The sequence below is a fragment of the Miscanthus floridulus genome, chromosome 10 (genome assembly GCF_019320115.1).
Source record: "Miscanthus floridulus cultivar M001 chromosome 10, ASM1932011v1, whole genome shotgun sequence".
In the NCBI taxonomy this organism is placed as follows: Eukaryota; Viridiplantae; Streptophyta; class Magnoliopsida; order Poales; family Poaceae; genus Miscanthus; species Miscanthus floridulus.
Window position 1 is genome coordinate 26,196,939 of NC_089589.1, and position 144,179 is coordinate 26,341,117.

A 144,179-nucleotide genomic window follows, 5' to 3' on the forward strand; every position below is an offset into this window, starting at 1 on the left:
TAGCTGGAGGTCCCGGTCCTATATTCCTATATAGCATTAGGACACGGACTTATTAGGGTCAGTTATCTCTGCGTGCACGATGCACACATGCATGCAGATAGTAAATGGCATTGGCTAGCAATGTCTCACCAATGATTCAAAACACGTGCATGTCAGCTGGGGTATACGGAGTACTACTAACGGCAGGACAATACGTCAACCATCAAAACATTGGATACTCTTTACACTACCGATACAGGTGCTTTGCAAGCCCCAAAAATACTCGGCAAAGCGTTTACCGAGTGTTACACTCGGCAAACGACACTCGGCAAATGTTTTAACGGTAAAGAGCTTTTTGCCGAGTGTCAATCGTCGGGCACTTGGCAAAGACTATGCCGAGTCCCAAAAAACACTCAACAAATATTTTTCGGGAAAAAAATAAAAAAAACAAGTTGCCGGCGGCACCACCACACCACGCCGCCGCCGTCGGGGACGCCGCCACCGCCACCACCACCACCACAGCCGCCGGCCACCACCACCACTACCACCAAGGCTGGGGGAGAAGAAGGGGGAGGGGAGGGCCGCCGCCGCCACCACGCCCCGCCGCCGGCCACCACCACCACCACCGCAGCCACTGGCCGGATCCGGGAGAGGGAGGACCGGATCCGACCGGGTGAAGAAGGGGGAGGGGAGGGGCCACCACCACCACCACAGCCGCCGGTCACCACCACCACTACCACCAAGGCCGGCGGGGGAGAAGAAGGGGGAGGGGAGGGCCGCCGCCACTACCACGCCCCGCCGCCGGCCACCACCACCACCACCGCAGCCACCGGCCGGATCTGGGAGAGGGAGGAGCGATGGCGCTGCTCGGGTAGGGGAGGACTGGCGGCGCTGCTCGGGGAGGGGAGGAGCCCCCACGCTGAGTCACAAAGGGAGAGGCGCGGCGCTAGGTCGCGAGGCGCTGAAAGGATAGAGTGAGGGAGGGGCGCGGTTCTGAGTCGCACAACGCTGAAAGTAGATTTTTTTGTCCTTTGCCGAGTGTTCTAGATATGGGCACTCAGTAAAGTTTTTTTTCATTTTTTTCTTCTTCTTTCTCAGAAAAAAAGATTTTATTTCTTTGCCGAGTGCAAAAAAGAAAACACTCGGCAAACCACCATATTTGCCGAGTTTTTTTTTTTTACACTTGGCAAATCCTCTCTTTGCCGAGTGTTTTTAGCTCAGCACTCGGCAAATAACTTGTTCGCCGAGTGCCCGATGAAATACACTCCAACATAAAAACACTTGGCAAATTTGACGTTTCCGGTAGTGTTATAACCCACTAGAGCTTCATTCAATCTGCGCTTCATGTATGTCCATAGATAACTACTAATAATCACTGTTGGTAATTAATTAATAATTACGTCAACAAGTATGCGTGAATTCATTGGTAGTGCTTTTTTTTGGTTCAAAGAAAATTGATGATGTTGCGTGTTAGTAAGGGCCTTTTTAGAACAAATGGTTCCCAAGAAAATTTCTGCTACTACTAGTGAATAGCCTATATGCAGATATAATGCAGTTGAAATGATCAAAGAACGAATTCGGTATTGAGCGCACGGCCGGCGCGGGTGCTCACTTAAGTTCCCGCAAAAAAGATACCATCTAACCACTTTATTTCAACGAGAAAGGGCCCACCCATCTACGGGAAATGTTGTGGTATTGATTGCTTAGACTTTTTTGGTCGGTCCTTTGGCACCATCTAAGAAATCTTACTGTTGTTGATGTTGAACATGTGAAAATTAAAGATAAGTACCCAGTTTTGTGTGGTGAGCATTTGCACGTACCCCATGTTATGGGTTAGAAACTTTGCTAGAGTCAATTGGCATTACTGGACTTACAGAGACAAGGGTGTCATATCTGTATTGGCCACTTGCTTTTCCAACGTGTTGCTCTCAGAAAGTATATTCGGTGCAGCCGTGCAGGTGCAGCAGGGCAGGCCAACTAACCGGCCGGAAAGATACGGAGCGCGACGTGCAAGAAAGATCTATCCAACAAGAGAGAGTGCTAGTAAAAGATCAAAAAGCATGCATACGTACACGACGAGCTATCTGGTTGTTTTAATTAAAAGACTGCTAGCAGCTCAAATCATTGCCATTTGTGCGTGCACAGTGGACATCATCACACACCACGCCACACTGCATGCATGCTTGTGTGTGTGATACTGAAAGAAAGTTTGCAATATATACTGTTGGTGTGTGTGTTTCGTGGTGTCTGTACGTCCATCGTCCGTGATATATGCACCTTTCTTTTCTTAACCAAAGTGAATAGAATCCGTTCACAATGAAAAGCCATGCATTGCCGACGAAGGATGGATACTACAGTGCATGGGCCCCGTTCGCTTCGCTGAAAAAACAAGCCGAAACACTGTTCCGGCTGATTTGTTGTGAGAGAAAAACACTATTCCAGCTAAAAAAACAAGTTAAAAAGTACGGATTATAAGATAAGCGAACATGACCCATCTCTCTAAACGACTTTACTTTGTCGCTCGTCTTTCCTTTCTTTTCCTTTGGCTTGATGTATTTTAGCAAAGTTTGCGCATGCAAGTTGTGCCCTATATATACCAAAGTGCAGTAAAGTAGCTAATAAGGGCGTGATTGGTTCCCTGGCGAGGAGAGCCTAGCCCGCTCCTAATATATACATCAATTTTTTTGGTTACCTGTTCGTTTGCTTGCCTGCTGCATCAGCTCTCTCTTGCACGAGCCACGACGCGCGCTCGTCCCAGCCTGGCCCGACAGAAATGGAAGTGATCCGCGTTTCCGCGGAGCCTGGCTCAGGTCCTGCACTAGTGGATGCATGCATGCGGTCATCAGGCCAACCAAACACGCCCTAACAACAGATCGAGAAAGGCATGCAGTCATTTCCCGATCTGCGTGTTTGCTTGAGAAATTCCTATGCATGTTATGCATGAGGGCAGTCCCAATGGTGCATTAATGATGGTTTCTATCCTCATTAAATGACTTGCCACGTAAGTAAAATGCTGACATGGCAACGTAATTAATGAAGAAAGAGAGCAAAAATCATAGAAATGGTTTCTTCATGAAGAAACCAGGTCTACTCTTGACCCAATGCACCAAGAAACCATGAAATCGCCATTGGAAAGAAACCACGAGTTTCTAGGGAGCTCGTGTCGCATTCTCATTGGAGGAAAAGATAGAGTTGGGAGAGAGAAAGAGAAAATAGTTATTACTCATAGAAACCATCGGTTGAAAAGCAGTACTTTTTTTGTGCGATATCCTATGTTATAGAAACTACTAGTTTCTTTCATTGGGACTGCCCTCAGGTCCTGCACTAGTGGATGCATGCATGCGGTCATCAGGCCAACCAAACACGCCCTAACAACAGATCGAGAAAGGCATGCAGTCATTTCTCGATCTGCATTATGTTTGCTTGAGAAATTCCTATGCATGACAAGCATATATACTACTAGTATAAGTATATCAAACGCCATGATTGTCAGTCGTGGCTTATCATGAGCAAAGTTGAAGAATTAGCTAAGCTAAATAAGCAGAACACAAGCCGGGTCCTTCTGCTTTAGGGGGTGTATGGTTCCACGGACTAAATTTTTAGTCCCTGTCACATCGGATGTTTTGACACTAATTTGGAGTATTAAATATAGACTAATTATAAAACTAACTGCACAGATCGAGACTAATTTGCGAGACGAATCTATTAAGCCTAATTAGTCCATGATTTGACAATGTGGTGCTACAGTAAATATGTGCTAATGATGGATTAATTAGGCTTAATAGATTCATCTCGTAAATTAGTCTTCATATGCGTAATTAGTTTTATAATTAACTCATGTTTAGTCCTCCTAATTAGCATTCGAACGTCCGATGTGACAGGGACCTAACTTTAGTCTCTGGAACAAACACCTCCTTAGATAGCCTTTCTGGTAAGCGTATTTTGCACCGTCACAAAAGCTATGCCCATTGCCGAACAGGGCCATACACACAGGCCAAGCCTAGGAGTATCAACATGAACTATACATGGTATGTACGTATGATCAGCAGCGACTAATAACACAAGAAACGATTTTAGAAGGGAAGGGAGGATATTGTTCTCCACTTATCCATTTCGATGATTTAAGACAACCACAAACACAAATTTTGTTGAGATGTAGACTGCTAGCACACATTTGTTCGAGTATAGTTCTCTGAACCAGAGTACGTTTGCTAGAGGCATGCATCCAACGAAGCTTGCAGCTTGCTTAATTTCGACAGTTCTACCATGTGTTTCATGAGGCAGACAACACAAGAAGATTACTTTTTTGGTGAAGAAATAGTATTTTTCTCTCGCAATGCATTGCCCGATAGCCGATAGATAGGGCCCCGGATCATCATCACCCGATCCCCGCGCAAAGGAAAGCAGCAAGAAATCGATAAGACCTGGCTACTCGAACTGCTTTCACATCCCCGCCCGCCGCACGCGTACGTACCACACCCCACGCGACGAGACCACACACGTGAGCAATCGTCGACGCTTGATTCTGCCTTTCAATCGGTCGGTCCAAACCCTAGTTTCTTCGATCGTCGTCGACCAATCTCCGTCGTCCAAACTGTACGTACGTACCAACCATGCACCCGGAGGGAAGCCGAGCCGAGGAAGCCCCCGACAATGGCGGACCACGCCACCGCACGCGCACACGCACAGGCGCGTTCGCGCCGCGTCGTGCTGCATGCACCTCGGAACCTCCGGTCGACCGGTCCTCTTCCTCTCCTCCACGCCGCGGGCCCCGCCGGCGACTACTAGCTAGGCAGGCGAAGCGAATGGCGAGGAGGGACAAGCTCCACGCGGACGGTTCCCCTCCGCGGGCCCCATTCCTTGCGGGCGGGCCGGGGGCTGGGGGAGGCGCCAACGTGGGAAAGTGGCCGGCGGGGCCCAGCGGTGGCCCACCCCAGGCAGCGACGTGGCGCCGAGCTGCCGAGCGCCCGTGGTGGAGGCCCGCGACGGCTCCGTCAGGGTGGTTGGCACGTGGGGCAAGCCCACCACCAAAAGCGACCCGGGCAGGTGGCGGCTGCTATGACGGGTGGGGCCGCCACCGCGCGGGGCCCGGACGCCAGCGAGCGCGGGGGCAGGTGCGGGATCGGGGCGACGTGTCGGCGTTCCCACCCCATGCGTGCGGCCGTGGACGGAGGGCGTGCACGCCGGGGTTTTTAACCAGATTTTTTGCTTCTTTTTTTTCCCGTCCGATTCGCTCGTTCACGTGTAATTGCGTTCGCATGTCTCTTAATTGCTAGTGGTTTGCTACAGCAGGAGCACACCATTAAATCCTGCCACTGTATCTTGTTTGCGTAAACACATTTTCCTCCTCTACTTGGCAGCCACTGCTAACCATTAACCTTTTTTTTTCTATACATATTACTCGTGTTATATTCTTATACTCCATCCCTTTCAAATTATAAGACATTTCGGGTTTTTATAATTTTAATACTATATATCTAGACATAAATGTATATCTAGATGCATAGCAAGATTTATGTATTTAGAAATGTCAAACGTCTTATAATAATTTGGAATATAGAGAGTATTTTGTATATGCATATTTACAAGTGAGTATGTAGTAAATACAAATCTCCTCACGATATTGTACTATTCCAATCCTTTCGAAACATACGGCATACTAGAATCCAAAGAACTCATAAGTTTTTACCACCGATTAGTCATATAGCATACATATCTTTCAAAATATACGAATTTCTTTTGTAGCAAATAATAGCATATTTAAGCGCAATTGATGGTCAAAGTATACTTCTAAAGACTTCCCCAAATTCTAATACGATATATAAAAATAATTGGATGGAGTCTTGAACTACGAGAATTGTTGTGCAATACAAGTACATAATAATTTATATTTGTATACATTTATTAATGCTAGCAAATATATTGGTTTATATCAGTATTGTTGCTATGTCAGTGATGGCCACCCCATGTCTGTCTCATTTGATCTATATGTTGATTGCCATTGCCTCATTGGTGGCAGTTAAAGGTTCGTTTGACATGCATGTGTATAAACTACGTGATGATATGTTCCAATCAGTGACCCTCACAAAAAAATATGTTCGTCCAATCAATGACGAAGTACGTGAAAATTATGTGAACCAGTAGCCACATACACAAGTGGCGTTTAAACATATTCAGAGTTGTCAAATAGAACTTGTAGAATACAGAAAAACAGTCCAGCTGGAAGTTCTGTTAGCAATGTTTAGCTTTCTTTCTTTAAGTTGCCGCTGACTTTACTCTGAGGATCGTCTACTTCCTCTCAATCTATGGCCTATGCACACAACATTAGACGACCAGGCTGCTCAGTATTAAATATAGACTAAGGGCCTGTTTGGCATGGCTCCACTCCTAAACTCCAGCAACTCCATAAAAAAATCCAGCCAAACACCTCAACTCCGAAACTCTATGGAGCTGCCGACTCCATGGAGCTGTAGTACAAATAGAGGTGGAGTTTTGGAGCACCTCTTTTGCAGCTCCAAAACCACTCAATATGAACCTCCTCATGGAGTTGGTGGGAAATTACCCACCACTGCCACTGATTACGTAGAAAAACGGTTCGATTCTATTTCTCCCGAGCCCCCGCGCAGTGATAACCTCCCTCCCGCGCCGTCGTCTTCCTCCCCCACCGCCATGGGTGGCCGCTGAGCTCCTCGCCTGCAAATCACAAGCGCCAAAACCGAATCACAAGCGCCAAACCGAATCAGCCACAAACCATGGCGGCCTCACGCGCGCTCCTCCCCAGCCCGCAGGCGAGCGCGAGCCCCGCTCGGGCGCGGGCCCGCCTGGCCGTGCCGTCCTCGCTCATCACGCTCGCGGCGCGCGGCGGGGCCAAGGCCAACAGCACGCGACTCCACGTCCGGTGTGCGGTCTTGTCGTCGCCTGCGCTCGTGGCGCCCTCGGAGTCGAAGCCGGCGCACCGGATCTCGTGGTCCGGTTCCGACGGCGCGCTGCGGCCCAAGTCGGCAGTGCTGGTGGCCAAGAAGCTGAGCGAGGCCGGCCTGGCCGTGCTGCGGGAGTTCGCGGATGTGGAGTGCGCCTACGGCATGTCCCCGGCCGAGCTCCTCGCGAAGGTGTCCCAGTTCGACGCGCTCATCGTGCGCAGCGGCACCAAGGTGACGCGGGAGGTGCTGGAGGCGGGGAGGGGCCAGCAGCGGGTGGTGGGCGGCGCGGGCGTCGGGATCGACAACGTTCTAGAGTTCTAGAGTGGGATAGGGAGGAGGTTGGGTGCCTCGTCGTCAACGCGCCCACGGCCAACTATCTAGGCGAAGAAGAAGATGGGATAGGGAGGATGACAAGTGGGGCCTGAATCGAAGGGCAATAATGACAATCCACACTGAAATTGGTCTTTTTTTGGAGCTGAGAGCACCTATCTAGCCAAACACCCCATTTTCGTTCTAGAGTTCTAGAGTGGAGCTGGCTCCACTTGGAGTTCTGGAGTGGAACAGCTCTCCCCGGAGTTGGAGCCATGCCAAATAGGGCCTAACTATAAAACTAATTGCATAAGCATTTACGAGACGAATCTATTAAGTCTGTCTAATTAGTCCATGATTAGCGAATGTGATGCTACAATAAACATATGCTAATTATGGATTAATTAGGCTTAATAAATCCGTCTTACGAATTAGTCACGGCTTATACAGTTAGTTTTATAATTACCTCATGTTTAGTCCTCTTAATTAATATTTAAATATTTGATGTGGCAGGGACTAGGTCCCTGTCCAAACACCCCCTTAATCTATGATTTCTGCTCACGCGATGTCTTAATCAAACGTGGTAAAAATATTATTTTGTATTAGTGTAGCATATTATATACCCATTCCCCGGTCACCCTGTCCGCTCTCTTGTATAACCACGAGTACCAAACACGGCAGGAGCAGCATGGATGATTGCATTTGCATCCGTCGGTTGGCCGTTCTGATCGATGTGTGAGTTTGTTGAAGTTCGCCGCCCGTCCAGTAATACTGCTTGTGTGTACTGATCGATCGAGTGCTGAGTGCTGACCTCCTTGATCGCCAGGCCATGGCGCAGAGTAGTGGCGTAGCGCCCGGGCAGGGCGAGGTAGCCACCCCGGAAAGGCGGCTGAATTGCTTCGTGCGCTCCGTCGCGCTGATTGAAAGGCTGGGCAACGCCCTCGGCACGCTGGCCTTCACCTGGGCAACCGTCGTCCTGCTGGGTGGCTACCCGACGGGGCTTCGTGGTAATGATGATTTTTGGATCGCCACCACCATGTTTTTCCTCGAAGCTTTCAGGTAAATACATGTAATTTTTGTATAGTACATAGATGGGTTAAAATTAGCCGAGATGAAATAGGAACACAGTGCCACGAATCCTTTTATGTCTACTGTTAGCTGTCTGCTGCGACAATGTTCTAGTACGAAGAACCCTACTAGAGTTAAATTTAAACCAAAAAAAGGAAATAAGCATGCATCATAGGAAATCAATACTACTATGTAGGGAAAAAATAGAAACTTCCTTTTCATGTGGATATAGCATATAGCATTGTTGTTTCCTTTACTGGTTGAGTAGCTTTTATCTTGGAGTCTGGTACCTCTGTTTGATAATGAGTATTGAAAACGTGAGCAGTGAAGTATTTCCTTGTTCAGTAGTAAGGTTATCTGCATCTAATAACTGTTTGATAGATCTAACTAGACACATGTGTGCCCTCGCGTTTAATTTCTAGATCATGCTATGTTTGCTGTTTTGTTTATAACATAACATCATGCACAACTTTCAGGATGTTCAGTCGCGACAACAGAACGGATTACCGGTTGTTCTTTGGCACTAGAGGTGCTTTTAGACTTCTTGGCTGGCGGAGTTCGTTGGTTCTTATAGTATTTTTTAAAGGTGTGGTGTTGTGCATCCCTTTGCTCCCATCAGAATTGTTCCTCCCACCAGAATTGTTCCTCCCACTTCTGGGGATACTAGTTGCCATTGGCCAATTTGTGTGTCCAGAAGCTCCAAAACTAGCACGCATCCCACTGTGGCTGCGGCGTGCGATATCATTATGGAGCCCCATGGTCGCAATCAGCTTACTGCTGGCCCCCTCTGTAGTACCACAACTACAAGCATATCATTATGGAAATTACATGATCAGATGTATAGTGTACGCGGTGCTGCTTGCGGTGGTGCTCCTAGTGACAGTTTGCAGGATGAGGTTCGCAGGTATCATCAGGCTAGTGAACATTATTCTAGGCAGGAAACAAGAGTTCTGGTGTCATGTTGTTCTAAACTTGTGCATGATTGGTGCAATTGTGATGAAAGCATTTTCTTTCAACAGTGATGATTGGGATTGGTACGTGGCACTTATGATCGCAGTGGAAGCATCAACCATAGTTTTAGCTTCATTATTTGGCAACTTTCAGATTCCTGCTGCGGTTCTCCGAGTGGTGCTTCCCCTTATACGTTTTAAATCCATGTCAAGTGACTACGACGCTACACCAAGCCCTGCACCATCACCGGCTTCGGCACCAGCACCAAGTGCTGATGTATGCAATCCTAGTATAATAAACCTCGCACCATCTTTATACATCTTCTATGGGATGGTACTAGGCCAAGGAGCATTGTATCTCATGGCATGCGTGGTTGAGATCTTCTCATTCATCCCTCGAAGATTTCTCATCCGCCATGGGGGATTCAAAGGTCAGTGGGGTGTGGAATCTGTTGATTTGTACTACTCATATGCCTTGGAGAAATGCATGGAAAGGAATGTACTTGCTCCAAAGATCAGCCTCTGCAACTTTGCCATCGATTATCTAAACTCAGACTCAACCAAGAGGCAGCTCCATGGGATCCGGACTGCACACACCATTCTACAGAGGGATCCAACAAGGACACGGCCCCTTGTGAAGCTCAAAGCATCAACCGAGACGATGACCAGACTACTGAGAATGTTGCACTGGACAGGACAAGAGAATCAAACTACTATTAGATTGTTTGCGGCGAAGGTGATTGATGAGCTTGCGAAAAGCCTCCTAGTCGTCAATAGCCCTGGGATAGTTCAGAATGTGTCTCTACTTTTGGATTGGGGTAACCAACATAAAAGAGTAAACCCACTTCTGGACGACACAGATGAGGAAGAAGAACAAAAGGATTTATTTGTAAATGTCACTGGTAACCGAACAGAAAGGGGAGATGCAGTTGGAGACAGTGGTTACCTGCTCGAAACACAAGAGAGCTCAACCCAGCAAATTGGTACTAGTAACAAAAAGAACTCCTGGATAACTAGACAGTGGCGACAGGTTTCTGAATTCTGGTCAATTCCCCAGGAAGGACCACTGACAGAGCAGGATCTTCTCCCAGTAATTGGTATGTCGATTATTGAAAGCTTAGCTACTTATGATCAAAGCAACTGTGCAGAGATCAGCAGCGCGGGCGATCTCATTCGGAAGATGACAAGATTCACAAGCTTTTGCAGAACAGACACCAACTATACTGACGCTGAAAAGAAGGTCCTAGTTCACTCATCATTGAAGCTATTCTACAGGCTCACAAGCATCGATGGGGAGATCGGCATAACACTGCGGCACAAGATATCAAAACATCCCTTTCTCCTGAGAAATCTCTCAGAGGTCCTGGGAGACATTACAAGTAACTATGAGACGAGGAAGGTGGCGTCAGGAATTATTAGAAACCTTGCTATCGATGCAAGCATGAGACTGGCAATTGGGCGTGTTCAAAAGATAATTACCAGATTGATGCATGCATTTCTCACTCTAGATGAGCCCTCCAGTAGTACGGGTGCAAGTGTTTCTCACTCCAGAGAAGCCCTAAGGAAGGTCGCAGGACAAGCATTAGCAATGTTGGCAATAGGCAATGTCGGCAACTGCCTGGCTATGCTAAGGCAAACAGGGTATTCATTCATCAAGGAACTCGCAACCATGGTCCATGTTGAAAGGTATAGATGTGTTGCAGCAAGTTTGTTGCGGAGTGTGTGCATGCACGCTCGACCTGAGCTCAACGAGACGGACTTGAGGCAACTATCTTACATCTCACGGATGGTGAGCACTACTAATCCAAGCTACTATGTGTGCAATGTGCAAACTATGCAAAGGCTGAAACATGTTTTCATTTTCTAAAGAAACTAATCCAACCTGCTACTCACTTCGTTCCAAATTATAGTTCACTTTAATTTTAGTATAAACCATTTTTTCTAACTTCAGTCAAGTTTATGGAAAAATGTATCAACATCCATGATATCAATTAAGTTTTATTGAACTCTTTAAGAAATATTGTAATAGTGCATTTATTTTAATTTGGGTTAATACATTATTCTAAACTGATGATCAAAGTAGAGAAATTTGACTTGTGACAACTAAAATGAATTTTGCTAGAAAGTCAACTATGGAGGGGAGAGCTTCCCCACATGGATAGTATTGATTTATCATCGATCAACGGCCTCGTTTTTAGGGAACGAGGCAAAAACCCTGTACAGCAACCCCAACACAAGAGCTAGATTATGGCATATCCACAGATACACCAAAAAGAGAAAAAAGAATACTTCATGTTGCAATAAGGCTCATCTCAGATATTATAATATTTCACCGCAGGGTTGTATATTCAACACTTGACTAATTACATATAGTGTAACTGCAATATATCATATTATGTTTCATGTTGCTATTTTCATGACAGGTGCTAGAAAGAATACTCTGTGCAGAGGGTCAAGAACTAGAAATATTCATCGGCCTTAGTTCACATATATATGAAGCCATCCCTGAGGAGTTCGCCCGAGATTTTGAGTATGGTCATATTAAGGAAAGATTTGTGAAGCGGCTTGTCGATGCGCTGAATGCGAACATGGAGCCCATTGCTAATTGCCATGGGATCAGGAGAGTGATACTTGAACAAGCCATAAGGTTGATGAAGCAGGACCCTAGTAATGTAAATTGTTTCCGCAATCTCCGCATGATAGAGGTACTATCGAGGGTGGAGGAGACCATCTCAGAGGCGGAGAACTACACAATCTTCATGGGTGATGTTGGGCTAATGGAGGCAGGTGAACCTTTATCCTCGCTTGTGGCGAGGGCTAAACAGCTACTGGACGTCCGTTGAACATGACAGCCATCAGAGATATATGCAGTTTAATTTGTGGGTACACAATGCACGTGTAAACTTAAGTTACAAAGGTCTCTAGAGCTGTTACTGTCAAGGTATTTCTCCGATATGTTATTGTGGTATGTGCATTCATGTTGCTGTTTAAGTGGTTGCTGCTAGTGACATCATTATTATATTATGTGTAAGAAACTACAAGCATTTCGTTGGCTTATGTGAAACCTGGTAATAAATAAGTCTGTATAAAGCTAGTGAGTACAAATTATGTATATGATCAATTATTATCCTATATATTACTCTATTGCTTTAATTTGTCCTACGGATCATCAGTTGATTTTTGGGCTTAAATCGGTGCTGAACATTTGTTATTAGCATGAAGTATGTACTGAAAAAAAATATTATCGGTGTGTTTCCATGAAAAACCTGTCAATATCATGTGCACAGTTAACTCACCAATTATCTGACACATTCTCCTTAATCTCAAGGTGTTACGGAGGACAAAACGTTAGAATCAGCTGCTTCATCCTTTATAATGATATATGCTAGGATTAAGAAATCTCGGGGATGTTTGGTTCCTAAGCCATTTTGCTTTGACCTGTTAGGTTGATCTCCACCAGTTGGCTCAACGGTCAATTGAGCCATTGATCCGCGTCTTGATCGGGGGCGCTTAGCCGGTTCTAAGTGGCTGATGGGCCCCCGTCGCGTAGCTCTATTAAAAGAAAGGTGGGGGCTAGGGCACACGACACACGAAGTTCACCGTAGCCGCTAGCGCCCCACTGTGATGTCCTAACCCTAGTCCGATCTAGAAGGGGGAGCTGTAAGCAACGGGAAGCGCCATCGCTTTTGCCGCCGCCACGAGCATCGCACCTGCACTGCTACTATGACTCCAGTGGCCACGTCGCGGTGGCGCCGTGGCCGGGGCTGCGCATGGTGAGGTACATCACCAAGTCTCCCATTAAGCTAAGTACTATCCACTGATCTACATCTAGAAGTTCTTTCAGTCCTATCAATGGTATCAGAGCCTAGGTTCTAGTGTGTAGATCGAGTGTGGGGTAGAAAATTTGTCAAGAAATCGAAGAGATAGAGAAGCAGAGGGTTCGATCCGGTTTGGATTGAAACCCTAACCCAAATTGGGGAAGAAACATAGATGCAGAGGGTTCAACCGAACCCTAACCCGTCGGGGAAGAAGAACAGTGACTCAACCCGAGCCCTAACCCACCGGGGAAGATGAACAGTAACCCCGAACCCTAACCCTAGATCGGACCAGCTCCGAGAAGAAGAGAAAGAAGAATCAAGTAGAAAGAATAAGGGGAAAAAGTTTTAGGGAGGTGGCTTACCTCGCCGGCCTCCACTCACCGGAGCACTCTGGGAAAGACTCCGCTCCGGTGCACCGCGACGCGTGCTAGGGTGCCGCCGCTAGGCCGCTCGACGGCGGCGTGCTCACCCACTGGGGCGCGCGCGCCGGCGATGGCACCACCACCCCTCTGCCAGCTCCGGTGGCCGCTGCCGCTCTAGCTCTCGGTCGCTGCCACTGATAGAGAGAAAGGGAGAGAGAGAGAGAGAGAGCAAATGACCTAGGGTTCGAGGGAGCGATCGCCGGTGCCGAGTTTTGATCCGGCGAGATCAACATGTTGCCGTCGATCTCCATCCAACAGTTGCGAGCGACCGAACCGAGATTGAGCCCAGGCGGGCGCGAGCACCGGGCCGCTTTGCCAGCCTAGGCCCAGGTTGCGGCCTGGGAGGGCGCAGCGGGCGCGCGCGCAACAGTAGGCCGGGCCGCTTTCTCGGTCGGGCCAAAGAAACAGTAATGTTTTGAGTCGGTTTTTTCTTTTTCTTTTCCAGTAAATTGTTATTTCCTGGAAAATGATTAATGGCTCAAAGAAAATTAGCAAAGTGAATTTTCCTGTGGGTAAAATTCATTAATTATGTTTATGGTTTTCGCTGTAAAGTTTAATGCGCATGATCTTCTAATTAAATTCGAACCAACAAGATAATTTAATTTGAAGAGTAGTTATATTCATTCAGTAAATTATGATTATGTTTATCCTCTAATTAAATTGGAACCAACGGAAAAATTTAAATTAGAGGAGTAGTCCGATTTGTTTATGTTAAATTATGGTATTGTTATTTTCTGATCAACGTTGATGATAACAATATTATAATGAGTTTAATGTTTGGGTCACCCGCGGTGTTACATGGTACAGTTTTTGCTAAAACCATGTCATGAGCATCATGTTTATGTATTATTGCATGTGGTAAAATGAGAAATTAAATTTTATTGCACTAATTCTTAATTTGAGCTCTAATTTATTCCTTATCTAAATACTCTCCAGCATAGCTCAACTCACTATTATCATCCTGATCCAACTCCAGCTCTTATTATTCTTCTCCTCCTTAATTTCCCATGCACGCACTCGGCACTCGCAAGCCCGCAAAGCATGCTTCAGTACATTCTTTGGCAAGACGCAGTGCTTTTTACTTTGTCGTGTCAAGCAAGTCAAGTTGGCAGCACATGACCGACCGGCAGCAGTATCACACACGCTACACATTAATCTCAATCACAAGCTCTGCCCGCTGCGCACGCCGCTTGCTCGCTGCTCATTTGCTTTGCAAACGCGAAGAAAGCACTGTTCACCGTAGAAAATAATATTCCCCGTAGAAAACACTGTTCGCTGCAAAACACTGTTTATCCGAGCAGCACGTTGTGCCCAAGCAGCGCTTTATTACCTTTAAGCAAGCTAGTTAGCCACTAACCTTAAGACGCGTCGCTGTCGCGCCTTCACTTCTCCTGCCGCTTGCATGCGTTGCTGCTGGCCGCTGCTTTGCGCCTTAAGTGAGGGCGTTGCTGAGCTGTACTCCGCGCTAGGTGACCGTCTAGGCGTGTGCGCGCCGCACCTGGTGACCACGCTAGCGCAGAGAGGCGCGTCCGCTGTGGGGCAAACGATCGCCGTTCTGAATTTGGGTACAGAAGTAAACTTGACCGATGACCCCGTTTGAGACTTGATGAGTGGTTGGCGAGAAACTTCATTTGTCCAGCCGGAGCTAGCACGGCAAGGCAAAGCTTCAGTAGCTAGTACATACCCAGCCCAGGTCCACGATCTACTGCACATCACATTCGTCTATCAACATTGAAGTCTCAAGTACAACGACACTGCTACACGCTTCTCCAGTTCATTCACAGTAGCCATGCCTAACCTTCTCGTCCTCCTTATCCTTCTCTTGCTTAATTCCATCCCCGCGTCTCCTGTCTTTAAAAGGACATGCCGAGCCCGCCGAGCCGTCTCACTCTGCCGCTCACCACCTTACTCTTAAAATCAAGTTTCTCTGTCTTGCTCGAGAAGGTTGCGCTCCATCGATCTCCCTCCCGAGCTGCAATAATCAGCTGAGGTAGCTAGTCTGCAAATGATCTTCTCCTTCTCCGTTATTTCCTTGACCTATGGTCTCCTCCTCCATTAATTCCTTGACCTGCATGAATGGACCAGCACCCCACCACCAAGCACGTTTAGCCCAAAGCACACTCCAGTCCTGATGTACTCGTTAATTCCAAAGACCACTCAAAGTCCATCATTTGAATTAATTCACTCATGACCAAAGACCCACTCCAAGTCCATCACGTGAAATCCAATTCACGTGACCAGCTAGCCAAATGCCACTAATCATTTTCCTTAATCACCCTTTACGGGATTAATTAGCGACCACCTGGCAAAATTAATATCTCCCTCGTACGAACTCCGATTCCATTGATTCTTTTTCCCAAATTCATCTAAAATCATGCTCTACCCATCCATATCATTTTCTTCATCTCTAGAGCTCATTTGAATTTATTTATTTATTGTGAAATAAATTTTGTTAGATTCCTAAATTCATGATCTATCTACTAGTGTAATTAGGTCGTATGGTTCTGCGATGTTTTAGGGTTACTTATTAATTCTAGGTTGCTTGTTATTATTATGGTTATTTAGAGAATGAATTTTTGTGATGTATTGGTAGAAGTGCTAGCCCTAAAATTCTTTTACAGTAGGTTTATTGTATTTTTATGTGCTGACTGTAATTTTTGTGGCCTTAGAATATGTTGAAAAATATGGTAGCTAGTGCACCTTGTTTTATCATATATATAGTAAATTGATATTAACAATAAGGATGCCTTTAGTTGCTAAGATAATACATGAAATGTTTCATACCTATTTAGTGGGAATAATAGGTAACTTTGCGTATTAGTCATTAGAGTTAGCTTAGTAGCTTGGTAGATGTATTCTTATTTTAAGAGTTGCTGTTGCCGTATTACTAAGCGTTGCATCATCATTTCATGCATGTAGATAACGAGTTGGTAGAGTTCGTGACTGCGGACGAGCAGGAGTATGAGGAGGTGATCGAGGAGTACGAGGAGGAGGTTCTCATGCAGGAGGACATTTCGGAGACGCCCATCACTGACTTTGCTGACACCGTGCCTGCCCAAGGCAAGCCCCGATGCATGACCCTTGCTTTGAATAATAACTAGATATATATCTATAATGTGCATTTACGTTATAGGCATTTTATAGAAACTACATGCATAAATATATCTACCTATGAGTCCTACTAGTACAGGTCGAGTAGCTGCTATGCTCAGGATATCGGTAGCATGAGTAACCTGCCGTTACTCGTAAATAGGTGATAAATATGATCACTCATGATAAAATGGTGGAAAGGAAAATGGTGATCGGGAAGGGATATGGTTGGGTTCTGGTGGGTGTAAAGGGTTGTGTCCTACGGCCAGTAGGGCATAGCTCGGTTCCACTTTTTCCCTATCTGTGTAAATTAAGGACCGGTCGTTGCATATGGCTCTAGGCAAGTCATAGATCTATTGTCCCGAGCACATACTTGGGTATGGGCGTAAGGAATACTTGTTGCTCTCTTGTCGTGGATTCAGCACTTTCTGGACCGACTGATTGGAGGCGGAGATGGTGGAGGTCCTTGCACCGCACTGAGTCCAGGACTCAGGATTGGGGGCTTGGAGTCCAAGTTTGGATGGGGACCTAGACACCTAGGACAGGAGAGTGATGGGTTGGTCCTGCTTGTGCCTGGGGTACAAGTAGGGCGTGTGTCTTCGGGACACCCAGCTAGGCACATTGATTCGCGAATCACTGGGAAATCCGGTACGGCTTGTCTGTGGTTTAGCACCGTAGTAAGAACTGAAAGTTGAAAGGAGAAGAAATGGAACTGATTGCTCAACCCTTGCTTGAAAGTAGAACATGTGCTTATATAGACTGGCTAGATGATAACTTAATACAACTGATAATAATAACATAAATAAGGACTCACTAATAGTATTGCTTTTTGCTAAAATAAACCAGCATACCATAAAGCTTCTCATATTCCTTGGAGTCGGGAAATTATTCCCACTAGTCGGATAAGTCTTGTGAGTACATTGTGTACGCAGGGTTTATTTACCCCTGTTGCAGGTGATGCATGAGAAGTACCTTTGTGTGGAGGATTCTTCTGGTGGGCTCAGACGGATCCTCGTTCTTATCGCTAGATGATTATTTTAAATTCCGTTGTTTATCATTTCGCACTCTGATATTTGGTATTGTAATAATGTACTTTTAAGAAACTCTGATGTATGAAATGGACAAGTATTGTAACTCATTCTCATTATTGGATCCTTGGAAAAAATGTGGATCTTTCGGGTTCTCCCTTGGGGTGTGCCCAACGGATACCGCCCGCTGTAGCTTGCTTTCGGGGTGCTCAGTGTCTGGTGGAAGACGAGCACCTCCGTAAGCGTGTTATTTCGGGCGGTTCTGCCACAGTTGGTACCAGAGCCAATATTGGTTACGAGTTTCATCACTTTTTTTCAAAACTTAAAAATTTGACCAACAAAAGCTTTGCGAAAAGTAGGATGCGATTACATTATGTAAATAAGTATAAGCCCTAGCAATATGGTCTATCTAGGATAGCAGCACTGGTTTTATCTAATCAGTTTTCTGCAGGTACACTAACTTACGTTGCATAAGAAATCGCTTAGTATATAGAAAAGTGAGGGTGCGATGTGCCAAAAATTTTATGAATGCCGCTATATTCCGGCTTGAGTGAACGTATAGGATGATACATGCATCATGATAATAGCATCTTGCTTAAACTAAAATCCCCCTACATGTATAATTGGATTAGTAAATTGATAGGATTAACTAAAAGAATACTTTAAAAAAATATGCTGTCATTTCTCTATCCCCTGCTTCTGATCGGGAAGGTTGTTCTTAATGGATGGTTCCTACCTCTTACAGATGAATCTAAGGTCCGGACATGGGAGCACTAGTGCTGGGGCGGCTCACGGTCTTGGCGAGGGCCAAGGCGAGAGTGGCTAGGCCAATGAGCATAATGGGGAGAGCCACCGCCAATGACCACTTCTGGCTCCTCCTCCGCCACCGCCACCTCCGATGACTCACGCTGAGATGATGGTGGAACTATTGGCTGCTCGCCGAGAGTTAGCCCGTGCAATGGAGATAATGGCACAAGTTGTCGCTGGCTTCGCCCGCGGAGGCCACGGGGGCAATGGTGGGAACGAGGGTGGCGCCCGTCGTCCTGAGGGACCCTCCTCTTACCAAGATTTCCTCAAGACCCACCCACCCACTTTCACACCATTAGCTGAGCCCCTAGATGTGGAGCACTGGCTTCGCATTCTGGAGCAGAAGTTTCTGTTGCTCAACATGGCCGATGAGCAGAAAGTGAGCTTCGCAGTGCAGCAGCTACTAGGGTGAGTGAGCGCATGGTGGGATACCTTCCATGCCATGCAGCAGCTAGATCATCTGGTGACCTAGCAGGAGTTTACTGAGGCTTTCAGGGAGTTCTATATTCCTGCTGGCATCCTCAACCGGAAGCTGACCGAGTTCCTAGAACTATGCCAGGGGAGTATGACAGTGATGGATTATGTTAATAAGTTCAATCACTTGTCCCAGTATGCTGGCATTCATGTGGACACTAACGAGATGAAGGACCGGTTCTTTCACGGCCTCTCTTATATCCTTCAGGAGAAGCTGTACACGGCGAACTATCAGATCTGCGGGGCACTGATGAACGCTGCCATCACCATGGAGGGCTTGCAGCGGGATTCCCAGGCAGAGTGGAAGAGGAAGCGGGTGGCTATAGGGTCTTCCAGCCACCCTCATACTCAGAAGGTACAGGTTGTCCGGTGGGGGCCCTATCAATCATCAGGCGGGCCTTCGTTTCGGTAGCCCTAGCAGACTTCTCAGACTTCTTCCACATAGTACCGTGTACCCACTCAGCAGGTGTAGCCCCAGCAGCCTCAGGGATAGCAGGTCCCACCTCGCCAGGGATTTGGAAATAAGCCTGGTGCTTGCTTCAAGTGCGGCAAAGATGGCCACTATGCCTGGGCGTGTCCCCAGAACTAGCCAGCTCAGTTTGCTCAACCATCAATGAACTCTAGGCTGGTCGAACGGACCATGATCAAGAGGAAGGTGCCCAGCCGGTCCGGACAGGTGCATTTCACAAATGCAGAGCAGATATTACAGTAGGAACCAGTGATGGCTGTTATGTTTACCATCGATTCCCATCCAGCTTATGTGTTGTTCAATTCTGATGCATCACATTCATTTATGAGCATGGGATTTGTAGACCGGCACAACTTACCACTCATGGCTATACCATATGCCTATAGAATCCGTACTGCGGGTTCGCAAATGTTCATCAATACCCGAATGGACATAGTAAGCTTGGTATTAGCCACCCACACTTACCGCCTATAGTTCATGATAATGCCTGGGCAAGGCATTAATGCTATTCTTGGAATGAACTGGTTGCGGGTGTATGGGGTAGTCTTGGATATGAAGTAGAGAAGTGTTGAGTTATGACTTCCTTCTTTTGAGGATAGGATGTCTCTTATTGTACCCTCAGATCCAGTCTTACCTGTTGCTGCCCATGCTGAAGCCTCTCCTGATCTTACCTCCATCCCCATGGTATGTGAGTTCCCGGATGTTTTCTCTAAAGATCTTCCTAGGTTGCCACCGGACAGAGAGGTAGAATTCTCCATTGAGCTAGAGCCGAGTACTGCTTGTATCTCCCGACGCCCGTACCGCATGGCTCCAAGGGAATTGGCTGAGATGAAGAAGTAGCTGGAAGCGTTAATGGAAAAAGGTTTCATCCGTCCTAGTGCTTCACCATGGGGTTGCCCAGCCATTTTCGTGAAGAAGAAGGATGGTACTCTACGAATGTGTGTGGATTACCGCCCTCTTAATGCGGTAACAGTTAAGAACAAGTATCCTTTGCCCCACATAGATACTTTATTCGATCAGCTAGCTAGTGCCAAGGTGTTCTCAAAGATTGACCTCCGATCAGGCTATCATCAGATAAAGATCAAACCACATGATATACCAAAGATAATTTTTCTACTAGGTATGCGTTGTATGAGTACCTAGTGATGTCCTTTGGTCTCACCAATGCTCCTGCCTTTTTCATGTATATGATGAATTCAGTCTTTATGCCGAAGCTGGACAAGTTTGTGGCAGTATTCATTGATGATATACTGATTTATTCCAAGAATGATGAAGAGCATGCCCAACACCTTCGGATAGTACTGTCTTGACTAAAGGAACACAAGCTTTATGCTAAATTTAGCAAGTGTGAATTTTGGTTAGATCGAGTGTAGTTTTTGGGGCATGTGTTGACACCTGACGACGTTTCAGTAGATCCCAGCAAGGTGCAAGATGTGTTGGATTGGAAGTCTCCCAGATCTGTGCACCAGATTCGTTAGTTCCTTGGTCTCACGGGGTACTATCGGCGTTTCATTCTAGATTTCTCTAAGATAGCCCAGCCAATGACCAAGCTGCTCCAAAAAGAAGCTAAGTTTGATTGGAGCCCATCCTGTGAAGAAGCCTTCCAAGCTCTGAAGATATTTCTGACCACTGCCCCTGTGTTGGCCCAATCGGATATTGACCGACCCTTTGATGTATATTGTGATGCCTTGAAGACGAGGCTGGGGTGTGTGCTTATGCAAGATGGGCGTGTGATAGCTTATGCTTCGCGCCAACAGAAAAAGCACGAGGTAAATTACCCCGCCCATGACTTAGAGCTAGCCACTGTGGTCCATGCTCTGAAGATTTGGAGGCACTATCTGTTGGGCAACAAAGTGCATATCTTTATAGATCACAAGAGCCTCAAGTATATTTTCACTCAGTCTAAGCTGAATATGAGGCAAAGGAGATGGTTAGAATTGATAAAGGATTACAACTTCGAAGTCCATTATCACCCAGGAAAGGCTAATGTAGTGGCTGATGCTTTGAGCCAAAAGTCACATCAGGTTGAGGAAACAACTTTGTCTCTCAACCATACAGAAGTGCTGGCTCACATTGGCTTGACCTCAGAGTTGCTTGAGCAGATTATTCTAGAGCAAAGGCAAGACCTCGAAGAAATTCCCCACATCAGAAAATTGATGGCCAAAGGGCGTGGCCCTCACTTTAGTGTTGATGATCATGGAGTAGTGAGATACAAGGATAGACTGGTGGTTCCATCCAATGAGGAGCTGAAAAGAAAGATTTTGAATGAAGCCCATCTTTCAAAACTGTCTATCCATCCTGGCAGCAACAAGATATACCATGATCTGCGCCACTTGTACTGGTGGTCCAGCATGAAGCAGGACATCACCCGGCACGTCGCGGAGTGCGAAACTTGTGGTAGAGTTAAGGCAGATCATATGCGTACTCCGAGATATTTGCAGCCCTTGCCTATCCCTATTTGGAAATGGAGGATATTTCCATGGATTTCATTGTGGGTTTACCTCGCACATCCACGAGCTTTGATTCTATTTGGGTCATTATGGACCGTCTCACCAAGTCTGCTCATTTTATCCCGGTGGACACTAGATATACAACCAAGAAGTATGATGAGATATATTTCGATCGGATTGTGACCCTACTATCGTCTCTGATAGAGGGTCAGTCTTTGTCTCTCATTTCTGGGAGCAACTGCAGCATTGTCTGGGTACTCATCTTCTTAGAAGCTCAGCATATCACCCACAAACTGATGGTCAAACTGAAAGGGTGAACCAGGTGCTCGAGGATATATTGAGGGCTTGTGCCATTTCTTTTCCTGAGAAGTGGGATAAGCGCTTGAAGTTAGCTGAATTTTCATATAATAACAGCTACCAAGAGAGCATCCACATGGCACCATTTGAAGCTCTATACGGGCAGAAGTGTAGAACGCCACTGAACTGGGTTGAAGTGGGAGACTGTGGGTACTTTGGGCCTAATTTCATAAAAGTGGCTCGAGAGAAAGTAAGCATTATTCGAAGCCACTTGAAGGCAGCTCAGAGCCGACAAAAGGCTTATATAGATAAGCGAAGAAGGCCTTTGGAGTTTGCAGCTGGGGATTATGTGTATCTCAAAGTATCTCCTATGAGAGGGGTACATCGATTTGGTGTCCATGGCAAGCTAGGCCCTCGGTATGTGGGTCCGTACAAGGTTCTAGAGCAGTGTGGTCTAGTTGCTTATCATCTCCAGCTGCCTGATATTTTATCTGCAGTACATAATGTGTTTCACGTCTCACAATTGAAGAAATGTCTGCGGGTTCCTAAAGAAGCCGTAGAAATTGAAGGGCTTCCACTCCAGCCTGATTTGTCTTATGTTGAGCATCCTGTCAAAATCCTGGACGAGAAAGAAAGAGTGACAAGGAATAGTGTGGTAAAGTTCTACAAAGTGCAATGGCAAAATCATTCAGAGCATGAGGCCACATGGGAACAAGAGAGTTACCTATTAAAGCATTACCCACAGCTCCTTTCTGGGTCTGATAGTTAGTTGATGCGTCGAAATGTATTTCCTACCTTCTTCTCACACTAGGCATATGAAATCTCGGGTCGAGATTTTGTTTTAGGAGGGTAGATTTGTAACACTCTCGGTGTTACATGGTACAATTTTTGCTAAAACCATGTCATGAGCATCATGTTTATGTATTATTGCATGTGGTAAAATGAGAAATTAAATTTTATTGTACTAATTCTTAATTTGAGCTCTAATTTATTCCTTGTCCAAATACTCTCTAGCACAGCTCAACTCACTATTGTCATCCTAATCCAACTCCATCTCTTATTATTCTTCTCCTCCATAATTTCTCATGCACACACTCGGTACTCGCAAGCCCGCAAAGCATGCACTACTGCAGAAACGCTTTTTAGGGGTGGCTCGTAACCCTTTGTAGGGGTGGTTTGGCCAGCCGCCCCTACCCAACCGTCTCTACAAATCATACATTTGTAGGGGCGGTTCCTAGGCCGCCCTACAAATCGATTTGTAGGGGTGGCTCGTGTTACCAGCCGCCCCTACAAATCGATTTATAGGGGCGGCTATAGTACCAGCCGCCTCTATAATACATGTTTGTAGGGGCGGTTCAATCTAGAATCGCCCCTACAGTACGTTTTCCCACAAAAACAAATCAAATTTATAACTCAAATTCGACCATCCAGCGTTCGCATTGCTGAACACCCCGCGGCTAGCGTTTCGAACCGCGTTCACGTTGCCGAACGCCCCGCGACCACCGTTCCAAACCGCGTTCGCGTTGCCAAACGCCCGCGACCAGCGTTCCGAATCCCTTAGACTTCAAGCACAAGAGTATTATGTAAACTACAATTACAAGTCCAATTCACAAGAATATATACAATCCATCATTAAATATACAAATTCCATAAACATTGTTATCAACGTCCTAGAGCTAGCCTTTCTGTCTCACGAAGGTGTTGGGACTGAGGATTTCTACCTAAGTCAGACTCTCGGTCATGGTAGGCGCCTTTGACGTGTACAATCTGGTCTAATATGAAGTTGCAAAGGTCGCCGACGAGCTCTAAGAGTTGGTCATCCTTGTATGGGTCTCTTTTCATTCCTTTCTCTTCTTTCCACTACAAGAGAACAAGTTTCGGTTTAGTATTTCATACCATGTACGAAGTTTTTATACTATGGGTGAAGAGGTTCAAACTTACCCTTAAGGGGTGTCTTCTGTAGGCACCGGTGTTACTCATCATAGAACATATATAGTATCCACAATGTACACTCCTAGGCTTCTGCTTGGGGCACTGTGTGTTTTGCATATGAAAATGTTAAGTAATGCTTTTGATAGCCATGTAATAGAGTACTGAAGAAGTAAGTTACACTTACCGCACATAGTGTTTTTATAGCCAGCTTTTCCTTCCTTGCTGGATCATGCCTTCCTCGATGATTAGTGACATAGAACCTAAATGCCCTGTTTGAATTATTTTAGCAAATACAACTTGTTAGTATCCAAAAGTGAACGTTACAAGTATGTATACAAACATATAAGCTAATGAGGATTGTCGATATGTATACGTCTTGAGAATCGATATGAAGTCTTTGTATGTCACCGGGTCCCTATCTATTGAATCAAAGACCCATGCCATGCTCCTCCCGACATCGACGGCTATACAAATCTAGTGGTTGCTGCATGGATTTAATCAAAGAACTAGATAAGCTCTTTTGCATCGAATAAAATATATCGAACAAAGCTTTAAGTATAGAGTTGAACTTACTCGAAGTTGTATGGTAGCCATATAGTAGAGTGTTGTTGGAGAGTTTTGAAAGCCAGGCAATGTATGCCGCAACCTTAAGGGACTCTTCCCTTAGTTTCACCATACGGATGTGCACTTTCTCCCAAAGAGTCTTTACAGCAGCTAGCTCTTTGGCATCCAGTTTCTACTGTTTAGAGTAATTAAAATTTGTTTGGGCTATAGCTTGAGGGCCTATATACCCAGCTTTCACACTTGGCATTTGTTTGACAATATGCACTTGCATTCTACAAATCATGGCGTGGGTTAGTTACAACAAAATTCAAAGATTACATTCATATCATATCGGGAGGACATGGACTTATAGACATCACGTGCGAATTAGATTCATCTCCATTGCTCCTAGGTGAAAGCATGTCTGCATGTCATTGAAGTCAAAGACAATTTTCCCAGCTAGGCTTCCAAATGTGCCGGTGGGGAAGCATGCTTGTATGAGGTCTATGCTCGTTGGGAGAACATGCAAGTACCAATCATGGAACCTTCTCATTCCAAGTGGTAGGCGCTGGATGTCCCGATTTGGTAGGAAGAGCTTGCCTCTTTCATATGTTTTCGGGCAATCCTTTGACCATTTGATGGCATCAACATTTGAATACTGCTTTGCAATTTGGTGGAGTTTGCTAGTGACGGCCTCCTTAGAACCCCGTGATGGGACTTTTTTTAACTTGGTTCTCAGGCTTGAACTGGTCATGGGAATACCACTTGGACACCGACGAAACATCTTTCATCGGAACATAAACTGGCCTTATGGTGATTGGATGCTTCTTTCGAAGTTCCCATTCAGGCACGTCCTCATCTTCTTGTGCATCACCTTCTTCAGGAGGCACTCGGTGTTCATGTATCGACTGTGCTTGTTGAGAAGACTGTGGCATCTCATCATGCACTTGCTCGGTACGAGCTAGAGAAGGTTGTGGCGTCTCATCAGGCACATGCTTGCTAGGAGGCGGGGAAGAATGTGGCATCTCAGGAATGTGGTGGTCATGAGATGGTGAAAATATCTCCTCGACCTCAACAACTCGCTCCAAATTTGGGAGAGGGGGAGGCGGCGAAGAAGCAGTCAATATAATGTCCCATTTGTGCCAAAGGATGAACTGCCCCATAACGTCTCTGAGTAACACCAGCCCCTCAGGAGTTGCGTAGTCTATCCTCCACTGCATGAACTCGGGCTTCACGGTATGCACCTCGACCCTAAGGCACGATCCATCTGTTGTCAAGCTCATGTAGTTCACAAACTGGATATGAATCCTTGCCTTGAATTGTAACATCACAGAAAGGTCTAGGGTAACGGCTCTTGTAGAAATCATGACCCTTTGTGCATGGATAATCGCGATTAAGCAGTCCGCAAGGGCCATGCATCATATGTTTGGTAACCATCTTGTACAAGACTAGGTACTTCTTGTTCAGGAGCTCAGCTGAGATGAGGCGATCATACTGCTCTGGACACGTGATCTTGTACTTCCTATCCATGATTAGCAAAAAAATGTGCATGCAGCAAACCCCTCTTCTGGAACTCCACAACATAAGCATGTGCTCGCACCTTTCCAAGGATATCCTTTTTTAGTAGTCTATCCTTCAGCTCTTGTAGTTTTGCTCTAAAGACCCGAACAACAAGATCTGGATGATCTTGTGGTGTCCGGCCAGGGTAGAGTTCACGCTTGATCTCATCCCAGTTTGGGTTACATGTCATAGTCAGGAAGATGTCCGTTTTACCAAACCTCCGTGCCAGAGCCATGGTGTCCATGTACCGACGCCTCATGTCACGTGGGCCTCCAATAAATGATGAAGGCATCACTATCCGTTTTCCAACAGCTTGTGCTCTACCTTCACCGGCATGTAGGCTATCAACCAATCCTTGGTAGAGGTCGGCCCTAATATCATCTTGATGGTTACATATATAATATAATCGAGAACTCTCGATCTTGATGTACGTGTCGACTGCAAACTGCTAGAATAGATGCTTGCCGTAAAGTATGGGGTTAAATATTCTAGGATGCATCTAAAACTTGTAACAGTAGTAGTCACGCACAAACACGCATAGTCTACCAGGGGAGTCTACAAAAAATAGCCATGAATTAGAGTTGTTTGTAGAATAACCACTGAGGTACATAGATGCAAAGTATTTAAATAATAAGAATAACAAACCTATTTCTTCTTCTGACCCACTATGAGCCTTCTGTAGGGCACGATACTCGATGACTTCTTCCATACTAACTCCTTTCTTTGGAATATCCATGTGCCACCCAAGCTCACCCTTAGGGAAGAATAGAGGGTATGAAAGAGCATCGTAACATCCATGATATGAGCGGATGCTGTGTCTGCTTCTATCTTTCCCATGTAGGACAACACTATTCTAGAACTGACCAAGGAGTCTGCTTCCCTCGATCCTAACAGCAGCCACCTCTGAAGTTGATGATACATTATATGTTCTCTAGTCCAGCCTCTGGTCAAGGTTTACTGTGACATGATAGTCCTCGAGGTGGTGAGCCTGGCCCACACTCCTAAGATGTTGTGAGTATGGGTTGTCATGAAGGATGGCCACAAGCCTCTTAATGACTTCCTTGTCATTTTGGCACTTCTCTTCACGACATCGTCGATAGCGGTGCTCAAGGCTTGGATCATCGTCGTAGAAGTAAAGCTCAAGATGTCTTAGCTCCTTACCCTCTTCTCTGCCAAATGACCTTATGTTGTGATAGATCTAGCCATGTGCACGAAAGGTGTATATGCCACTGTTCTTCTAGCTTGCAGTAGCGCTATCGAGACGACAATATAGAGAAGTGAAAGAAAAATGGCCATTGAAAAACCTAATGTTGTTACAAAAGTGCCTAGCATCTACGTCATTACTTGACCAAAGCCTCATAAGCTCATTAGGTACATTAAGTTCATTGAGCTTGACCTTTTCATTGCGACAACAGAACCCACGTGGTTCATGCTCAAACCTTTTCGCATCGCAGTGCTCGCAATTTGCAATAGGTTTTAACATATGGGTATTTGTAGGCATCTTACTATACACCTCATCGTATCGGTCAGGTACTTTAGGGACAGAAGTCATGTCTTCCTCAAGGTCATTGTCTTGGACATCATCATCATCTTTCTCTTCTGAAATAACATTTAAGCTGTAATAGTTTAGATAAAGTAGTGGAAGATTTGATTTATATTCGGTCTTTCATACAAATACCTTGCCCGACAAATAGGTATCCCTCATCATCTTCATCATCCTCTTCAAATATATCTCCCTCATCATCATATATGGCCGTCAAAGATACATGAGTTAGTAGAACTATGGGTAAAAATAACAAAGGAGTTCAAATAGTTTAAAGAATGTTACAAAATAGTGTAAATTACCACTGTCATCAAATAGTGGTGTCATCGGTGCATCTGATGCAGGCTGAGGGCTAGGTCCTATCCTTTCTGATAATCATGTAATGACCATGGTTGAGTTAGGTATAATATGGTATACAATATAGGTCATCTAAATGGGGTCATGAGGCATTAGTATTTACCGTTGTTGGTCAGGACTGATTGAGGCAAGGGTGTGTTATCATTTGGGTATTCTTCAGCCATGCATTCACAATCATCAAACAGTGGTGCCGTCGATGTGGATGATGTAGCCTGAATGTTGGGTCCTGCCCTTTCTGTTAATCACGGAATTACCATGGATCGGTAAGGTATAATATGGTATATAGGTCCCCTAAATGGGATAATGAGGCATCAGTATATACCTTTGTTGGTCATGACTGATTGAGGTAAGGGTGTGTTAGCACCCACTCGGTCTTCTGCCATGCAGTCACCATCTTTATTAGATGCCCTTGTGTTCGAACCAATGTGATGCTCAAACATCATGTTACAATGCGTGAACAATGCATGTCTTTGTCCAGATGGAACAGACAACAAAGCTTGTGTTATATGGCCAGACAACAACTCATCGCATCCTTCATCATCGGCCTCCTCATGAGATGGAGGAATATAAAGAGGTGTTGCACTGGACTCTGGGATAACCCAATCACTGGATTTCACCATGGATCCATGAGCTCCAGATGCGCTTATAGTGGGCCACACAAACTCAGGAACAAATAACAAGTTCTCCATGGTGATAGAATCTCGGTGTAGGGTGTCCTTTTTCACCTCCCTTTGTCTTTTATTTCCCGCTACTTTGACCTCCTTTCGCCCAGACGCCCTATAACTTTTTCGTTGTTGTTCGCATCTAGCCTCCCTCTGTTCTGGTGTCATATTTACATATTGTTCCCTAAAGTACTGTTGATGAGATTTATCAAAAGTAGCAGGGTACCACAATCATGACTCAGATTGGTGTCCACAGTCTTTTGTACATGGTGTTTTATTCAAGTCAATGATGCTACTGTTATCTACACTCCTCACCGAGCATTCACCTACATAAGAAATTTTGTTCATTATTATGAGGTGACACCATTATCCTAGACAACACCACACACACACACACACACACACACACACACACACACACACATATATATATATATATATATATATATATATATATATATATATATAGTGTTCTCCTTACCAATTCGCACAGGTTGATATGACTGGTTAATATGGAGCCAATCATTATTCTCGGTGTCAACTGTGTTTTCAATATCGGTTCCAACGTCACCATCTACAAACAAGTTGCATGCTATTTTAGATTATTAATATTAAACACACGGGCATTACAGGTAGTGTGACATAATAAAGCTAAGAATGTCACCTACAAATAGTTTATCGTTTTTAGAATTGGCTTTTTTCTTGTGATATACTTCACGTCACTTTCTATTAATTTCGCTCCGTTGTTCTTCAGTCATTGCCGCACGACGCTCTGCAAGCCTTGCTCTGTCCCTTTGCCTTTTAAATTCCTGAGGATCGGAGACTTGTGTAAGTGGATTAGATCCACTTTCAACGCCTGCTTTTTTTAGAAGATAGACTTAACATCATTAATTATCAGATGTTAAAATTTTCACATACATATACACATCGACATCAGTATTTACCTTCATTTATCTAGTTTGACAAGTCTCTCAATGGCATGCGACAACTGTGATTTTCATTAGGCTCCATGCAAGAAAGAGGTCTAAAAATACATGAAGACATTTTTTAAAAGAAAATAGTCTTTTAGATATAGAAATAACGATCTTCTAAAAATGTGATCGTTTTTATAGTTGTAAACAACAAACTGTGAAACCAAAGCGGCTATAAATTATTTCATGCTAGCAAGTTAAACAAAATGATGACATATTTTCTCAAACGATAAACAAAATGATGATATACCTTATTTTGCTAAATTAGAAATAATATTTTATGCATGTACCTATGCACTCATATGTACATATGATCAGTCTGAGAATTGTCTAATACTCATAGGTTTAATACTGTACCTCTACACATTTGAAACACGCAATTTCTGGATTTCGGATAGATCGAAAGAAAGTAGGTAAAAGTATAAATATGTGCGGTTATTACATTAAAATGGTCAAAAGACGAATGGATCATATATCGAGAACCTTTTTTATCTTCAGTATAAACTCCCTCTGTTTCTTAGGTTTAGGAGGGTTAGGGGCAGAGAATCGAACTTCCTTGTCTTCGAAACAATGTAACTTTTGTTTTTTAGAGGTGGTTGCAACAGCTGGGGCAGATGAGTTATATTAACAACTAACAATTTGCCAGTGATCTCAAGTTTGGATTAAAATCAATTTCAGCAGAGAAGACTTATTACAGTCATCGGAGCCTTTTCCTAAGGAGAGGCCTCAACAACCAGTTTTCTATCGTGCTTCGATCATTAGGTGCTGTTTGTGGCCGCTATCCCAACGGACCTATTAAAATGACACGAGCGATCCGTATTTGCATATCATCAAGGCAACTCTATGAACTTGCAAGTAAATAGCAACAGGTGTTCAAGAAAAAAAAGTTTTGTTCCACTTAGTTTTTTCATGCCCAATACCTATGTACGAGCAAATTTTGTGGGCAAAAGAAATGAAATGTGGTTTGCATGGCAGGATGAGGACTGAATTGGCGATCATCAGGTAGTACAAAAAGCTCAAAATTCTAACCAAAATGGATGGACTAAAACCAAACAAACTCACTGCAAATTACCCAAACAACACGACATATGTTCTTGTTCAATCAAATGAGCTCACTCTGAACTATCTAAAATGCACTAAATCTAAAGCATTGTCATATTGCAGAGATAGAAAAAAAGAAAAGGAGCACATTTAGCTTCCAGTTGAGTAGTTGACCATGGTGTAATGAACCATGGATCGACGGTGTGGTGTGTGAGCGGCCCACCGTGGACTGAGTCCATGCTGAAGGGTATGGGTCCTTGTATTTCCAATGTATTTCGTCTTTTATTCTTCTGAAGGATAACGGCAAGAAAGTGTGGACATGTCATCTTGATGTCATCAAGCTAACAAGCTAGGAACGCTCGTGCAAAGCAGAGCATGGAACAGAGCACGACCGGTGCTCGGTGGCCATTTCCCAGCAACGCAAGCTTGCGGTTGCGCAGTGTGCCTTGCGCGCGTGCGTGCATGGAGAAGGAGCGTAGGGGTGCGGGGAAGCTCACCTGCGGCTTACCAAGGGCGCAGGAGCAAGGCTGGGACTAGCTGTTCCCCGAAGTGAGCTCACGCCTGGCAATGGCAGTGCGGCGCAGAAGTTCGCGAGCGTGATGCTTGTGCTACCCAGCAGGTAGTGGTGGGCTGGTGGTTCACGCTAAGGAGCTCGGCCGCTCGCCATGATCACCGATCTATTGAAGGCTCCGCAGACTGCAGGTGGCGAGATCAGCGATCTGTTGCAACGGACATCGGAGCGGCGTCCTGATTCCGCGTGCCTGGCGTGTGTCAGCGGCGGTGCAAAGCAGCAGCGTTAGTGGGGAGGGCGCAGCGCCACGGAAACTTGAGCGGGGCGATTCGGCGACAGCTCCGCTGGTTGTCGTCGTCCGTGTGCTTCTGGTAGGATTAGCCGTGGTCGTCTTCGCCAGGGTTAGGGTTACCATCATGGGGAGACACCACCGAGCGGGTAGACGAGGGCTTCGCCAGGATTTGCTCTCCTTTGGGTGCGAGGGGCGCGAGGTTGATCGACGGTTTAGGCCACGGACGAGGCTAACACTACCGGAGACCGGCTCTTTGCCGAGTGCCAAGTGGTTTGCCGAGTGTTGTTTTTCGGGCACTCGGCAAAGACGCCTTTGTCGAGTGTTTTTTTTGACACTCGGCAAAGAAGCTCTTTGCCGAGTGTTTTTTTGACACTCGGCAAAGAAAATTTCAAAGCACATTTTGAAGCAGTAAATTAATTCAAATGAAAAAGTTTTCAACTACAAAATTGTATAACTCATCAAGATGTACAATGTTTGTTTTGGTCTTTTCTTCATATGACAAAGTGAAAGTAAATTTGTTCACAAATCTAACATATCTCTCTTGTAGTTTATGAAACTACAAGAGAGAGATATAAGATTTGTGAACAATGTTAGAACGATCATGTCGGATGAACAGATGACTAAACAACCAACATAAACTTTGTATATCTCGAAAAGTTATGAAACTTTGTAATTGGCAACTTTTTTATTTGAAATCATCTTGTCATGCAAAACTGTGTTTGAATTTCAAAATTTTAAAATTCGAACTTTTGAAACGACCTCGGATGGAAAAACAACCAAAATAAACTCTGTAGATCTCGAAAAGTTATGAAACATTGTAGTTGGCAACTTTTTGATTTGAAATCATCTTGTCATGCAAAACAGTGTTTGAATTTCAAAATTTTAAAATTCGAACTTTTCAAACGACCTCGGATGGAAAAACAACCAAAATAAACTCTGTAGATCTCGAAAAGTTATGAAACATTGTAGTTGGCAACTTTTTGATTTGAAATCATCTTGTCATGCAAAACTGCGTTTGAATTTCAAAATTTTGAAATTCAAATTTTGTAAACGACCTCGGATGGAAAAACTTCCTAAACTAAAAGTGTAGATCTCGAAAAGTTATGAAACTTTATAGTTTATAACTTTTTTATTTGAATTCGTTTAGGGCCTCAAACAAGCAATTTACACTCGGTTTAGTATAATATGTTGGGAACTAAAACGGAATCCAGACACAAGTGACAGTTTGGTGTAGTGGTAGAGGATGTTCGCGTGCAGGGGAGGTCGCGGGTTCGAATCCTGTCGGCCGCGTTGCTGCGAAAAATGCTAGAGATGGGCGGGCGCTGGATTAAAAAAAATTCCATTGGCTTTGCCGGGTGTCCGACAAAAAAACACTCGGCAAAGACACCTTTACCGACCCATTTTTTATCGAGTGTCTTTGCCGAGTGCAGCACTCGGCAAAGCCTTTGTCGAGTGTAAATTGGACTTCGCCGAGTGTCCGGTAGTGTAATGCGGGGTGCTGCGTCCAGGGCGTCCCCCATCAGATTATATATTTTCAAAGTCTTACCATGTTTGGGTTAAGATGCTTTTTTAAATATTATATTGTGCGAGTGAGAACTTACTCAGGTCTTGCCTAGCTTTTGGTGACACCCACATGTCGGCCCGAGGCAACCGGAAGCTAGTTCTTTATCAAATATTGTTTTGAGGACGGAAGGGGGCCGCGCCCGCTCCCGCGCCGGGGACATCCGCGGAGGCGTCCGGAGCGAGCACGGCGGAGGCGGGGCCACGGGTGGCGGAGGGCGCAGGAAGGCCCGGAGACGTAGGTGGGGGCGCAGGAGTTGCTGAGGAGCACGAGCCATAGAAGATTTGGTTGTTGGGGATGTAAAAAACAACCGGTTGTTGCAGGGAGGCAAAACAACCCGTTGTTGTGTAGCAATTCTCTTAAAGAGCGTGTAAAGTGTGATTAATACTTAAGTTTTAGTCATGTCATTAAGTTGTTTTAGATAAAAAGTCATGTCATTATTAAGTTAGATGAAACATTGTTGTTATTAACGACGATCGTGAGCAAGAAGTTTGACCACTGTTTTTTTATATTAAATAATGAGTTTGAAATGGTATGATAGTAGATCCATAGTATGTAAAATTTGGTAAGAAACATATATGTAAAAATCGGCAGGTGAATGTAAAATCTAAATATACAGAGAATTTTTAAAAAATTAAAAGTATTTCTATAGGCGGTTTATCTAAACAACACTACGTCATGGATAGTGTTTAGGGCGGTTGGTGATGGTTCTAGAAATCAATAATTTATAGGAGCGGCTGATTTTGAAAAACATTCATAGAGGCGGTTAGATCTAGCGCCGCCTCTAAAAATAGGCGCCGAACACTAAAATTACGTAGTGAAATAGACTTTTAGAGGTGGTTCGTTTTGAAAACTATTTGTAGATGTGATTTTAGAATATTTAGATTGAGCCGCCCCTACAGATAAAAGGAGGCATCTCTACAATTCATTTATCTAGTAGTGCAAGCTGCTCTAGAAATTTATTTACAGGGATGGTTAGATTAAGCCAACCGTGTCGTGAAGTATATCAATGATGCGTCAAAAGGTAACGACCAAAACAATCTTCAATCAATCTGGTTTATCTACATTTTATTTGAGTTCAGATACAAATTGGGAACGTGTACGTCATCAGAAGCATCTATGAGCTAAGAATGTTCAGAAGAGCAACCCTGCTCTGAATCAACCTCCTGAATAGAATACCCACACCATCTCCAAGGTCTCCCATGCTGCGCTCAAGCGCCCGCAACTGCCGCTCCTCGCACACAACCTTTCTTTTCTGGAACCTCTTGGACACAAGGGACCATTTGCTCGCATTTGGACTACGGCCAATTTGCTCCGGCAAGAGCCGCGACACGGATTCAAGCAGACAGACAGCCGTCTCTCTGGCTTCTGCATTAGTCTGACCACTCTGCAACCTTCAGCAGTAGCCTTGCTGGTCGTCTTCTTCAGAGGCTTGTGTGCCTTCTTCGCCAGACGGACGAACGACTCGATTTTGAGCTGGACAGCTGCGTCTTCTCTCCTGAGCACCAGGCGCAGCTCCTGGACGCCCGTCTTCAGCTCCGCCAAGCTCTCTTGCATGGCGCTGCAGAGATCGATCATCACGAGAGACCTGTCGAGCTCTTCCTCCGCCATCTTCCTTTGCTGCGTCAAGGCTTGGTTGCTGGGCAAGCACAGCATCTCCTCTAAGCAGCTGTATAGGTCCCCAAGCTGCCTCAGACCATCGCACGTGGTGTCAATGGTTGCCAAAGGCGACGAGATGCGAGCTTTCAGGGTCTGCAGCTCTTGCTCCACGTTGGATTCAGTGGAGTGAGGCAAAGAAGGCAGACTTGTAGACCTTTGATGGCAGGCCATTGTTGTGAAGGATGGTGTGATGATCTGTATGCTTCAGTTCTGTCTTCTGTGTGGAATGGAAGGGAAAGGAAGGAGATCTCTGTACTCTTTGTGCTCAGCCTTCTGATGCATTCTATTTATATAGTTAGGAACTGGCATGTCACCTCAGCCACATCATCAGTAATAATGGAGCAACTTGTATGATGAGGAGTAATCATCGGTTATGTTCAGTGCAACAAACATTAATAAGTGAACTTGATGGTTTCATCAAAAAAATAAGTGAACTTGATGGTATGTGGTGTTTGAGCAAATCATATGCACGAGCAGTTATCAAAAATCAAGGTGGGAAATTCTCAAAGAGAAGAAAATGCAATACGACATGTGCCATATTGAGTGACTAGCTGACTTCACCTCCAAACAGTCTGTCAAACGACAGTTGCACCTGCATCTCCTTATTTAGCATTGCTGGCATGCCACTGTTATCTGCAGCACCACACGCCGCCTATACCTTGAAGTTGTTGGCACATTCTTCGCTTTTGGGTACCAAAAATCAGTTGGCGCATAAATTAGTAATCTCATATCAAGTTGATCGACAAATTAGTTGTCCAAATCAGACTTGTGTTTTGAATATTGGCGGCCGTACGTGCATTTGCACGAGTGCTGAACTGAAATACAGGTAGACATATCTCAACCAAAAGAAATGGCGTGCAAATTATGCAACTGTCTAACCGACATGTTTGTTAAATGACTAACTGAACTCACCTTCCAATGATCTGTCAGTTGGTTTTCAGCATCTTATAGTTGCAGTTGCTCGTCCTCGTGCAACATTGTTGGCTTGTCTTGCTATCTGCAACACAAACACGTCATCATTAATGATGACATTAGACATTACCAAACGAAGAAAGGCCTTTCCATCAGCGCCACGAAACACAGAGAGATTGATATGCAGTTTGTCCGCAAGTAGGTCACTGTGGGACTAGTTCGCTTTCTCCATGCCCTGTCCTCTCACTAGTTTGCAGACATCATGACTAAAGAACTGCCCGTATAGTTGTTTACAAACTTGAAGTCCTCCTGCTGTGACTGTGAAAGGGTACTAAAGATATAAAGAATTTTATGGATAAGTGTCATATACACACGTTGTATTCTTGTAACCCAAACCACCTTGGCTATATACATATCAAATGTCACCCTCCTCAAAGGCATGATCTGACATGTTTTTCTGAAGGATCGAAACGGACGACCAGAGGGGGGGTGAATGGTCGCGGAAGCCAAAAATAATTTCTAACCCTTCCCCTAAACACAAAACCTGATTAAATCACGTTTTTCAAATCTGGCCAGAACTCTATGTACCTAGTAAACCTGATGTGGACGAAAATCCGTAACTTCGATCGACCTAAAAATTTGTCAGATTAAACTAGATGAAATTACGAAACTAACCCAACTGGAATCACGTCAATCGGACTTACGGATCTTGAGATAAAAATAAAACAAGCAGACTATGTCAGATGCTGACGAGAATTGAATCGAGATGCACAAGATCAATCATTATAGATGAAAGATTAAATTGAGTAATTGAACTTACAAAAGTGCATCTAGCCTCCGCCCGAACATCCTCCCTCTCTTAATCGGAGAGATCAACAAAAACCTCTCACTAGAATTCAAACCCTAGGCTAGATCGGAGAGAGGAAAACTGAACCGTGGAACCCGGGGGCACGAGTACTGTTCACGGGTACTGTTCACGCATGAATAGCAACTCGCCGAGAGTCCAAAACGTTCCGCCCTTCTCAACCCTAGGTGCCACATATTTATATCTCCAAAGGGTGGCACGACCTATTTTCACATAACCCGATACGCTAAATAAATCCAACGTAGGGGCGTAAATTCCAATTACATCCTCCATGGCAAATTCCGCGATGTCCGCGATCCCTCCATCTCCGCGATGTGATCCTCGCGATGTCGCCGCACGACCATCCGAAATCGTATCGCGATCGCCAGAATTTTCCATCTTCGGCCAACGCCTGCCGCACGGGCGTCCCGGTACGATGCATGGCTTTGTGGCTCAACCAGCGAACCCCGGATTTTGTGGCATAATCCGGAAACCTCCCTCGACGTCCTCCCGCCATGTAGCCAGGTACAGTAGACGTACACCGCACGATCGCCTGTCCCTCAAACGCAAGCCTCGATCCGCCCTTCTCCGCCCCCGCGGTTTTTCGACGCGGCATCCTATCTTCGTTCTTCACTCGTCGCCGCATGTACCTTGTCTCCACCTGTCACCTGCAACCACAACCTGCCAAGAGACACGTCACACGCACACCGTGTTGTCAATCGCTCATCACCAAGGTGCTAGCCCACTGGCATCTCATTTTCCCTATCTTCTATTTATCTACAGAGATGGGACGTGCCTGATAAGCGAAGAGAAGGTTCGAGGTTCACTAAGTTACAAAAGGAAGATGCGGTGTGTGCTGCTAATTTAGTCTGCACCTAGAGCTCAATTAATTGAACAATTCAGCTTATGAGATGACATGGTGGATATTTGTTTATGTCAAGGATGATAAGTTATTGTCAAGGTGAGATGATCGAGCTTTGGTTGAGTTGGTTCTATCGTGATTCCAACTAAGATGTTGAGTTCGTGTGTATTGTGCAACATGTCTCTTGGCTTGTGAATGTGCAAGGTTAAGTGCATTAAGGTGGTCGACAACAATGGAGAAGGTCAAGCGAGGAGTTCGGGTTGATGGACCACGGATGGTGGAGAGTAAACACGAATACTTGCATCAAATGACCAAGGGTCTGGAGGATGGACCAAGTATGGCTAGCACATGACACGACGAAGAGCACCAGCAAACATGGAGATGGCGATGAAGACAACATTGACAAACAGGGAGGTCGCGGCGGGCACGACGCCTCGATTGGAAAAGCTCCTAGACGCCTAGGCGACGCCTTAATAACTATGATTTTAGCTTCACGAGGGTGGAAATGTAAGTGAAATAAATCACTATTGAGTCATGTATAATTTTATTTATTATCATATTTTAAATTAAGCATGCGTATATTTTTCTCTGATCTTTTTGCTTGTCAAGATAGCCTTCTTTCCTTCCTTTCTTTTCCATTGTTTTACTTTCTACTCTGTGAATGTGTTGGCAATCTTTAAACACTTAGTAATTACTTATCTTTCAACCATTATTACTGAGTCTTTTTTGTGTGCAGAGGTTTCTTTATGTTTGTATATGCAGTATATTTCTTAAATATATAGTCCAGTCACTTGTATCCATGCTAAGATCCATATCATTTTGTTTCAAATAGATACAAGTAAATCAATGTAAACAAATGTGCCCATGTCAATCCTTATACTTGGATTTCTCCGGTATCTCTCCTTCAAAGTGGAGTTCCGTTGGAGGGAACAGCCTGTACGTAAGCAGACATATTTGTCTCAAGCCTCAAAGAGGCAGTTGTCTGCAAATGATCATCGCCTTTCGACTGTACCACCAGTCTCCAGATGGAGAAGGAAAGTTGGTTCACCTTCTGTTGAGGCTGCTTTCGAAAGTTTCATTGAGAATATTTTGCGAGACTTTGTTTTAGACTTGTGGTATTCAGATATTACTCCCGACAGAGAGGCCCCAGAACTGATACGTGGCTTAGTACTTCATGCTCTTGGTGAAGTATCAGGCAGGGTGAAAGAGATGAATCTAGTTGACATGCTAACAAAGTGACTAAAGGCTTGATATACTATCTAGTACATACCATCATTATTGAGTAATAGTTCTATGTTCATTTTTTCCCCCTGTTTCAGGGATATGGTTGATTTGATTGGTAACCATTTAGATATTTTCCGGAAAAATCAAACTCTAATTGGTGTTGATGTCATGAGGACTTTGTCTTCCGAGGAAAGAGATGAGAGACTGAAGCAGCACCTAATAGTTTCACAGGAACTTCATCCAGCACTGTTATCTTCAGAGCATGAGTACAAGGTAATAGCTAACCATTTTAGCTTTCATGTTATACAATAATACAGCCATTAATTAATACGAATTTTAGGTTCTTCAAGAAATCGTTGGGGGCATTATGGCTCTAGTTTTGAGACCACAAGATGCACAGAGTCCACTAGTTCGCTGTTTCTCCAGGGAACTGATGACCTGCCTAGTCTTGCAACCTGTTATGAACTTCGCAAGCCCTGGGTAAGTTGTCTGCTAAAACGGCTGATTTATGGCAATATATAGGCTTCAAGCAGTCTACGGTCTGCTTAATTGTAATTTAAGTTATCGAATTTTAGTTTCCGCCTTTACCTGCACCTAAGCTTTGTTCCAAATCCTTATTTGTTGTTTGTTTGTTTTTGTTTCAGCTACATCAACGACTTGATTGTCTACCTTCTAAACATCAAAGATACAGGTAATGTTGGAGGAAATACAAACATGGCTAATACGGAACTAGTGCCTTACAAAGGAGGTTCACAAGGTTGTCAAATGGAATCAAGGAATTTGACTGTAGAACCTAGCAGCTTAATTCCACCAAATAATTCTGGGATGAGGTCATTCGTTACTTCTGAATGTGGAAAGTCGAAAATGTCAGAGGATGACAATGATAGTACCATCCAACCTCGTCAGCCAGACTGGGCGGTGGTATTGGATGCAGCTACTAAAAGGAGGTCAGAGGTTCTTGCCCCTGAGAATCTTGAGAACATGTGGGCAATCGGAAAAAATTATCAAAAGAAAATGATTAAAGTAGACCAATCATCTAGGTTGAAAGGTTATGGAGGTTCAGATAACAGTCCAAGTGCAGGGGCAGGGGCAGTGGCTAAAGAGCTATCCTCTAACTTCAACGAGAGAATTGCATCTGTTGATTATAAATACATGGTCAATTTGATGCAAAGTAAAAATAGGAATGCTCAATCTACTTTCGTCACAGGTAGTCATCCACTTGCTCTACAAAATACGAATGAAGTGAAACCAAAAGAGGGGAGTCAAGTTCATTTCAGCAGCAAGGAGAAACCACATGAAACCAGCAACAGTGTAAAAGCTCAACTAAAACGATCTAATAGTACTCCTGATATTGAGAAAAGATATTTGGCAAAAAGTAACCAGCCCATGGTTCCCAGTGAAAGGCTAAATGTGAGGAAAAATCAGGACGAGAGAGGTGCTGGTCCTGCCTCACATGTTGAGGTGCTAATGCATGTTCCGAAGATAAGATGCCGGGTAATTGTTTTCTAATCCTATCACTAGAACAATTCCAGTATCATCATCTTAACCACAAGCATCAAGTTGCTGGCTTTTACTGAATAAATTTGATCAATTGGATTAATTGAATAAATTTAACCAACCTGGTCAGGGTTATGTTGCTAGTATTCACCACAGTTTCTTGTGAAATTTTATTATTAACAATTATACCATTAGGATCATCTCTTGTGAGATAAGTTTCAGAAGTTTGTAACAGTTGGCAAATTGATCTCTGATTTTGTTGTGTTGCATGTTGCTGTTATTTTATTATTCTCTTTGCGGGCAGTGATTTTAAAATATTTATGGGCATGGGGTTTGCATCTCACGCGCTCTTAAGCTGTGCCTTTCTACTGTTAGAAATCAATCACTAGCTTCAGTCTTGTATTACTTGCCATATATGTTCCGATTTTCATCCTTCCATAAGTAATCTAAACTATGGGAATATCTCTTCATTTTATCGTATTCCGCATTTTCTGATTAGCACGTGGGTTCCATGGTTTCCATTGGTTTTACATTTTAGTACTTGGTGTCCGATTAGAATCAGATCTGTAGAATCCCGTGCTTAATTTGTATCTAGTCCTCATTAAGAGAAAATACATAAGATGCCACTGAATGACTACGTGCATGATCCACAATGTGGCACTCATTGTAAGGCTGGTGTGTGAGGCCTAGCCCACATGTCAGTGAGTGGCATATATTGAACATAAGAAGCTACTCAGCGTCGTATGGGGGAAAATTGGTATTTGTGGTGGTTTGGTCTGATAATTAGTAATTAATTTCTAACAGTTTCCGTTCCTGCATGATTACATTATATCAGACCTAGCGGTTAATGTCACCATCAGTCCTCTTGTTCTTGATACAATATACATCTATTGATGTGAAGTAATGTCATTCTCCACAGCTGATGTGATTTGTTGGGGTCTATTTCTTTGCAGGTTGTTGGTGCATATTTTGAGAAACTAGGTTCAAAATCTTTTGCAGTTTATTCTATCGCGGTGACTGATGCAGATAATAAGGCCTGGTTTGTGAAAAGAAGGCATGGTTTTACTTGGCATATTTGTACATTAATTGCAGCTTCGAGAGAGGAACATGTATGATCCTGACCTATAGCTTCTATTTGTAGATACCGGAAATTTGAACGTCTTCATCGACAACTGAAGGAGATACCTAATTATTCATTACATCTGCCTCCAAAGAGTTTTCTTTCATCTAGTGTTGATGATTACCTTGTGCACCAACGATGCATTCTCCTGGACAAATATCTTCAAGTATGATTGGTTCTCTAGCATTTTTGCTCATCTTTTACTTCAAATGTGTTTATAATATTAATTTTGTGTTCAATAGGATCTCTTGTCTATAGCTAATATTGCAGAGCAGCATGAACTTTGGGATTTCCTGAGTGCATCCTCAAAGGTGTGTGATTTACACCAAGCAAATCCTTATAGCCTTGTCCTTAATGATAAGGACTGCACACATTTTCATTCAGTGCTTTCTTGAGGTTCTTAGCACTTCATTTCTTTTCCACTTTGTAGAATTACTCTGCTGGAAAGTCCACCTCTGTTATGAAAACCTTGGCTGGTATGCATGTCCCCACACTTGTTTTCTCCCCTTAAAAGCTATAACTTGCTTTGTTCTTTTCTTAAAGACATTTTATTTGTTTTAAAACAGTTAATGTTGATGATGCAATGGAAGACATTGTTCGACAATTTAAAGGAGTTTCAGATGGTTTGAAACGGGCGGTCGGCACAACGCCTTCTAGCGCAACTGCCCAATTTGCAGATAATAGGATGTCTCTATCTTGGAACCAGGAAGAGAAAGATAACCACAACTTGCATCAACGAAACTTGGAAAGTGCTCATAGCCTATCAGATGGTGATAGTAACTACGAAGATCACACCTCATCTATGAATAGTGGATGCCATTCAGACAATGAGGTCAATAATAGAGGCCATACTTCAAATGATGTTAAGCACATCGAAACATATTCCAGTTTGGATAAACAAGCCAGTGACCAAATAGGAAAACCTACAAGGGCACATTCTGATTCTTCGAACATGTCATCTCTAAATACATTCGAGGATCCAATAGGAATTCCTCCTGACGTACACCACACCCTGCTACTACATAATTTATTTGATGCATTTCATAGGGAATGGTTGTTCTTACTGTTTTTCCTTTTACTGATAAACCTTCTCTTCTATTTTGGCAGTGGATGCCAACAAATGTTAGTGTGCCTTTATTGAACCTGGTTGACAAGGTATTCCAGCTAAAGCGACGGGGTTGGATACGGTATGTTCCTTTATAATGAACTTTATCAAATTTGTTCCTCAGAATTTGCTTACTAGTTTCAGACCACTGTTACATAGTAACAAATTAAGGGACTGTTTGAAACAAAGGAATAGAAAACACAGGAATGAGAGAAAACACAGGTATAGGAAAGGAAAGTAGTTGCAAAACAGAGGATTGAAAAAACATAGGAAATTTTCAAGATAGGTGTTTGGAATGCAGGAATGAAAAGAGTATAGTAAACTTTCAAACTTGATTGCAATATGAACTTTTTTATACTAATCAAATCCTTAAGAAAATATAGTTCAGAACATCATTTTTAGTATATAAACTAGAGAGAGAGAGAGCCATACATACCAAGCGGGCAAAACTTTTCTTTTGTGTGCCATGGGGCTCAAACAGGAAGCTGAATGTTGTCTCGCTGTTAAGGCTAGATTAGCAATATAAGCATATTCAGAGAGCGAGCGAAGCTGCAGTGGCCACAGGAAAGCTTTCCATCGACTCGGAGCTCATTTTTTGTTTCCTGCAAAAGTACATGCTTCTCCACTGTTCCTATGGAAAGTTCTTTGCCGATTTCTCCAAACCAAACGCATAGTGACGTCAGCAAAACAACGGTTTGGCATGTTGGCCCACAGAATCACCGGCTCAGGTGAGTGAACCACTCACCAGTCTTGCCGAGCACCCGCTAGTGTTGCCGAGCACCAACTAGCCGTGCCGACCACGAACAAGCGTTGTCTGTCCCACACACTATGGCTAGAGCTAGAAGAAGAAGAGAGAACAGAGCATGCACACAGAGTACAAGACACCAGCGTTGGCCGAAGCCCTATATGGGAGATGTCAAATATAAACTCTCTTTACTGAGTTGTCGTGGTAGTCTATTTATACAACTCTATCCATCTAGTCCCAGTACAGCTGCCCTGCTGCCATAGTGACTAGATAACATACAGGACTGACTCCGTGCCGGCCTCTGCATGTGCCTACAATGCTGCAGGTGAGCCGTGCGGCGCCTGCACCTACAGCGGCTACAGTATCACAGCAGGGGGCCTTTTGGCACCGCCTTCCCTTGTTGTGTTCACACAAGGTAGCAGTAGATTATCTAACAATCTTCCTCTAATCCTACTGCTAACCCTTGTACCCCCTCCATGCCGATCATCTCATTCAGCTCCGTGAGTCGAAGACGTCCGAGCAGCTTGGTGAGGACGTCCGCGAGTTGCCGATCAATTTCGACGAACTCGATGACGATCTGCCCTCCATCAATACAGTCCCTGAGGAAGTGGAACTCCACGTCGATGTGTTTACTCCGATCGTGCAGAACCGGATTCTTCGCGAGGGCAATGGCGGGCTGGTTGTCCACCATCAGTGCTGGTGGGTGAGCTTCCACACCGGTCAGCTCGCCTAGCAGCCAGCGCAGCCACACAACTTGGCATGCCGCTGTGGCCGCCGCTACATACTCTGCCTTGCACGTAGATAGCGTCACCACCTTCTGTTTCAGCGACAACCATAAAATTAGAGCCGACCCAAGGAAGACGAGCAGGCCAGAGGTGCTCCGTCGTCCGTTGATGTCCCCCGCCATGTCTGCATCGCTGAACACAGTGAGCTGCAGCCTACTCCCATCAGTCTTAGAGAAAATGATCCCTTGATCCACCGTTCCCTTGACGTAGCGCAGTAGCCACTTCACCGTAGCCCAGCGATCCTCTCTGGGATCCTCCATGAAGCGACTGACGTAGCCCACGGCGAACGCAATGTCCGGCCTCGTGTGGACTAGGTAGCGTAGACCGCTGATGATGCTCCGGCAGAGTATTGCATCCACCTTCGCCGCGGTACTGGCCTTCGTCAGCTTCAGCCGCTCCTCCATTGGAGTCACGCATGGCTTGCACTCAGCCATGCCGCTCCTCTCCAACAGCTTGGAGGCATACGCGCTCTGACCGAGCATGAGTTCCTCCTTCCCTTGTCTCACCTCGATGCTGAGGTAGTAGGAGAGTGCGCCAAGATCGCTCATTCAAAAACGAGCCGCCATCTCGCGCTTGAAGCTGTTGATGTCCTCCGTGCGCACGCCGGTGATGATTAAGTCATCCACATACACGCTGACGTCGAGCTCCTCCTTCCCCGTCGCCACGTGTAGAGCGTGTGCTCGGTTATGCATCGCTGAAACCCAAGCTCGCCCAGCGTGACGTCAAGCTTGGCGTTCCATGCTCGTAGGGCCTGCCGCAGCCCGTAGAGCGCCTTGCGCAATTGGAGCACCCTGTGCTCCTCTCCCTTGACGGCGAAACCTAGAGGTTGCCTGACGAAGACCGTCTCCACCAGTTCACTGTTGAGGAAGGCCGATTTAACGTCCAAGTGATGGATGCGACAGTCCTTTGCTGATGCTAAGGCTAGTAGCAAACAGACCGACTCCATGCACGCTACTGGCGCAAAGACCTCCTCGAAGTCTATGCCCTCGTGCTGAACAAAGCCTCGAGTGACGAGGCGTGCCTTGTGCTTGACAATGGCGCCGAGCTCGTCCCGCTTGACCTTGTACACCCACTTCAGGCTAATCGGATGGCATCCTGGAGGTGGGTCGACAAGCTGCCATGTCTCGTTTTCCTCGATCGCCTTCATCTCCTCCAACATCGCCCGTCGCTAGTTTCTGTCCCGCTCGGCCAGCGTGAACGTGGGTGGTTCCTCTGCACTAACTAGCAGCAGCTCTGCGTCATTGAGCAGCCGACCAGCCAGTCCTGAGGGTCCTGTGCCACCGACGATGTCGTCCAGCCTACGGAACCGCACCTCCTCACCTTCGTGGTAGGCGTCCATGAACTCAGTGATGTCACTTGGAGGTGAGGCGAACTCGATTGGCATCGATGGAGTTCCCTGTTCCACTTGAGTGCTCGTCATAGCACCTTGAGTGCTCGGCACCCTAGTTGCAGTGCTCGGCACTACTTCTAGATAGCTCGTCATTACACCTGCAGTGTTCGGCCACACTGTAGGAGTGCCCAGCCTTAGTCTTGGAGTGGTTGGGACCACTGCAAGATGTCTTGGCTATGCCACGGGAGTGCTCGGCACCCATCCTAGAGTGGTCGCTACCACTGCAGAACCTCCTGGCGCCACTCCTGGCGTGCTCGGCATCCCTTTAGGAGTGCTTGGCACTCCTCCCGGAGTGCTCGGCATCCCTCCTGAAGTGCTTGACACTGCCCCAAGAGTGCTCGACTCAGCCGCTGGAGTGCTCGGCGCTCCTCCCGGAGTGCTCGGCACCTCTTCCCTAGCGTCTCCACCACCGTGGATGACCAGGTGCTCAACGACGAAGGTGCTGGTGAAGCAGCCAGCTTCCCCCGTGCTCGGACTGCTCCAGTCCCAAGCTGCCTCCTCGTCGAACATGACGTCGCACGAGACAAGCACCTTGTCTCCGCATGGGTCGTAGAGCCGGTATGCCTTGGTACCCTCCACGTAGCCCAGGAACACCATGGGTGTGCTCCTATCCTCCAGCTTGGTGAGGTTCGGCTTTGTCTTCCTGGCGTGGCCGATGCAGCCAAATGTCCAGAGGAAGGACACGCTCGGCTTGCGCCCATACCAAGCTTCGAACGGCGTCTTGCCCGTTAGGGCCTTGGTCAGAGAGTGGTTGTGGATGAACATTGTCGTGGTCACCGCCTCTCCCCAGAACCTTGCCGGCATGCCTTTGGCCTTCATCATGGATTGGGCCATGCCGACTACCGTTTGGTTGCGTCTCTCCACCATGCCATTCTGTTGTGGCAAGTACGGCGTGGTGTGGTGTTGCCCCACACCCTGATCCACGTAGTACACAACGAACTCCACCAAAGTGAATTCACCGTCGTGATCAGTCCTCAGCACACGGAGCTTCTTGCCGCTCTTGGCCTCCATGCGCATCTTGAACTTCTTGATCGCCGCTGCCGCTTCGTCCTTGCTCATCAGGAGTTGTAGCCACATGTAGCGTGTTGTAACACGGCCTCGGCAGGTGGCGAAACCCTCCGACGGCGAGGTGTCACCAAGGCGTCTTCGACCGTCTTAGGGTGGAGATCTGGCACTGACTAAAGGAACTTTCCTGGCTATGCTTGTAGGGTGCTGCACGAGGCTCAGCGAGCTTGTCGCGGATTCCGCCCGAGCCGAGCACGGGCATCTCTGACCGCTCAGGCGGACGCCGCCCCGCTTCGGCTGACGGGCGTCTCCGGCGCTAAAGGCGAAGGCCGCCCTACCCCCGAACTAATCAAACAAACAACCTTGCCTAAGTGTGTGTAGGTACCTAAGCGCAGGCACCCGTGGTCCACGCGAGCGTGCCAGCATGGCCCCCGCGTGGCCAGGCGGAGACTTACAGATGAGGTCTCCGACCGGACCGGTGGAGACTCGCGTAGGCAGCTGCGCACCCCTGAAGATGGAGGCCAGTGTCAGGAACCCAGGCCTCTAGGCCGAAGATCGAGGCACGGTGGGCCGGCCGCTTATGGAGGCCCGTTACTTGAAGACGGTGTGGCACTGTAGCAGTTGAGGGGCATTGTAATAAATTCTGTCAAGAGGTAGTTGAGTCCTATAAATAGGGAACACTTGTAATAGTACGGGAGGTTGGAGGATGAATTAATGAAACCTTAGTTTTGCATGCCATTTCCCTACACGCCCACCTGTCGTGCCTATTCCCCGAGCCTCCGCCTAAGGGCAATGCTTGGCGGGCGGAGGCCTCTATCTCCTCCACACTGTCTGAGACCGCTAGTTTCAACATTGGCGCCAACCGTGGTTTGGCCAAGGCAAACCAACGATGGCAGGGAAAAGAAAAACCACCACCAGAGCAGCAACAACCACGGGTCAGAGAGGAAGGCCTAGGCGCACCACTCGTAGCACCTACACAACCTCGCCTACGGAGGATGACACTAGAGCAGATGCCCAGGGTCAACCACCGGAACCCCAAGAACCAGAGATTCAAGATCCGGAGGCCCAACCAAATTCAGGCCCAACACTCGAGCAAGAACTGCAACAGCTGCAAGCACAGTTGCAAAGAGCGCAACAAGAGAGGGATAGAATGGCAGCAGCATTCGCAGCTAATTAGCAAGCTACTCAAGCGTCAGCACAAGCAGCAGAAATAAGGCAGCAGTTGGTATTCCTACATGCTGAGATGCTAAGTATGCAGCATGTAGTACCAGTGTCAACCTCCGTAATCCTAGCCTCCGCAGCAATAACTCCACCAGCGATTAGCCCGACCATGATGCCATCTTAGGTGATGTGGAGACCTATCGATCCCAAGTCCCCACTCTCTGAAGGCATACAACAGTCGCCATGGCCAACGGCGTACAAGCCAATCACACTACCAAAGTTCAATGGCAAGACAGACCCCCATCAGTTTATTATAAGTTACGAGGCAGCAGTAGCCTCCGCCGGTGGAGACGACGCCATCTTGGCAAAGTCATTTGTCATTGCAGCCGAAGGCGACGTGTTGGCTTGGTATTCTATGCTAAAACCAAGCACAGTCTACTCTTGGGAAAACCTCCGGGATAAGATATTGGCAAATTTCAAGGGGCTAACAGCACAGTCGCTGACTTCCACAGATCTGTTCCAGTGCAAGCAAATACAGGGAGAGACACTACATGACTACTTCTGGAAATTTGTGCAACTAAAGGCGAAGGCACCAGACATCCCAGACGAGATCGCCATCGAAGCAGCGATCAAAGGCCTCCGAATTGGGCCATTCGCAGCACACCTAGCAAGAAAGAAACCAACTTCCATACAGCAGTTGTATGACAAGTTCGAGAAATACTGCAGATCAGACAATGACCTTCGGAAAAGGCTAGAGGAGCAGGGTCAAAACAGATAGCAAAACAGCAACAAAAACTCCCAGAAAACCTATAATAACCAGAATGCATCAAATCAGAAACCAGGCCAGGGGCAAGTGCTCAGCATCGAGGGTCAACCTCACCCCGGGCAAGGGCAACTGGAAGCGCCAGCACGGCTAGAGACCTAGACTAGGAACCAAGGTCGGCAAGGTTACCAAGGCAAAAACTAGAACAAAAACCATAGCCAGAAACAACGCAAGCCATATTGCGTTTTTCACGGCGAAAACGCAGGGCACAGCACCAAAGATTGTCCGGAGACAAAAGAGACACAGGAAAGGATGAAGAACAAGCAGACTGCCCAACCTCCAACATAGCAGAGCACAAGAGAGGTCAACACCACCTACACAACTGGCCACCAGCAGTACTGCCCAATGTACCCAGCGCTAAACGCAACCTAAATACATCCCTCCACACTAGCCTCTGCCTATTACCCAAACTTCCTACCAGCATGGTGGTTAGTGCCTTCGCAGCAGCCTCCGGTGGGTAACTATAGTTCGGAGGCAAGCCTGACCTACATAAACCCAAAACCTCCCCATATAACCTACCTCGAAACAAACCCACTGGCACAAAACCAAATCAGGTTCGAGCCTCTGCTGCAACAGCACCACATGCAGCAACTGCCTCCACCGCCACCTCACAACCAACCACCAGCACCAAAAAATGAGCCAAACCCAGAAAACCAAGTCAACCCCCATGGACCGCTACCAACAATAGGCATGATACTACCAATCACCGGAGGATCATCAATGGAGTTTCAAACAAAAAAACAGAAAAAGGATCACCTCCGCCTGCTAAACAACGTAGCAGTTCAAGGTCCAGCGAAATACACAGATTGGTCTAGAGTCCCAATCACCTTCATAGAAGAAGATCTCTAGCTAAAGAGCTACCCTCACGCAGACGCAATGGTAATCAAGACCAACATAGCAGCATGGGAGATAAGCAGAGTACTGATTGACACTGGCAGTTTAGTAGATATCATCTTCGTAAACACCTTCGACCAAATGAAGCTCAGCAGAAATCAACTACAGCCCTCTGAATCCCCTTTGATAGGATTCGGAGGCAAGCAGATACAAGCATTAGGAAAAATCTCACTCCCAATGTCGTTTAGAACCCAAGCAAATGCTAGAACCGAGTACATAACCTTCAACATCATCGATCTGTATTACCCATACAATGCCATCTTGGGTAGAGGATTCACAACCAAATTCAACACAGCCCTGCATATGGCCTACCTGTGCATGAAAATACCAGCACTCCATGGTATTATCATAGTCCGAGGTAGCCAGAAAGAAGCAAGAAACATAGAAAAGGCAATCTACAGAGCCCAAAGAAACATCAATACAGTCGACTCGGCACATAAAGAACTAGAGCCTCTGGATATGCCCAGAGGAAAAATAGATATGGCAGGTCAAGAAGAGACAAAGGTGACCCCTCTAGAAAAGGAGTTATCAGACAGAAAAGTAACAATCAGCTCAGAGTTGAGCAAAGCAGAGGAGGAAGAGCTCATGGAAACTCTAGTAAACAACAAAGACATCTTCGCCTGGTCAGCCTCCGACCTACAGGGAGTCAGTAGGGACATCATACAGCATGAACTAGATATCAATGAAAACATGAGGCCAAGAAAGCAGAAATAGAGAAAAATATCAGAGGACAGAATCCTGGCAGCAAAGGCGGAGGTGCAAAGGTTGCTAGACGCAAAAGTCATCAGAGAAGTCAAGTATTCAAAATGGCTCGCAAACATAGTACTGGTGCCAAAGAAGAATGGCAAAATGAGAATGTGCATAGATTTCACAGACCTGAATAAAGCTTGCAAAAAAGACCCTTTCCTATTGCTAAGAATAGATGCCTCTGTCGACAAGGCAGCCAGATGCCAGAGGTTCTCTCTCCTCGACTGTTTCTCTGGGTATCACCAAATCTGGATGAAAAAAGAAGATGAAGACAAGACAAGTTTCGCCACTCCATTCGAGACATATTGCTACACCAGAATGCCGGAGGGCCTCAAAAATGCCGGAGCAACCTTTGCTAGAATGATAAAGGAAGTTTTGGGTTCACAACTGGATAGAAACATCATAGCCTACGTCGACGACATAGTGGTCATGAGCAAGAACAAGGATGATCATGTCTCCGATTTACAGGAAACCTTCGCTAACCTCAGGATAGCTGGCCTCCGCCTCAACCCAGAAAAATGTATATTTGGAGTCACAAAAGGAAAGATGCTCGGATACATCGTAAGCAGCGAAGGCATCAAAGCGAACCCAGACAAAACCAGAGCAATAATGACAATGGCAGAACCCAAAAACAAGAAAGAAGTGCAAAAGCTAACGGGAAGAATAGCAGCACTCAATAGATTCATCTCAAAATCAGCAGAACGTAGCCTCCCCTTCTTCCAAGCACTGAGGGGCGGAGACAACTTTGAATGGGGGTCCAAGCAGTCGGAGGCATTTCATAACTTGAAAGAGTATCTAGCAAACTCACTGGTGGTCTCCGTCCCAAAATCAAACAGCCACCTATTGCTATATGTGGCGGCCTCCGACCATGCAGTCAGCGCAGTCTTAGTCCATGAGCTGGAAAAAGAATTAGGCAAAACTCAAAAGCCAGTTTATTTTATCTCAGAAGCATTGTCCGGAGCCAAGCTAAACTACACTGAGGTAGAAAAAGTTGCCTACGTAGTACTGACGGCATCAAGAAAACTAAAGCATTATTTCCAAGCCCACGAAATCTCAGTTCCAACATCGCTGCCACTGCAAGACTTGCTCAGAAACAAAGAAGCCTCCGGCAGAATAGGCAAATGGGCTACAGAGCTATCACAGTTTGGTATCTCGTATGTCCCTAGAACAGCAATCAAATCACAAGCACTAGCCGATTTTGTAGCAGATTGGACACCTCCGACAGAGCCCAAGGTACAACCAACCACTCAAGGCTGGATAGCATTCACGGATGGAGCTTGGGGCCAAGCCAAAGCAGGAGCCTCTGCCATCCTAACGGCACCCTCCGACGTCAGACTGAAATACGCAGCAAGGCTAGAGTTCAAATCAACAAACAACATAGCAGAATATGAAGGCCTGATCCTAGCGCTCAGTAAAGCAAAGGCCCTAGGGGCCAAAACATTGATAGTCAAAATAGATTCTCAAGTGGTTACTGGCCAAGTAGAGAAAGAATACACAGCAAGAGAGCTAGAACTCATCAAATACCTATCCGTTGTCAGAAATTTAGAGCAAAGATTCGAGGGCTTCACCCTGAAGCACATCCCAAGATCAGAAAATGTAGAGGTAGATGAACTAGCTAAAGTGGCGGCAAACAACCTGCCACTGCCACCAAACACTTTTTACCAGATCCTAAAGTCTCCGGCAACTACAGAGACATCTAAGACACCTAAGCCCATACTACACCTGCAAAATGAAGATTGGAGAAAGGCGATAACAGAATTCTTAGAAGGCAAAACCACCGAAGAAGATGAAGCAAAAGCAGCAAGAATACAGGCCAAGGCAAGAAATTACACAATCATAGATGGTGTACTGTACAAGAAAGGAGTAGTCCAGCCTCTCCTCAAATGCATATCACAGAGCGAAGGCATAGAGTTGCTTCAAGAAATACACTCAGGAATTTGCGGGTCGCACATTGGCTCTAGAGCATTATCAGCAAAGGTAATAAGGCAAGGCTTTTATTGGCCAACACACATACAAGACGTAGAGCACACAGTCAGAACATGCAAAGCATGCCAAACATTCTCTCCCGGGCAGTCAAAACCATCGTCGGAGACCTAGCTTATACCTCCGACATGGCCGCTACAAAGATGGGGTATGGACCTGGTCGGCCCATTACCACCATCCCAAGGAGGAAACAGATTCACACTAGTGGTAGTAGAATATTTTACAAGATGGATAGAAGCAAAGCCGCTGGCGAAGATAACCTCAGAAACCATCAGAAAATTCTTCTGGCAAAACATCATTTGCAGATTCGGTGTACCGAGGATTCTGACAGTAGACAATGGAAAACAATTCGATTCAGAGAACTTCCAAGAATTCTGCAAAAGCATTGGGACAACTAGCCTTCGCCTCAGTATACCACCCAGAGTCCAATGGTGCTGTGGAAAGAGCAAACAGAATAGTGTTTTCAGCAATATCAAAAACATTGCTAGGCCTACGCAAAGGAAAATGGGTAGATGAATTACCCAGAGTGATTTGGTCACACAATACATCTATCTCAAGAACAATAGGATTTACACCATTCAAACTGCTTTATGAAGAAGAGGCCATGATGCCAGAAGAAATCAAGCACGAAAGCCTCCGCACAACGAGACAGCTAATGTTGCAAGATGAAGAATATGCAAAAGAAACAATAGAAGCCATAAGACTAGAAGCAGTCGAAAACATTGCAAAATATCAGTCCCAAACCAAGAAGTGGAGAGACTCTCAAGTGGTAAGGAAAGACATAAAACACGGAGACCTCATACTCAGAAGAAAACCCAACGCACAACTTGTTGGCAAACTACAACCGAAATGGGAAGGCCCATACACAACAACGGCAGCAGGCCGCCCTGGCTCTTTCCACTTGACCGACAGCGAAGATGTCATGACAACCCACACCTAGAATATTGACAGCCTCCACAGATACTACATCTAGGCAATGTACGAAAGGGCAACCTCCGCAAATAATAAGTGGAGGCCCCTCCGTTCAGTTACCTTTTAGTTTTTTTCTTCAACCCAAAAAATGTAAAAGAGCCTGTATTCTTTTCCTCACAGGGGAACTCCAAGCGGAGGTGAGGTTTTTAACGAGGCAGGCTCAATGTAAAAATCCTCTACAAGTATAAAGAGGTAATTCCCCAAAAGAACGCTTGAAAAGTCCAAAACCGAAAGCGGCTAGCTCTGGCGCCGCAATATTCGGTGAACAAAAATAAGCACAGGTCCTTTTAAAGCGCCGACCACGGGCATTGGTAATTTAAAACGACCTCTATGGCCAAATAGGGTTCCGACCTTGACAAAGACTTGTCCAGATTCAGGCATCAAGGCAAAAACAACCTTGGCCAAATAGACCTTCGACCTTGACAAAGACCTACCCAGATTCAGACATCAAGGCAAAAACAACCTTGGCCAAATAGGCCTTCGACCTTGACAAAGACCTGTCCAGATTCAGGCATCAAGGCAAAAACAACCTTGGCCAAACAGGCCTACGACCCTTGACAAAGACCTGACCAGATTCAGGCATCAAGGCAAAAACAACCTCGTCCAAAATAGGCCTCCGACATTAACAAAAAACCAACCCAAGCATCAGGGGTAACACCATTATGGCGCTAGAACTAGGAAGAAGGTCTCCGCCATCGAAAATAGCAAAACGAGGAAAAGGTCTGACAAAACCCTGTCACTTAGGCACTAGGCCTATTTACTTCAAAAGATCTCAAAAGACACGAATAATTCAAGCAAGATATAGGCCATTAAAGCCAAGATACGTTCCAACAAACAACGTACCAAAAATTTAATAACCAAAAGCCACCACCCCGCTATAAAATGGGTTCCCCCCACACCCTTAAAACCTCAGTCAGCACAAGGCACAAGGGGGGAAGAAGGCAGAGCACAAGCACAAGCCACAGCAATGGCCATGGAGGCAGGGGTCTCCTTAGATATCTAAGTCGGCCATAGATATTGTACGAAAACTCATAAAGTCGGAGGCAACAGTAGACGGTCGGAGACAGTGGGAAAAGAGACAGGAACTATGGCACGGTGAAGAACAGCGCAGGCCTACAGAAGAAGGGGGATATCGCATGAAATCTCGTAACATCCCCCTGACACCGGAGACCTAACCTGCCATCTCCACAAATGAAACATGTCCCATAGGTGTGCAGCGTCGGAGGCCCATACCACCAGACAGCTAAAACACTCAGCTAAAGAAATACCAAAAGTCTCCACCGTCTGCACAAGCTGCGCCAAACCTCCTATCGAATCAGACACCGATTCAGCAAGCCTCGTCAGGCAGACTTCAAGTACGCCTCCGCCAGCCAAAAAACTGCCAACACTTCTACCCTGGCCATCAAGCAAGCACAGAGAAGGAGAGAACATGGGGCGAAGGTCCTGGCCACCACCTCTGTATTGCGCACGTTTGCCCAAGCAAAGGACAACGGTGTGCAAGCTCGGGACTAGACGAGATATGTAAACTAGCACAACAGACATAAGCCCCCGCACAAACAATCAAGAAAGTGAACCTGTTTTGTATTCCATAAAACGTCAAGTAGCATTCTTATTGGACACAAACTTACAATAAAATCCTAACTATTGTGGCGGAGGTCCACGCCAAGCAAGCGCGCGAGTAAACCCAGCGCGCTCGTCGTCTATGTCAAACTTAACTGACTCAAACACGTCGCGCAGAACACTGCGGGGAAAGGCCGAACACCAATACTCCCAAAGCTCTCCGCTCACATAAATACCATCGTTGTAGAGAGTCAAAGGCACAACATCTTGCATAGGCTCCCTATTCGGAACCTGCGCAAGGTTAAAATTTCCCACAAAACCATTCAAAACAAAAGAAAGTTTATTTACAAGAGTCCAACTGGACTACAATATACAAGCCAAAACAACTAAGTGCTACAAAGAGCCTAGACCTCCGGCGCATCGGCTACAGCAGAAGTCCCTGGAATGGAGCCTGCATCAACTGTGGGCGGGCACGGTGCCTGCGGCCTCCGACCATCACCACCGCCGATCGCAGCGCCCACCGGAGCGCCAGCGGTGGCGGAGGCACCGCCCGTGGTCGCTGAGCGCGGAACTGACGGAGGCCTGCCCGCAAGACTCTTCTGCGCATCCTGTAGCACAGGCTAAAGTATCAGGGGCATAGGCAACGAAAGCCTTCGCAGCTTCGCAAAAAGCAAGGAGACAAAAATAGTAGCTACAAAGACTAGAAATACCTTCGTCCTCTTTTCCTCCACCAGTTTCTGGGTGGCAGGTCTCCCAAATGGAGCCCAAAAGTACCTAATGAAATTTCTCAAGGTTTTTCACAAACCAAGAGAAGTCTCACCAAGCTCCTCCAGACCCGGCAGCGCTCCCTCCAGAATACTTTCGGTATGCGTACACCCGCCGCGCATCAAAAGCTTGGCGTAATTCGCTACTCCCGCCAGCGCCTTGTAGTCTATGCAGCCATTGATCAGACCAGGGAGCTTCGTAAGGTGACGCTTCAGCTAGGAGGCGAGGGCATAGACGTTGTCTTCCTCTGGAGGAGAGGAGGTTTCGCCTTCGAACTCGGCAACGATGGCCCAGTAATGGCCAATAGTTGAAGCAAGGACCCCCTTGACCGAGTCCAAATGCCTCGTCGTCAAAGACAGCTGCTCCCCCACCATAGCCGCGGATTCCTTCTGAGAGGCAAGCTCTCGCCGAGGACCCTCGGCCAACTCGTTCGCCCTACGGGCCTACTCGGCGGACAAAGCTTCCGCATCCCGGGCCTTGGCGAGATCGGCCCTCAAAGCCTCCTTTTCTTGTTCCTTCTCCGCCAGAGAAAGGCAGAGAGCTGCAAGGGAGTTGGACAAACCCCCTTTTTCACCTTCTAGGCGCTCATTCTCCACCTTCAGTGCTTCAATCATAGTATCTCGGTTGGAGACCTCGTGAGTGCAGCGCTCTTCCATAACAACGGCCATGTGATACCCCTGCGATTATAAAAGAAGAAGACCAAGGCGATCAGCAATAGAAACAAAAACAAGTCTAAAGGCGAACAAACACCAAAAAAGGCAAACCGCCGAAAACGCACCAAGCTCTGGTGTTCTAGATGAACACGGAGAAGTTGGAAGAAATCCATGTCCCTCAGACGCTGTTTGAAGCGATATGTTCAAAGAAGAACAAACAAACACAAGACCATAAGGTGAGAAAAGCAAATCTCACAATACATACACCAACTGCCAGAGACCACCTCCGACGTCTCCAAGAACCCCAAGATAGCACTCTTCCCAACCTGAGATAGAAGTGTCGGAGGAGCCTGCGTAAGAAAACAACAACAACAACAACTCAGGTCAGAGAGCCGATCAGAAATAGACAATAACAACAGGCCAAAAGATGAGTAAGATAAAACACTCTATACTCACTCGGACCCGGCGCTATCAGCCCCGGCTGCCCCGGACCAAACCTGACGCCGGCAGTAGCCACTCGCTCCTCCGGGGTGAGGAGTCCAGCCATGACATCACCTACAAAGCAACAAGTACATGGTATTAGCACTTGCTACAATACATAAACAAACAAACCGGGCGAAGATAGTAAACACAAAAATGTGCACCAAACAAACTTACTCATAAAAAGCCCAGGCTAGGCCACCTGCCGAGCCCCCTGGGCAGAAGTCTCTACCATATCATGTGGCGAAGGCCTAAAGGGCCGGATCTCCTCAGCCAGTGGCCTGGCGGGCGGAGGGCTCGAAGAAGACCGAGTCACCAGGGCCTGCTTAGCAAGCACAGCCTCCGGCTACCCGACGCCGGCCGCTAGCACGGAGCGTGCTGCAAGGTAGCCTCTGCGCCCTCTTCAGAACTTGAATATAGCCCGCCAAAAATGTCGAGCATAGGATCGGCGGCGCTAGCCTCCAGCTGTTTGGCAACACTCGCAGCACCGTGCAAGGTGCGTGCCGGAGCAGCGCTGGCCTCTGGACGCCCAGCACCGCTCATAGCGCCACTCATAGGGCACACCGGAGCTCTAGGAGAGCCACGATCCTCTCCGCTCGTGACCCGCACATCCACTGACGGGACGGAGGAGCTCTGAACATCTTCACTGCCGGCGGAGGCAACGCCCGCACTACCGACCGAAGACATGGCCGATGCGATCACTAGAGCACCGCTCTTCTTCTTCTTTTTCATAGGTGCCCAAGCAACAGCGGCGCCCTTCCTCTTCTTGGACTCAGCCTCCGCCGCAACATTCTTCGCAAAGGCCTTCTTCTTCTTCTTCTCAATCGAAGCCAGGACCTCGGCGGGAACCTCGCACTCCCGGTAGACGATCCCGACCTCCTCAAAAACTCAATTGAACCACGGCATGGTGCCTGCCATGGCTCTCCGAGATGGGTACTCACGCTCGGAAATTTTGCCAACCAACCCGACGGCGGCTTCCTCAACCTCAGAGACAAAACTGTCCTCCGTCACCCCCTCCCCCAAAGACTGCCCGAAGCGAAGGAACGGAATCCCGGCCTCCGACCCAAAATTAGGAACCTTCACCTGTTCTAGCTGAAAGGCTGGGTTGTCTCTGCCTAGGGGCCAGTAGTTGGAGGTCATAATCTCCTCCACCAGGTCGCGGCCCCCAGAGTATCGGCACGCTGCCGCAAAAGCCCGGTCGCAAGCCTCCCTCGCCGAAGACATCTCCTCCGGCGGATCCACACGCATATGCAGTGCCATCTCCTCCATTTTTGAAGTCAATGGATACTCCGCGACCTCCACACCATCCTCGATAGTGCCGCAGACCCCGTAGGTCTTCACGTAGAACCATTGCTCAAGCCAGCCATGGTCCCACTTGCCCTTCTGTCAAAAAGAAATCTCTAGGCGGTCTACGCCTTGGTTCCTCTTCGACATAAAGGTGCAACTACCATATTGGTAGGTCACCTCCACCCCCTTGCCCTCCCACACCTCCTTCTTCTTCTTCAGCTGCTTCTGCAGCTCGTAGTACGCGCAGAAGGTGTCCACATCTGGCTCGGCACCATAAGAAACACACGCCCAGCAGAATTTGCTGAGCGTGAGGAAGGCAGTAGGAGTCAGATGATGGAGTTGGACATTGAAGGTCTCCAACACCCAGTGGAGGAAGGGGATGTAAGAAAGGCGGAGGCCGTAGGTGAAGAAGTCCTGAAACACCACCGCATATCCCTCCTCCGGTTCCGGAACAGTCTAGCCAGGCGGAGGGATTTTTACCCTCGAAGAAGGAAAACATGATTCCTTCAACATCTCCACGACTGCCTCTTCAGTAATGGAGGAGGGGCTGAAATCCCATGACTTTATTGCCATGTCTCTGGAATCCGTAGCGATCAGGTCTTCGACGGACACAGAGACACTCCCCAAATCCTCCTCCACTAGCTTTTCAAACTCCAATGGGGAGGCAGAGGCAAGCATGCACTCCTCAAAACGCGCACCCCAGCCGATGGCCCTAACGCTGAGAAGGTGGCGATAGGGTCTGAAGAAGGTAGGCCAGCGAGTATGGGCGGAGGCAGAAAAGAAAGCCACCGTGGCGGCAGCCTAGGCGCAAGACGTAGGCGAAAAGACAGAACACGTGAAGGCAGCAAAGGCGAAAGCGAAGAGAGCAGAGAGCGATTTCTCAAAGGCAAGGAAAGCGAATGAGCAATGTGGGGGGGACCCTGCCACCAACCCCGCCCTTATATAGGCCGTGGGCGGGTGGTTCGGCTCTCGCCATACAATGGTCATCTCTGGAGAATTCACCTGCCGCACAACGGTCATCTCTGAAGAAGTCGCAAGGTATACAACGGAAAGCGATATGGCGTAAACGGCCACAACGTAGGACAACGGCTAGATTTGATGCCCAACGGCTACTCTCAACGAGACCAGCGGCCGTGCCAGAGCAGGCCAGGGGGGAAGTAGCGGGGCCTCGCTCGGAGACACCAATGCATGTGGCCTCCGCCCCCACGGACGCCTTTGGTCAAGGCATTTTGAGCTCATGGCACGCTCAGGCGAACCGTGGTCTCAAAAGGGGGGAACTGTTGTAACACGGCCTCGGCGGGTGGCGAAGGCCTCCGACAGCGAGGTGTCACAAAGGCGTCTTCGACCGTCTTAGGGCAGAGATCTAGCGCTGACTAAAGGAACTTTCCTAGCTATGCTTGTAGGGCGCTGCACGAGGCTCAGCGAGCTTGTCGCGGATTCCGCCCGAGCCGAGCATGGGCATCTCCGGCCGCTCAGGCGGACGCCGCCCTGCTTCGGCTGACGGGCGTCTCCGGCGCTAAAGGCGGAGGCCGCCCTACCCCCGAACTAATCAAACAAACAACCTTGCCTAAGTGTGTGCAGGTACCTAAGCGCAGGCGCCCGTGGTCTGCGCGAGCGTGCCAGCATGGCCCCCGCGCGGCCGGGCGGAGACTTACGGATGAGGTCTCCGACCAAACCGGCGGAGACTCGTGTAGGCAGCTGCATGCCCCTGAAGATGGAGGCTAGTGTCGGGAACCCAGGCCTCTAGGCCGAAGACCGAGGCACGGTGGGCTGGCCGCTTATGGAGGCCCATTACTTGAAGATGGTGTGGCAAGATTGCCCCGCAAACGAGAGACTGGTGGTGGAATATTCCAGGAATGTACTGTAGCAGTTGAGGGACATTGTAATAAATTCTGTCAAGAGGTAGTTGAGTCCTATAAATAGAAAACACTTATAATAGTATGGGAGGTTGGAGGATGAATTAATGAAACCTTAGTTTTGCGTGCCATTTCCCTACATGCCCACCTATCGTGCCTATTCCCCAAGCCTCCGCCTGAGGGCAACACTTGGCGGGCGGAGGCCTCTATCTCCTCCACACTGCCTGAGACCGCTAGTTTCAACATAGCGACTGCAATCATCCACGAGCAAGAGGAAGTACCGCCGACCACCGTTTGTAGCAGGCGTGATCGGCCCACAGAGGTCGCCGTGGATGAGCTCGAGAGCGTCCTTCGCGCGATACTTGGCTGTCTTTGGGAATGGTAGCCTCCTCTGCTTCCCGGCTAAGCAACTGTCACACAGCTCGCCTCCGTACTTGATGTGGGGTAGCCTCGGACTATCTTTTCTAGCTGACCAAGCGCGTCGAAGCTAAGATGTCCAAACCGGGCATGCCACATCCACGGTTCCTCGGAGTGCCTTGCCGGCAGGCACACCGGCTACTCTACCTTTAGGTCGACCAGGTACAACCGGTTCAGGGACCTCTTCACCTTGGTGAGAAGTCGCTGCTCCCGATCCCTGATCCTAAGGACCCTGTCCTTGATCAGTACCTCACTACCATGCTCATCCAGCTGACTAATGCTGATGATGCTGGAACGCAACTGTGGGATGTAATATACATCTGTTAGCGCGCGGTGCTCCCCATTCTAACACCTAAAGATAATGGTGTCCCGCCCTTGGATAGCTACCCTTGAGCCATCACCAAACTTCACCATACCGATAACATCATCATCGAGCTCGGAGAAGGATGCCTTGGAGCCCGTCATGTGGTTGCTAGCACTAGAGTCCAGATATCACCGCTACTCTAGTCGGCGCCCACATGTCCGAGGTGGACTTGGGCGCGTGGTTCGTCCAGGTTGACAGTCTTCAGGGCCTTCCCAAGTCATTCCACCGTCGTTGCCTCTTCCCTGTCCTCGGCCTCGAAGTTGTGCAGTGCACAGAACGTCGTCATCAGGATAGTGGCCTCATCCTCATCATCAGCTTGCGCCAGATGAGCCTGAGCCTTCTTTTCCTGCTTGCGATTTGGGCACTCCCGTGCCCAATGGCCCATCTTCCCGCAACGCCAGCAGGCGTTGGGGTCGACTTGCTTCTTCTCCGAAGAAGCCTTACCGTGGCGCTTGCCATTGCCACCGCGGCTGGAGGAGGCTGCCTTCCCGGAGTTCCTCCAAGCAGCCCACTCCTCTTCCGTCAGCAGGAGTTTCCCGCTATCCTCCGTTGCTGTCGCCTGCTCCAGGCGCTCGTCCACCGCCCGCGGATGACCTGTCACATCCTCAATGGTGAGGGTGGACAAGTCCAGCATCGTCTCTTTGGAGAGAGCGATCTAGATGTACTTCACCGGCACGGAGTGGATGTACTTGGAGACCGCCTCCTCTTCGTCGATGGTGACACCATGGTCTTCAGTTTGCTGATGAGCGTCTGCAGGCGGAGGGAGAAGTCCTCTACCATTTCACCATCCTTGAACTTGAGGTTGTCGTACTCCTGCTTCAGAAGCTGGACCGTCGCCTTCTATGCGCGGTCGGAACCGACGCGCATTGCCGCAATAGCCTCCCACGCCTCCTTAGCCGAGCTCTTCGCCCCCAATGGCTCCCTGTACTCCGCCGGTACAGCAGCGAGGATAGCCTCCAACACTGACATATCATCTTCTTCATTGCCGGTGCCCTTGTCAACATCATTCCAGAGCCGTCGGGCTCTGAGCTTGACCTTCATGGTCACCGACCACTCTCCATGGTTGGTGCGAGTCAGCGTCGGTCAACTGGTGTCGCTGACCTCCCGCACCGTACGAACAACGACCTCCGGTCGTGGCTGGACAGCCACAGCAGTGCCACTGTTGTCGCCCATCTCTGAACCGCCCGTCATCGCCAGCGGTTAGTCTGGCGACGGTGCTTGTATGGCTCTGATACCACTTGTTGGCCCACAGGATCACCGGCTCAGGTGAGTGAACCACTCACCAGTCTTGCCGAGCACCCGCTAGTGTTGCCGAGCACCCACTAGCCGTGCCGACCATGAACAAGCGTTGTTCGTCCCACACACTATGGCTAGAGCTAGAAGAAGAAGGGAGAACAGAGCATGCACACACAGTACAAGACACCAGCGTTGGCCGAAGCCCTGTATGGGAGATGGCAAATCTGAACTCTCTTTACTGAGTTGCCGTGGTAGTCTATTTATACCATTCTATCCATCTAGTCCCAGTACAGCTGCCCTGCTGCAACAGTGACTAGATAACATACAGGGCTGACTCTGCGCCAGCCTCTGCATATGCCTACAGTGCTGTTGATGAGCCGTGAGGCGCCTGCACCTGCAGCGGCTACAGTATCACAGCAGGGGGTCTTTCGGCGCCGCCTTCTCTTGCTGTGTTCACACAAGATAGCAGTAGATTATCTAACATGGCATTCCTTTAACCTCCATTCCAAACAAGGCCTAAGTGAATGATACACTATAATACTGTAGATGTAGAAACTTGTGACCCAAAGGCAATTGGCCTGATTGGAATGGTTACTAGATATATCAGTATATAGTTCCCATTTCATGTATTTTGGCAGTATATTCTCTGATGTTTGTTTAGATGATAATAAAATTTGGGTGGTTTATCGCCATTTTTCCGTGTTTATAGCCATGCACAGACCACTTTTATTTTCACCATCTATGCTTCAGTCCTACAACTTAGCCACTTCTGCAATCCAGCGGTTTCTATCTTTCAATTACAAAACATGATGTTTTCCTTGATATGTTACGGAATCTGCAGGAGACAAGTTCTTTGGATATCAAAACAAATTTTGCAGTTGGTCATGGAAGATGCAATCGATGAATGGATCATAAGACAAATAATTGGCTACGAAGAGAAGATGTCATTGTACAAGGAATACGTTGGATTCAAGATGTAAGGAGACACATTATCCCCCCATTTTTTTTCCTTCACTGGATTTATCTAGGTTCTCATTTAAGTTTTAGTTTAAAATTTGATATTTCCTTTGATGCCTCTGTGGCACTATTTTTTTTCTCTCGAACGTGCAGGTGAGGTGAGCTGTGTATCTTATGTTAAAGAGAGGAGGAAATGATCCCTTAAAAGACCCTGAAAAGCAAACACTCTAACTCCACTAGAGATCAGAGGGGTTGTAACACTGAAAAAAAATCACCCAAGCAAACTAGGATAATGACCATATAAAGAATATGCAGCTAGTCCTCATCACGACCTAGGCCCAGTTCTTCGAGCTTTTTGGCTCCGGCATGACCCCCAAAGTCTCAACTCTTCCTTGAAGAATTGATGTGCAACTTGTAAAGAGGGGGAGATGCCATAGAAAGCATATTTGTTCCTATGAGTCCATAAAATCCAGGCCCCCCAAAGTCACAACGCTATTAAATCCCTTCCTTTGAGCTTCGTCAATGTGACGGCCTGCTTTTCTCCACCATTCAGCAATGCTTGATTCAGATCCCTGGTACTTCTAATTGTGTGATTGGGCAAACCATGTGAAGAGCTGTTCCAAACGCATAAAGTTTCACATGGATATATCTTTGTAATATGTGCATCTCAATAGTTTCTTTATCCTTTGTGGTTTATAGGTATTATTGCAGAAGTAATGGATTCCAAACTTTGTCTTTCTTTTTCTGTGCAACTAATGGATTTCTTATTTACAGACCCTTTGGCCAAACGGTATATTCTTCACCAAGTTGGATGGATATAAAGGGAATGCAGGCACAAGTCAATTTGACAAGCAGTCATTTGGGGGTCCCAACCAGGCTGTTGGCAACAAAAAGAGCACAAGCTCTTTTGAACTTCAGCTTGCGGCATCCAGAAATGCCAGTGAGGTCAAAAAACTTCTTTTAGGTTAGTCTATTGACTGTTTCGGTCTCGTGGCATTTTGTTGTCTTTCTATTTATGTTTTTCCCCTGAAGATGTTAGGATGATGTATGTTTGCGACTCTACATGACTATATGTGGTGTACGAGCATGCTAGTTCTGTTTGTGTGTGCAGGAGGAAAAACTCTGAATATCTGATCCATAGGTGATTGCCTTCAATGGGGTCACTTAGAAGTAAAAAAAGGAAAACATCATTGCTGTATTTTCTTCCAGACTTCCTAAGAAAGGCACCACTTAGGAAACACATCTAGAACTTGAGCCGTTACCTAAGTTTATATCTGTCTATCACATTCCTTCAGTACCATGCCATTTAATTAACATAATTTGCTCCTCTCGAAAGTGGAAAATAATGACTTGCAAATTGCAATGCCCTTTCAGATGGAACTCCATCGACCTTGGTCAGCATAATTGGATACAAACAGTACCGACGCAGCGCAAGGGACATGTACTACTTCCTCCAAGTAAGTAAAACTCAAAATCCCTGTAATCTAAGCTCTACGATTGGACATCATTCTGATCTCCACGATGCATTACCGATGTGCTGTAGTCCAACGTCTGCATCAAGCAGCTCTCATATGCAATGCTAGAGCAGGTCCTCGTGACAGTCTTCCCAGAGCTTCGCCAACTAATAGACGACATACATGAGAAGGGGCGCAAAGAGCAAGCCTCTTTCACATACCAACTCTGACCCAAGAGACTGTCAGGATAAACATGCTACTTCAGATAGAATCGTAACAGTTTTGAACCCACTTGCATTGCTCCACGGTGAGTTACTGAAACACAAAGGCTTTGCAATTGTATTTCCGTGGTGCAAAGTTGGATTGAGGAAGCGCTTGGTGTTTAACGAGGCTTTTACCCCAACAACGATCTGTACAGATGTATATCAGAAGTTGTGTAAATTAGCCCCCTGATGTAGTAAACCAGAACAACTTACAGTAAGATCTTGTAGGTGTTGAATGTCACTACCGCAGACCAATTCTTTCCCTGCGGCGTGGAGTACTCCCGTCCGTCCGGACCTCCCGTCACGGGCGCTGCTCCTTCTCTGACGTGTGGAGCAAAACCGAAGCGGAAGGCATCCGCACCGTCAGGGACACTTAGGCGCCCCCGAAAAATCAGACCCGCGCGCTTTCAGCGTTGGTATGGCTCACGTGTCAGAGAGAGGGGACGAAAAGAATGGCGCGCAAAGGGGCCATGGCGGCCGCGCACCCCGCGCAAGTGAAAAAAATCCCCTACCCTTATCCTTTCACCTGGGCGGACTCTTCCTATCTCCCAATTTCTTTGCCCTCTCCCCCCTCTCTCTCTCTCTCCGAAAGACGGCGATGGACGGGCGGAGCACAACGCAACGCAGGCGATGCCGCCGCCGATGCGTGTCCGAGGTAAGCCCCTTGCTCCCTCTCTCTGTTCCCTCTCACGCCTTCTCCCTTTAATTTGCTTCCACACAGGGTCATGCGTCACTGCGCCGGTCATGGAAGAGGTTCCGGATGTGGCAGATCCATCAGCCATGAGACGGCGAGGTTCCAACGAAGGGTGGCACAACACAGGCAAGGTCCACAGCGGCTTCACTTCCCCTAGATCCAGCGAGGTGAGCCCCTGCTCCTCCAGTCCTCCCCTCGCATCTCTATGGTGGGATCCAGCAAGGTGAGCCCCTGCTCCTCCCCGCGTAGGTCCATGGCGTTGCAGCCGCGCACAAGATACTTGCACATGGAGGAAGATGCCGGGATCCGGCGGATCCATGATATGGAGGCACCACAACCCCCGCGAGATCTATCTCCAATGTTCCTTATTCAACAGTTAAGTATCTGGCCATATACGTGAGGGAAAAGTTAAATATGTACCACCTAAAAGCTTGCTTATTGTCTTAATATGCCTTGTTTGAAAAGGCTAGATCTGCATAGTTTGAAGATAGTTGCAAGTATTTTTATTGTTTGAATAGATAATGCCTTTCTACAACTAATTTTCGATCTAATTTGTTATGCTACATCCTCTTTTTTGCTATCCAGCCAATATTTTAAATCTGAACATTGTGGTTTTAAAGATAGGTTCTATACTAGTGCACTATCTTGTTGAAGTTTTCTGAACTACAAGAAGCTCCATATACTTTTTTTAGGGAAGAAGCTCCATATGCTTCGTTGTACATACTGATTATTTTTGTCCAACATAGAACAGCACGTTTCTTATTCTGAAAAGGAGCATATCCATCAGTGTTTTAGATTGTCCAAACCATTGTAGATATTTCTTTCATGGCTTTGTTTATCTATGGTACACATGAACACTGGCTAGGGAATTAATCTATTATGTGCTTGTTACAATTAATCTGTCTTGTATGCCAGTACAGACTGTTATCATGCATATATGGAAGCAGGATCATGGTTTTTAATTGTTCTTACATTTTTTTGGTTTCACATTAATTCACTCTAGCTTTATGCTTTAAGTTTGATATATTGCTGCTTGGTAATATTGCCACACAGATTCATGTGGCCAGTTTTCATCCAGACTTGGCAGTACATTCTGCTTTATTTTGATGAAGGTACTGTTTTGTTTCTCTAAACTGTAGTACTCATGATCGTTAAGGCATTCATTGGCACAAGCAGAATATCTATATAATTTTTAGCCTAAGTCCTAAGTCTTTTTATTTCTCTTTGAGACTACTAACTTCTTCTCTTACTTCAAGGATGACCACAATTCAACCCTCTAAGAAAATGACTTTGTGTTGCCCCAGACTAGTTCTTTCCCTGCGGCAAGGAGCTGTCTAGATTGGTAGAAGTACAAAATACTTTTAGATTGTTTTAGGCAATTTATTTACCCATCTGTAGAGGTGCTAGAACACTGATTTGAACAATAAGCACTGGATTTTTATTGGGCAGCTGCATTTTTCATTGATTCGCAGAACAGATATGCAGTCTATTTGTCCTCACTGAGCTGTGCCTAATACATACATATAGGAATAAATTGTGTTAACATTTTCATGCACCTTTGTGAATTTACATTTGGCAAGTACTCCTGCATAGAAATCTGAGCAATTTTGGTTCTAAAAATATTATCGTGTTCACTTTTGTTTCTAAAGACAGTTTTGCTTAGATGAAGTAGCATTGCTGAAATCTCATATGTGATTTAGGCATTTAGCTAAATAACTTGTGAGATCTAGCCAGTTAAACTTTTGTCCTACAGGAACTTTTAACAAGCTGCCTTATGTATGCATCTCATGTGGAATTGGATTGTGATCAGCAAGTATGTAACTAATATATTTGGGACTGAACTTTTAGTAATATATGTGAAGTCCAGTTAGCTGATGAGGTAACTCCTTGTTTTGTGATTGTTGAGCTCTGTTATTTATTTCTAACTAGGGGGGTGCTTTTAGTAGACAACACATTTTTTCATGAATTCCTAGTCACCAGGTGTCTACTTTGATGCAATCATGCCATTATCACTTGTTCATGTACCTGCGATCTAGTAGATGTTTTTTGCTTGTAAAGAGAGCTTTACTAACCAAGAAAGACATTGCTAACTTACTCATGAGGAACAAAGCACAAGTTTTTCATAAGCATTGTGACATGATCTCTTGCTAATGGTTATTTTTATCTTGTTTTGAATGTAGGATATGGAGATGAATGGATGTGTAGCAGATAATGTGTATTGCTGTCAAAGGGCTTGTAGGAAGTAGGAATTAAACTTCTATTTTCTACATGTTGGTTGCATGAACTATAGCATTCCAACTTGGGTTTGCTTTATTTTGCAAGGCCTTTAGAATGTAGCATAAGATTTGCTGACATTGTATAAACGACTTCAATAATAATTATATGTATCAAACAGTTGAGTGTAACATTTAATGTTGGTTGGTGTGTGGATGCATAGTTAAATTAAAAGGATCGACTAATCAATGATTTGAATAGTTGAATGAGCTTTTATCGATATTAAAATTGTGATTTCCCTGATGGTGGTTGGCTGGCAGAAGGTTTGATCCTTCCCTGACGGGAGATGGCCGGCAGGGTAAGTTTCAACCTTCCCAGACGGTACTGTAACTGACAGGGTAAGTTTGAACCTTTCCTGACGGTATGGTAACCAACGGGAAAACTCTCTCCTGACGGAAACAAAAAAGTCGACGGGAAAACTCTCTCCTGACGGCAGTAACCGTCAGGAACCATTCCGTGACGGTTTTCCGTCAGGGAAGGTGGACTTTCCCTGTCAGTTCATCCCTGACGGGCCATCCCTGACGGTACCTGTCAGAAAAAGTTTTCCCTGACGGTTTTTAGTACCTTCCCTGACGGATTTGGCCGTCACGGAAAAAGTTGGCTGAGGTAGTGTGTATGGTAGCATTCTTTAATTCTTTCCCCCAAGATTTAAGCTATTCCCTCCCTGTCTTAGGCTGAGGCTCCAGGCTTGTAAAGTTTTGAAGATCAAGTGTATAGCTGTACTGTATGTGTTGCTGAGTAAGTCAAAATGTTGTACGAGGTGCCACCTCGGTTTTCACAATATTTGTCCGGTCTGCATACTTAGGAGGCAAAAGGTATGTAATTTTTTCTTACCAAATTAAGTGCTTCTTTATTGTTTTCGATAAAATATATATAGCTACTATAATTATCCAAACAGCGCAAATTTACTTGGATTTTATTAAGTATTACTCAGATATTATGCCGTCTAGGTACGTGTATCAGTGTCAGACAAATATTGTGAAAGGAGCGAGTGAATACTGCAAGAGACAGCAACGTAGAGACTAGACATTACTTGATGGATCATCCTCCTGATTCTCGAAATGGCTTGGGGGTCGCATTTCCTACTGAAAATGCCAGTCGTTGCTGTCTCATGTCTCATGTCTGACATAAGCTATCCTTGAGATATTTCCAGACACGGACATGGACCATCGTGATCATGGGCAGTTGAGCTCGTTCCTTGGTCTTCCTGGCATTGGCTAACTGCTCTGTGGCTTGACTCCGATCCATATTGACTTGGACTTGGGTGACACCTCTGACCACTTGTGATGAAACGCTTAAATGCATGCATGTGGACAAGGCTTGGCTGGCTCGTGCAGAAGACTACGAGACCTTGCCCTTGCGCCTGGGATCTGTGCGCACTCCTCTCCTCGGCGTGCACCTGTTTTGGTTGGCGGTTGGCCTTGGAGCTAGTCCAACTTGCCATGGCGTCTACTGAGGCAGAGGTCCCCCATAAGACCTAGCTAGCTACGCCGCACAAATGTCGTTCTCAGTGTGGAATCGAGGCCAAGGTGACACCAATAGTGCACAATGTCGTTTGTTGAAGAAAAAAATGTTGAGCATGGGGATGGGTGAGGATGATATCTGTGATGAAACCGACACCGACGGTCACTGACATGCTGGTCCGGGTTTCGCACCGTAGTGGTGTGGAGGTTTAGGGTCGCCGTCGATTAAATCCTATGATCAAGCACGCGTAACAGTGATGTATGATCCAGAATGAAAAGAGGATGAGACTCGGAAAAGTTCACTCGGATTGGATTACATGATGGATTTGGAACGGAGATGTAGATATGCATCATCTATTCATGTGTGGTATGGTTATATATATCATGTCAGCAATACTATGTGTTACCTATTGTGATGTCTATTGATATCTTTTTGTTTTGTGAAACTATTGAGGAGCGCATTGCTTATCACTGAAAAAATAGAAAAATAGCGAATTGCAGTACAGTCACGCAGATGATGCAACCATAGGTGGCATATTGTCCATCACTGAAAAAATAGCGCTGTTAAATCTCAAAATAAACTTAGAAAAATACGAGCACCCGTGTTAAGCTGAGGATTTAAACTCGGACAGGTTTATCATGAGGAACCTAATTATTAGCTGAGCTACGCTCTGTTAGCATTTACACCGTTATAAATTGTAATCAAAGATATGGTGGTTGCCCTATCGCTCTCTGGCTGGCTGTTTCAAAGGATGAACATTACTTAAATATTATATCATATATTGTCATTGTACCTACAGTTCGTTGTTTGGAGGGAGGCAGGGACTTGTTTGGTCTAAATGCACTCCATCGATCAATCTGCGGTGGAATATGCAAGTTTGAATACATATTTATCTGCAGACAAGTCGGATCAGCATAGTACAAGTGCATCCCCTTCTCCAGTGTATCAAGGGACTTGGACCCCAACCATAGAATGCAGAGTTTGTTGTTTTGCTTGAGTGGAATAATAAGCTTATTTAACAATAATTCTGATCCATAATGATGACCTCTGCAAATGTTTGATCTCAGCTTTTACGAAAGAGTACATCTATAGATTCAATGAGGCTAGGGTTTATATATTTATCGTCTATTCACAACGGTAATTTTGCTATCGATCAAGAGGCTAAATTAATTTCCCTATAAAACATATAGAAATTCATTTTTCACCATGTGTTCTGTTGTTTCCTTGTGTGTTTACTGATAACTTACAGAATAATACGTATTTTTTTTGTCGGTTTGCCTATAACCATAAAAACAGTCTTCACCCAAAGGGAGATTTATTCCTGTTTCTAGTAGTGATTATCAGTGCAACATTTTTACATTAACTATGCTACAATACTCCTAGTTATTCCAAACACCATGCACAAGATAAGAAGATTCTTATTTGGAGATGTCATCTACACCGTTTGGAAATAGATGCATGAGAAGGGGACACAACACGCGGAAACAATATGTATGTTGGAATATATATATATATAGTACAAACGTTAAGAGAAAATCTCTCTTAAACTTTTGTCTTACTTTATGTAGAAGGATTAATCCGAAGTTGCTACCCATGTATGTAACGGCAAGGACTATATGTTACCTGAACATGTTGTCTCGAGTTAGGATTAATTCTATCAGAACAGGACACATGCCACAACAGGCCGAACCAAAACACACTAATGAACCAAGGTATTACGATTACATAACCCATGGACACAACTACCAAATTCCATGGTTGCATTATTGGATAGGAGCAGGTTTATGCTCTACTACAGAGGCCCTAAGGCTAATGGCCGAATATAATGATGCATGGTTCGTTTTGATCGGTGGTTGGATTCAGGTACGTGCATCAGTCACGTCGACGGATATGACGATGACACTATGACACCAGTCACTGGATCGATTGCCTAGCTAATAGTGCATCATTGCTGTACATGCACTTCATTTTTCTCTTTTATCAATCCTTTAGGGTTTATTTTCTTTATTGTGATGCTCTGATCAATAATCTAGATTATTGCGCTGGGTTATGGCGTGTCGCATTATTATTGTTATTGTTCACAATTGTCGCAATATAATAAGTAAAATCTATAAGCGCCATATACTTATTACTAGTAGTAGTATTAGTTAGTAATTCTGCCAACAGGTTTAATGGTATATACCATTATTTTTTAGCGTAGAAATCACATTGGATTTCCACAGTAATTTAGACAAAAAGAGAGAGGCGCATTAGAGATCTGGTGGATCTGGATAGCGGCATCATGATGAGAACTAATAATAAGATAAGGTAAGGTAAATCCCTGGTGCATCTAGTGTGTCCCCTAAGGAGCTAGTCCCACCTCCATAGTATAACAACTCTACTTATTTGATATCCCAATGTAACTCCATCTACATCTTGTGACATATGCTTTATTCGTCGAAAGTCGAAGATGACCGGGTGCTCGGACCGCTGGCATCGTGATAATATCATAACAAAAAAATATTTATGACAAAGCTAAAGGGAGCCATCTTTTACATATAATTTTGAAGTTACATCTAATTTTGAAGCAAATGTTCCTCTTGGAAAAAAAAAGATACTAAGGTCATCCTATTTGAATCCATAGAATCTACAGCTAGTTGACTAAATTAGTCCCTAAAAGGATCCAATGCAAGCAGACAGACTAACTGTTAGTCCACTAGTCATGGGCTTGTTGTTAGTCCATTAGTCCACAGATATGAACCAATAGAACTAGTTGTTAGTCTTAGTCCATCCAAACAGGTCCTAAATACGACTACGGTTAACTAATAATCCATAGTTTAAAGCCCCCTTTGAAATACTGGATTTTTCGTGTTTCTAAGTTTCTCTGTAAAAGTGAACTACTTTGTGTTAAAAAAATCTGCGTTCCAAGGGACCATGCATAATATAATTAAGTGAGCCTTACAGCGCCTTATTAGTTAGACTAGCATCTACATTTCCGGTCTTGCGTAGGGCCCTTCAATTTGCGCAAGTACATAGATGCATGCATGTCATATGCAAAATGTGGCACAAGGCTGCACATGATGAAAGGCCGGATTGGGACGTCTCTCCCTGGCCGTCTTGATCCAGCGCCGCGCTAGCTTCCAGTCCAATCAGATAATCTTAACTTGTAGCTGTAGGTCCCGGTCCTATATTCCTATATATCATTAGGACACGGACTTATTAGGGTCAGTTATCTCTGCATGCACACATTGGATAATCTTAACTTGTAGCATTGTCTCACCAATGATTCAAAACACGTGCATGTCAGCTGGGGTATACGGAGTACTACTAACGGCAGGACACTACGTCAACCATCAAAACATTGGATACTCTTTATAACCCACTAGAGCTTCATTCAATCTGCGCTTCATGCATGTCCATAGATAACTACTAATAATCACTGTTGGCAGTTAATTAATAATTATGTCAACAAGTATGCGTGAATTCATTGGTAGTGCTTTTTTTTTTTTGTTCAAAGAAAATTGATGATGTTGCGTGTTAGTAAGGGCCTTTTTAGAACAAATGGTTCCCATGAAAATTTCTGCTACTACTAGTGAATAGCCTATATGCAGATATAATGCAGTTGAAATGATCAAAGAACGAATTCGGTCTGTGGCAATAAGTAGTACTACTTTAGAATTGTTCCAAAATTTTAATATTCTTTTTTTTAGAATTCAAAATTTTAATATTCAAAAGGAAAAGAAAACCTTATCTGATAATTAACTGATGATTAATTATAATAATAATCTAATTAATCTATGCTTGTGCCGCAGCAAGATCGACACCGAAAAGCTAAGGCGACGAATAGCATCATCGTCCGTCCATCCATCAGTCATCGTCGCCGGCCGGCCGGCGACACGATGGATCGAAAGACCTGGTGCACAAACTTAATCTCCGACGCCTTTTCCGGGCCGGGCCTGCTGCTGTCTCGCATCTCCTCCTCCGGCCACCACCACTACCACCAGCTGCAGCAGCTTTACGGAGGCGCACGAGTGCCCTCTCTGCAGCATCAGGTAGAAAAAGAAGAAGAAGATCCGATCCCCTGCCCAGCTCGTCACATCCAGATAGATTTCACTGATCGGCAGCGCCATCTGCACATGGATTGGACTCCAACTCCATTCATCTCGACGAACGACGATCCGTCCATCGATCCATCGGTCGTCTCCAGGGTATCGACAGGTGGGCATGCTAGGTGCGCCAAGCGATTAATGCGTGCGTGCGCTTTCAGCTACACACGGCACCAAGGGCTTGTCAAGTCAGTCATCAGTTGGGCGCTGCAGCCTGCAGCTGCATTTGCAGAGTGGGGTCTTGTGGTTAGCTAGCTACGAGAGATCATTTCAGGAGTCATTGCTGAAGTATCTGTCGTTTACGTTTTTCCGGAAATAATTTTAATTAAATATATATTAAAAAATATCAATATTTATGGTACATAATTAGTATCATTGAAAATATCTTTGAATCTAATTTTTTAATAAATTTATATAGAGATATAAATATTACACGTATTTTCTATAAATTAAGTTAAACTTGCGACACGCATACCAACAACTACAATTATTTAGGGACGGAGAGAGTAACGACGGACGGACGGACGGATGATATTGATATGGTCTCCTCTCTAGCTACTCCTGCGAGTAGTAGTTCTGAAGATTAATTATATTAATTACGTAGTATATACATATGAAAACATTTCTGGATCGCCGTTGTAGCTAGATATTTCTCATTGAATTGTTCGTCGTCAGAATTGTTGTGACAGATGAAAGCAGTACTACACATGCGTGCATATGCTTATGCAATGAGTAGTCTCCATATGAGAAAGTGAGAAACAGTATTATATGTTATCTTGTTTTTAATCTGCCAAGAGGCCGAAAAGTATATATTAGTTGTCTGATCAGTCGTCAGTCTGACTATGATGTAACGAACGAAAGCATCAGTACGTTAGTTAGTTCCAGCAAAATATTCGAGGAACGGATGCATGATGATGGTCTGAAGATCGATGTGATCGTGATTGCTTGCTTGCAACTGCAACGGGATGGAGGAGCTTCCGAAACGGGAAGCTGGGCGATAGAAAACTGCCCGGCAAGCGCCGGCGGGCTTTCTTCTTCGGTGCAGCCGTGCAGGTGCAGCAGGGCAGGCCAACTAACCGGCCGGAAAGATACGGAGCGCGACGTGCAAGAAAGAGATCTACTCCGTATCCAACAAGAGAGAGTGCTAGTAAAAGATCAAAAAGCATGTATACGTACACGACCAGCTATCTGGTTGTTTTAATTAAAAGACTGCTAGCAGCTCAAATCATTGCCATTTGTGCGTGCACAGTGGACATCACACATGCTTGTGTGTGTGATACTGAAAGAAAGTTTGCAATACATACTGTTGGTGTGTGTTTCGTGGTGTCTGTACGTCCATCGTCCGTGACATATGCACCTTTCTTTTCTTAACCAAAGTGAATAGAATCCGTTCACAATGAAAAGCCATGCATTGCCGACGATGGATGGATACCACTGTGCATGATCTCCCTCAACGACTTTACTTTGTCGCTCATCTTTCCTTTCTTTTCCTTTCTTTTCCTTTGGCTTGATGTATTTTAGCAAAGTTTGCGCATGCAAGTTGTGCCCTATATATACCAAATTAAAGTGCAATAAAGTAGCTAAGGGCGTGATTGGTTCCCTGGCGAGGAGAGCCTAGCTCGCTCCTACCAGCCAGTTGCATGCAGGACGTTGATGTTTGGTTGATGGAATGGATATGATATACACAGGATGAATATATACATCAATTTTTTTGGTTACCTGTTCGTTTGCCTGCCTGCTGCATCAGCTCTCTCTTGCACGAGTCACTACGCGCGCTCCTCCTAGCCTGGCCCGACAGAAATGCATGCGGTCATCAGGCCAACCAAACACGCCCTAACAACACATCGAGAAACATGCAGTTATTTCTCGATCTGCGTGTTTGCTTCAGAAATTCCTATGCATGTTATGCATGACAAGCATATATACTACTAGTATATATAAGTATATCAAGCGCCATGATTGTCAGTCGTGGCTTATCATGAGCAAAGTTGAAGAATTAGCTAAGCTAAATAAGCAGAACACAAGCCGGGTCCTTCTGCTTTAGACAGCCTTTCTGGTAAGCGTATTTTGCACTGTCACAAAAGCTATGCCCATTGCCGAACAGGGCCATACACACAGGCCAAGCCTAGGAGTATCAACATGAACTATACATGGTATGTACGTATGATCAGCAGCGACTAATAACACAAAAGGAAGCTCACTTACCTTTTCAGCGAAGAAATAGTATTTTTCTCTCGCAACGAATCAGCGAACGGTTGCCCGATAGCCGATAGATAAGGACCCCGGATCATCATCACCCGATCCCCGCGCAAAGGAAAGCAGCAAGAAACCGATAAGACCTGGCTACTCGAACTGCTTTCACATCATATCCCCGCCCGCTTGATTCTGCCTTTCAATCGGTCGGTCCAAACCCTAGTTTCTTCGATCGTCGTCGACCAATCTCCGTCGTCCAAACTGTACGTACGTACCAACCATGCACCCGGAGCCGAGCCGAGGAAGCCCCCGACAATGGCGGACCACGCCCACGCCGCGCGCCCTCCTCACCTGCCGACACGCCACCGCACGCGCCGCGTCGTGCTGCATGCACCTCGGAACCTCCGGTCGGTCGACCGGAGCGCTCCTCTCCACGCCGCGGGCCCCGCCGGGGACTACTAGCTAGGCAGGCGTAGCGAAGGGCGAGGAGGGACAAGCTCCACGCGGACGGTTCCCCTCCGCGGGCCCTATTCCTTGCGGGCGGGCCGGGCCGGGGGCTGGGGGAGGCGCCAACGTGGGAAAGTGGGCTGCGGGGCCCAGCGGTGGCCCACCCCAGACAGCGACGTGGCGCCGAGCTGCCGAGCGCCGGTTGGGCGACCCCTTGACCTTTTCCGTGGTGGAGGCCCGCGACGGCGACGGGTGGCGGGGGCCACTCGCCTTCCTCCCCACCGAATCCCTCGGGATCCTCTGCGGCCGCGCACGGGCTCGCGATCGCGAGCACGAGCACGCTTTCTTCCCTCCTCCTCCCGTCAGGTCGTCGACACGTGTCCCCACCCAGCTGTGTGAACGGCGTAAATGGGCGGGGCCCGGGTGGGCCACGCGCGGCTCCGTCAGGGTGGTTGGCACGTGGGGCAAGCCCACCACCAAAAGCGACCCGGGCTGGTGCCGGCTGCTATGACGGGTGGGGCCGCCACCGCGCGGGGCCCGGACGCCAGCGAGCGCGGGGGCAGGTGCGGGATCGGGGCGACGTGTCGGCGTTCCCACCCCATGCGTGCGGCCGTGGACGGAGGGCGTGCACGCCGGGGTTTTTAACCAGATTTTTTTTCCCGTCCGATTCGCTCGTTTACGTGTAATTGCGTTCGCACGTCTCTTAATTGCTAGTGGTTTGCTACAGCAGGAGCACACCATTAAATCCTGCCACTGTATCTTGTTTGCGTAAAGTCGTAAACACATTTTCCTCCTCTACTTGGCAGCCACTGCTAACCATTAACCTTTTTTTTCTATACATATTACTCGTGGGCTGGTTTATTGTGAGAGGAAAACACTGTTGGCTGGCTGATTTGGGCTGGCTGAAACCAACCAGCGAACATGCTGATTGTTATACTCCCTCCATTTCAAATTATAAGACATTTTGTGTTTTTTTAATAATTTTAATACTATATATCCAGACATAAATGTATATCCGGATGCATAGCAAGATTTATGTGTTTAGAAATGTCAAACGTCTTATAATAATTTGGAATATAGGGAGTATTTTGTATATGCATATTTACAAGTGAGTATGTAGTAAATACAAATCTCCTCACGATATCGTACTATTCCAATCCTTTCGAAACATACGGCATACTAGAATCCAAAGAACTCATAAGTTTTTACCGCCGATTAGTCATATAGCATACATATCTTTCAAAATATACGAATTTCTCTTGTAGCAAATAATAGCATATTTAAGCGCAATTGATGGTCAAAGTATACTTCTAAAGGCTTCCCCAAATTCTAATACGATATATAAAAATAATTGGATGGAGTCTTGAACTACGAGAATTGTTGTGCAATACAAGTACATAATAATTTATATTTGTATACATTTATTAATGGTAGCAAATATATTGGTTTGTTTCAGTATTGTTGCTATGTCACGACAACCATACCAACTTACCAACAAAACTGATAGGGATGTCTACAAGTCAATAGAGAATACATTGTTTTATAGCTAGCGATAAAAAGTATGCATGGAAAAGGCGGAAAAGGACAATGAGCGGGAGGCTTCACTATGATGGGAGTGGAAAAGTAATGGAATAGGGATCAGGGCTATGTGGCTGAAACTCGCACACACACGTAAATATCTGCGATGAGACGTGTGGGTTGTGCCTAAGAAATTATTTTTTTTATAAAAGAATATGCACTAAGCAAAGCGATAATGATGCACCCAGTTTACGGTTGTTATCATGTATAGAGGGCCCATATATAGCTTTTTTATTCCCCTCACTTCTTGATCTATTATAGCTTGAGGTTTTGTTACCATGTAGTGGTAAATTAAGCATGCTAATTCCGCGGTGGGTTATCAGTCCTGCAAAGCATCATAAAGTCTATTAAACTTCATATGTTGGGTGTACTAATTGTAGTGACCCATGTTAATCTATATTAGTAATAGCAGTGTATAGAGAGGGAGGGAGGGAGAGAGAGAGAGATTGAAGGCACAACATACTAATACCCAAGAAGATATAATAATTAGAGTAGTAATATTTTTTTCAAAAAAATTATGGGTAGGCTATAAAATTATTGATGAAAAAAAAACATTAAAACAGGTATTTTACGAGTATCAGTACACATATTGTTACTTGCATGGCTAACATTCATGTACATGTAGTCTTTTTTGCAAATAAAATATAATAGAAGACACATCATTTTCATGGATGGTCAGGCAACCTTTTCACTTCTGTTACTTTTGCAACCTTTTGAGTAAATTCAACATCTATCTACCCAGTAAGCCCAACTAAATCAAAGAATATGTTCAAGAATGTTCTTGCCTACATATGTGGATGCATGGGTCGCACCACCAAAGTTCAATTATACATGTGAAACTACGAAGAAATGCAGAATGGATTGGGTTTAATGAGTAATATTCAAAAGTTTATATTCTTTGCTAGATGCATATGTTTCTTGTGTTGAGTTTCTTGATACACTAGTTGAATATTGTTTTCTTGCCAATAGTTAAAGTTGATAGACTATATATGACTAACTTCGTAGGCAGTGTCATGCGTAAGAGGCGGATGGTGAGATGCTGATTGCCAACAATGACATTAACATCACTCCTTTTGTTTGTGCGCAAGCAGAAATGATGTGTTTCTTGATTAGGACATCCTTTTCTGATAATTACAGAACCTTTTCAGCTCTATTTCTTATCATGTATGACCGCGAAACATGTTGCACATCATAATATACGAAAGATGTATAAATAATAAATTAATGCTTATGCACTAGCCCTAGCTAGCTAACCTAGTTTGATAAAGAGCATGACATAGTCATGGATATTTTTCAAAATATCTTTTCCAGTATCGTCACTGGTTATGCACACACATTTTATATATCCGGAATCAAGTGAACAGCTGACAAATAATGTCAAGGAAAATGTCCTTGCATTGCAAATGTTGTTGATGTGGTAACTGATCAGAATGAACATATACCATCTTCTTGGAATATCAATCAATTCCTAGTGACATGCAGCTAAGTTTCGATTCCTGAACTTCCAATCGCTTTACGTCCAAAGCCATCCATCACCTGACCTGAGAGAAAAGAACACAAACTAATATATATCGTAATCACCAGTGCAAAGACAAGACTAGCATACAGCATGATGCTACCTTCACTTAGCAGGAAGATTAAGATTTGAATGAAGTAGACCAGTGAATAAATAAATACCCTAGCAAACAAAAGGACATGCATCAAAGACAGTCAATACATGCCCCAGGACCCTGAAGATTGGGCTTTGGAGAGTGATCGAGAGAGGGCAAAAAGGGGGAAAGCAAAAGGGGCAGAGAGGCAAAGCCATCTCTCTCACATCCATATACAAGTATATATGTATAGACTATAGTAGTACAAGTACTGTATTAAAATCCTGACCTAGACAGCTTCCCAAAGGCAAAGGAAAAAGAGTGAGATAGCAAGGCCTAGACGTGGACGTTTCCTAGTTCTTCTGAGACACACACAGACACTCAGCAGCTGTGTCAGTCAGGACATGCATGCAGGAGGTCAGTGTACATTGGCTGACCTTCTGTGATCCATCTCTCACCATATCTATCTCAATTCATGTGCCCTGTGGCCTACGTACACACCTTGTGCCAATAGCACACCACAGACAGTATATCCCTATCATCTGATCATCTTAATCTCTCTCTCTGGAAGATCTCAGAGTGGTACTATGGCGGCTCTCCCTGCAACTAATGATGAGCGAGAAAAAAGTATGTCAAATCACGTGGACTTTCAAACTTGAAAACATTGTTTAGTACCTTTCCTATGGAAAACACTCAATTCAACTGGTCCGATAATTTCGTTGAAATAATTTCTTGTATGCATGCCACTACTTGTTTATTCTATAAAATATGTCCCATACACTTGGTTAACACAAGAGGAAAACATCACAACTTGGGTGTGTGGCTAGCTTTCATTAAGCAAAATCATTGTGCTTGTGGAAAACAAAGAATTCTCTTTTCTTTTTGTACAGTCTTGTGAAATAAAAAAATATGAGGGTGAGGTCACTGTAACCAACTTTCCAGTGAAAAAAGTAGATCTATTTGCAGTCCAATATAGCTAGGTGTGTCAATTGAGCCTGTAATAACAGGACATAAAGGTCCACATGCACAGTTGATATTTGAGGGCACAATCACTCCTACTAGTACACATCAGTCCTTTGTGATTGTGTTGTGTGCTCAAATTGGTCACCCAAGGCCAAAACTGTACAGATGGGTCTGCACAGCTAAAATGCTTTTTGCATTGCTTCATCAGAGAGAAAGTAAGAGAGGGAGAGAAGGGGGAGAGAAAAATCTTGTAGATAGCTTGAAATCTAGAGAGAAAATAAAAAGGGGAAAGTGGGGGGAAAGTTGTGGGGGCTGTGTGAGGATAATATTGGAAGTGGGAGGTGGGTATCCCTCCTCCATTGTCCTTTTTCATCTCTCTCTCTCTCTCTCTCTCTCTCTCTCTCTCTCTAAAAGACTTTGCTAATTGGCCTGCTAGCTGGTCTCCGTCCCCCGGCTTCTTTCCCTTTCAGCTGGAGGAGATAGATGAGAGAGGACTGGAGGAAGCAGGAAGGAGAGGGATATATAGGCCGGTGTCTTCTGTAGAGAGAAATAGAGAGCAAAAGAGAAATAAAGGAACTCTTGCAGGCACTCAACACTGACATGAGTGATCTCATGCTCTTGATACCTTGGTACTCTTACATCACCCTTCTTCTTCTTCCCTCCTCCCTGGTCCTCTTCCTCGCTCCTCCTGCCTCTTTCTAGCTAGGATCTTCAACAACCCTCTCTCTCCAATTCTCTATCCCCCTATAGATAGAATAGAGGAGAGAAAGAGAGGTGAAGGCAGGCAGCTGATTTTCTTATGTGCAAGAGATAGGACAGCACGTGCCGGAGCTCATGAGCTGCATCAATTCCTGAGGTAACTGACATAGAGAAATAGATAGAGATGAGAGAGATGGTGAGGAGGAAGCTGTGCTGAGTGATGTGTATGTGTGCGTGCTTGTGTTGACATCTGTGCACCCGGTTTCTTTGTTAAATCACTTGATGAAGATGGATGCCTGCCTTTTCCTTTCCTTACTAATATATTTTTTTTCTGATACTGATGCCTATTCCACATCTCTCTCATGCTATCTCCTCTTCTTCTAGATATAGCTAGCTAGCTTAGTGTTCTTACTTTTCCATGCATATATACATGCTGGCATGCTGCACCTCATCTCCCTCTCCTCCCTGCTACCTTCACTCTTCATGGATCCAATTTCACTTCTCACTCCACATATTCCTCAAATCATTGCTTTGGTATTCTTTTTTTTTATTTTTTTGTTAGCTTTTGTTTCTTCCCTCGTTCGTTCCTCTGAGGTGCTATGTGTTAATCTCTTCGATTCGCGTTCTTCCTCTTGGACTTGCAGGGAAAACCACAAGCTTGTGATCTTGCACTCATCAAGCTATTAGGTGAGGAGAATTTCGTGCACAAGAACACAAAGCCAAGGTTTTTGGTGCCGTCGTCGACGACCTATAGGCGATGGCGGCGTACTACCACGGCGGCGCCGGCACGGACATCCAGGCCAGCACCGACGGCCTGCAGACGCTGTACCTGATGAACCCGAGCTACGCCGGCTACGCTGACGACGGCGGCGCTTCCACGCCGGGGGCGACTAACATGATGCTCCTCAACTCGGCCGTGACCACCATGACGACGGCGTCCTTCGCGCACCACCACCACCACCACCAGTCGCCGTCGTCGGCCGCGCAGCAGCAGCAGCACTTCGTCGGCATCCCGCTCCAGGCGCCGCCGTCGGGCTACAACCTGTGGACCCCGGCCACGGCCGCCGTGGACATGTCGTCGCCGCCGCCGCAGGCGCAGACTCCCGGCGGCGCCGCGGCGGCTGGGGTCAGCGCCGTGCTCAGCCTGTCGTCCCGAGAGGCAGCGCCGCCGCCGGTCACGGTGGCCGCGGTGGCCGGCCCTGGCTGCACCGACGAGGGCAAGTACCTGGGAGTGTCGGCCACGTCGCAGGGGCAGATGGTGATGAGCTCCAAGTACCTCAAGGCCGCGCAGGAGCTGCTCGACGAGGTGGTGAGCGTCAGCAAGGGCGTCGAGGACGCCAACAAGACGACCAAGAGCCTGGCGGCGGTGAAGAAGAAGGAGGACTCGGAGGGCGTGTCTGGTGGCGGCACCGATGACGGTTCCGGCGCAAAGAGCGATGGCGGCGCGGGGGAGATGTCCACCGCGGAGCGGCAGGAGCTGCAGATGAAGAAGAGCAAGCTTATCAACATGCTTGACGAGGTCAGTAGTATATATAAATAGCACAGTTTATGGCTTCAATTCATACTACTAAGATTAATTTCACAAGTTATTTTCCATTTGATGTATTTCTCTCGATCGTGTTCACAAATAAGATATTTTTAAAAAACCTGTTTTTAATTGCTGTTGATGAGGCCTTGAGGGTCCTTGATTTTTCATGCAAGTTTTTTTTTTTTGTTACGTTGGCCCTATTTGGCTTACCCCATATTTTCGGCTTGTTTTTTTAGCCGGAATAGTATTTTTCTCTCACAACAATTTAGCCTGAACAGTGTTTTTCAGCCAGTTTCAACCAAGTTTCAGACCAGCGAACGAGGTGTTGCCTCAAATTTGACAGGGAGAGATATTTTGCCATATTTTTGCTGTTTGCTTGCTTCTACAGTCTAAGACAGTGTCACAGTGTTATGTATTAAAAGGCTAGGAACCACTTGCCTTTCGGTTATCTTTGTTATGCTGTTTCTTTTTCTGAAAGATGAGTGACACAAGTTGTTTGGAACAGTGCATGCATGGCTTTAATTTTAATTTGATGGATACATATCATCAGACTTTTCCCCCACTTTAAATCCTTCTCGTAATCAAGCATCCATGCTATATCAACTTGCTGTAGTAGTATCAATATAAATTATTGTTCCCCTACTTAATTCTGTGATTTCCACCTCGCAGAAAACACTAGTTATTATGTGGTTTAATTATTCCCAGCCCATCTTATTACATACTTAGAGATTCTTATTGGTACACCTTATCACCACTTAGGTTCTGTTCTTTTTTTCCTTTTGAAATGTCTTAATTTCATTTTAAGTGTATGGGGTAACAACTAAGAGGTTCGGTTCTAATTGTAAAATGAAAGCAATAATATATTTTGTGTGTGTGTGTGTGGAAGAGAATGAAAACAATATAATCCAAGACAAAGTGCCATATAGAAGGTATAGAGTATATATATGAACATATTTAACTAATAACATATAACAAGTGGCAATGAAAATCATATCCTCTACTATCATGTACAACGAAATATATGGCAAGTGGAGGTCTTTCAGCAAACAAAATAATCCTTAAGAGATAAGATTGGATCGTGAATGATTGCGAAAATAAATTAAATTCAACTACTTCCATTCTTTTGGTTGTACTTTGTCCATGCCTTAACAAACAAGCTTCAATTCGTTGCTTCATCAGATGTGTGTCTCTTTTTGTCTGCAGTAGCCTGCTTCATGAGTGTACACTGTACTGCCAGCTGAATCTGAATGCGAGTACTACCAAATATCAATTTTTATTAAAAGAAAAAGATAAATTTCACTATCTCGTTAATTTCCCCCCATATCTTGTATATATACATCATTTCTGTGCATGAGTAGACATATCATATCAGGAGGCGTGTAGCAGTTGCGATTGCACCGATCAGCATTGATAGAGTTTGTTGACGAACAGTTGGTTGGATGGGATCATCACTAACGAGCTACTTATAATCAGCTAGTAGGCCAGTAGCTTGCTAGTAGTAGCAGTAGCACGCCCTGATTAATGAATTGGAGTGGTCAATGGCTGACTGACACTGTTGTGTGCGCATGGTGGCGATCGATGTCGACAACAATCGACAATGGCAGGTGGAGCAGCGGTACCGGCAGTACCACGGGCAGATGCAGGCGGTGTCGTCGTCGTTCGAGGCGGCGGCGGGCGCCGGTTCGGCGCGGACGTACACGGCGCTGGCGCTGCGCACCATCTCGCGGCAGTTCCGGTGCCTGCGGGACGCGATCGCGGCGCAGGTGCGCGCGGCGAGCCGGGCGCTGGGCGAGGACGCTGACGCCGCCGGGGGCCGCACCGTCGGGTCCCGCCTCCGCTACATCGACCACCAGCTCCGGCAGCAGCGCGCGCTGCAGCAGCTCGGCATGATGCAGGGCGGCGCCTGGCGGCCCCAGCGTGGCCTCCCCGAGCGCTCCGTCTCCATCCTCCGCGCCTGGCTCTTCGAGCACTTCCTGCACCCGTGAGTCCCATCTCATCCTCCTCACTGCACACTAGCTAGGTAGCTCATCATGAGCCCTTGTACTCTTCGACCTACTCCACTGCTCTTTGTTTGGCCCTTTGCTTGCTTGCTTTCGTGCCCATGGCGCCATGCATGCAGCCTCACACCTCATCGTGGATTGGTCCGCATGGATCCTGTGTCGTCATGCAGATACCCCAAGGATTCGGACAAGATCATGCTCGCCAAGCAAACCGGGCTCACCATGAGTCAGGTCAGTAAATAAAACTGTGATGAATAGCATTTCTTTCGTCTCCTGTTTATCATCAATTTGACTGTTTTACTGGCTGTGTGTAAATTAACTTTCAAAAAAAAATTGTTCTTTGATTTCTGTTAGGTGTCGAACTGGTTCATCAACGCGAGGGTGCGGCTGTGGAAGCCCATGGTGGAGGAGATGTACCTGGAGGAGACCAAGGACCAGGACGGTGGTGGCGGCGGCGGCGGCGGCAATGACGAGGGGAAGTCAGGTGGCGGCGGGAGCAAGAGCGGCGACACTGTCGACGGCGTCAAGCCGAGGGCGGACGCCATGTCCAAGTCCGCGGTTTGCGTGGGAGGCGGCGAGGCGGCGGAGAGCGCGTCCACCAACAAGGGCATCCATGGCTCCTCCCTGCTCGAGCTCGGCGGCGGCGGCGACCACCAGCAGTCTCACGCGGGGTTCTACGACGGCGACGACGCGATGGGGCGGAGGCTCAAGAAGGCGCGAGGGGACGAGCCGGCGCCGGCGTTCCACCACGTGCACGACATGGCCGCGCTGCACGCGCAGGCCGCGGCGGCCGCGAGGCAGCAGCACGAGGAGGTCAGCCACCGGGAGCTGCTCATGAAGTTCATGGAGAGCGGCGGCGGCGGTGCTGGCGCGAGGGACCACCACCACCACCACCAGGACAGCGGCGGCGGGTACTCGCTGTTCGCGCCGGGGCCGTATGGGCAGTTCGCCACGGAGCCCGCCGCCTTCGCGTTCGCCGGGAACGGCGGGGTGTCGCTGACGCTCGGCCTCCCGCACGGCGCCGGAGGCAGCGCCGCCGAGCAGACCGCGTCGTTCCTCATGGGCAGCACCACGGCCGGCGCCGACAGCGGCAGCCACGGCGGCGGCTACGATATAAACATGCAGAGCACCAAGTCGTTCGCGGCGCAGCTCATGAGGGACTTCGTGGCCTAGCTCGTAGGACACGTAGTATAGCAGTCGTCCGTCCACGCAAATTAATCAATCTCTCCATCGATTAATTAATTTAGAGCTTGTATAGAAATAAAGGGTTGTTCAAGCCTAAATATGCTTGCATGTATAAAGCAGTTAAGCTTGGACTATAGGTTTTGGGAATGTAAAGATGGGATAAATATCATGGGGGCGATGTATATAGGTATAGGATGATAGGTAACTAGTTGATACCCAAACATTGTACAAGATTTTATATGTAGATCATAGGGATTGGGGGGTATACAGTAAAGTATGTGAAAGGGTATATTGGAACTGGACTTGGAACTTGGAAGTGTATGTGGTAGAAGCTAGCCAACTAGTATTATCTGCAGTAATTCAGTATTTGTTTTGCTTACTGTAAACAGATCACATTCCAACTCATTGGCAGCACCCATGTGCTTCTGGATGACATTGTGGATAACCATGCTCCAGTAGAATCAAGTGATCTACCTCTGAATGTTGGCAGGCAGCAGCAGCGAGTAACAACTAACAACACAATAACCTGATCAGAGCAATGACTCAGAATCTGCTCAGATAGTTTTTTTTTTTGTATGAAAGATCCGGGATGATTACTTGCTTATTATTAAAAAGATGGGAGAAGAGTTACATGCGCAAGGTGCGCCTACAAGCACCAGAACCAGCAGACTGCTGGGTCTGGATGATGACTAAAGTGGATTACTCATTTGTGTACATTGCAACTAGGAAAACAAAAGCTTCTGCCTCTACCGATTTCCCCAAGTAAGCCTCATCGATGATTTCAGAGAAATTAACCGGAGATTTTTCGTTTCTCTTGAAGATTTTGTCTTTTCTTTGCTTCCAAATGGACCAAACTGTTAAGATTGCCAAGGAGTGTCCTATAATAGCACCTTCTCCTAATATGTTCAGCAGCCATTCAGCACTTCCAGCTGAGATAGTTTTTCACTAGTCATGCTAACTGAGTCTGATGTGAGGTGACTTATAACAAAGGTGGTATTCCATCTTTTTGTTGTGTGAAATAAACCAACCCAAGAATTTCCATTCTAAATAACAGTACAAAAAATCCACTAATAGGAGACCAAACATGGCTAACTAAGAAACAAACTAAGATCATACAAACAAAACATTGCCTAATGATCACCCTTGCGTTGTTTTCCTTCTTCCATTTCTGCGATCTGGTCTCATGAAGGATGCCACATTTGCACAGATTCAGATGTCTCGGGAAAGCAGGTGGTGCACTGGCATATTGGTGATGCTAGTCATGGCAGAAGTTAGCTGAGCTCCTGCTCTTAGCACTTGGAAGATGCTTGAGGGTTTGCTCTAGTCTCATTGGATGCGGCCTGTTGCTGGGATGACAGGTTGGCACACCAAACCAAGAGGCATGTTCATGTTGTTAGCGTTCTCTGCCACTCCACTGCCGTCACAATTTGGCTCCAATAAGCGCACAAGTGACAGAAAGATTTCCATTCTGGTTACGTCCCGGTTTGCCTGCACCAACAGCCTCAATCAGTAAGGAAATTGACAAATCAGCGGTAGTATTCATCAGCATCATCTCATTACTTTGGATTTCCATTCGGGTTACTGTTTATTAATTTCGATTTTGAACTGAAAGAATCCTAACTATCAAATTTAGCTGTATTACCTCAACAGTAAATCGTGCCCAGATTTTACTTTTGCGCATTTCCATCACACCCCTCAAGATAGTCAATCCAAGTCCTTTGATGAAATCAGCTATCTCCAAGAAGATTCCTCTATCCTCGCAAAGCATCTGCAGAGGCAACCAAGTCATCACAATTACATGTGGTCTAGGAGAAACATTGTACCATAAGCAATAAGTAGTAGAATAGTCATTACCTCCACAAGCATCTGACGAGGTCGGTCAAGATCCTTCAACAATGATTGGACATGTCATAGACTGAGAGCCGACATCGAAAGCCCAGGTTGCTCCACCTTCGAAGTAGTCTTTCCAAAGGGGGCCATTTTCACTACCAAGTATCTGGTTGAAGAAGACTCTTTGTATTAAGGACATTTTCCAACTATGGAGGATTAAGTAAAATATTTTGAGATTCCCCCTCGTCAGGTAAGCTATATCATCACTATCTTATCTTAGACATATCATAACCCAAAAGGCCAAAACTAAGACTGTAAAGAATGTGCATACCTTAGACTCAGTAGAGTCCTTGAGCTTGTCTGCATTCTTCGTCACACTTTGTAAGAAAAGCATGTGCTTAACTGTCTTCTCCAACAAACCATCAATGCTACACTATTGACATAAATTTGCAATTGTTAGTACACTATCGCCGATAGTTTGTAGATAAGATATATGATTCAAACTTTCAAATTATCATCAGAGAATTCATGCAAGAGCATACCTTTGCTCCATTCGGCACAAGCTCACGCAGCTCTTTAATACGGTCCTGTATCAGTTGCCGGTCCTTAGGTCGTGGCTTAGCACTTTCTCCTTGTCGAGATCTCTTGCGATTTGCCTTGCTTGGCGTATCAAGACCTTTGCTATTAGAAGCCGAAGCACTTTCACATTTCATGTTCTGACCGCTCTCAATCCAAAGACGTATCTGAGATTTGTGCATTCCATTATTTTGGGAAAGACAACCCTCCTCAGATTTATCAAAGAGACATGGCTGTTTAACAAACTGTGCCAATTCGTGCTTAATTAGCACTGGAAGGAATGCCGGAGGACTCACATTTCTTCAAGTCTGCTGAACCAAGATGAGATGTGCTAGGAACATCCGTCAATGCAGTCTTGCAAGAAGCACTATCATCAGTACACTGTTTACCACTTGGATTGACATTTGAGATGACAGCATCCAATAGCTGATCAGTATCAGTTAGTGATAAGATACCAGAATAGTGAAGCTCATTGTCTAGTGAACTGAAATGGGGTGAGCTATTGAGATATATTGATGATTCAGGGACATCTCTATCTGAATTCTGAGATTCTGTACCACTCCAGGTGACCAAATCAGCACCAACATTGTGGGAGAACTGATGAAATTCAGAACCAAACATATCAAACAAGTCATTATCTGCAGCAGGCTCCTCGAGCAACGAGGAAGCTCTCTCAATGGGCATTCCTGCCTCACATCCATCCCTGTTCTTCATTCTCTGCGTGCTGACATTAGCACTTGGATCACTAAATCTATTAATCTTTTGGTCTTGTCGGACATTGTTTGACCTACTCAATAGATTCTCTTGGTCCATGTTGAAACTGTTAGAAACCTGACCATCAGATTCAGAAGTTCGAACTGAAGGAGTTTGAAATGGCCTACTTTCAGGGTTCTCCATTTTCTTAGCCAATTCAGAAGATTGGGGAACCTTGAACGGAACTAGAGACTGTTTCTGCTGCAATGTTCCTGATGTGTGGTCCAATATTTGACTCGATACACTGGTAGATAAGTTGGCTCTGCTTGCTCTGGCACCTACAGGGAGAAAATCAAAATTCCCAGGACCATTTAAATCATTGGATACCACATATCTTCCATGATGCATATTCATGTTTGTATTTTCACAGACAGAAGAGTCCTGGCGCACAAGCGATTTTAATATGATATCTCTTGCCATTGCCAAATCTGCTGATGAATGTGCATTATTATTCAACTGTAACTGCCCAATGTTGTTCATCAAGAGTGACTGATTTTTAACTGATGTCAAGCTTGGGGAGGTCAAACTTGAGTTCATACCAACACTCCTGTAAATTTCTTCCAAATTGGCTCTCGCAGAAGGATGCTTGTTGTATAAACTGAAGATCAGGCTCAGCATAGACAGTGTGCTCTCTAACAGGGTGACCATTCTGTTGCACAACCTTAAGCAAAGATGCATTCAGCAATGCATGTGGCGGTGTGCTAGTTGACACAGTTGCAGTATCAGGACGTGACTGACCATGCTGACTTGAACCGTTCTTAGATGAAGCAGATACAGCCATGCTTGAACGGTTGTTTAGCTGAGAACACAACTTCTTTGCAAACATCACAAAATTTGTGTTTTCCATAACCTGCCATAAATCAGCTGATTATTTCAACTTTCAAATATTTAGAGAGCAAGCAAGAAAACCCTACTACCAACCATCACAGGGAAGTTGAAACAATGATTTCGAGATCTTTTATGTTCTTCGCAACAATTTCCAGAACTAAGCACAACAAAGGATACAATGTATAGTAGGGAAATTTTTATGTGCCAAGGTTTCTAGATGTTCCATCATGAATGAGGATACGAGAGATGTATGTTATGAATTTCACCATGAATTTGCAATGGACATTCCAAAATTTGCAGTAGCAAAGATAGGTTTTCAGATTTGGAGCAGCATGGCCCAAACATCATGTCTTGTAGTTTCCATATCCAAAATTTTGAATGACATGTACTCGTTCAGCAATGCACTATTGTTTTCTTTTCCACCTTCCACAACCTGAGAATTATTTTTCTGGAGCCTAGTGTGATAGTTATATTCTCTACCTTCTCTAGCATGATCTAGAGCTTTGTGGCCTTACCAAACCAGTAGAGCCTAATTGTAGGACACCCCGTGGCAGCACAGGAATGATCGCAATAGTCTGCACAGCAAAAGTTCAGAATGAGGTCCAGAAGCACATGGCCACTATACTTTTTACCATTTCAGTTCTACCCACCTGAATGCCAACCCTGAACTGATTGTTCATCTCAGCAGCAACCTATGAAAATGGAAACATGGTGTAAAATCCTGAAAAGCAGTTAAGAAAACACAAAACCCAATTGGACAGAAGATAGTTAAAAGATCTTCACATAAGTGCCTTGGTCCAGTCTAGTAGTCAAAAGACAAACTTGGTGTAAGATCTTCACATTCATAATTTACAACAGGTGCTTGCGTCATTTGCCACTATTTTTGGTCCAGTGTGAGCAGACCAAAATTAAAGCAGCTCGCTAGCTGACAAAAGTTGAAGGACTGATGAAGGCTATACTACCCCCACAGTGCTTTAAATGAGGTGGCAGCAAAATGGAACCAGACAAAACTGAAAACTGGGTTCGCATTTATTTCACTGGAGAATTCCTCAGAAGGGGCGAAGCACTCAGTACTGGCCGTACCTCGGAGGAGAGCCCGTGACCATTGGCAGTACCGTGGACGATCCATTGGTGATTACCACTGAACGCGGCACGGCCTACGGTCCTGCCAAAACAAAACACAGGGTATAGCCGCCATGAATCCGATAATCCAAGGAGCAACCAAACCAGGAGCAAGAAGATGGAGTGGCCAAACCAAGAAGGTGAAGATTCTGTCGAACCAAAAAATGCGGGGAGGAGTAAATAAGAGAAAGAAATGGCTGCGGTTGCTTTTGCTTACCCTTGTCCGACGACATGAACCTGCGACGCCATAACGTTGTTAACAAGCGAGCAGATGGTGTCAGCAGCAGGAACAGAGCACCCGGCGGCGTCGCTAGGCAGAGATTCAGAAGGCTCAGATCCGACAGGGCATGACGTGTGGCCACAGTAGCCGTCCTCCCGCACCAAATGCCTGCGCATTTCCAAGGGGGAAATGAGACTGAGAGGGAGGAAACACACCGATGACAGGAAAATGAGCCGCAGCAGCTAAGCTCAGAGGCAGAGCCCCCAACTATTCAACCTTAGGAATCTGAAATTTGCAGGAAATTGTTCGATTTTGAGCTCAGATATTCCCATCTTCGAAACTTCGAGCTTACAGAACAGAGTAGCAACGAAAACTTGACGCTTGGAAAAAGAATGACTGAATGAGCACAAAGACCCCCAAAAAACTTTCTTACGAGGACGACCAGGAGGACACCAACGAAGAAAAATGAGCACAATGACAAAAAGCTTAGATTTTTACAAGATTCAGCGGGAGCACAATGGCAAAAAGCTTAAACACCAAAGAAAATCTGAGGAAACAGTGGAGGCGGCGGCTTACACGGGGTCGGCGGCGCCGATGGCCTTCCAGAAGATGGCGTAGGACCACCCGATCTCCTCGCACAGCCATCGCAGCGCGTCCCCGACCGCCATCTCCGTTTCCCCCCTTCCTCCAGCCGCTCCGCTAGAACCAGAACCCCGGCGCCCCTCCGCGCCAAAACCCTAGCCCCGACTCGGGCTGCGAGAGAGACCGCGTCCAGGCGCTCCTCTAGGCGCCGCGGCAGCTGGCGCGCCCGGCCTGCTTCGCGCGGAGACCGCCGCCCCTCCACGCCGCCGCCTCCGGAGCACCTACGCCTCCCCTCGCCGCCGGGGCACGGGCAGCAGCCATCAATCACAGGGCGGGGCCAGTGGTCAGCGCCTTTGCCGCGCGGGGGTCGTCCCCCTCCTCGGGAATACAAGACGAGCGCCTCTCACAATCGGTGGCGGCGGCGGCGGCGCCTGCGACGGCAGCCACGGCTGCTGCGGCGCGCGCTCCTCTCGGATTCAGCCTTGTCGCTAGCTGCTGCCGCCACTGGGACTGGCGGATGCTCTAGCTCTCAGCTGACGGCGGCTCAGCCTTGCTGCTGCTGGCTGCTCTCCACTCTCTATGGTCTGCTCTGCTGCCTCTCCTTGCTTGTGGTGGTGTCACTGTTGTGTGTGCCTCGCTCGCTTTCGTCCTCCTTGCTGCTTTGTTTATTTGCCTTCCTTTTTCTTTCCCCCTTTTTTTTCTGCCTTCGCGGCTCCAGAGACATCCATCATTCCGTCCACAAAGGGCAAAATGGGGAATTACTTTAACTGCCCTTTTATTCTTAGCAAATCCATGTTTTTATGATCATAGTCTCTCTCTTTCTCTCTCTCATAGATGGCTAATCCATAAAAAAAATCAATATAAATAAAACATAGAAAAACTTGGTTACTGGATTTTATATCAGCTAGAATATAAATTGCAGATTATATATATGATTATTATGTTAAAAGGGACCGAAACTACAAAGATAACAAAAAATTAATTGGATGCACAGAGTAGGTCCTAAAATTTTCACAAACTGCTAAACTCGTCTCTTAAAATTGTAACCCTGTAAGAAAATGGATTAATCAACTTAGTTTAAAAAATCATTAATTAGAGTCCACAAATTTGATCATTTCTAGATAAAAGATATTATTATTTTTTTAATGTAGGGAGTAATCAACAGTTGCACCCTTATTCACGACACCTTTTGGAGTTGCCACAGTAAGAAAAAAAGGACCTTAGGCCTATTTTATTTTGTTTTTTTTTTGTGTTTGATGACCAACACAACTAAATTAAACTAATGAATTTACAAGTGATTGTTTTGTAGTTCAATAGGGTGCAAGACGTGACTTAGACGAAGACGACGTGATGATCCGATGATCAACACCATAAGCAAGACCCTAGAAGCACAAGAGAGGACCCAAGATATCAAGCAAAGTCAAGCACGAAGATAGGAACTAAGCCGGACACAAGATCGTGAAGAAACGAGCTTCACAGAGTGATCGTACGCTGGCCTTAGAGTGACCGGACACGTCCGATCAAGAGGCTCGGCAACAGCAGGCGTTCATCATTTCGGCAACACATTCAGCACTGACCGGACGCTGGCGGCAAAATGACTGTACGCAGGAACTGCAGCGTTCGATCGAGTACAGAGAGGTTCCAGAACGGCGAAGTTGCGACCGGACGCGTTTGGTGGCATATGACCGGACGCCATCAGCATCCGATCAGTTGATCACGCCAAAGATCAAGTGGTCGTTTGAAAGCTCTAGTTTGGTTTTGGTGAATTAATGAAACCCTAAGTGCTAACTTAGTTTATCAAGTGATCATGAGATAGGTAGCACATTCCAAGTGGTGAAGCAAATGGAGATCATGATATGATAATGGTGATGATCAAGCGCTTGGACTTGAAAAGAAGAAAGAGAAAAACAAAAGGCTTAAGGCAAATATATAAATTGTAGGAGTCATTTTATTTTGGTGATCGAGACACTTAGTGAGTGTGATCACATTTAGGATCGATAGTTGTACTATTAAGAGGGGTGAAACACGTATCGAAATGCGGTTATCAAAGTGCCACTAGATGCTCTAACTCATTGCATATGCATTTAGGATCTAGTGGAGTGCTAACACCCTTGAAAATGTTTATGAAAATATGCTAACACATGTGCACAAGGTGATACACTTGGTGGTTGGACATATTTGAGTAAGGGTTAGGAACTTCACCTGGCGCCCTTTATTGAAAAGACAGAGGATCACTGTAAGCGACTAGACGCTGGTCTCAGGTAGGAACTTTCAGTCCTCAGCGTCCGGTCACTTTAGTCCTCGGCGTCTGGTCGCTGCTGCTGACGCCTTGCTGTTGCCGAGCCTCTTGATCGGACACATCCGGTCACTCTGTGAAGCTACTTTCTTCGCGATCTTGCGTCCGGCTTGGTTCCTATCTTCGTGCTTGGACTTTACTTGATATCTTGGGTTCTCTCTTGTGCTTCTAGGGTCTTGCTTAAGGTGTTGATCATCGGATCATCATGTCGCCTTTGTCCAAGTCATGCCTTGCACCCTATTGAACTACAAAACAATCACTTATAAATTCATTAGTTCAATTTAGTTGTTTTGATCATCAAACACCAAAATCCAAAGTAAAATAGGTCAAGGGTCCATTTTCCTTACGGCCACACTCTGGTTGCATATTAACTAATGTCACTTTTTGCTGTCTTTTTGTCTTACATTAACCCAAGGCATCAGCATCACGTTAGTTGCCCTTATCTTGCGTTAAACAAGAACAACAGCTGGAAAATCAAGATCACTGTCCCCCTTTCATTCTTGTTCATTTATCTCCGATGCCATTGCCATTTTAATTTCCACCTGTCACAACTTTGTGCAAAGCTTTACACAAGTACAACTGCTAAAAGTTGCTTCAAACAAGACAATATCTGGATAATATAAAGAAGAAAAAAGCAGCACAGTTGGAATATGACATGTGTCAGAAACACAAAACTATCGTAGAACAGTAGTTATATATATATATATATATATAACTACTGTTCTACGACTGGCCATAGAATAACTTATTCTGTGGCCATTTTGAGTTATGATAATTACCATACTAATTTACGAGATTACAGTAACTCCTTACTAAGTGATTTACTATAACATTATCGTAAATATCACCGTGAATTGTAGTAACACGAGTATCGTAAATACATATTCATGTTATCGTAAATTGGTATAAATATTATCGTAAACACTACGCCAGATTTGTTCATCACTGTCGGTCTCATCACTGCCGGATTTGTGAGAAACCGGCAGTGATGTTCCTTCACTGCCGGTTATGAGCTCAAAAATGAGAAAATGATTGGGGCTGGGTTAAAACCGACAGTGAAGCACCACATCACTGCTGGTTTGTGGCTTGAACCGGTAGTATTTTGGTGGCCACTCATCACTGCCGGTTCAAGCCACAAACCGGCAGTGATTGCGCTCTATCACTGTCGATTCTAGCCAAGAACCGACGGTGATAAGCCTACAACACAAAAGGCTGCAGCCGTCGTCTTCTTCCTCCTCTCTTCCATCCCTAGAACAGAGGCGTGCGTTTGGGCCCTTCCCTTCGTTGTTGCGGCTGCTCTTCACCATGAAGCTAGCGCTTGGATTTTGAAGAATGGCTTGATCTTTTTGCTTTAAGGTTAGTAACAAACATCCACTCCTTTGATTTAGTTGCTTAATTAGCTTTGTTTTGATGGCTACATTGCTTGATTCTCATTCTAGTTCTTTCTCGATTCTAGAGAGCACTTTTCCAATTGGACATTTGTGCAAGGCTCAAAATGTGGTGAATCCATCATCCAAACGGTTGGTGTCTATGAACACATTTAAATTTGTGGCTAATTATTCCATGGTGGTCAAGATCATCATTGTTAGTATGTGATGATATAATTAGTTCTTAGAAGTAGAGTAGAATAGTTGTTCTTCAATATTGTGCAATAATTGTTTTTTACTATGATTTTCAATTTACAGGGCCGGGGCTATCAATTTCAATTTTCCAATAATTAGTGTACAATAATGTTTTCCAAAAATAGTACTTTCGCGCTACAATTGTTGTTCATGAAGCTCGATTTCTTATTAATTCTTTGTAATTACTGTCTCAGTATTTTTTTTGTGCAGAGATGGATCGATACTGGATGCATCTATCCCGAACGGATAAGCGGTACACGCATGGCGTCAGCCAATTAATCACCGATGCCAAAGTCCATGCTGGGAATGGGAACCCTGTCTTCTGCCCATGCAAAGATTGCAAGAATCAAAGAAACTTTCATCAAATTGAGTCTATACGATCGCACTTGATTACCAGGGGATTCATGCCAAACTATACGATATGGACTATGCATGGCGAGGTTGGTGTGAATGTTCTGCAAGAAAACGATGATGATGTAGACATGCCTGACGTAGCCATCCACGATGGTGACGAGGAACCCGGTGTCAACACAGAACCTATGCCCACAGTTAATAATGTGTTTAGGAACACGCTAGCTGACAACACCGAGGATAACGATGGCATTTCTCAGCTACTACGTAATGTAGAGACCGAATGTCTTAGTGAAAGACAACTGAGAAAGCTAGAGAAAATGAGACAAGATGGCAAAACACCATTGTATAGGGATTGTCCAATGAGCAAACTAGAAGCCGACATCATGCTGTTAGAGTTCAAATTGACAAACGGATTAAGCGATAAAGGGTTCGATCAGTTGTTAGGTATAATAAGGAAAATGCTCCCAGAAAAAAATGAGTTGCTAGAAAAGACATACTTGGCCAAGCAAATGATCTGCCCCATCGGCCTCGAGGTTGATAAAATCCACGCGTGTTCCAATGATTGCATATTGTGCCGTGGAGAAAAATACAAAGACTTGGACAAGTGCCCCAAGTGTGGAGCTCCACGGTACAAGGAAGGGCCATCAGATGAGGGTACCAAGACCAAAGGAGGTCCCGTAAAGGTCGTTTGGTATTTTCCTATAGCTTCCCAGGTGCATAGGTTGTTTGCATGTGCAAAGTCAGCCAAGCTGTTGCGCTGGCATGGCGAAGAGCGTAAGAAAGATACAATGATGAGGCACCCTGCCGATGGGCATGATTGGAGGACTGTCAATACTATGTTCTATAAGGACATCGGTGGAGAGGTAAGACACATTTGGTTTGCTTTGAGCACAGATGGGATGAATCCTTTCGACCAGGTTAGAAGCAATCATAGCACCTGGCCAGTGACGCTCTATATATACAACCTTCCACCTTGGGTCTATATGAAGCGGTCGTACATCCAGATGCCACTACTGATCCAAGGGCCTAGACAACCCGGGAATGACATCGATGTGTTTCTAGAACCAGTGATCGATGAACTAGTGGAGATGTTTGAAAAGGGTGTGCCGGATATTTGGGACGAGTACAAAAAGGAATATGTCACGATCAAGGGAGTACTTATCGCTACAATCACTGACCTGCTAGGTCGAGGTTTGTTGTTCGGAGATAAGACAAAAGACTATACTGGATGTGTCGAGTGCTTGGACGACACCGATGCGGTAAATCTGCCAAATAACTCAAAGATAGTTTATATGGGACACCGTAGGTTCCTACCTGAGGATCACCCTTACCGTAGGAACAGAAAAGATTTCAACGGTACTATTGAGAAACGCTTAGCTCCAAAATATTGAGATGGGCCTACGATACTTCGACAACTCAACAAACTGGAGGTTGTCCTTGGGAAGGGGGACAATGCAGTAGCAGCGCCTGATGGGAGTGTTTGGAAGAAAAAATTAGTTTTTTGGAAACTACCTTACTGGCCATTTTTGAGTGTACGCCACTATCTTGATCCCATGCACATCACTAAAAACGTGTGCGCTAACACTCTTAACACCTTGATGGACACCGGGGGGACATCGAATGATTCACTAGCCACACGCCTAGACATGCAACACTTGGGAATCAGGAAGGAGCTGCATCCCGTGGAGCTAGAGAATGGCTAGTTTGAACTTCCGATTGCGTCATGGACATTGAAGAAGGAAGAAAAGCGTGCGCTTATTTCTTTCATCAATGAACTCAAAGTCCCGATGGGCTACTGTGCGAACCCGAAGAGGCTAGTGAACATGAGAGAACTCAAGTTCAACTATGGCCCTATGAAGGCCCATGACTGTCATGTCATTATGACTCAACTGCTCCCTATTACCCTACGTGGTATCCTCTCCCTAAAGGTCTGCGCCCCAATCATAAAGCTTTGCTCGTTCTTCAACGCAATCTCAAAAAAGGTCATTGATGTGTCCACGCTAGAGCAGCTGCAGCGGGACATAGCCAAAACTCTCGTTAGGCTTGAGATGCATTTCTCGCCAACTTACTTTGATATCTCATTGCATCTGCTCATTCATCTTGTTGACCAAATTAGAGCCCTTGGCCCAATGTACCTGCATCAGATGTTCCCTTTCGAAAGATTGATGAAAGTTTTCAAAAGGTGTGTTAGGAACAGATTCAGGCTAGAAGGGGCATGGTTGAAGGATGGTCAATGGAGGAGGCCATTGAGTTCTGCATATATTATCTGAACATCAAAAGGGTCAGAGTTCTAGAATCTCATCACGAGAGAAGACTACGTGGCAAAGGAACGATCGGGGAGAAATCTGTTACAATAGACGACCCTGTTTATTTTAGACAGGCACAGTTCACTGTTCTCTAGCAAGTCGAGGGTGTGATGTCATACATTGATGAGCATATGCAATCGCTGCAAACTCTGTATCTGAGCAGGTCACCGGCTTGGCTGGATAAAAAACATAAGGAGGAATTTGTCAGCTGGTTGCGATGTCGCTTGCTTGGAATAAAGTTGGGTAATCAACTAGATGCCTTAGCCAAGGGGCCTTCGAGTACATATCTTAAGTACCAAGGGTATGAGATCAATGGATTCACATTTTACACAAAAAAGCAAGATGGAAAGAGCACATACCAAAATTGTGGTGTTCGTTTTGGTGCTCACGACGAAAATAGCAACATGCAGACGACGTACTATGGTTTCATAGAGGAGATATGGGAGCCAGCCTACGGTCTATTGAAGGCAGTTCTTTTTCGCTGCTAGTGGGTCCGGCTTGAGGAAATCAACACTGACAGCGAAGGGTTCACTACCATTGATCTCACTAAGACCGCATACAGAGACGACTCCTTCGTCCTTGCAAGAGATGTTATGCAAGTCTTCTATGCAAGGGACAACAAAACAAAAGGAAGGCTAAAAGTAGTCCTAGAAGGGAAAGTAAGATTGTCGGTGTCGATGGAGTGACGGACGAAGAAGACTACAAGGGCTATCAGGAAATGCATTCATTCGGGGCGAACGTACCCCTACCTATCCTTCAAGAGGGTGACGAACCTGCTTACGTACGAATTGATCACAATGAGGCCCTCATCGTTGATGCACCTAAAGATAGTTAGATTATTATTAACTATGTAATCATTATGCAGACGTTGTATCAGTAATTCACACTAAATATTTAATTTATATTTTGTGCGTATCTCTATAATTTAATTATTGACTATATAATCAAATATCAAGATGATGATCACAAACACTATTATTTGATAATTATAGACCATTAATTAATTATTATAGAATTAAATAATCAAGACACAAATTTTTGTGTTATTTTAGAATATAAACTAATTGTATTATTTCTATTAATAAATAAATAAAAGCAAGCGAACTGAACTCCCTATCCAAGCTCAACGGTTAAGGTCGCGCACTCTGTACTCTGAGACCCACGCTCGAATCCCAGGCGGGCCAAACTTTTTTTATTTTGTATTTATTATTTAGTAGTGCATTACGATGGGATAAAAGAAAAAATTAAACCATTCTAAACAAACTCCCTATCCTAACTCAGCGGTTAAGGCCGCACACTCTCGACCCCGCGACGCGCGCTCGAATCTCAGGCGGGCCAAACTTTTTTATATTTTTTACAAAAAGGCTATGATGGCAGGCTCCAAACCGACAGTGTTTTTTATATTTTTTACTAAAAGATGGCGGCAGGGCCCTTCACTACCGGTTTTGGTTTTAAAACTGACAGTGATAGCTTCTATCACAGTCGGTTGCTCAAACTGACACAGAAGGCCCAATTCACTGTCGGTTTTTAAACTAAAACCGACAGTGATGTGTAGATGCTCCTCACATGCTAACAGTGTTCCCATGACCACAACAGTTGGAACACTGCTCCCATCTACCCCGACAACTTTAGTTCAGAAATAAAAATATACCATGACTGCTAGCCCCTATAAAATGGCCCTCGGCTAGGAGCTAGCCTCTCCATACATATTGGTTTCAGCCAGGTCTTATGAGCCACTCTCTCTCTACGTGATTTGGTCATGGCTCCTGCATTTTTCAATGGTATTGATATGTTGTCTTCTCCAATATTCTATCTATATTCATTTGATCTATATTTATATTCATGTTTTTTTCATTCTACATTTATATATATTATTGTCCCTTGCATTCGATCTATATTTAATTATGTTGCCACATTTTACTTAGAAGAATTTTTATGCATATATTTTATGTTCATATTTTTTTGTATTTTATCGATCAGGTGGTATGAACAACAGACCTCCCTCACCACAAGAACCAGGTTTCTACCCTGGCGATGAGCCATTCGCTCCTAATGTGGCCATTCTATGGTCCCCTGTTCCAGCTATTGTATGAAATATTTTTCAACATCTTTTGTTTTTTGATGCTAACAAATAAGTGTAATTAGTTTAATATCATTGTTGCATGCATATATGTCGTAGACTATATCACTTAGCTGGTTCTTTATCTCGAACATCATCGAGAACACGACATCTAATGCAAGTGGTCAGCTATGGACGTGTGAACTCAGTTTTTCCATCCCTATGAGGGGTTCAAATCATTGGAACCATATCTACGGGACGAGAATACAGAGCCCGGACGTGATAAGTGCCCAATTAAGTGCCATGCGCATCTGTTTAGAGGCACTTCGACGTATTTGCTATGATGTGTCTGATTTCTTACACTTCAAGGCACTTGCTTTGAATGCTGGTGATATCCCTGTCCCGCAAGCAAGCGAATGGTTTGCGAGCTACAACCATGCGGATATGATAAAATGGTCACTTATACCTGAGTCGTGGTTATTTATTGTTTATTATTGTAATAACATTCTCTATTTTTTTTCTCCACATGCAGATTGCGCTCTAGGACCTTACCTATGCTGCATGTGGCTTGTGGGCCGTTCTATACCAAGCTACGGAGCAACTCAGGTACGATTGGGACTTCTGCAATGGAAACCTCGGCCAACTCACTATAGAAGGACGCCAATACTAAATAAGGATTACTAACAGGGACAGTGGTCGTTCAGTAGGTTACATCTATGGCCGACCATTCTTTCGGTATTGTGAGACACGAGAGAGTGCACTCATACGGGTATTGGACTTCATCGATACGAGCGGATACATAATCCATGACATCAATTACCATATATGGCTACAGAGGCATGTTAGTGTGCGTGGCCTGATCGATCCTGACAGTGATTCTGATAGTAATTAATGTTTACTTAGCTAGGTTTTCAAGATCGTAGTTTAATTGGGTTCTAATTTTAATATGTACGGCTTTGTGTGTTTAATTATTGTCATACATGTAATTCGTGTAGCATTTGTTGGGCAACTAGAAATATACATTTCGGTGTCATATTGGTCTCAAAATTATTCTCAGGCTTGCACGTGCCACGTGTGAAGAAAACACCAAGTTTAGGATTTTTTTGAAGATGGTTTGCTACTTTATGAGGTTTAATTGAATTTCTGCGCAACGACACCGTTTAATTATAGGTTGAACTGAGTCTACCCACGAAAAGATCCGGAATGGTGCCAAACTTTTACACATGCTCTAATGTGCCCTAGAGATAAGAATTTTGTGGAGGTGGATGAAAAAATCTATTGGATCCAAGATGAAATTCACCCTCGTTTATCTCATTCGGCATAGAGAAAAATATAATAAAAAAAGGTCAGAAAAACCTCAGATCCTATGTGAGGGTCTTAATTTGGGTGTACATGCTTGTCAAAAAAATTCAAGCCATTTCCACATAGGTGGAGTATACATGCTTCACAGAGGTATACGTGCCCTTTCATCGAACCATGACTATACAGATAGGTTATCAAGGTTTCGGTGGTTCATAGGCATTCTGGTGTCGTATTCGTCTTAAACTTTTTCTTAGGCTTGCACGTGCCACGTGTGAAGGAAACACTAAGTTTGGGATTTTTTGGAGACGGTTTGCTACTTTCTGAGGTTTAATTGAATTTTCGCGCGACGATACCGATTAATTATACGTTGAACTGAGTCTACCCACAAAAAGATCCGGAATGGTGCCAAACTTTTACACAGTCTCTAATGTGCCCTAGGGATAAGAATTTTGTGGAGGTGGATGAAAAAATCTATTGGGTCCAAGATAAAATTCACCCTCTTTTGTCTTATTCAGCACATAGAAAAATATAATAAATAAAAAAAACTGATTAGAAAAACCTAAGATCCTGTGTGGGGTCTTAATTTGGGTGTATAAGCTTGCCAAAAAAAATTCAAGCTATTTTGACATAAGAATACATATGCTTCTATTTATTCAATATATAAAAGAAAATTTTTAATATATATAAACATCAGTATCGATTTTAAAAACCGGCATTGATGAGAATAAACCGACAGTGATACTGGTTGTCACTGTCGGTTTATTTTTGAAAACCGGCAGTGATATATAAAAAATTAAAAAAAAATTATGCCAGTCCTCGGGTTCGAGCGCGGGTCTCGGGCTGCAGAGTTCAGAGACTTAACCGCTGCGCTAGTATAGGATGTGTGCTAAGGGTTATTTACTTTTTCCTTTTGACCTTTAGGCCGCTTAAAAAATTATAAAATAGAACAAAAAAATTTGGGCTGCCTGGGACTCAAACACAGTCTCAGGGGCTAAGTTGAGGGGTCTTAACCGTTGCGCCAGTAGGAGGAGTTCAAAAGAAAACGAAAACTTATCCTACTTAACACCTAAGTTAACGCCTAACTGCTACATAACATCACTGCCGGTTTGGGGAATGACCCAACAGTGATGTACCCCATCACTATCGGTTGGCAAGCAAAACTGGCAGTGATGAGCTATTTCCCGAAATAAATTAATAATTTATAAAATAGAATAAAAAAATTTGGGCCGCCTGGGACTCGAACACGGGTCTCGGGGGCTAAGTTGAGGGTCTTAACCATTGCGCCAGTAGGAGGAGTTCAAAAGAAAACAGAAACTTATCCTACTTAACACCTAACTTAACACCTAACTGCTACAGCACATCACTGCCGATTTGGGGAGTGACCCGGTAGTGATATGCCCCATCACTGTTGGTTTACAAGCAGAACCGGCAGTGATGAGCTACTGCTATAAAAGTGGTGTGGGTTGAAATTATCCCAATTCATTTCAACCCCGCACCAACCCCTCCCCCCGCGTCGCCAGAGCACCACCCCGCGTCGGAGCACCGCCCCACGCCGGAGCACCGCCCTAAGCCAGAGCACCGCGCCATTCGTGCCAAGCCAGAGCACCGCGCCGTCCGTCCCACCGCCGAGGCCTTTAGGAGCGCGCAGACAGCTGCTTTCCCACCCCCACAGTGAGTGCTTGGCTCACTGCCCGCTACGTGTCTGATGAAATGTCCCATAGCTGCTTACTTGAATCAGTTTGATCATGCAGTGTGTGCTGTCATACAGTTTGATGATGCAGCTGTGAATGCTAGAACCTAGGTTTGCCACACAGTGTGTGCTGTCTGTTTCTTTGTGTTTCTGGACGCATTGCTAGTAAGTAGTATATTGTTACTTAGTAGCACGTTGCTCAGCTCTATTCATCAGTATACTGATAAGAACAAAAGCATAATTTTATTTTTGGTTACCAGGATAAACATAGTAGGGACTCATAATACTTGACAGAAATTGCTCTCTGAATGTTAATGGTAGTTTGTTTTCGGAGTACTTGCATTTTCTCTGTGAAACAAACTTACGTTTTCTCTGTAAAACCATCTTGTGCATCATTGGAGCTTGTTCGGATACATATGTGAAACCAATGGCTGGCCTCACCTCGTAGCTTGCAATTGCAACTATGCTCCCATAAGGCGGATACTCAATGTTTTTGGAACTGTGCCACCAATGTTTTTGGATGTGAGGATGGAGTATATATACTTTAGACCTATAGAACTAATATATGTCCAAACTTGTCATGGAATTCTCCATGCTATCAGCATAAAGATGCATAATTATTAACTTATGCAATATTACAAGTAATACATAGTTATTTAGCCTTGTGTATTAAACTGGGAATATTTTCCAACAATCCTATCTTATTATAAGTTTTTGCATGTCACTTTCCTAGGATAGTATGAGATGCATATTTGCCCCTACCAACCATGTAAGTTTCAGATCAAAGTATCACTAATTTGGAAAGATGCTTACCTACACTGATACTTATGAAAGAACCTCGCGTCGATGGTTAGGGGGATTTATAGTGAGACTGAAGACTCTGAGACATCTCTAGGAGTATATCCAAAAGTCTTAAACTGGCTCTCTAAATCATCATTTGGTTTTTAACGAATAAAAAATATTCTTTATATCTTTCCTACATCTAACAACTATTACTAAGGCACGTGAATAGCTATTTCCAAACACTCTATCTATGCAATGGTTGTGTGTTATTCGTAAATATATTAAATTGTATAAGAATACATCATGTTTGAATGACAACCTAATTTACTTAAATGTATAGGCAACCATGGCATGGTATGTAGTGCATATTGGTCACATGCCTAGGATTTATCAAACCTGGGAAGATTGCTATGCTCAGGTCAATTACTACCCTGGTAATTTACACAAAAAATACAACACAGAAGCTGAAGCTTTGAGGGCCTACTATAGTCATCCGACCTACCTTGCAAACCATGGGCAACGGACCTACCTTGCAAACCATGGGCAACCGGCCTACTATGGTCCAATGAATGCAAACCATGGCCATCTGCTGGCACTGAAGATCGAAGAGAAGCCACCCGCCGGAGATGTAAAGATTAGGAGAAATGCTCCTTGGTCTTGGAAAGATGTCATGCTTTTATTTATGGCTATGGTCATCTCTTTTCTTATTCGGAAGTTGATGTAGGCTTAGTTTCATAGAACAGTAGGCGGACTTTGTTGTATATAGACTTATTATTTGACTTTGCATTAAACATATTATATGACTTTGTTGTATGTGGACTTATTATTAGACTTTGCATTAAACATATTATATATATATATATGAACATATGCTATTAGTAGTTGTCCGCTGGCCAAAACTAACCACGATCGTGTCACAGCCATGACTCATCAGTCGCCTGTTACCCCATCGCCGAAGAACAGATCGAGCAACAAGAAGCGGCTGATATCGCTGGGACGGGAGAGCCGCATGATCCGACAAACGGTGACGGTGTCAATCAGGTCGGTGAGAACGAGCAGCCATGGACCCCGTCCGGCCTGCTCGATCTAGGTCAAAATGACCAAGATGGCCAGGTAACTTTGGTATCATGTGACTATGTAGCCACACACGCTAATCAATTGAGAGGGTCATAGCTTACTTGGTGTCTCTAGCAGGAGCCTCCGCCGGCCGAGGAGCCTAGAGGGTTCGGGTAGCAGGAAGGCCAGATCCAAGCGAGGCGTGTCAAAGATTCCTGTTGGTAGGAATGCACACTGGCACATTACTGAGTTCGATGAATTCGGGGATCCACTCTCACCGTCTATAGCTTTGACCAAATACAAGACTATCCTCAGGTTACTTGTTAGGGACTTCATCTCGATTAGGTACAGGAAGTGGATTAGGAAAGATGATGACCCGTGGAGGGTTCCTAAAAGTGAGAAGGATTACATATGGGATGTCAAGATCCTAGAGTATTTCACTTTCCCAACCAAGTATGACAGGGAGTTAGTCAAGAAAAAAGCAAAATAAATCAAGGGGACATGCTTCAAGAATTTCAAGGGGACATTGTACAAGAATTTTGTCCTCCAAAATAAAGAGCCAAGATTTCGAATGGTGGACAGTTTAGCAAGCAGAAGAACTTATGGCAGGATTTCAAGGAATACAGGTTATCCGAGGAGTACTTAGCATTGAGCAGGAAGAATAAGGAGAACTCGCAGAAAGCGATAAATCCTCATCATCTCGGCTCTCGTGGCTACGCAAAAAAGATGCCAGAATTTGAAGCAGAACTTCAAAAGATGGATTCGCCTTGCTAAGGAAGGCGTTCAGGTTGAGACAGCCGATTGGGAGCCTAGATCGGTATTATACTGTATGGGGAGGAATGTACGGCACACCGAGGATGGGAGCTTGAGCTCCACAAATGAACCCATGAGCGAACTCATCCAGAGGATCTCTCAGGTAACTGAGGAGGTGAGGCAAGGGACTCACACTTCTAATAGGGAGAAAGACGTGCTCACCCAAGCACTCAAAACCAAGGAGCACCCTGGTCACACTAGAGGAACCGGTGTTGTTCCTTGGAAACTAGCAATCCCCCAAGAATCTAACACTTACCAGAGCCGCTCGAGGAGTAGAGCGGAATAGGAGGCAGAGTATCTGAGGCGACTAAAAGAGATTGGAAGACAGAATGGAAGCACGGATTGAGGCAACTGTTGAAGCACGAGTCAAGCAAATTTTGTTGTCCAAGGGGTCAGGAGTACCACAAAACCCTACTACTGCCTTTAGCCCACAGTTTAGGGGTCGCAACAGCTGCAGATCGACCCCGCTCGACGAAGAAGAGGTGAATGTGCCTCATCCGGTGGACGGCATCACTAAACCCATCAATGTGAAGTTGTACATCCGTTAGGAATGGACAAAGGACAAGGTGGCGCTTGACCAAGCCTGGCCTGTGGGAGACGGGACAATTAATGGTCCGCCCAATTCCATAGGGGTACGCTCATGTCACCATTGACAGAATACTTGATAAGAAGTTTAACAAGATACCCATTGAGTACCCCTGTAGCGGAAGACAGACCGAAACTTGGTCAAAAACAAGGGCTCTTAAGTGACCTGGCGCAAGCGCTTTATTAAGCTTGACCATCAATTGTCCTCTGATGATGAGGACGACTGCAAGTCTTCGCCCACCCGCGATGATCACTCACCATCTCCCAACAGAGATCACTCCCCTCCTCATCCGGAGCCATCACCCCTGAGAAGATAGATGTCTCCTTCTATTCCTCCTCGTTCGTCTCCATCTTCATCAGCCCTGAGAAAAGAGACTCCTCCTCCTCCCCCTCCTCCTACATCTTCATCAGCGTTGGGAAAACAGAATTCTCGTCGTCATCCTCCTCTCCTCCACCTCAGCCCAAAACAAGATCAAGGACATCCTCGCAGTCGTAGAAAAGGTCCTTGGATTCGGTCGCTAATGCTCCCAAAGTGGACCAACAGAAAAGAAAAAGGTCGTTCAGTGGCAGCGTTACCACCTTGATGAAAGAAAAATTTACACCACACATCTCGAAGGAAGATTGTATTAGTTTCTTCAATCTCTGTGCCTCACTGCCTTCGTATTTGTTGAAGTCCGAATTCGAAAGGCAAACACAGAATAAATACGCTACAACAAGAGACTGAAGAAATACACAATAAAGATTTAAGGAACATACAGAAGTACGTCGAAGACAACCCAGGATTAACCATGGAAGAGGCCGCGAACATCTATTATGATGTACAAGGGACGGGAACACCGGCAATGAAGTATGAAAGGGGCAATCTTTTGGTTCCTGATGACGAGTATAAAAATTTGACAACATATATGCACCAGTTGCATGAATATTACATGGCTCAAGCAATAGAGGCGGACGACTTTGGTTTTGAGGTTATTATCCGTTTCGCCACATGTTTTCCATTATCCTAAGAAGAGAAGTTCGATGTCGAGTGGGAGTGCTTGTTCCAGCTATACCAGAAACGCTCTCTCGATGTTCAAATATTGACATGTGGACTATGTAAGTACACTATACGCACGATATTACAATTAACTACTCTCTTGAGACAAATTGTTAACTTTTGAGCACTTTCCATGATTTTATGTAGGTGTATAGCAAAATTTTGTATTCTAAAAAGCAAATGGGATTACATAGGCTTCTTGGACCCCTTGCGAGTCAATGAGAGGACATGTCTAGGCCTCTATGGATGTGACGTGGAAGACCTGAAACAGAGATTGATTGTTGTTTTTGACGAATTCACGATGAAGAGGAAAACACACATACTTCTAGCCTACAACTGCGAGTATGTGTTCTCGGCTTTTAATTTTATGCTTCTTTTTTTGTTAAGATTATTCGATAATTAGGATTCTGTGATTGTAGCAACCATTTCGTCTTCATTTGTGTCAATCTTGCAAAAATCTGATCGAGGTGTGGGACTCGAAGAAAAAACCATTTCATCATCTGGATGCACTAGTGGCAGTGCTGAATTAGTAAGCGATCCTAATAACATATTATTTTCTAATCACACATACCGCTTTCTAATGTTTCTTCCTTTAATGTTGCTCAGTGTCCGAAGAAGACATATCGGTGGGACGCCGGTCCCATTCAAGGTTGTCGAAATGGAGGGGAAGTACCTATCACAGCCGGCGGGAAACAATGAATGCGGGTTTTATGTAATGTGGGCAATGCTTCGCTACATCGGCGGAAAATCGGAAGAAGCCGATAAGTTGGTGTGTATAATCCCCATTTCATTTATGTCTGTTAATAATTCAACAAAATGATTTACTGTTCCTCTTTGGATATCATCTTTTTGAACGACAGCGCAAGAAATATAACCACCAAAGGCTGTTAGACATGGAGATCGTCGCACTTGCAATTGGAGCTCGCAAAATTCATCTTAGCCGAGGTATTGGAAAAAGATGGAGTATTTTCCATTGCACAATCCGTGAGGTACAAGGACCAGTATGGCCCAGAGCGGCTCGCCTAGATTATTGTAAGAAGTCGAGAAGCATTGCACAATCTGTGAAGTCTGAGAACATTTCTTTTTTATTTTGAGGGATCGAGATCTGGATAAGAACATTTGAACTGTAACCGTAACATTTGTAATGTTTAATATTGATGGACTTGTCGTCTACGTAGTGTATATAAAGCGAAACCTGATTCCACGAAAAATATAAATTAAAATCAATTATAAAACAATAAAATACGAATGGGCCATCACTGCCGGTTAGTAATGAACCGACAGTGTTGTCTTGCAAAACACTGCCGGTTATCAGCAAACCAACAGTGTTGTCTTGCAAAATACTACCGTCCTTGAGCCATGAATCGGCAGTGTTGTCTTGCTCAACACTGTCGGCTTAAGCCATCAACCGACAGTGTTGGCTAGCTCAACACTGCCGGCTTGAGCCATGAACCGACAGTGTAGGCTTGCTCAACACTATTGGCTTGAGCCAAGAACCGACACTCTTGAAGCAACCATCACTGTCGGTTGGGACTATAAACCGGCAGTGTTGTTCAACTAGACACTGTCGGGTGGAGCCAGAAACCGACACTGTTTCCTGTAGATCAGTGTCGGTTTTTAAGAACCGACAGTGATGTCAACCCCCATCACTGCCGGTATGCCACTGTCGGTTCAAAATCTGGCGGTGAAGGGGGTTTTTGAACCGACAATAATGCTCAGATCTGGAGTAGTGAAATCAAGATGGCTATAGAATAAGTTATTCTATGGCCAACTGTAGAATAGCCTTACCTATATATATATATATATATATATATATATATATATATATATATATATATATATATATATATATATATATATATATATATATATATATATATATTCCTACTACATAGTTGTACACATTCTGATCTACACCCTCATCATACTGAGGAGCATTAGCAATGATGACTATATGGACCTTCAGAAAGGCGTTCTTGGAGTGCAAATTATGCGGTCGTGTATGCTTTTGAGGGGGTGGTGGGACAGTTTAGATTTTTAACAAGTATACTATATAGTATAGTATTTCTTTTTGTTGCATAAAGGCGAGGGAAAGCAAAGTATAGAGATAAGCCATTCAGATGGCAATGCTGCCTGTGCCTTTGCTAGATTGGAACCTTTTCCAGTAAAGTTGTATTTAGTGAATAATTGAGGCTATGCATGGTAATCATTTGATTAGAACATAAATTAGGCCAGAGGTTAATTACAAGGAGAACTTTCTTCCATTTATACGGAAATTTAATTGTTTTCCATGGAATTCCTACATTCAGATTTCAGACAAGCCCTAATCCTGATGATTATTTTTTGTTTCTGGACTTAACTGAGATGCTTGTAGTGGTTAGAGACGCTTGACTAGCAATCAAATTGGAGACACGCATACGTCAATCCATGCTTGCTTACTATTAAAATTCTACTTTTACTAAACGAGATCTTTGTCGTTTGATCTTGTTCACTTTTGGAAGAGGGGTTATATAGTTTGGTCCCATCAGTTTCTGAGAAGACCTTTCTCTCCTTGTACCACTGCTATTGGGCGACACCATGTGATGACGGTTTGTGTTACGTTGCCACCACATTTCGCAAAAGCAACGTGTAAATAATGGGTGATGAGAACATTAGTTTTGTTCAGGTCATGTATCCATAAACTAAAGGGAGTATATAATGCATGTATCCCTTTCAAGTTTGATATGACGTGTGCCGAGGTTCAGATAACAAGCTAGCTTTAGTGCTCTTGGTGTTCTCTTGACCAGTCCAACACATGTGAAAGGGAGACGTTATCCTAAGCTTGAATCCATTTTTGTGTTGCTTCGCTGTTCAATCACAAACCTAAAAAGCTTTGTGGACACACAAAAAAATGCCGCCACTTTATTTCAAGAGATGTCGAAAGCAATTGATGGATATAAGAATAATGCGCACCATATAGTAGTTTGGAATTAGGTCATCAACAGGAACATGTTGAATTTCATTGTTTAATACTAGGGTGATGCATGATCAATCCAATCCAAGAAAGATTTTGATGGCAGCTCGTCAGTGGATGGTTGCACTTGTTTGTTTGACGTGGAAATTGAATAGCACATGTTTAATTTCTTCTAGAAGGTCGAAATCACATCTCACATATAGGGAGAAAGGAACCATATATATAGACCATTTGGTTCAATTAATCATGTTCTTGGCATAAAGCTAGGTTCCGTCATTATTGACGAATATCAAATAGAGTAGGTACTACCTCCTACCCCAATTACTGGCAGCAGATATTTTAATTTAGGATCTATTTAGAGCATCTCCAACAAATTCTAAAAAATCACTTGGTAAACTAATGAGTTTTCCAAGTGACTAAAAAAAGTTGGGAACATATTTGTTGCCCTTATCCAACACTTTCCAAAATCTCATAAAAATAGAAGGTAGTTTTACAACAGGAATCTCGAACTATTTCTAAATCACCCAACAACTGTTATAATTTTTCTCTTGTACATTTGTATCGGGAACCCTATCTTACTTCATATTCTTTCCAACATCCTTTCCACCTTAGATTGGTGCTATGGATAGCATGTACTCGCGATGGGGTCTATTTTTGCAAGTGCTAAAAGATTGGGAGATGGGGTTGGGAGTTGTTGGAGATGTGTTCTTTCTATCTTGCCAAAAATCATGGATTGAGATATTTTTGTTTTGGGAACTCTTGAAGATGAACTCTAGCTTCAAAAGATTTGTAGATTTCTCAGAGTGGGGTATTCCTAGCTCGTGGATGTGGACTTGGTGTCAGGGATCATAAAACTAGGTCTTATCATTATTAATATCCAATAGATACTGCCTCCTATCCAATCTAACTCAAAAAATGTTGATTTAGAGTTGCTTCCACTGTGCCATAATTTGTTTTTAGAAACAGTCAAAAATAATTTCCAGAGGCGGTTGGCTCGCCCTCTATCCATGTGTCTCTAGAAATTGTTGATTTCTTGAGGTAGGTATCAAGCCAACCATAGAAATCAATTTGTAGGGGTGGATTGAAATCCAGTCACCCATATAAATCTATTTGTAGCTAGAGGTTGTTGGATTTCGATCGCCTCTAAAAATAGTTTTACATAATTTAAAATTGGGCCCACAAAATAATAAAAAAATGATCCTGAAAGAAGCCCACGAGATGACCCACTCGTGGTCGCAAGCTAGAAGTCATGGATTTTTATGCAAAATACACATGCGTCCGCGGGGATCGAACTCAGACCGTTGTTGGTTTCACCTGTTTTCACACAAAATACGCATGCGACCGCGAGGAGCAAACTCAATACTGTTGGCCTCACATGTGCTTCCTTACCACTTCACCTCAGCGTTACTTGTGACCAAGTGGATAATACTATCCTTGTGTATTCACTTTAGTAAATATTATAATGAATATTTAAGACCCTGGATTACTCTAAATGGGAAAAGTTTAAATTGAAAAGATTTAGATCTCGTCCATTAGGACCAGTACTACAACTTTGGTTTAGGTCATGTCTCCATCCAAGTTTGTTTGAAAATTTGGAAAAAAAATGAATTTCAAAATATAAGACGTTAAAACCGAATTTTTGGACCATAAATAATTTGAAATGGAAGTCATCAACTATAAATTTATGGATCTCTTTGAGTTTTACAACTCTGATATAAAGTTTGACATCATCCAACTTGTTTTGAAAAGGTTATGAATTTTATTGTGCTGTACTTATTTTAGAGGCGGGTCAAATTATCAACCGCCTCTAAAATCCATTTCTAGAGATGGGTAGTTTTTCCAGCCGCCTCTAAAAATGATTTTATCTCTAGAGCGACTAAAAAATCAAATCACCTCTAAAATTGCCATTTTTAGAGGTGGCTGGAATTTCTAGTCGCCTCTAGAAATAGAGGGCATTTTTAGAGGCGGATGAATTTTCTAGCCACCTCTAAAAATCGATATCTAGAGATTCACCATTTTTTAGAGCCGTCTTTGTCCGAAAAGTAAAAATCGATATCTAGAGATAGACCATTTTTAGATCCGTCTCCATCCAAAAAGTGGGACACATCCCACCTCAAAAACTATTATGCAATAGTGTTGGTTCAGTTATTTTATTTCTAGTTTCTAAACAAAAGTCGTAAGGTCCTTATTTTAACATACAAAATCTTGATACGAGATGGAGCTCTAAGCTGAAGCAGTGACAAAGAGTCTCTTAAACACCATGATTTCTGACCTAGCTAGATAGCCTGGCAACCGCATAGGCATCTTTCGAACGCCACAATAGATGAACCTTCTTTGATGCTGAAACTGTCGAAAGCAACTTCAACTAGGTGTTCATTGAGCTAGTGGTACCAACTAAACAACAAGTTGCAGAAAATAAAACACACACATATGCATTTCCAAACGCAACAATAGGTGAACCTTCTTTGATAGGGAAACTGCCACATCCTCTCGAAACCGACCTCCTATAGATAGCCACCTACTAGCGTAACATTCATGGTGTGGTACCAATTAAGAAAAATAGCAAGCTGCAGAAAACAAAACACACACTATACACACATTCTCATATGGAAGCTGAGACCGAGAGCACATATATAGTAGGAGTATCTAGGAAGAAGGAGAGGTGCTGTTGGGTGCCCTGGGCAAGAGGGATCTGCTGGCAATGGAAAGCGCCAAACATGGACGTTGAAGTGGCAGTGCACCAACCCACTCTCAACAACGCTACCAGACACGATCCGTCTGAGAATCTTGACCTTGGCCTCCTGCAAGCACTCTCTTCATGGCTCCGTTTCGTTGGCTGGCTGGTTGGTTCGTTCCCTAGGCGCAGGGGCAGCCACGACCACACGCACGCGTGTTTTGTTTTTGGATGGATTGGTTCGAGTTCGAGGGCTCCGCTGTGTGCCTGTGACTGCGTAGCTGCGCTGCCCCCACCCAATTCCGATGCGGATCCTGCATACCTGCTGGCCTCGGCAACCGGGCACACAGCCTCCGACGGCTTATGAATGAATGACGTACACCAATGGGGCTGGTGGGACCCTTTACTTATCGTTTCTTGCGAGGACCGGCCATAATTTTTTCTCACTAAATGCCAACTAATGATATAGTTATCTCTTAGATCAAGGTCAATAGTAAAGTCAAGTATTTGGCTATAAGTTATAAGAGCTGACACTAGTAGAGAACAGACCTTTGATCCAAGGGTCAAATCAGACTTTAGTCCTAGGAAATATTGCGCCCGGGACTAGAGAGACCTTTAGTCCCGGTTGGTGGCTCCAACCGGGACTAAAGGTCCCTGCCCAACGGCTCCTGCGCTAGGCCGTTGTGGCAGGGGACCTTTAGTCCTGGTTGGATCCACTAATCGGGACTAAAGGTCGACCTTTACTCCCGGTTGGTGGCTCCAACTGGGAGTAAAGCTCTTGTCCTAGCTAGTGGCGTGGCCCGGGACTGGAAAGTGACCTTTAGTCCTGGTTGGATCCACCAACCGGGACTAAAGGTCCCCCCTATAAATCCTGCTGGCCGTCTTCTTTCTCCCCGGGCCCGCCCAAGAGCTTCAGTTCAAATTTAAGCAGTGTTCTTGCTCTTTCTCCATCCATTCTTCGATTCCTCCATCGATTTCTTCATTTCCTCCGTCGATTCTTCGGTTCTAAAGGTTACCAACTTCATACTCATGTTTCACCATTGTCTTATCTCATTTTGTTCACTATATATATATGATTCTTTATTGTGGTTTTTTTCATTTGTAAGTAATTTGAGCTAAAAATTACTTCAAGCTTGCATATTTACACGAAGGAAGGTTAAAGTAGCTATTCAAAACTAGTATTCATCGTTCATTTGTAGCATGCATAGCACACTTCATTGTTTAGAGATATAGAGAATTTTAGAGTTTTTTTAATTTTATTTGTTTATAAAATAAGAAATGTATAGTGTATTAAAAATGAGTATAGAGAGTAGATGGCAACGGCTTCCGGGTCCTCGGCCTCTCATGGGTTTCCAAAGCGACTTAGGCCGGGCCTCCCACTCATTGCATGCGGCAAGTGTCATGGTTTTGCGGTTGCGTTGCTGTCTCTGTGCACTTCGCTCGTCTTCCTCATTTCTTTCTTCCACCGTCAACTTGCTGCGTCTCGGTATACCAGTAGAGGTTTGAAGCACACCAGGGACTAGTGCCTCCGACTGGTATGACAGATGCAATGCAATGTCGTGCAATAGGAAGCAAATCCGTTCTCTTTTGACGATACGCCTGAACAGCCGGGCCTGACAGATTTGGTGGTTGAACGGGTCTGTCGGCCGTCGTCGTGCGACTGTACGACAAAGAACGGCATCGATCGACCATAGTATTTTATTGTCCGGAGTCCGGTCCGGGGTGCAATGCAACGCAATGACAATTGACAATGCGTTGCTAGGTCAAAATATGGTCATTTCTATGGACTCCGCGACTAAACATTTTATTTTAACTTTTTATGAAATGAAAAACTTAGAAAATAGTTAGAAAATTATAGAAAATCCGTACTAGTTGAACTTGTGGACCGTGTTCAGCTCGGCGAGCATGTTCTCTGCCGAGCGGTAACGGACGTCAAGGAGGAGCTTTGATTCTACGAGGGAGAGCGGCAACGGTCGTGGAAGACCGTGTTCCCTTCCTCGTAGAATCGGAGCTCTTCCTTGACCAAGTACGATGTCGTCTGGTGGAGAAATGCTCACCGAGATGATCACGTAAGCAAGGTCAACTAGTACGGATGGTTATTTATTGAAACATGTTTTTGAGCTATAAATCCTGCTGGCCGTCTTCTTCCTCCCCGAGCCTGCCCGAGAGCTTAAGTTCAAATTTAAGCAGTGTTCTTGCTCTTTCTCCATCCATTCTTCGATTCCTCCATCGATTCTTCGGTTCTAAAGGTTACCAACTTCATACTCTCATGTTTCACTATTGTCTTATCTCATTTTGTTCACTATATATATATGGTTCTTTATTGTGGTTTTTTTCATTTGTAAGCAATTTGAGCTCAAAATCACTTCAACCTTGCATATTTACATGAAAGAAGGTTAAAGTAGCTATTAAAACTAGTATTCACCGTTCATTTGTAGCATGCATAGCTCACTTCATTGTTTAGAGATATAGAGAATTTTAGAGTTTTTTAATTTTATTTGTTTATAAAATGAGAAATTTATAGTGTATTAAAAAATGAGTATAGAGAGTAGATGGCAACTGCTTCCGGGTCCTTGGCCTCTCATGGGTTTCCAAAGCGACTTAGGCTGGGCCTCCCACTCATTGTATGCGGCAAGTGTTGTGATGAGACGAAGATTGTGATGGAGTACCGAGTGAAGAAGGAGGGTCCCAACAAGGGTCGCATTTTCTACAAGTGTCCGGATCGCAATGTGAGTTATTTTATCGTATTTAATGACTATGGTTAGTTTATACCTATTTTCATGATGGTTGTGATTAAAGTTTTAATTTTCTATTTTAATTTCAGTGGAATGGCACTGGATGTTCAAGCTTCTACTGGGAGGAAGAGTATGTTAAACTCGTGCAAAAATATCTTGCACAACAGGCAGATATGGCGGCTAATGAGGCAGTGATCCAACCGAAGAAGCCCAAAGATGTTGAACAAACAGGGGATCTATCTGTTTTAGTTGGGATTGGTCGCGAAATCTTTGTGCTGCTAAAGTGCATTTTAGCTTTAGTGTTTTTAGTGGTAGTTGGGATTGTCTACATTGTAACGAGGCTTTCTTAAATTTATAGCTTTTGTGGTGGTATGCATGTTGTATAATTAACTAATTATGTTCTAGATTTTAATATGGTATTTATGTCATGTAATGCAGATGAGTCGACATTGGATGTGCAATGCTGATCGTCACTCCCAAGAGTTCATGGACGACGTGCATTCTTTGTTACGTGCGGCCGAGGCAAACAAATGCGATGGTTTCATGTGCTGCCCATGTGCCGTATGTAAGAATATGCTAACTTAAAGACTCTTCATTCACACTTGTTCAAGTCGGGTTTCATGCCAAACTATATTTGTTGGACGAAGCACGGAGAAACCAGAGTTGTAATGGAAGAAGGTGAAGAAGAACAATGGGGCGATGATGCCATTTTTGCTGAATATGGTGCCTTCAATGATACTGCAATGGGGGAAGCTAAAGAAGAGGTGGGGGCATAGGAGAAGCCCGCTGAAGAAGAGGTGGGGGTAGAGGAGAAGCCTACTGAAGAAGAGGTAGGGGTAGAGGAGGAGCCCGCTGACGATCTTGGTTAGGCCATTCGTGACACACAAAGAGAATGCGAAAGTGAAAAGGAGAAGATCAAGTTCGACCGCATGCTAGAGGATCACAATAAATTGCTATACCCAACTTGTGATGTGGGGCAGAAAAAGTTAGGTACCACATTGGAATTGCTACAATGGAAGGCAAAGAATGGTGTATCTGACAAGGGATTCGTGGAGTTACTAAAAATCCAAAAGAAGATGCTTCCGAAGGATAACGAATTGCCCAGCACTACGTACGAAGCAAAATAGGTAGTTTGCCCTTTTGGATTAGAAATCCAGAAGATACATGCATGTCCTAATGACTGCATCCTCTACCGTGGCACGGAGTACGAGAAGTTGGATGCATGCCCTGTATATCACGCGTCGCGGTATAAGATTAGGCGAGATGACCTTAGTGATGTTGAGGGCGAATGTCCCAAGAAGAAAATCCCTACCAAGGTTATGTGGTATGCTCCTATAATACCACGCTTGAAACGTCTTTTTAGAAACAGAGACCATGCAAAGTTGTTGCGATGGCACAAAGAAGACCGTAAGGTAGACAATATGTTGAGACACCCTGCTGATAGGTCTCAGTGGAGAGCAATCGATAGAGAATTCCTCGAGTTTGCAAGTGACGCAAGAAACTTAAGGTTTGCTTTAAGTATGGATGGTATGAATCCTTTCGGGGAGCAGAGCAGTAGTCACAACACTTGGCCTGTTACTCTATGTATCTGCAACCTTCCTCCCTGGTTATGCATGAAGTATAAGTTTATTATGATGCTGGTGCTCATCCAAGGCCCAAAGCAACCTGGCAACGACATCGATGTGTACCTGAGGCCACTAGTTGAAGAACTTCTACTTTTGTGGAACAAGCCAGGTGTATGCGTGTGGGATGAGCACAAGCAGGAGCACTTTGACCTACGAGCATTGTTGTTTGTAACAATCAATGATTGGCCAGGTCTAAGTAATCTTTCAGGACAATCAAACAAGGGATATAATGCATGCACGCACTGTTTCGGTGACATGAAAGGTATATTCTTGAAAAAGTGTCGCAAGGTCATGTACCTTGGGCATCGATGATTTCTTCCTGCAAATCACCCCGTAAGAAAGAAAGGCAAGCATTTTAAAGGTAAGGCAGACCACCAGACCAAGCCTTGCAACCGAACTGGTGAGGACGTCCTCGATATGGTCAATGATGTGAAAGTAATATTTGGAAAGGAACCTGGCAGCCAACCTATTTTGAAGGACGCCAACGGTCATGCACCCATGTGGAAGAAGAAGTCCATATTTTGAGAGCTATCCTATTGGCAAGTCCTAGAGGTCCGCAGCGCGATCAATGTGATGCATCCCGATGAAGAATCTTTGTGTGAACCTGCTAGGCTTCATGGGCGTGTATGGGAAAGCCTAAGGACACAATTGAAGCACGACAGGACCTACGGTGTTTGAAAGAACAGAGACAACCTGCATCTAGAGAAGACAGTTGATGGACGCCAGTACTTAAGTCCTGCCAGCTACACTCTTAGCAAAGAAGAGAAGGACAAGCTTGTTTGAATGCCTAGATAGCATTAAGGTACCGTCTGGATTCTCCTCGAAATATAAAGGGTATAATAAATGTGCTAGAGAAGAAATTTGGACACTTAAAGTCCCATGACTGCCACGTGCTCATGACTGAATTGCTTCCAATTGCATAAAGAGGAATTCTACCGCCAAATGTACGTCTAGCCACCATGAAGCTATGTGCATTCCTCAATGCAATTTCTTAGAAGGCAATCGATCCAACAGATCTAGCGAAACTACAGAATGATATGGTTCAATGTCTTGTCAGCTTTGAGTTGGTATTTCCTCCTTCCTTCTTTGATATCATGACACACCTCCTAGTTCATCTGGTCAAGGAGATTACTATTCTCGGTCCTGTGTTCCTACACAACATGTTCTCCTTTGAGAGGTTTATGGAATCCTAAAGAAATATGTTCACAACCATGCTCGGCCAGAAGGAAGCATCGCCAAGGGCTATGGAACAGAGGAGGTCATTGAGTTCTGTGTTGACTTCCTTCCCGATATTAACCCGATTGGTGTTCCTAATCGCGACACGAGGGGATACTAAGTGGAAAGGGGACACTAGGGAAGAAAACATATATTGGTAAGGGTGATGATTATTTCAATAAAGCACACTACACAGTTCTACAGAACTCCTCCTTGGTAGATCCATATATCGAGACACACAAGAACCTCCTCCAATCTGAGTTCTCAGGGAAGTCTAAAGCATGATTACGCGTCAGCACATGGAAACTTTCAGCGACTGGTTGCGAAAAGAATGTCAGGGTGATGAGAGTATTGATGAGGAGCTGTATTTGTTGGCTACGTAGCCATCGTGGCATATCCTCACATACAAAGGGTACGAGATAAATGGGAATACATTTTACATAGTAGCACAAGATAAAAGGAGCATCAACCAGAACAGTGGTGTCCGCATAGATGCCACCGACCCTAGTGGGAACAAGCAAACATACTATGGCCGCATAGAGGAGATATGGGAACTAGACTATGCATCTCATTTTAACGGTACCTTTGTTCAAGTGCTAGTGGGTAAAGACGACTGGAGGCGGCATAGCAGTCGACAACCAGTATGGAATGACAACAGTGGACCTCAACAATATTGGGTAAAAAGGTGAACTGTTTGTCCTTGCAAAGGATGTGACTTAGGTGTTCTATGTTAAGGACATGTCTACAAAACCGAAAGAGAGGGAAAAACGACAACCACCCAATCAATGATGAGCCAAAGCGCCACATAGTTCTTTCAGGAAAAAAGAAACATCGTCGAATCGAAGACAAGTCAGACATGTCAGAAGATTATGAAAAGGATGACCGAATTTCACCCTTCACAGTGAACAAAGACCCTAGCATCCAGCTAAACGATGAGGACACTCCATGGTTATGGCGCGATCATAACCAAGGGACATACGTCAAGAAGTTCATTACTGTGCCCGCTTGATATATATATTGATGTTCAATAGTGTGTATTAGAGATATTATGTAATAATTGTGAATTTATGTTTGATGTTGAATCATGTCATCATTGAAATAATGTGAAAACAAATTTATGTTTGATGTTGGGATTATGTCACGTTGAAATGATGTGAAAACAAATTTATGTTTGATGGTGGGATTATGTCACATTCAAATGATGTGAAAACAAATTTCCAGTCGAAACACAAGAGTTTTTCTAAATTTAATTAAACAGCTATATTTTTGCATTATCGAAATAGTAATTTAAACACTATATTGTGTTTTAAAAACTTGTTAAAAAAATGAAAACTTTAGGTCACATAATTTTCCTGTGTGCAATAAAGCAAAATAGAATCTATATTTTTTTTAAATATTTTTATGCCTTTTATTTAATTTTCTGTGCAATTAACTATCCTTTTATCATTTGTGTAAAAAGAAATATATTAAAATCCTAATGAATTGGCGGGCAGCGTAACTGCAGTTTGGCTGCCCGCCAAAAACCTTTAGTCCCGGGTGCCACCACCAGCCGGGACTAAAGGTTACCTTTAGTCCCGGACGCCACCTCTAGCCGGGACTAAAGGCCCTTTAGTCCTGGGCGACTAAAGGTGTGACCTTTAGTCCCGGGCGTTAACAGGGCCCGGGACTAAAGGGCCTTTAGTCTTGGCTGGAGGTGGCGCCCGGGAGTAAAGGTCCTCTCCCTTATATAGCCTCTGCGCCTGCCCCGGCCCCTCTTTTTCCTCCTCCCCGACGTCGCACGCCCTGACTAAGTGCGCTCACCGACGCGCCGCCCCCCGACCACCCCGCCCGTCCCCGCTCCACCGCGGCCGTCCCCGCCCCGGCCCTGCTCCCCACCGCGGCCAGCCCAGTCCCGCTCTGCTGTGGCTGTCCCCGCCGCCGGACTGGTGCCCTGCCCCCTGAACCGCCGGATTGGAGGAGAGGAGGAGCAGGGCAGTAGAGGAGAGAATGGGTGAGGAGAGAAGGGAGGAGAAGGAGAAGGGAGGAGAAAGAAGGGAAGGAAGAAGAAAGGGAGGAGGAGGAGCCTCCCAGCCACCGGCCACGCCCCTCGCCGCCTCGTCATCACCGCCTCCGAACGCCCATCACCGCCGACCCCTACGTACGTCGATATGTGTTTGTATGTGATATATGCAGAGGAACGCCTCGTTGTGTTGTATGCGGAGCAACGCCGTCGTTGTGTTGTATGCGGAGCAATGCCGCCTCGTTGTGTTGTATGCAGCAACGCTGCCTCATTGTGTTGTATGCAGAGCAACGCCGCCTCGTTGTGTTGTATGCAGAGCAACGTCGCCCCGTTGTTGTATATGCGGAGCAACGCTGCCCCGTTGTTGTATATGCGGAGCAACGCCGCCCCGTTGTTGTATATGCGGAGCAACGCCGCCCCGTTGTTATATACCCTAGCGAGAACGACGATTCGCCCTAGCGAGAACGACGATTCGCCCTAGCGAGAATGACGAATTTGCCCTGTCGTTCTCGCTAGAGCGAATTGTCATTCTCGCTAGGGCGAATTCGTCGTTCTCGCTAGGGCGAATTCATCGTTTATATGACTTGTTTACATATATGACTTGTTTATATGACTTGTTTACATATATGACTTGTTTACATATATGACTTGTTGACATATATGATTGTTTACATATATGAATTGTTTATATATGACTTGTTTATATATGTGACTTAGATTTATTTTGTTTATGACTTATTGTACATATATGACTTGTTTACATATATGACTTGTTTATATATATGTGACTTAGATAAATTTGTATATGACTTATTGTATATATATGACTTGTTTATATATGTGACTTAAATTTTGTTAAATTTGTTAGATATGGCTACCCTGGGAGACAACATGGAGGAAGAAATGATGAATATTATTGCCAATGCTGGTGAGCAGGATGTTGATGATGGAAGTCAATACCTAGCTCTTGAAAATGAGCAAGAAAATGTTTTGCAAGAAAATACAGGCGAGGTATATATACTAAATATATATTATATGTGAAAATTGTATATATTTCTATGTACAAAAGATATTTATTTGTTATTATTTTTTATATGTAGCCCTCTGGATCGGCGACCACAACGGCGAAGAGCAAAAATGTTCGAGGACCGAAGAAACCACTGGAGGGACCGGTACATAATATCAGGAATTCAACATCGAGACAGGCGAACCACTTGGTCCACATAAAAGGAAATTCAGTGGAACACTGTGGGTACCTTGTAAGGGACAGAATTCTGATCAGTATCCGTGAATGGAAGAAAAAGTTCAACGAGCCTGATGTTAGTTTTGTCTCTGATGTTGACAAGAATTTGCTCTGGAATGATATCCTTGCTCATTTCACTGTTGCAAGCGGATGATTATGATGATATCAACGATGATGAATTGAAGGAGCTAGTTCGATCGTGGGCTATGAAGAAGATGGCCACATAATTCTAGACTTGGAAGAAACACCTATACAACACATACATCAAGAAGAACGAAACAGCCGAATTTCAATACTGCTACGGGTCTGATCTCGAAACAGAGGCCCTATTGGAATGATTTCGTAGAGTACAAGACATCAGCAGAGGGTGAGGCACGGGTGAGAAGGAACCAAGAGAATGCCTGAAAAAAGGATATACCACCATGACATGGGATCAGGTGGCTACGATACTGCCATTCCGAAGTGGCAAAAAATGGAAGCAGGACATTATTGCCAAGGGGATCGAACCAGAATTAGCCAAGTGGCCCCCACGCTCGAAGAATTGGTTTTTTGGTCATGGGGGAAGACTCGACCCATAGACCGATCTGGCAGTGTATGAGTAAAAACTCGAAACAGCAGCACGCCGATTAGCTTTTGCTATAGAAGCTAAAGAGATTGGTGTGTTCAAGCTCAATAGAGAGAAGGATGAGCTGACGTATGCCATCGGGACTGCTGAACACACTGGCCGAACCATAGAAGCAAGGAGGAGCAAGCAGCGTGGGTGACAATGTTGGAGGAAATGGTGCTTGAAGCAAAGTAGCGAGAAAAAGCAATGGAAGCAAGAATGTAGGAAGAAATCAGAAAGCAAGTGCAGATAGCAATGAGTGCCCAGAGGCCAGTATCAGAGCCATGAATGAATGTTAATATTAGCCCCCCTAGTCAGTTGAAAAGTAGCTGTGCTTCCACTGAGCTGCCAAAGCAAGATGACACAGTGCTGCGCTTCCCCGTGGATGATGTCACTACTCCAATGACATCAATTGAGCTACATGTTCCAAGGGGGAATGACACAATCAAGGTCACTGTTGGTGTTTTTACTCCTCCAGACCCTACCAAGACACCAAGAATCCATAGGGGCACCAATACAACCTGGATATGCTAGGGTCGCAGTGGATAAAGTGAGCAAAGGTTATGAGGATCTAGCTCTTGACATTCCTGGAGGTGATGGATAGAAGACTCTAGGAGAAGCAGAGAAGACATATATACTATGGCGCAAGCGCTATATCATTATTCCTAGGGCGTCTGCTCCACCGCCAGCAGACATTAGGTGCGGACAAAAGTTAACAAAACAATTTTTTAATAATTTTCTATGGGCATGACTAATAATAAGCATTTACTTATATCTCATCATTTTTTGTACTCACAAAGCAGGGCCTCCGCCAACCAAAGTCTAGTTGTTGCTTCTCTCGACCATCATAGTGCTCAAGGCAATGATGATGCCTTCGAAGGCACTGCTGCATCCCCACCATCTCCAACTCCTCCACCGCCTCCAAGGAAGTCCACAACTTCTCCACCGAGGTCTCCAACGCCTCCACCGCCTCTAAAGTCTGCACTACCTCCAAGGTGGTCTCCAATCACCTCCCCGCCTCCAAGGAAGCCAGCCCCTAGAGGTCCTGCCCCTACAAATGAAGCCGTTGCCCTGTCCCGCCGGCTAAAGAAGCAGAAAGCAAATACTCATCCAGTTATTCCCCAAAAACTATCTTATGAGGAAAGTGAACAGGAATTAAAGGATGCAGTACAAAAAGAAGTGACAGATTTCTTTGAAGGTGCAAAACAGGCATGACGAGCGAGGGAGAACCTAGAGCCATCATACTTCTTCCTACCTCCAGATCAGCTAAGAAAGAAGTTGGAACAAAAAAACGAGATTCTCTTAAGAGCATCGCAAAACAACCTGATATCAGACTATGACCGCTCTCTCACCAAGTCATATGAGGACGGCGCAAAAAAATAAGAGAGTAGGGAAAGGTGTTGCACAACTCGGACAACAATCGCAACAATCAATCCCCCCCTTGTCGTTCCTAATGAATATGGATTCAAACTTAAACTTAGTGGAGGAGGTAGGCGGCTATAAGTCATTTCTTCGGTTTTATGAGGACACTGGTTTGAACCTTGCCGAAGTGCTCGCTGAAGAACCATCTGCTCTGGAAGTGGATCCTTATAAGAAATTTGTACCAGGCCAGAGTCTATACAACCTAGAGAAATTAGGTGAACTAGGTACGCAAATATACCTGCTAAATGGGTGGTACATGTCGGCATCTAATGCGGGACAAATCTATCTTTCTGTCGGAATTAGAAACCGCCATTACTTCCGTGGCAATGGCATTATCTATGTCGAGCTTGCAGAATTACACCAACTATGCCACCTGGACTCTCTCGACAAAAGTCTCATTAGCTGCTATTGTCTATAAGTGTGATGATTTTCTACTATATTCACAATTTCTTTATTATATATTCACAATATATATATTCACAATTTTCATGTATGCAGATATGAGATGACAGAACTTAGAAAGAGAAAGGATAATGACGCTGGGTTCGTTGATCCGTATGTCGTATACAAACACCCTAATCCCCCGAAGGATTATAAGCCTCAACCTGAGAGAAATCTCATGAATTTCTTAGTGAACCAACGCGACAAGAAGGAGATACTCTTCCCCTACAACTTCAAGTGAGTGTTATTATAAGTAATTAATGTCGATCATATATATGGGACATCAATATTTCCTTACTAGTTACCTCTCTCTCTCTCTCACACACACACACACACACACACACACACACACACACACACATATATATATATATATATGCAGCAATCGCTGGATATTGATGGTCATCGATATGGCCAATAGTAGATTGAAAATCTTAGACTCGTTGAGAAAACCGCAAACGGAGTATCAAGACATGATAGATATTATACAAGGATAATTAATTTAGTTTCTCTATAACAACATATATATATAATGGCGCCGATCTCTCAACAATTATTAAAGGTTAAATTATTATTTTATTTTATTGGGAGTAGGGTTTGGAAAAGGTTCATTGAGAAACAAAAAATAAAACATTGCAAAGCGTCACTGGGTGTAATCGCATACAAAGTAAGTACTATAACTACACATTTATATTCAATTAACACCATATGATGATTTCAATTCACCCTAATTGATTTTTTTGTCGTAAAAGTGGGTTCTAAGGCAGGAGCAGGGTAACAACTACTGCGGATACTATGTTTGCGAGTTCATCATGGCGTACTCAAAGAGAACTCCTGAAGAGCAACTCAAAGTACGTATATAAATATTTTTTCCTTTATATTATTTCGATCGTATATTTATAATTTCTTTATTGCTCTCATTTGTATAAGTAATTACATGAGCAATACACAGACATATATATATATATATCTATATATATATATATATATATACATATATATATATATGTTAATACTTTTTTCTTTAACTTTTATTGAAGACTGAATGGTTGAGGAAAAGAGTCATACGACTTGACCAACTTAAAGTAATTTGAGAGACTATAGCAGGATTTCTAAATGACCAGGTCATCAACCCCAACGGCGAGTTCTACAATGACCCGAACAAAACGTGGATGCCAAATATGGAGGAGTGAATTGCTAAGGACATAAACAATTTATATATCAAACCTTTGTAATATATATATATATATGCACATATTATATGTACATAAAATAACGTGTGTATATATATGATCATCATATATATATGCATGTACGCGCATATTCGTTTGTTATTTATGTACAAAGTTCGAACGAAAACTTACGCGTGCGAAGTACACATATATAATACTATTAGCAGCGTATTCGAAAATGTATTTTAATATCAAAACTAATCATTAAATGAAAAAAGAAACCAAAAATAGAAATCAGAAAAAGGAAAAAAAAAGAGGGACATTTAGTCCCGGTTGGTGTTTCCAACCGGGACTAAAGGTCCTGCCCCGTGGCGGTCCCTGGCCAGGCCTGGAGGCCCCCTTTACTCCCGGTTGTTGTTTCCAACCAGGACTAAAGGTCCCTTTAGTCCCGGGCGTCAAGCCGGAACTAAAGGAGGGTACCTTTAGTCCCGGATTGGTGCTCCCGGTTAGGAAACCGAGACTAAAGGGGTTTCCCAACCGGGAGCAAAAAGCCTTACTGCACCAGTGTAAGTTATACAAAGTTACATTTTATTTGTCTAAAAAAAGTTTTTTACTATTATATGCTACCATGTCCTACATTCTCTTTTCTATTCTTCCTCCTGTACACTTTTATATGGGCTCAACAATACCTATTTCACACCTAGCTTGTTGCTTGTATGAGAGCCAAGCTCTCTTCTCTCTCCTCTCTTTTCTCTTCCACATCAGCAAAATGTTGACTAGCTTGGCTATAAGCCAATTAGTTATACTTGCTCTTATTCCTAGGCTAGCACTCCCTCTTTTCCCCTTCGATATAAATATATCCCTAGCAAGTTTAGGACATGTTACTATGACAAAGAAAAGACCATACTACCCTTTTATTAATCGGAGCAGATGCAACATTGATTGATGATTGTTCCAGCATAATAATTATAGCATTTACTAACACATATCTAAGTGCACAAACTCAAGACTAGATTGAGAGATGAGACGGGGTACAGTAAATGCCATGAGATTTCACGGAACATAAATGTACCGGTGGACTGTTCGGCCTCCTAGAGATTGATTTATTTGTTAGATAAATTCTTGAGCTAGGAATCTATTTATTCAGGGACGGAGGGAAGTACTAAATAACATAGATAATACATTGACAAAGCTTCTGGATCACAACTTTAGAGCAAGACTAACAATAAAACTCTTTACTTGGTGTATATTTACAGCCCACCTATAAGCCCACTCATACAATAGTTGCCTCACCTATTTGTGCATAAGCTAGCTGTTAACTTACAACATGCTTTTCTTTATCTCTTTCCTCTCGTCTCTCTTCCACTTCAGCATAAATCTATACTCATTTACTATACTTGCTCTTATCAGAGCACTACTCTGTTGAAGACCTGGGAGTATTGGACTATCCTATTTAACTGTAAAAAATGTCCCTTCACAACTGGAAACAGAGACTTTACCGAGTGCAAAATTCTTTGCCGAGTGTCAAAAATCGGGACAATCGGCAAAGACCTTCTTTGCCGAGTGCTGCACTCGGCAAAGAATTGCACTCGGCAAAGAGTTCTTGAGTTCTTTGCCGAGTGCCGGGCACTCGGCAAACAAGGGCACTCGGCAAAGGACTTCTTTGCCGAGTGCCAGACTCTCGGCAAAATCTCTACACTCGGCATAGGCTAGCCCGCGAAACGGTGTTCGGTCACGGCCTTCTTTGTCAGAGTGCCTGCTGTTAGGCACTCGGCAAAGATTTGATTTTTTTTAAAAAAATTCTTTGCCGAGTGCCCCAGATCTGGCACTCGGCAAAGATTTAATTTTTTTTTAAATTCTTTACCGAGTGTCTCAGATCTAGCACTCGGCAAAGAATTTTTTTTAAATACTTTGCCGAGTGCCCCTGGCACGGCACTCGACAAAGATTTAATTTTTTTTATAATTTCTTTGCCGAGTGCTCCTGTGGATGCACTCGGCAAAGAGGAAATTTTTTTTAAAAAATTTAAAACCCTCTTTGCCGAGTGCCATGCCCCGGCACTCGGCAAAGTTTTTTTTGTTTTTTTGTTTTTGGCCTCCAATTTTTTTGTGCAGCCCTTTTAAAGCACCAGGAACTCCTAGTTACAATTTGGGGATTTTTTGTGGCTTTTTGATATATTTAGTTACTTTATTTCATTTACTTGAATTTTTCCGAAAAATAGAAATTTGAACTGCATGTGGTATGAATAATGGAATTTAATGATTCAAAAATTGATAGTCATGTTAGTGAGTGTTGTGAGGGGCCATATCCTAGGAACGGACCCGAAATTTCGGATATCTAGTTCACGAAAACATGTCCTGCAAAATTGCGTATGAAGTGTTTTTAAATTCTATAAAAAGCAAACGAAGTCCGAAAATCATGAAACTTGTTGAGATATCGTGATATCATATGTGGAGGCTATGATAAAAATTTTCGAAGATTTCATGCACGTTGTCATGTACGATGCTTACAAACTAGGACATCCCTACATGTGATATCATATGCTTACAAAACAGGACATCTCTACATGTGACATCAGATGATATCATAATGTAGAGATGTCCTGGTTTGTAAGCATCGTACGTGACAACATGCATGAAATCTTCTGAAATTTTTATCATAGCCTCCACATATGATATCACGACATCTCAATAAGTTTCATGATTTTCGGACTTCGATTGCTTTTTATAGAATTTAAAAACACTTCACACGCAATTTCGCGGACATGTTTCGTGAACAAGATGTCCGAAATTTCAGGTCCGTTCCTGGATACGGCCTCTCACAACACTCACTAACATGACTATCAATTTTTGAATCATTAAATTCCATTATTCGTACCACGTGCAGTTCAAATTTCTATTTTTCGGAAAAAATTCAAGTAAACGAAATAAAGTAACTAAATATATCAAAAAGCCACAAAAATCCCTAAATTGTAACTAGGAAGTTCCTAGGTGCTTTAGAAGGGCTGTACAAAAAAATCGAGTGGCCAAAACAAAAAAAAACAAAAAAACTTTGTCCGAGTGCCGGGGCATGGCACTCGGCAAAGAGTGTCTTTGCCGAGTGCCAGGCATAAGTTACACGGCAAAGAGGCTTTTAATTTTTTTTTTTTAAAAATCCTCTTTGCCGAGTGCATCCACAGGAGCACTCGGCAAAGAAATTATAAAAAAATTAAATCTTTGCCGAGTGTCGTGCCAGGGGCACTCGGCAAAGTATTTTTTTTTAAAAAAAATTCTTTGCCGAGTGCCAGATCTGAGACACTCGGCAAAGAATTTAAAAAAAATTGAATCTTTGCTGAGTGCCAGATCTGGGGCACTCGGCAAAGATTTTTTTAAAAAAAAATCAAATCTTTGCCAAGTGCCTCCCTGATCCGGCACTCGGCAAAGGGCGGTTGGGGGCGGGGCCACGGGGACATAGGCATTTTGGGCCGGCCGAGCAGTCAGAGCCAGCCAGCCCCGCGCCCACGCCTGCTCGCCCCCGCCTCCGTGCCGTGCGCCGCACCCACGCCGGCCCGCTCGCCCGCGCTGCCACCGGCCACGCGCCCGCGTCGCCCGGCCACCCGCGCTGCCTGCACGCCCGCGCTGCCCACGCGCCCTGCCCTCGGCCGCGCCGTGCCCCCGGTCATCCCTGCCCCCGTCCGGCACTTCCCCCGGCCATGCCGCCCGTTGCCCGCGTGCCCTGCCGCCGGCCGTGCCGTGCCCCCGGCCGGCCCTTCCCCCCGGCCACGCCGTCCTGACCTCGGCCGACACTACGCCCCGGCCCTGCCCTGTTCCTGACTAGCCCTACCTCGGCCGCGCCCTGCCCCTGGGCGTGCCCTGTGGATCGCCCGCCCCGATGCCCTCCGTGCCCGACCCTGTCCCCGACTTCGGTGACCCTGACTCCGCCCGATCCCGACGCCGCCCGCCCCTACCCCGGTGCCCGTCAGGTATGCCTTCTCTCTTATTGTTGTCGAGGTAGTGGTAGTTGTAGTAGTATTAGTTGTACTAGTGGTAGTAGTAGTAGTACAACTAGTGGTAGTATTAGTAGTAGAATTAGTGGTAGTAGTAGTAGAAGTAGTGGTAGTAGTAGTACAACTAATGGTAGTAGTTGTAGCAATAGTGGTAGTAGTAGTAGAACCAATGGTAGTAGTAGTAACAATAGTGGAGGTAGTAGTACAAGTAGTGGTACTACTTGGATATATTCTTCTGCATGGATTGATATCCAAACTACATGGCTTCTCTTGAGACATATGTGCTTGTCAGCCATCGTGCCAGTTATTTTTTGCAGGTTTTGGAAACCTCACCGTGCAGGGGAGGTTCTGCCAAAATTTTTTGTAAATGATAGTATGTTGTTCCTATTTTTGTAGAGAAGAGTCCGTCGGAGTTGAGTCAGGAGTTCTCGCCACCAGTGCCGATCTGCCTGCACCGCGTCGTCTCGCCACTACACCGACCCAGCCATGGCCCCGCTAGCCTAACGCCGCCGCCACCCTAGGTATAACCCCTCTTTTCGTATCATGGGTGTAGATCGCATAACCCAGTTAGGCATCTCCCATTTGAAAGAGATATGGTTGGAGGTATGCAGATCTTTGCATATCTATGACCTGTATCTATTTCGGATTGTCCACGCTTTTTGGATAGCCCGCGATGCGTAGATGGGTTAGTTTCCATAGTTCTGCTCTGGTCCTGAGATAGAGTTTTGGACATCACCTCCCTATTGTTCTCCGGATACGCACTCTTCTTTGGTAGGACGTGTATCTAGAGAGCAGCGGGGAGGTGCTGCCAAAATTCTGTCTTGGATAGGAGTAGAGCATGGAAACTAACTTCATCTATGCATCCGCGGGTGGGATTAGGACTTATCCTCACCTATTAGACAGTAGGAACACCATGTAGATGCAATTGATGGTTACATTACTTGCTGATACATATGTTAGAGGATGGATGACCTGTTAGTGGATGTACACGGGCCAGAGAAGTCAGAGTGATTACACCACGGAATGGATGAACAAGACCGATGCTTTCTTGAACAGTGCATTTGGCAACGCTGCTAAAGGACATTGCCTAGTTTTGTGTCCCTGCAGCAAATGTGAAAACAGGAGAAGGGTAAACAAGGTGGAACTACACCCGGTGAAGAATGGATTTACGCCGGACTACACCCGGTGGGTCCACCATGGTGAAGCCCATCGTATGAGAGAGGAGATGGTGAGACCATGGGTGGAGGCTTTTGATGCTGATGCCGAGGGTAGCAGACATGTTAGATGACTTTCACCAAGGACAGTTCGATGAGGGACGTGAGAAGGAGGAGATGGAGGCAGCCGCATAGGCATTCTACGACATGATGGACTCGGCACAGAAACCCCTTCACGATCGGTCAACGGTGTCTCAACTGAATGCCATTGGATGCTTAATGGGGTTGAAGTTTGAGTTAAACTTAAGTTGACCTGGCTTTGATAAGATGTTGGCCATGATTGGCACCCTGCTTCCGGAGGGCCACATTCTGCCAAAGAGCATGTATGAGTCATAGAAACTCCTTCGAGCACTTAAGATGCCGTATGAGCAGATACATGCTTGTCCAAAAGGGTGCGTCCTATTTAGGAAAGAACACGAGCATGCAAAGTTCTGTCGAAAGTGTAAATCCTCCAGGTACCTGGAGATAGACTCTGATGATGGCTAGAAGAGGCAACTTACGATCCCCATGAAAATCCTACGGTACCTTCCGTTCCTACCGAGGATCCAACGGCTATACATGACCGAGGAATCCGTGAAATAGATGACATGGCACAAAAATGGACAAATGGTACAATCCTAACAAGATGGTACATCCATCCGATGGTGAAGCTTGGATCCCGCTTTAATGGCAAACATCATGACAAAGCAGATGAGGCTCGTAATGTACGTGTCATGTTGGCAATAGATAGGTTCAATCCTTATGGAATGATGGCTGCCCCATAGACATGTTGGCCCGTCTTTGTTATCCCCCTTAATCTACCCCCCCGGTGTCTCCTTTCAATGACATAACGTATTCTTGTCATTGATAATTCCTTGACACCTAGGGAGTAATATGGGCGTGTTCATGGAGCCCGTGTTTGATGAATTGGTCCGTACTTGGGACGAAGGGGTATGGACATACGATCGAGCTACAAAGACAACCTTCAAAATGCACATTTGGTACCACTACTCCCTGCATGACTTCCTAGCGTATGGGATATTCTGCGCCTGGTGTGTTCATGGGAAGTTTCCATGCCCAATATGCAAGGAAGGTGTGAGGTTTATTTGGTTGTAGAAGGGTGGCTAGTATTTGTCGTTCGACAGACATCGTCAATTCCTACCTCTTGACCATCCATTCAGACAAGACATTAAGAACTTTATGAAAGGTGTCAAAGTGACAAACCCTGCACCCCGAATGATGACTGGTGCCGAGGTTCATGCTCAAATAGATGCTCTCGTGCCCAATGAAGAAGGTGGTTTTGTGGGATATGGTGAGCAGCATATGTGGACTCATATCTTGGGCATGACGAGGCTCCCCTATTTCGATGACCTTCTTCTACCACATAACATTGATGTAATGCACACTGAAAAGAATGTCACCGAGGCACTTTGGGCAACACTCATGGACACTGAAAAGTCTAAGGACAACCCAAAGGCTAGAGTGGACCTGGCAACGTTGTGCGATAGACCAAATCAAGAGATGCAACCTCCTAGTTGTGGCAAGACCTGGAGAAGGCCTAAGGCCGATTTCATCTTGAAAAAGGACCAAAGGAGGGAAGTACTTGAATGGATCAAGAAGCTAATGTTTCCTGATGGGTATGCAGCGAATCTAAAGAGGGGAGTTAACTTAGGCACTCTGCGAGTCAACGGGATGAAGAGTCATGACTACCACATATGGATTGAGCGGCTTCTTTCAGCGATGGTTCAAGGCTATATCCCGGAGCATGTCTGGCAAGTGCTGGCAGAGTTGAGCTACTTATTCCGCTAGCTTTGTGCCAAGGAGCTCTCTCGGACTATCATTGATGACTTGGAAAAAGCGGCACCCGTGTTGCTCTGTAAGTTGGAGAAGATCTTTCCACTCGCCTGCTTCTTTTCGATGCAGCATTTGATTGTGCACCTCCCATATGAGGCATGGATGGGGGGCCCATACAGAACCGTTGGTGCTATCCAATCGAGAGATGTCTGAAGACTCTTCGCAAAAAATGTAGAAATAAAGCCAGAATTGAGGCTTCCATTGCAGAGGCATACATTCTAGAGGAGGTGTCGAACTTCACAGAGAAATACTACACTGAGAAACTTCCTAACATTTATAATCCACCCCCTCGTTACAATGCTGGCGAAAATGAATCGAACCTCAGCCTTTTCCAAGGTCAACTCAGAAGCGCAAGTGCATCGACCACTAAGCAATTGAAAAATGAAGAGTGGCACAGTATCATGCTATATGTGTTGACCAACCTTGTCGAGGTGCAACCGTTCATTGGATAAGTTCTGAACGAACTTGTTTCATTTTGCCGTATGTCCTTATTTCTTCGTCCAACCCCCTTGTTTCTCATTGGTATAGGGAATTTCTTCGTCAATCCTGGCATGGATCAAGGCAACCTACCCCGCAAGAAAATGATACCCTTCTTTCATGGGGTGCGGGACCAGGGAGCCCCAATTTCATTTGTTGGTTCAAACAGAAAGCCTAAACTGATGCGCCTATAAGTGATGAGTTAAGACAGGTTGCAAACGGCTGTGCCATTATGGTCAAGTCATTTACCGGTTATGACGTGAATGGATATCATTTTCACACAGCAAGCTACGAGTAGAGTCGGCCCAATCGACAAACCACAAACAGCAGAGTTGTTATGACCGGCACTGATGGACTCGACTATTATGGAAGAGTTGAAGAAATCTATGAACTATCATTTTATGGTTCCAAACCTCTTAGTCCTGTCATATTCAAATGCCACTGGTTGCATCCTGGTGTAACAAGACGGACCCCTAAGCTTGGGCTAGTCGAGATTCGATAGGATTCCGTCTATCTAGAAAAAGATGTCTACATTGTGGCTCAACAGGCTGTCTAGGTTTATTATACGTCATACGCATGCAAAGACGCCGAACATCTTAAGGATTGGTCTTTTGTGCATAAGGTATCACCACACGGTAAACTACCTGTCCTAAACGATGAAGATTACAAATTCAATCGAAACACATATGATGGAGAGTTCTATCAAGAAGAGGGGCTACAAGGGAGGTTTGACATAGACTTAACCGAAGAGATAGGAATGGAAGTAGACAATGAAAGGGATGATGACGAGGACGCTAAAGACAAGGTGCGAAATCTGAAGGACATACAAATGCTTGAGCGATTACATTTAGGCAATGACAATGAAGACAACATTCCTCCTTCGGATAGTGTTGATGAGTTGGACAATGTTGATAGTGATGATGAGACCTATGATCTAGCTAATCTCAATCATAAAGATTATTTCTAATACATGTAATACTATATTTTTTGTAATTATGTTTTGTTCATTTTTGCATATATTTCTAATACATGTATTACTATGTTTTTTGTAATTATGTTTTGTTCATTTTTGCACCTATTTCTAATTACGTCTTGTTTTTCTTTTTTATTGCAGGTGATTGAACAAAGATGGCGGGCGACCGTCATAGGTCCGTGAACTCGATTTACCAAAGACCATGCCGGCCGCAGGACGGGGCAAAGGGGACAGCAGAGGGATCGGACAGGAGGAGGAGGAGGACCGCTAGCCTCAGGAGGGGGCCATCGCCTCCCACACCATGTGAGGAGGACCGCCAGCCGCAGGAGGAGGTGGTGCCCATAGACGAGTCAGACGAGGAGCTGCTTCAGTAGACGGAGGAGGAGGAGGAGGGGGGGGGAGGCGGTAGGCACGGGTTCCGCTTCCTCTGGCTCCTCTTCGAGTGTCTACTTGTGAGGTCCCGCGAGCCTCCCACAGGCTCCGCTTCCTCACCAACGCCCAGTGATTCGCCCCGAAGGGCAAAAGTAATTAACTTTATATGTTATCACCACCACTTCATATGATATGATGAAAAAAAAACTAATAGTTTTTCTTAATCACTTGTGCAGGAACTGGGTGGTTGTGTCGGGTGGTAACGCATGGCTAGTCAATGGCATCCTGGGTCTTCTGTGTAGGCAACACTTCCCCGGCATTGTCACGTACGCATCAAAGATGGAGCCGGCCTACTCGTTTGACCACTACGCCGTCGCTACCGATGTGGAGTACCCCAATAAGGCGGTGCGGGTGAAAGGGTCGAGATGGTGACTAGAGGGGGGTGAATAGTCCTTTTTAAAACTTAATCACGTTGGCTAACTGAAATAAGTGCGGAATTAAAACTATCGGTCTAGCCAAGACTACAACCCTCTATATATGTTCACTAGCACCTTGCAAAGATACTAATTATGCAACTAAGGTGCCGGGCTAGCTAGAGCTCTCCTAAACAATTCTAGGAGCAAGGTTACACAAACCTATGCCACTAGTACTTTAAGCAACAAGGGAGCTCCTACACATGCTAGTAAGCAAAAGCACAAAGCTAACTAAGCTCACTAGCAATACTCAATAACAAGGCAACCAATGCCTAATTAGAGAGCGCAAATACTTAGCTACACAAACTAAGCAATGTGACTAACAAGGTTACTAAAACCAAATTAGCTATGCAAGAGAGCTACTTCTATGCTACACAAGCAAGAAGGTAATTATCAAGCTACATAAGCTATCTAATTACAAGAGCAACTACACAAGCTTAATATGTATAAAAGTAATTGCAAGCTTGTCTAATGGGGATGCAAACCAACGAGAAGAACAAGGTTGACACGATGATTTTTCTCCTGAGGTTCACGTGTTTGCCAACATGCTAGTCCCCGTTGTGTCGACCGCTCACTTGGTGGTTCGGTGGCTAATTAGCATCACCTACTAAGCCCGCACGTCGGGCGCCATAAGAACCTACCCCTTGAGTGAGGGTAGCTCAATGACACACTTTACTAGAGTTGCTCTTCGTGGCTCCCGCGGGGCGAGCACAATGCCCCTCACAATCACTTCTCTGGAGCTCCGCACAAGCTTCTTGCGGGCTTCGACGGAGACCACCACTAAGCCGTCTAGGAGGTGGCAACCTCCAAGAGTAACAAGCACCATTGGCTTGCAACTCGATCACCTAGTGCCACTCGATGCAACCTCACGATGCAATCGCACTAGAATCGCTCACTCACACAATCGGATGATCACTATCAAGTATGTGTGAGATGGAGGGCTCCTAAGCACTCTCAAGCATGGACACAAAGTCCCCCAAGGTGCTCAGCACCACCCATGGCTGAAGGCCACTTCTATTTATAGCCCCAAGGGCTAAACTAGCCATTACCCCTTCACTGGGCAAAAATCGGGCCGACCGGACGCTCTGGTCGTGTTGACCGGACGCTGGACCTCAGCGTCCGGTCGCCCGTAGATGGCCACGTGTCCCGATTCCAATGGTCACGAAGTTGACCGAACGCTCCGGTAAAACTAACCGAACGCTGAAGCCCCAGCGTCCGGTCGTTTCCAGTAAGCTCCCCGAGGCGTATTTCTTCGACCGGACGCGTCCGGTCCACCTTGACCGGACACAGACCAGCGTCCGGTGCAATACCCTCGGTACTGTGCAGACCCGTCAGTTTGACCAAACACACGCTGCTAGGGTCCGGTGCTTTCAGACCCAGCGTTCGGTCAGTTGACCGATGCCAGCATCTTTGCGATCAACTCGTTTTCACTTCTAACTTCTTCACCCTTGCTCCAATGTGCTAACCACAAGAATTTGCATCCAGCGCAATAGAAAATAGGCATTCCATTTTCCCGAGAGCGCCGAATCCTACAAACACCACCTCCTTTGTAAATGTGCCAACACTACCAAGTGTACACCACCATGTGTATGTGTGTTAGCTTTTCACAATCATTTCCCAAAGGATGTTAGACACTCAACTTGCCACGCCACTCGATCCTAGCGACGATGCAAAGTTAGATCACTTGAGTGGCACTAGATGACCGATATGCAAACAAGTTTGCCCCTCTTGATAGTACGGCCATCTATCCTAAACCCGGTCATAAACTTCTCTACACACCTATGACCGGTGAAATAAAATGCCCTAGGTTATACCTTTGCCTTGCACATTCTATTCCATCTCCTTCAATGTCGATGCAACACATGCACCAACACGATCAACAATGATATGATCCACTTCATATCATCACGTGATCATATTGGTTCATTGATCTTGACTTTACTTGCTCTTCACCGTTGCCATCGTCCATCAGCGCCAAGTCTTGCTCAAGCTTCACCGCTATGCGGTCCATCACTCCAAAGCCTTTGACTTGCCCTTCATGCTTGCAACCGGTCCATCAAGCCAAGTCTTGTCTTGATCTTCTCCACCTTGATCACATGACTCAATGTCATGTCTCATGTGCAATAAGCTCCTTCATCATCACATGTGTGAGCTTTGCAACATCTCCAAGCCATTTTCACCTCCATGGCATATGTTGCTCACACACATGTACCTGTGGACTAATCACATGTGTATCTCACATAAACACAATTAGTCCACCTAAGTTGTCACTCAATTACCAAAACCAAACAAGGACCTTTCAGTGAGTGAAGGCAGAGCTTTGGGTAAGTCTCCCTCGCACAACATTGCTCAATACGTCGCATTCATTGGACTTTTCTTGAAATAATGAAGGGATACATCTCTTTTGTATGCAGACTTATTACAGATGCGAGGAGGGATTTGAGGCCAGGGCCGAGCAGGTGACTACCAAAGCCTGTAAAAAACTTGTCGCCGACATGCATCACGAGACACGCATCTAGGCCATCGTAACCTACTATGGGTCGAAGCTTGGAGAGAGGAAAACCAAGAAAGACGCAAGAGAGATGCAGCTGACCCGGGAGCAGTACCTTGAGGTAAATGAAGAACATCAATATTGAGATTAAGTTGGTTTAATTTGATCTTTTTATATGTCCAATACTTGATAACGTGTACATGATTCTCTGGTGGTGCCAAGCGTATCCCGAGTGCTAGGCAATGATGGTGGAGAGGTGGCTCACGGAGGAATACCTCAAGATGCATAGGGATGCCTAGGACCATCGTGTCGGTGTTCCGAACCGGGGGGTCCTCGACCAACTAGTGAATTTGTTCTGCATGCTCCCGATTCCGGATGGTGATGCAAAGAGACACAAGGTTTATACTGGTTCGGGCAATCGGCGCCCTACGTCCAGTCTAAGAGATTGAACTTGTATTCCTTGCACCGGAGTGCTCGTAGTAGGGGGTTACAAGCTAAGGGAGAGAGGGAGCTAGTCCCAGGTCTCGGCAGGGTGTCGTGTGGGCCATCTGAGACATTGCTCTCAAGCGGCGGGAATGTGTGTGTGTGTGTTCTCTGATCCTCTCTCCCTCTAAGTGGCCCAAGTCCTCTCCTTTTATAGTTGAAGGGAGGACAAGGGCAGTACATGTATTACTATGCGGCGTCGTGCCAATAGGGGCGGCATGTCCGAGCCCTGTGGCCTGTTCCTATGGCGGCATGGTCGTCGGAGTGGTCCTTCCTTGGAGTACTGGGGCGGCGTGGTCGTCCCATCAGATCCTGTGCGTCGTGGGAGCCCCCAGAATGCCTCAGAGTGGATGTGGCGGCGAACGTAGCCACTGTGGACGGACTATGCATGAGGCCGAAACTCGGTCGGTGCCGAGGCTGGTACTGCGGTGGGGGGTCTCAGCGGGCTCGGACCCCAATATCGCCGAGGCCTTGGTGTACAGTGCCGAGGCCCTGGTGTACAGCGCTGAGGCCTTGAGCGGGCGGCTGATCGCGGACACAGTGGTAGGGCACAGTGGCCAGTAACCCCCGTCATATCCTATCCCAGGCGCAGATCGTGGTCACAGTGGTAGGACACAGTGGCCAGTAATCCCCGCCGTGCCCTGTCCTGGCCGGTATGGCGCTGATCGTGGACACAATGGTAGGACACAGTGGCCGGTAATCCCCACCATGCCCTGTCCTGGCCGGTATGGCGCTAATGTGACCTCGGGTCACGTCGGCCATCCTGTGGCGTTGAGCCACCGTGCGGCTGAGATTGCGGGAGTGGTTGAAGCATTAATGTGACGTGATGCGCTGTCGGGAGGGTCGGCCGAGGCGGGGGGCGACGGACCACGGACGAGCTGGCCTCGAGCGACATGGAGAATGAGGCCTCACGCGAGACGGAGACCAGACTCCTTTTGAGGCCTCGCGCGAGGGGCCTCGCGCGAGACGGAGAATGCGCCTCCTGCCGAGGCCTTTCGTGGAGAGCCTCGGGCGGGGCGGAGATGGCGTTCCCTGCCGAGGCCTTCCCTGGGGGGGCCTCGCGCGAAGCGGAGTTGGTGTCAGGATGCCAAGACCCCCTGCTTGAGGCTTGAGGCGAGGAGCGGGAGGACCCAGTGGGCTCGGTCGCGACGGGGAAGGGCCCACGACTTACCTTTTTGCTTTTATTATTTTTAGATGGGACTTGGGCAACCCATTTGATGTTTTGCTTAGGGTACCCCATTCCAAGGTACCTGACAGTAGCCCCCGAGCCTCGGGGGGAGTGCATGTATTCCCCCTGAGGGTTTGCCGAGGCTTGGTTTCTACCTGCCCCGTAGGAATTGGGGTTTGTTGTTTTAAGGTTCTGGTGGGTGCGCGCGAGCGCACCCGCCGTGGGTGTAGCCCTCGAGCCCCTGGGGGAGTGGAGTTACTCCTCCAGGAGCTTTCTTTATTTCCGTGTCTGAACGAGTAGTTCTTATTGCATTTGCCGAGCCCCCAAGCGCAAGTTCGGGTTGCGGGGGTCTCGGCGAGGTTGCGGGAAGAAGCCCTCTTGTCTCCGCATGGAGCGAGAGGTTCGTCAGGGGCCCCCTGACTTTGGGTATGACCCTCACGCTTCCTTTTGTTCAGAAGGAGGGGTGGAATGTGCCAGGCTACCCTCGATGGGCACGAGCGTGGACACTTCCGGTGAGCTGTTAGCGGGTAGTCCGAGTGGAGGCCCAAACCCCGTTCGCTGGGGGACGGCTAGTGGTCTAGAGATGCACTCCAAGAGTACCAGGGGGTTTCTCTAGTGGGTGCTGAGGCCATTCGCGGGCCTCGGTGGCTCGGTGCCTCCCTACGGTGGGATCCCATTCGGATACTTCCCCGCCGGTCTCGGACACGACTTAGGGTGCCCCGAGCGAACGTTCGCTTGGGCCTGGGCCATTCGTAGGCTCACCTCGCCATCGTCCCTAACTCTGTTGCCCTAGGGCGGCTATCGAAACCTTTTGGAGGCCCAGCCTTCGAACCCCTGGACCGTAATGGGCTTGGTGCCCTTTTTATCGTGTTTGTAGTGAAACTTCTAGCGTGGTTTTAGACTGTTTGTCTTCATCTTGGGTGTTCTGGCCCTTTCTTCTAATCTTCACATGTCCTTTTCATTCGGACGGAGGGTTAGTTTGTCGAGCCCATTCTGGTCTCGGCAAGGTTGCAGGAAGAGCCCCTAGCCTCTGCATGAGAGGGCCGTCGGGAGTTCTCCTGACTTTTCATACGCCCCTCGCGCGTGAGGGTTTGTTTGCCAAGGCCCCTTTGGGCGCGAGCCCGGGTCGTGGGGTCTCGGCATATTTGCAGGAGGAGCCCCCTAGCCTCTTCATAGGGCGAGAAGGCCGTTAGGGGTTCCCCTGACTTTTTATGCGACCCTCGTGCTTCCTTTTCGCTCGGAAGGAGGGGTGGAATGTGCCTCGCTACCCTCGATGGGTACGAGCGGTGGCACTCCCGGTGAGCTGTTATCGGGTAGTCCGAGTGGAGGTCTGAACCCCATTCGTTAGGGGACGGCTAGCGGTCCAGAGACACACTCCAAGAGTACGAGTGGATTTCTCTAGTGGGTGCCGAGGCCGTTCGTTGGGCCTCGGTGGCTCAGTGCCTCCCTACGGTGGGATCCCATTCGGATACTTTCCTGTCGGTCTCAAACACGACTTTGGGCATCCCAAGCATTTCGCTCGTTTGGGTCTCGGCCCCGTACAGGCTCGCCCGCAGTCGCCCCTGACTCTGTTATCCTGGGGCGGCTGTCGAAACCCTTTGGGGTCCAGCCTTCAAACCCCTAGACCGTAATACGCTCAGAGCCCGGTTCCTTCCTATGAAAGGAATAGGCCGCGGGAAATATCTTCCCTATCGGCTCAGCCGCGGGTGGCGCGCCTTTTGAGGCGATTTTGTGGGGAGGCGAAATGACGCTTACTGCCATAGTGGCCGAGCATGACGTGATGGACGGGATGTAACTGTCTTCACATTTAATGCGGGAGACGTGGGCGCGTGGGCCACCGAAATCGGCTCGTGGTTAACCACGCCGGACGGGGAAAACCTCCCCGATTTCATCGCCCGTTCGTTTCACCTCCTCCTTGCATAAATACCCGAAGAGTCTCGCCCCTGCTTGTCTTACCTTGCCTGCCACCTCCATCGAGCCGTTGCTAGAGTAGCGGGTGCCGGGAAGAAGAGGAGAGAAGAGCGAGCCTAGGGGGAAAGTGAGAAAAAAGTGAGAGCGTGGAGGGAGAGAGGAAAACTCACCGCCGCGCCCGATTCCTCCATCGCATTCATGGCCGGCAACATCGTCGTTGTCGAGGTGGACCCTTGGGATCCGTCGGATGTCACTGAGGAGATGCTTCAGTCGCTTGTCGACGGTGGACTCCTCCTACCCGGTGATAGACCCTACTAGGCCGAAGTGGATTGCTCCGTACGGTGAGCTGGAGCTGAGGCCTCGCGACGGCTATGTCGTGAGCTTCGTCTCCTTCCACGAGCGCGGCCTCAGCGTTTCGGTGGACTGGTTCATGCGGGTGCTCCCGCATTACTACAGGCGTGGAGCTCCACAATTTTAATCCCAACTCCATCGCTCAGGCGGCTATCTTTGTTGCCAGTCTGCGAGGGGTATTTGGGGATCGCTCCCCATTGGGATTTGTGGCTCCACCTGTTCCGGGCGGGGCACACTACCAAACCGACTGGCACGTCGGGCAAGAGGAAGGCATCGAGGGCTGGAGGCTGCACTCTCCAAGTGCGTCAGGACCGCCTGCACCTCTACATCCCGGCCCAACTCGCGTCCTCCAACCGCCGGTGGTACACGAGTTGGTTTTACCTCTACAACGACGATGGAGGACTTCCCCCTTATACTGGGCGGATTGTGGGGAGTTGCCCGGAGAAGTGGAAGTGGGGCGTCCCGAAGGTCGACCAGCCAAAGCCGGAGCCGCTCCTGGAGGGGCTGGTGAGGCTGCGGAACCATGGCCTCACCGTCGCTGTGGTCGTGGCCGCCTGCCAACGCCGGAGGGTGTTGCCGTTGATGGCTCGGCGATGGCGGCTGTTCGAGATGAGGCCGGGTGAGCCTGTCGAAGGCACCCGGATGTCTTCCTCCGCCCTCTCCGATGAGGAAATTCACCGTCGGGTGGGGGAGACGGTAGATGTGAAGTTGAGGGGTGGCAACCTAACCCCCTTTGCGATGCGTCCGTCGCGGGGGTTCCTTTCGCTGGTAAGTCGAGCGCCGCTATAGCCTCTGAACCTCCTTAATCTCCCTTTATCCCTTGTTTCCTTATGCGCGTTTGTCGTTACTTCAGGGGATGAGGGACGTGCGTTCCTCCCCGCTGCCCATTCCCGAGGACACGGGGCAGCGGGCGATCAACCGCGCTTATGCCAACGCGTAGAAGAAGCGGAAGGATGCTAAGGCGGCGAAGCGCACGAAGTATATCCTTGCGCGCGAGGCGTTGGATAAGCGCCGTCGTCAGCAACGGAAGGATGGTCTCCCGTTGGAGGAATCCCCGTCGACATCATTGTCGACGGAGGCCTCGGACGGGAATGACAAGGGCGAGGGGGGGCGAGGCCCCCTAGACCACCTTCCAGACGTCGAGGAGGTGGTGCCCGAGGCGTCGGTAAGCAGCCCGGCACCCCCGGGAAGGGGAGAGGAAGCAGGACCCAGGGCCGACGGTGGCCCCCTCCGGGGCTGAGGCCGACACGCCCGAGGCGCGGGCGTTAGGCAAACGCGCCGTCGGCCCGGTAAGCTCGGCGGTCGCGACGGAGCCAGTGGCGGTGGAGGCGACGCCACCGGCCCCGCAGAGGATCGAAGGGGCGCCGGGGTCCGCCGAGGACCGACCGGCGCCGATGGATACGGATGCAACGCCACTGCCGCCGCCTCCGCCGTTGCGAATGAGGTTTGTTGTGGCAAAGCTGGGGCTGCCCCGTTCAAAGTAAGTGTATTTTTGGCGGGGTTATGGTGTCTTCCATTCGCTTTTTTGGTCTCGTGCTGACCCTGTGGGTTGATTTTCTTCAGTCAGAAGCGGCCTACGGACGACCTCCCCTTGGCGCCCCTTAAAGCGCTTAAGGCGAGCCCTGGCTCCTCTGCCCACTGGGTGGCGGAGGCACAAGCCGCCATCCAGCGTAGCGCGGCGCGGCGTCGGCGAGGGTTGACCCAAAGGAACCAGCTGCCCAAGGAAGGGTTGCCGAGGCGGCCCCAACATGGTTGGATGGGGCCATTGTGCCCTTTGTTGCCGAGGCTCCCCGGGCCTCCGGGGCTGAGGCGATGGGGGCCCCGGCGCCCATGACCGCCGAGACCGCAATGTCCGCGGCCGGTGCTTCTGCGTCTGCCGAGGTCACAACGACGGAGGCCAGAGCCCCTGAGACCGCTGAGGCCGTGATTGCAGAGGCTGGAGCCCCTGAGGTCACCACGGCCATCATGATGGTAGCGAGGCCGTCTGTGCAGGAGGCGGAGATGCGGGCGGTGGAGGCCTCGGCTGTGCCATCGGCTCAGGGCCCGTCGTTGTTGCGGGAGAGTGCCCGGGAGGCGGAGGTCTATCCGATCTCCTCCGACGATACCTCCCGGGCGCGGGAGGTGGTCGGCGCCGAGGAGACCGATGCTGTGGAGCAGCCGGCACCACTCTTAGACGAGGGAGGCTTGGCCCTCGTGTGGGTGCGACCCAAGCCCCGCGGGTGGGATCACCCGCGGGTACTGTGACGGAGCCGGGACGACCCTAAGGGGGAGCCTTTGTTCGCCCTCGAGGACACGGCCGAGGGCGGGCGCTGGAGTACCTTCGAGCAGTACCGCGAGCTGGCGGAGCGGTCGCTACGGACGGCGTTGTCCGTGGTGGCCGACGAACTGCCCAGAGTCGCTCAGGTTCATGTTTTCCTTTCTCGCGCGACGTTGTTCTTTCCTTGGTTTTGTCGCAATCGACGACCTCTACTCTGCCTCCTCAGGAGCTCGAGACCCGGTCCCTCAAGAAGTCGGTCTTCCTCTGGCGGGAGAGGGGAATCTGGGACCAGCTTCAGAGGCAGAGGGGTCTTCTTGCCGATGCTAACGAGCTTCTGTCGGCACGAAGCGCGGAGGTGGAGGACCTCCGCCTTCGCTGTGCCGATGCGAAGGTCGAGGCGGCCACAGCCCAGACGCAGCTCACCCCCTTGGCGGCGCGGATCAAGGAGCTAGAGGAGGAGCTTACCCACGCTGTTAGTGATCAGGATGCCTTCAGGTCCCGGACTGAAGAAGCGATGGCCTTGGGCAAAGCCCTCGCTGGGCAGCTGGGGGCAGAGGAGAGTGCGCACCGGCTGACCAAAGGCGCTCTGAACGAGGCCCTTGCTGCGGTTGAGGCCTCGCAAATCGAGGCTGTGGTTTTGAGGGGGACGGTCGAGGGTGAGTTTGAGTCCCTTATTTTGTTTTCTAACTTCCCCTTATGTTCGCTTCCTAACTTCCTTGTATGTCACAGAGCTGGGGAGTGAAGCCTCCAGGGTGGCCGAGGCCTCTCGAGTCGAGGCCCAGCGGTTGAAGGAGAAAGCCGAGGCCTGTCAGGCCGAGACCCGACGCTGGGAGCTGAAGGCCAAGGGTGAGCTCCGTGGGCTCCCGTCCCTAACTTAGGTTGTTTTTTCTCTAGCTTGACCTTATTTCATTTTCCATGGTGCAGAGTCAGAGGCAGAGATCGTTCGGGCCATCGAGGCTTCCAGCGCGGTGCAGACGGTGCTCAAGACCGAGATCGGGGAGCATGAGGCGCTAAAGCGTGCTGCCCTTTCCGCCTGCCAGGCCCTGAAAGTCCAGGGGGTTCAGTCGGGTAGCTCCCTTGGGAGCCGCTTGATTGCGCTAAGCAGCCAGATGCGCGAGCGGCTCCGAGGGGCTCTGCACACGGGTGTCAAGCGGGCGATGGCCGTCATCTCCTCTCACTATCTTGGCGTTGACCTCTCGGCCATCAGTGATGGCTACGTTCTGCCTGATGATGACGAGGAGGCCCACGCGGTGGTCACGAAGCTGCTGGAGGCGGCGGAAGGCCCTGGCACGGCGCTGGCGACGCTCTTTGAAGATGAGGTGGTTCCTCCCCTACCCTCTGCCGGTGCTAGGGGCCCTGAGCCTTAATCTGTGCCCTGGGGGCTATGTAAAGATAGAATAGGGGTTATTTTTGTATCATAACATTTGTGGCCGTCGAGGCCTTTATTTCTGACGTATTTGTGTTTCTTAGTTGTTTTTCTCATGTTTCCGAGCCTTTGCTCTCTGTTGCTCCTGATCAGACTTC

At 45.9% G+C, this 144,179-nt stretch overlaps 3 protein-coding genes, 2 long non-coding RNA genes and 4 pseudogenes across 9 annotated transcripts; 5 read left to right on the plus strand and 4 right to left on the minus strand.

The window, feature by feature from the left end:
* The first annotated feature begins 7,837 nt into the window (after window positions 1-7,837).
* LOC136489542 (uncharacterized) lies at window positions 7,838-12,358 on the plus strand. Of its 2 annotated transcripts, XM_066486142.1 has the most exons (4): window positions 7,838-7,943; window positions 8,035-8,267; window positions 8,753-11,015; window positions 11,650-12,358. In XM_066486142.1, exons 2-4 carry the CDS (start codon window positions 8,038-8,040, stop codon window positions 12,067-12,069), a joined length of 2,913 nt encoding a protein of 970 aa, XP_066342239.1. In that variant the 5' UTR covers window positions 7,838-7,943; window positions 8,035-8,037; the 3' UTR covers window positions 12,070-12,358. The 2 variants fall into 2 exon arrangements, with proteins under 2 accessions (XP_066342239.1, XP_066342240.1); XM_066486143.1 differs by having other exon boundaries at window positions 7,862-8,267.
* A 6,184-nt stretch (window positions 12,359-18,542) lies between these two features.
* LOC136488270 (uncharacterized) lies at window positions 18,543-27,023 on the plus strand. Its single transcript, XM_066485265.1, has 3 exons — window positions 18,543-18,799; window positions 18,887-19,220; window positions 26,958-27,023. Exons 1-3 carry the CDS (start codon window positions 18,543-18,545, stop codon window positions 27,021-27,023), a joined length of 657 nt encoding a protein of 218 aa, XP_066341362.1.
* Window positions 27,024-27,047: 24 nt separating this feature from the next.
* LOC136488271 (uncharacterized) lies at window positions 27,048-33,331 on the minus strand (annotated as a pseudogene).
* An 840-nt stretch (window positions 33,332-34,171) lies between these two features.
* Window positions 34,172-34,884, minus strand: LOC136486117 (uncharacterized; annotated as a pseudogene).
* Window positions 34,885-37,563: 2,679 nt separating this feature from the next.
* LOC136488272 (uncharacterized) lies at window positions 37,564-64,307 on the plus strand (annotated as a pseudogene).
* A 343-nt stretch (window positions 64,308-64,650) lies between these two features.
* On the plus strand, window positions 64,651-65,302 carry LOC136485707 (uncharacterized). Its single transcript, XR_010766525.1, has 3 exons — window positions 64,651-64,729; window positions 64,796-64,935; window positions 65,018-65,302. It is a non-coding gene; the product is annotated as an uncharacterized lncRNA (long non-coding RNA).
* Window positions 65,303-71,572: 6,270 nt separating this feature from the next.
* On the minus strand, window positions 71,573-75,275 carry LOC136485288 (uncharacterized). Its single transcript, XR_010766392.1, has 3 exons — window positions 74,797-75,275; window positions 74,311-74,424; window positions 71,573-71,678 (listed from the first exon to the last, which is right to left on the minus strand). It is a non-coding gene; the product is annotated as an uncharacterized lncRNA (long non-coding RNA).
* A 4,564-nt stretch (window positions 75,276-79,839) lies between these two features.
* LOC136486394 (BEL1-like homeodomain protein 1) lies at window positions 79,840-85,159 on the plus strand. Of its 4 annotated transcripts, none has more exons than XM_066483275.1 (5): window positions 79,840-79,990; window positions 80,705-81,579; window positions 83,193-83,569; window positions 83,708-83,819; window positions 83,943-85,159. In XM_066483275.1, exons 2-5 carry the CDS (start codon window positions 80,818-80,820, stop codon window positions 84,759-84,761), a joined length of 2,070 nt encoding a protein of 689 aa, XP_066339372.1. In that variant the 5' UTR covers window positions 79,840-79,990; window positions 80,705-80,817; the 3' UTR covers window positions 84,762-85,159. The 4 variants fall into 4 exon arrangements, with proteins under 4 accessions (XP_066339372.1, XP_066339371.1, XP_066339374.1 ...); XM_066483274.1 differs by lacking the exon at window positions 79,840-79,990 and adding an exon at window positions 80,008-80,217; XM_066483277.1 differs by lacking the exon at window positions 79,840-79,990 and adding an exon at window positions 80,009-80,217 and having other exon boundaries at window positions 83,759-83,819.
* Window positions 85,160-85,585: 426 nt separating this feature from the next.
* Window positions 85,586-91,768, minus strand: LOC136486393 (transcription factor LHW-like; annotated as a pseudogene).
* Between the last annotated feature and the right edge of the window lie 52,411 nt (window positions 91,769-144,179).

What these genes read in the sequence shown, in the direction of transcription:
- LOC136489542 (XM_066486142.1), top strand. Translation starts at nt 8,038, where the DNA reads ATGGCGCAGAGTAGTGGCGTAGCGCCCGGGCAGGGCGAGGTAGCCACC. An exon ending in TTTTTCCTCGAAGCTTTCAG is followed by an intron (nt 8,268 to 8,752) that starts GTAAATACATGT and finishes CACAACTTTCAG; the next exon opens with GATGTTCAGTCGCGACAACA. An exon ending in TATCTTACATCTCACGGATG is followed by an intron (nt 11,016 to 11,649) that starts GTGAGCACTACT and finishes TTTTCATGACAG; the next exon opens with GTGCTAGAAAGAATACTCTG.
- LOC136488270 (XM_066485265.1), top strand. Translation starts at nt 18,543, where the DNA reads ATGGAGATAATGGCACAAGTTGTCGCTGGCTTCGCCCGCGGAGGCCAC. An exon ending in GCAGTGCAGCAGCTACTAGG is followed by an intron (nt 18,800 to 18,886) that starts GTGAGTGAGCGC and finishes TGAGGCTTTCAG; the next exon opens with GGAGTTCTATATTCCTGCTG. An exon ending in GCCACCCTCATACTCAGAAG is followed by an intron (nt 19,221 to 26,957) that starts GTACAGGTTGTC and finishes TTTCCCATGTAG; the next exon opens with GACAACACTATTCTAGAACT.
- LOC136486394 (XM_066483275.1), top strand. Translation starts at nt 80,818, where the DNA reads ATGGCGGCGTACTACCACGGCGGCGCCGGCACGGACATCCAGGCCAGC. An exon ending in TTCGAGCACTTCCTGCACCC is followed by an intron (nt 83,570 to 83,707) that starts GTGAGTCCCATC and finishes CCATGCATGCAG; the next exon opens with CCTCACACCTCATCGTGGAT. An exon ending in CCGGGCTCACCATGAGTCAG is followed by an intron (nt 83,820 to 83,942) that starts GTCAGTAAATAA and finishes GATTTCTGTTAG; the next exon opens with GTGTCGAACTGGTTCATCAA.